The sequence below is a fragment of the Bos indicus x Bos taurus genome, chromosome 6 (assembly GCF_003369695.1).
Source record: "Bos indicus x Bos taurus breed Angus x Brahman F1 hybrid chromosome 6, Bos_hybrid_MaternalHap_v2.0, whole genome shotgun sequence".
Lineage (NCBI taxonomy): Eukaryota > Metazoa > Chordata > Mammalia > Artiodactyla > Bovidae > Bos > Bos indicus x Bos taurus.
The window spans coordinates 67,978,408-68,122,586 of NC_040081.1; the positions used below are offsets into that span (position 1 = coordinate 67,978,408).

At 41.4% G+C, this 144,179-nt stretch overlaps 3 protein-coding genes and 1 pseudogene across 4 annotated transcripts; 1 reads left to right on the forward strand and 3 right to left on the reverse strand.

Moving 5' to 3' along the window:
• Positions 1 to 1,794: 1,794 nt before the first annotated feature.
• On the reverse strand, positions 1,795 to 28,110 carry LRRC66 (leucine rich repeat containing 66). Its single transcript, XM_027544487.1, has 5 exons — positions 27,828 to 28,110; positions 24,490 to 24,990; positions 12,399 to 12,568; positions 7,112 to 7,301; positions 1,795 to 5,513 (listed from the first exon to the last, which is right to left on the reverse strand). The coding sequence occupies exons 2-5, from the start codon at positions 24,983 to 24,985 to the stop codon at positions 3,796 to 3,798; spliced, it is 2,574 nt and encodes an 857-aa protein (XP_027400288.1). The 5' UTR covers positions 24,986 to 24,990; positions 27,828 to 28,110; the 3' UTR covers positions 1,795 to 3,795.
• Positions 28,111 to 28,205: 95 nt separating this feature from the next.
• Positions 28,206 to 57,123, reverse strand: SGCB (sarcoglycan beta). The gene is made up of 6 exons (XM_027544488.1): positions 57,043 to 57,123; positions 47,751 to 47,960; positions 37,487 to 37,672; positions 36,526 to 36,717; positions 36,074 to 36,205; positions 28,206 to 31,773 (listed from the first exon to the last, which is right to left on the reverse strand). Exons 1-6 carry the CDS (start codon positions 57,070 to 57,072, stop codon positions 31,570 to 31,572), a joined length of 954 nt encoding a protein of 317 aa, XP_027400289.1. The 5' UTR covers positions 57,073 to 57,123; the 3' UTR covers positions 28,206 to 31,569.
• Positions 44,594 to 46,993, reverse strand: LOC113894281 (annotated as a pseudogene).
• Positions 57,124 to 67,447: 10,324 nt separating the features above from the next.
• On the forward strand, positions 67,448 to 113,353 carry SPATA18 (spermatogenesis associated 18). 2 transcript variants are annotated; one of them, XM_027544490.1, is made up of 13 exons: positions 67,448 to 67,746; positions 85,484 to 85,589; positions 85,722 to 85,837; positions 88,565 to 88,671; positions 92,223 to 92,318; positions 94,479 to 94,724; positions 96,345 to 96,663; positions 99,129 to 99,287; positions 101,254 to 101,429; positions 105,095 to 105,218; positions 108,500 to 108,583; positions 110,866 to 110,911; positions 111,183 to 113,353. In XM_027544490.1, exons 1-13 carry the CDS (start codon positions 67,660 to 67,662, stop codon positions 111,188 to 111,190), a joined length of 1,674 nt encoding a protein of 557 aa, XP_027400291.1. In that variant the 5' UTR covers positions 67,448 to 67,659; the 3' UTR covers positions 111,191 to 113,353. The 2 variants fall into 2 exon arrangements, with proteins under 2 accessions (XP_027400291.1, XP_027400292.1); XM_027544491.1 differs by lacking the exon at positions 92,223 to 92,318.
• Positions 113,354 to 144,179: the final 30,826 nt, after the last annotated feature.

A 144,179-nucleotide genomic window follows, 5' to 3' on the forward strand; every position in this document is an offset into this window, starting at 1 on the left:
TTAAAATTCAGTAACACTTTCACTGCCCACGACACCTAGACTTTTCAGATAGTAGTAGTAGAACATTAACATGGGGATTTGAAAAATATAAACTGGCTGGTTTGTGCAGAAACAATGTTTAGACAATCAGTTTTGGCCCTCAATTTCTCATGAATATGAGACTTTCAGGCAACAGAAAGACGGCACTCTTTCCCTCTACTTGCTAGTAAGACCTCCTGTTGTAAGTCTGTGGCCGGCCACTTTTTATTTGGTGACATAGTAATCTAGTTCTAGTGGAATTCATAGGCTAAAGGAACTCCTCCCCCTCTCACTTCCATCTCCCTGGGGTCTGAAAAACACGTAGCCTTGAGTCGAATGGATTTTGTCTTTCAAATGAACTGGAAATATGGCAGTGTCTCTTAGCTTGTATCTATTTGCTGTTTGGTGGTTCCAGCAGTTATTCCTTTGTTTTCTCCTTCACCCTGCATGGCCACTGAAAGAGCAAGATGAATCTTTCCCGAGGAGAGAAGGGGAGAGAGGCCTGACAACTTACATCTTGAACCATTCTAGAGGGGTAGGGGAAATTTTTGTCAACCTGAACCAAAATGACTTTACTGAACCTGAAATAACATCAAAAAGACAAGTAAATGTGGCACTAGTTGCTTTTTTAAGAAAAGTATTTTAATGTTTCATGTTGTTTGTACAGCCATGTGTCCAAGATGTGTTTAATAGTCTTAGAAACATGTAAAGGTTAATTATGCCAGGGGTTTTCCCAATGTTTTCTTAGATGAAAATACTCTATTATGGAATTGTTGGGCTGATAAAAATTTGAGTTACTCTGCTAAAGAAATTCAAAAATGTTACTTAATGAAAAGTGAGATGTTTGAAAGGTCATTTTGTGTCATAATAGAACTAGAGGCATAATTGGAATAAGTGAAACTGGGGTAAAGGGTATCTAAGGAACTTAGGAATTTTAAAGTTTGAGTCAGTTTGGGGGCAGACCCCAAAGGTGAGACATTTTGGAAACCTGGAAGTAGCAGGCCTCAAATCTCAGTCACATCAAGCAGTGTTAGCCAAGCTTGTGTGTGTGTGTTAGTAGTTGATTCGTGTCTGACTCTTTGTGACCCCATGGGACTGTAGCCTTCCAGGCTCCTCTGTCCAAGCAGGCATATTGAGAGGGGTTAAAAAAATTATTTTTATGAGCACTTGCTGAGATACAGACCTACTTAACTGCAATACCTGTGATGTTTATGCCACATTACCAGAAGTTTTTTTTTTTGGAGGTGTGAACAAAAACAAACAAAAATAGTCAAAGCCATATATACTTTTTTTCTTCAATGCTGCTGAAATAGAAAGTAATTTTTCACTTTATAAAGTAACTGCAAACTCTGAGATGATTTTCAGCTTTATAGACCCTATGCTGGTAATGAACTTCATCCAGCCCATAGAAGAGTCTCCAGCAGATCTCAGTCAAGCCATGTGAAGCCTTGTTTTCACCATAGCACACAGCAGTATAGCAGGGGCTGGAGGGAGGAAAGAAGTGGTCCATTCTACTTGGGTGGAATGAGCCGAGAAAGGCTCTTGGGGGAGGTGACCTTAAACAGTGTCTCAAAAACAGCAGAGACATCTTCCAGGTAGAGGAGATGGACTTAGTGGAAAGGCTAGATGTGCCCCTAAATGTGGGGAGCAGAGTGGACAAGGGTGACATAGTCTGGTGTGTCTGTAACTGTGGATTTCAGAGTGAGGTACTGCACAGAGAGATAAATACCACAGGAAAAGCTGGATGGAAAGCGGGGCCAGATCAATACTAAAGAGTTCGTTTTCATTCATTTATTTCATAAATCCATATATCGAGAACCTATTAAATGCCAGACCTTTAGGAGACAAGACACTTTGTTGTTGTTCTTGTGGAGATAAGAGTATAGAAGAGGCAGACAGACAGTAAACCAACCATCACACAAATAATTATTCAACTTTATTTGCGATAAGTTCTCCTGGTGAAGGACAATGCTTGTGTAATGAGAAACTTTGCAACAGGAAAATCCAACTGAATCTAGGGGTCCAGGAAGGCTTCCATGAGGAAGTGACAGTTAAGGCTGAGACTCAGGTAGGGTCTGTTGAGCTTAAAGTGGGGCTTGTTTGGTGGTGAGGTTGTTGGGTGGGGTTGGAAAGAACATTGCAGGCAGATGTGATGTGGACAAAGGTCTGGAGACAGGGAGTTATGTGGTGCTATTATAAAAGAGAAGGAAAAAAAAAAAAAACAGAAAAGACTGCATCCACAAAAAATGGGAGCCATGTGATCATACTTGGGTTTTAGGAACCACTCCCTGGCTGTAGCGTGGGAATGATAAAGGCACGTAGGGCCAGTGCTAAAGAAACCAGTTGGTGTGCTGTCGTCACAGATCTAGGGGGAGTGTCAAGGTGAGAACTGAAGCTGGAGCTGTGTGGACAGAGAGGATAGAACAGACTTGACAGATACTGAGGGGCTAGAAGTGATCGTACTCAATGAAAATAATTAGATGTGGGCAGCAAGGAGAGGAAGACCCCCAGGTTCCTGGATGGAGCAACAGGGCAGATAGTGAAATGGAGGCTCAGACTGGGGGGTGGGGGGGAGGTGGTGGTGGAGAGGATTAGGGGCTGCTACTGCGTTTCACTTTGGACATGCTTAGACTGAACTGCCTATGGGGATATCCAACAGGCAGCTGCATGTGAGTTTAAAGTTCCAGAAAGATTTCAGAGCTGAAGTTACAGAAGCAGAAAATAACAATTAAAAGCCATGACAAGTAATAGCTCACTCAGGGAGAAGAAACTGAGTCAGAAGACAAGAGGGTCTGGGACCAAGCCAGACATGGCTAAAAATGACAACAACATAGACATTTACCAGGCAAACATAGAATAGTGGAGTACCGTTTTCTTTTACAAGAAACATAAATGCTCTTTCTGAAAATTAATTTTTAATTTATACTTTGTTCTACAAAATAGAGTCGCCATTAACATTTTTTAAACAAATATTTAGAATTGGTCTGAATCCCTCCAGTTTTGTAGTTTTCTAATCAAACTCCAAAAAGCTGCGCTGTTCTTTGTGCAAAATTCATTAAAATCTCCTCAGCAGCTCCATCTAAGTGCTTCAATATGCACAAAAATGTTACTTGAATCCCCTTTGATTTTCAGGTTGAACATCCTTGTGTTTGTTATAGCAGATCTGGTCCTCACATGGACAGCTAACTCCCATCAGGTTTCTCTGGGTCTGCATTTGAGTATAAAACCTGGAATCACCTTTTTTTCTAACTGCAATACCATAAGTGTTAAATTTTAGTGTAAAATGTATTAATTGGAACCTTTGATGTTTAGGTATCTCAATGCTTCTCTACCTAAATGACCCATGTCTTGTGAATGGCAGTTTTATATTAGAATTAACTAAACATAGAGAAGAATTTAGAGACTCCAGTTCATTGACTCAGCTTTGAGTGCTGACCCCAGTCTTTATCACTGAAGTGCTCCTATGTGCTCAGGGAGCTGGCCTTATCTGAAAGCACTTGTAATAGTGGTACCTGGCTCTTGAGACCATCTTCCAAATAACCCCTCCTGCCCCCTACCCCTTCACAAATGGTGTTGCACTTATAACCTTTCTGGAATCATTGTCCCCAAGAGGACATACACACCCCTCATTTGCATCAGTGTCCATTCTTCTTGTCCTCTTCAGAATCTTGTTGTGAGGTTCTCAAGTTCTGCCCTACAGTGACCTTGGAAGGAATACTGTTTTGAGCTGTGTCTATTCCTTTAACATAAAGTTCTTTACAAACATCTGTGTTTCCTTCACGACAGACACTTGTCAGGATCTGAGGGAACTTTGGCAGAACACGGTGGTGTTTGTGGTAAAGCATCCACATTTGCAAATTCCAAGTCTCTAAGTGAGTACTGCCACTCCACTGCGCTGGGTTGAAGAGCAGAGATGTAATTGTAAATGGACATGCTTGGGACCTCCTCACTGCTAGAACTGCTGCCTGATGACCGGGGCAAGGGATCCTCATAATTATTGGTGTTAGAGGCACTTTCCAGATGAGTCTGGCACAAATGAGAGTCTGGGTCAGAAGTGACAGTTTTTCCAAAATGATCTTCCTGGTTTTCACATTTCCTCAGAGTCTTCTGGAAGGCGATGTTGTCCTTAGGACTCTCTAATGGCCTGACACTGTCCCTCCTCTCACAGGAGACCTGGTCCCCAGGGGGCTCCCCGGCTCTCCAGCTCTGCTCCCTACCTGCCTCTTCTTCGGCCACATTTCTCCAGTCTTCTGAACTTGTTGAACTCAGAGTAAATAATGACCCTTCCTCAGAATCAGAGTCAGAGTCCACCTCGTACTGAGCGTCAGGAGTGTGCTTTTGCGCGGGCTCCTGGTAAGCTGGAGTCACTGGCAGGTCCCCGCAGCATCCTGGAGGGCCGCCGGGTGGGGACGGGTCTTCCAGGTCACTGAGCGTGGCCGCTTCGTAGTGGGCGGGAGGCTGTCCCTCAGCACTGGCGCCCTGGAGCCTCTGCTGCTGTGCGCTCTGCCCATTCTCCTTAGAAAACTCCGAAGGGAAGTGTGGAGGGACCCTTCCTCTCTCTTCCCCAGTGCTGGGCGTGTGTGTGCGTGCTGGTCTTTGGGAGAGAGGCACTGTCGTTTCTCTGGGGCAGGGTGGTCCTAGTTCATCGGAATCCTTACGGACTGAGCTAGGGCTGGTCTGTATTCCGGCAGCCACTGCAGGGATGCCCACTGAACGCTCACTGAGGGAAACTTGCCTGGCCACAGTGTCATAGTTGCCTTCTCCAGGATCATTCCTGTAGATGTGGTCCCATCCCGCTGATGTGCGTTGGGTGTCATGGGCGTTTGGCGGTTCGTAGAGAACGCGCCGGGCTGCACTGTGATTTGGGGGAACCGTATCCTTCCCACTTCCTGCCCCAGTGGAGACCCCGCGTTGTTCCCTGTCCTGCAGGCCGCCAGCCTCCCTTCTGGTCGGTGCCACCATTCTTGCTGGAACCACAGCGGTGCGTGGGGCTTGGTTCTCATAGAGGTTTAGATGGTGGAAAGTTTGGGGCAGATCCATCCTCGGCTGCTGAAGGTTTACCGCACCTTCGATTTCATCGTAGAAGGCCTGGTTTGAATACTCGTTCCCTGACGCTGAACCTGGACTTTTTTTCCGGCATCTCTGTTGCCACAGTCTGTCCACATAAGGCCTTGCAAAAGCCCCCAGGCAGAAAGCCACGAAGAACGTGATGAACACCGACAGGCAGACGGCCAGGACCAGGTCCTGGGAAGAGTCTGCCTTTCTGCCAGCAGCACGCACATCCTCGGCCCTCCTAACCCGTTTTGGCAGCTCTCTCGGCCTGTCACCCGCATCAGAGCCTGCAGTGTCCTTCTCCAGCATGGAAAAGCGCACTTCCTGGGCCCTCTCAGCTTTGCTCCCTATGAGGGTTTTCATATGTTTCAAATCAGCGTGAGGAAGGTGAGTCTCTCTGGACATTCTGCTTGTGGGGGTCCACCAGTGTGCATCCTCCTTCCCTAAGAATGGGAATGAGAGTCCAGTGATTTAAAAGCATCTGTGAGTCCTCAGTCACTCAGTCGTGTTTACTCTTTGCAACCCCATGGACTGTAGCCTGCTAGGCTCCTCTGTCCATGGGATTCACCAGGCAAGAATATTGGAGGGGATTGCCATGCCCTCCTCCAGAGGATCTTCCTGACCCAGGGATCAAACCCACATCTCCTAACTTGCAGGCAGATTCTTTACCACTGAGCCACCAGGGAAGCCTCAGTCCTTATCTAGCTAGATTTAGTCTGTTTTACATGATTAGCAATTTTACTGGCTGATTGATTGGTTGGTTGTCTGATGCCAACGGTGTGTGTAAGGCTCTGTGCACATTTACACGAGGCTCTCAGGCTTGGGTCTGAGGCTCCAAGGCCCAGAGGCTGTGTTTCTTAGGCTTCCTGACTGACTCCTGCCCACAGGAGGAAGGAAGCCAGGCTGTGGGTACAGTCACATTGCCCCTCCTCTCTCCACATCCTTACCTACTTACTGCATATCTGTGAGGACATTCTATCAGCCCCCTGCAAAATCTGCCTTGGCCCCACCTGTGTTTGTTATATCATCTCCTCACCATTCCTCAGTGCTGGTAAACAGCAAAAATATTCAGGTTTTTCTACTGGTTCCTGACATTCTGCCTTCCACACTCAGAAGGCTGGTGTGGCTTTTACAGAGTGATGAAACAAGTGTGGCTGACACTATTAAGACTTCTCTCATCGTTATGGATTTCTCCTAAACCTGTTAAACATGGCCATGTCTCTACTCAATAGCAGTCCTGAGTACAGCAGAGGCCAGAACTCATTAAAAAAAAAAAGAAAAGAAAAGTCTATTTCTCTCTTTTTTCCCAGTTAGGAGTTTGATTTTAGATTTAGCAAAGATAGTTACTAACAACAGTGCTCACTGCTCAGTTGTGTCTGACTCTTTGCAACCTCATGGACTGTGGTTGCCAGGCTCCTCTGTCCATGGGATTTCCCAGGCAAGACTACTGAAGTGGGCTGCCATATCCTTCTCCAAAGGATCTTCCCAACCCAGGGACTGAACCCACATCTCCAGCATTGGCAGGCGGATTCTTTACCGCTGAGCCACTAGAGAAGCCTGATAGTTAATAGTGAAAAAAAAAAAATCCAGAATATTCAATTCCAGTCACATATTTTAGCAGTTTGGGAAAGTGACAGATAAAAAAATCAAAGAAAAATATTCTTTTTAAATTTGTGTGTTTTGTGTATATTTTCAGAGGGGTAGCAAGTATCTTAATTATGGTTCAAGTTTTAGAAGTTCTTTGATTATTTTGTTACTCTTTTGGGTAACAAAATATGACATTGGGGGTTGTAGAGAAACATTCTTTGTGAAATTTCTGGTTTTGACCAAATCCAGTGGTTCCTGACCATGTGAAGAAAATTGTTCATGAATTGAGGAAAACGGATACCAACAATTGTTCTGTGATACAGCCCAAGGATGACTAATGCACTCTTGCTCCTGAGGCGGCTGTCATTGTTTCAAATGACACTAAATGTTTTGTATACATTTTTTTTCTGTTTAAATGGAACCACTTCTGAGAGGAGAGGTACTACTGACTTACCTATGGACTCATTGCAAATAGCATTCCACCTTTTCCTCCAGGACTCAGAAATAACATTTTGGAAGACTGCCAGGCTGTAGTCACACTGCCATGGGTTATCAGCCAGGTCAGCCTCCAGGTGGGGAAGTTCTAGGGCCATGATTACCACTGGCAGGATGGCTGTCAGCCCATTGTTGCTGAGGTCTACCATCTGCTCAAGAAAAAAAAAAATTAGGACAGTCTGTGAATAAAGACATTTGGAGACAAATGAGTTACAGATACAGTCTATATCTCTATGGAAGTGATATGAATTTCCCACTGATTCCAGAGTCAGAGACTACTGGGTTTAAATCTCTGCTCTGCCCCTAAGAACTCTGTCAGACTCAGCAAATTGTTGACTCTCAATGAGCCTATCTCTCAGGGTTGTTCTGAAGATTAAATGTATGGGAAATCTTTAAGTCTGGAGCCTTTATTAAAAGCCCAACCACTTTCCCTTCCTTTTTTCCTAAGAGTTGTGATTTTTACTGCTAGATATAACCTAGACTCCCAATTTTTATCAAGATTTGGAATTAGGTACCAGGTTTAGAAAGTCTAGAAGCCCTGTAATCTTGAAAGTGGCAGAAAATATTGGATGATGAGGATAGAGTCCAGAAGAACAACTGTGATTGAACAGAAGGAGCCAAGAGGATTCTTTTGCAAGTATTATTTTAAATGTTGTGGTTCAGTGGCTTAGTTGTTTCTGATTCTTTGTGACCCCATGAACTGCAGCACTCCAGGTTCCTCTGTCTTCCGCTATCTCCCAGAGTTTGCTCAAATTCATGCCCTGAGTTGATGATGCTATTTAACCATCTTGTCCTCTGCTGCCCACTTCTCCTTTTGCCTTCTATGTTTCCCAGCATCAGGGTCTTTTCCAGTGAGTCTGCTCTTCACATCAGGTGTGAAGATAAGATACTACCTTATCTTAAAGGTAGTGGCTTTCTCTGCATCCATGGCTACTCAGTATACACAAAATGACTACTTTTCCTAGTCTCATATGAAACAAAAGGGAATGTGAGGAACAAAAAGGACTCAGTGACTCTAGAAACACAGAGCAGGATCTGCTGAAGTTGGATCTTGCAGGGGTGTTATGGGGTAGGGGAAACAGAGTTAGGTGTAGCTCTCGCTGCTGTCTACAGAGCACTGCTGCTGTGTACCAGGCATTCTCCTGGGTGCTTTACATGCCTTATCTCTGATCCTCACAACAGCTTTGTCATTTCCCCTTTTTTACAAAGGAGGAAACTGGATGGGTCACAGTATATCCCACATAGTCCCTAGTCCTAGAACTTGGTACCCACATGTTCAGAAAATAATGGAGGAATGAACAAATGAATGAATGAATGGCAGAGTTAAAGTCTGATCTGCCTCTGCAGCTGGGTGCCTTCTATTCCAGAATACAGCCTCTTGGAGCCTAAGCGCTCACTGCCCTGAAGTGAACGGCTGGGCAGAGGAGGCCTGGAGTGTGAGGCACCAGAGTGGGATCATGGGGTTTGAAAGCAAATCATAAATGCAAACTTTGCTGAAAAGTAAAAAGAGAGCCATGGATAAAAACCAGAAAGTCTGAATGTAATTCAGGTCAATTGTTTAAGAAACTCAGGGAAAAAGCAGTATTAGCATCTTAGGTCATATAAATTCTTAAGAAAAGCTGATTTAAACACTCAAACAACACCATAACCAATACTCAATAGTGAAGTAGTGATCTTTGCTTTGTTGAGTAACCAAGCACTCTTAACTCTTAAAGGAAGGTGGTCAAAAATAGGAAATGAGATTTGGAAGACATACACAAAACAACTTTCCTTTGGCCTGGCCTTGTCTAGGATCAAGAGCTTTCTGTGTATACCTGTTGTGGTCTTTTACAGACCAAGACCTGGGGACTGGAGTTGACGAAAAGAAAGAGAGAAAAAGAGAGAGAGAGCAGTATCTCTTGGGTTACATGGAAAACCAATAAAGCCCATGCAGAGGACTTGTACCGCTCATGAAGGCACAAGTCTCTCTCAAGGAGGTCTTGAAAGCCTGGGTGAGAAAGTGAGCTTGGCAGGCTTCCACATTCTGATGAGAATGAAGACAGAAAGAAGGGTGCAGGGGACCAAGGTCTCTAGTGGAGCAAGGGTATTTTATTAGCAGAACTGCATGCTTATATATCTTCAGTAAAATGATTACTCAGCCATTACAAAGAATGAAATTCCACCAGTTGCAACTAAATGGATAGTCTAATACATACAAGGTCGCTGAAGTGAGTCACTGAAGGGAGTCACTGAAAGGAATCCAAGCAGGTTCCCTTTCCCATGATCTCAGTCCTGAGACCTGCATGCAGCTCTACTCGTTCCTGTATTCCAGGAACTGATAAGGAACAGAGAGTCCTTGAGAAACGGCACACAAAGGAAAATGCAACATATTGGATCCCTTAAAGTTGAATGTCCCCTGACATACACCATTCTCATCAACAGGTGAGATATTCTAATGTTTTGATGGGTATTTTCTTCTTTGTGCACATCTGCTTTTTCATCCTAGTTAGCTATTATGTTACAAATCATGAAACTGAAATCAAAACAGAATAGAGGACAGAAAGCTAATAAAATGATTCAGGAGGGGTAATTTCTGAGAAAAGATGAAAACAGAATAGACCAATTTGGCTAAAGAAGTGACCATTCACCATCATTTGAAAGGAATGTACTTTATATTGTAGAGATTGGGAGAAGCATATAATGTTGGTAACAAATCACTATGCTAGGAAGAATGGCATGCAAAAAGGAAGGCTAATTTGAAATGCCAATGAAACATTTTCATTCTATCTAAACACGAGGATGGATTTATGCTTTAAAAAATCTATCTGGCTTCTGAAAAGATTCCCACATAAGAAGACACATAGTGCAAGCATTAAATATATCATCTGGGGGGAAAAAAAAACAGCACCCATTTTAATATTCAGCTTTCTGGTACCAAAGATTCTCATCATGTCCCCAAACCAGGTTTTAGAGTTATTGCTGAACATGCAGAAGGGATAAGAGAGGAGAAATTGTATTATTCTGGGCAACTCAGGTAATTTAGAATTACAGATGATTTAAACATTCTTGGGTTTATTTTTTAGTCTGCCTGTAGCATCTATTACCTGTGAGCTGCAGAAGACTTTTATTTATAAGTACAATAAAAATGCATAGGAAATAAAACAGGCATAGGGAAATTATATATATAAATATAATCAGTATGGGCTTCCTTGGTGGGTCAGCATTAAAAGAATCTGCCTCCAATGCAGGAGATGCAAGAGATGTGAGTTCAGTCCCTGGGTTGGGAAAATCCCCTGGAGGAGGGCATGGCAACTAACTTCAGTATTCTTGCCTGGAGAATCTCCATGGACAGAGGAGCCTGGCGGGCTATAGTTCATGAGGTCACAAAGAGTCAAACATGACTGAAACGACTCAGCACTCACACACACACATAATCAGAATACAACATACTAAATGAGGTTCTAGGCAATCTGACAATATTTCTGTGGCAAATTGTGGAGTGCTGCCAAGTTAAGTAGACTTTTTCATCTGCTCTGATAACTACTATGGCAGACAGGTCCCCAGAAAACCTTCCCCACATTCACATCCTTTGAGTCATTGCCTCCCCTTGGAGGGGGAGAGGTGAGACCTCTGCTTTGCTTCTAACAAATAGACTATGCTGAAAGCAATGAGACATCTCTCCCGTGATTACATTCCATGAGCCTATAATGTTCTTGCTAGCAGGCTTTCTCCTTTGGGCTCTGAAGCCAGCTGCCATGCTGTGTACTGCTGTGTGGAAGCCCACATGGCACAGAAACAAGTGCAGGCTTACGCTGACAGCCACCAAGGAACTGAGCCTTCAGCCCAATAGCCCATGTGGAACTGAGTCCTGCCGATAACCACGTGGCCTTGGAAGTGAATCCTTCCTCAGTTGGGCCTTCAGGTAAGACTCCAGCCCTGGCCAACATCTTGACTGCAGTCTCTTGAGACACTTTCAGCAGAGGCCCCAGCCAAGCCTTGCCTGGATTGCTGATCCACAGAAGGCATCAGATAAATACATGTGTGTAGTTTTAGACTGCCAGGTTTGCAGTAATTTGTTACACAGCAATAGATAACGTATACACCTATGCATGATCATCATCTATCCATTCATTCCTTTGTTTGTTCACCAAGAGTTTGTAAATGCATGGTACGTACTGGACAGACGTTAAGCACTAGAAAACAAAATAGACATAATGTATGTCCTCAAAGGGGCTTCCCTGGTGGCTCAGTGGTAAAGAATCTGCCTGCAATGTGGGAGACCTGGGTTCAATCCCTGGGTGGGGAAGGTCCCCTGGAGGAGGGCATGACAACCTACTCCAGTATTCTTGCCTGGAGAATCCCCATGGACAAAGGAGCCTGGCGGGCTACAGCCCATGGGGTCACAAAGAGTTGGACACGACTGAGCAACCAAACACAGCACAAGGCATCTCTAGGTGCCACACTGCTGGCCACTTTGGTATTTCTAAAGGAGCACTGAGGAGAGATTTTACAGTATCTCTTCAAAGACGGGGAGGTGGGAGAAAGGGGCTTGGAGGAGAAGGGGCTAGGGCTGTCAGAACTAGAGCAGGGCTCTGGGAGCTCCTCACACAGCTGTCAGGATGTCAGGACCTTGGTGAGATTCACTGCAGGGTGCCCAAGAGCCAGGCAGCAGGGCTCTAAAATGTGACATCGGTCCCCCCATCATTGGTCTGATGTTTATAACCATATGTGACATGTGGTATGTGCGATGCAAGTATATGTTGATATCATTATTATTTGTATTATTCTGTGTCCAATTTTGGTGTGGAGGCACCAGGGTCACTAGCCTTCTGAGATTCATGGGGTCCTGGGCCTTATGGGTGTAGAGTCCATATAGGCCCATAGCATCCCAAACTGCATCAAACACCAGGGATATTTGACTGATCTTGTAGTTTGGGGAGGGAGCGTTCCTAATAACTAAGATTCATTTTCTTGCCAATTGGCAAGTGAAAGCTCAGAGCTGGGTTTAATTTGACTTAGGAAAAATAATGTGCCTATTCTTGCTGCTGAGTATTAACGTTCAAATAAAATTCATGTCCACTACTGAGGCCTTGGAGTTTTGAGGCGAGAGAGAGACTTCAACTTTTTCAGGGGAATCTTAAAATAGACTTATATTTTTTGATTAGTAGCCAGTACTATTGGGCATGTACAAACTGTTCAATGAAGAGTTCTAATGTAATTGCCTGTAGGTCCACATATTTGAGATGTTATAAACTTTATTTTCTAACCTGTAATTTTTTTAGGTCCTTGAAGGCTTCTGGATGAATTCTGAATATCCTGTTGCTCTTTAAATGGAGGTTTTCCAGTTGCAGGCAGTTATGAAAATCAGACAAACCAATTTGCGATATCCTGTTGAATGACAGATCCAAACTCTGCAATGACTTCAGTTTCCATAGTCCTGTTAAAATTAAAAAGCAGTTTGAAATATAAATCTGACATTTACTGCAGCATTGTTTATAATGGGAGGAAACTGCATACAACTTAAATGGTTCACAACAGAGAAAGAGGCAAACAAAGGGTAGTCTATCAATACTATAAATACTGTGTAGCCTTAAAAGAGAATGGGATAGACCAATATGAACTGACTGAACAGGAAGGTAAACGTTAATTTTCAGAAAAGTACGGAGTATAATTCTAATGTTTTTGCAAAAGAAGAACCAGATACATATGTTTTGAGAGAGCAGAGAAGAAGGCCTGGAAGGAGATGAACTAAGGTACCAGTGGTATTTACACTTTGGAGCAGGATGGTGAAGAAAGGTGAGACTATGCTTTTATTTTATACACTTTCAATTCTTTCTTTATAAGAACATGTGCTAATTTGGGGGCTTGCCAGGTGGCGCTAGTGGTAAAGAACCTGCTTGCCAATGCAGGAGACATAAGAGATGTGGGTTCAGTCCCTGGGTGGGGAAGATCCCCTGGAAGAGGCGATGGCAACCCACTCCAATAGTCTTGCCTGGAGAATCCCACGGACAGAGGAGCCTGGCAGGGTATTGTCTTCAGGGTCACAAAGAGTCGAACACCACTGAAGCTACTTAGCACGCACGCACGCACATGATAATTTTATAAGAGCACCAGTAAAATAAATCTAACCTGGATTGAATGAGAGAATTATAATACTTGCTTATTTGATTGACCTGTGGGTAAAACTGGATGATCTTGCTATGGTTATAGAGAAAAAAGTTGTTTTGATGCTTCATTTACATGGATGAATTCTTCCCCTTTTCAGAGATTATTATTCTATTTTGTAGTTCTATCTTTTAACTACTTATTGTTGATAAGTGTTTTCTAGAAATTCTTATATTAGGTAATGTGTTACAGCTATATATTTTACTTTCTGGCAAAATCATCTAATTGAGGGTTGGCCTCTGCCTTCGTATTTCACTTGATTCCATAAGTAACCGTTTGGCACTGAAGATAAACATTGAGAATGAGGTGCTAGCCATAGCAGTCTTCAAAATTTGATTTCCCATATGAGTCTCCCAAGGAAGCCCTGCATTTGTACATTTCCTTCTGCTCTGTTCTCACATGTAGCCTGCGTCTTTAACAAACTACTACATACAGATCATGTTGGTTCAATTCCGCAAGGGTTTATTCCTTGTCTACTATCTGCAGAGTACTTACTATAAGACTGTTTATGCTGAGAGATGATGACTTAATTGAAATGGCTTCACATCTATGCCCTCATATGTTCATTTCAGCTGTATAGACTAAGCAAGAGATCACAAGGATGACAACTCAGTCAAAATATTATGAGCAAGGCACTTGGTGCTGGGGACGAAGACAATAGAGAAACCTTGTGTCGGGTTCGTGATAAAGCACACACACAAGAAAAAGCTATTAGTTACACAAAGCAATTATGCCCCCACCAATAAAACAGTCTTTGGTTGTCAGTCTCTCCATCAGATGATTGGTCCCTTCAGGGCAGAATTCACATCTTTGTGAACACTTGTAAGGCCTGTTGTATGATATACATTCCGTAGGCTAGAGGTCACAGTGGTTGACCTGCACAGAAATTTACAAGTCGTGGGGCCAACATTAAAGATTCAATACAAATATGTACATTTCTAACTTTTCTTGAAAAATTGGAAGTCTCAAATGGCACGAAACATTTGGCTGGAGCTGAATGAAGGCTGCCTGCTTTGGATGGGACATGTACTTATAGATGAATATGATGTCTCTATCAAAAACAGGAAGACAAAGAATAGGCCAAGAAGCCCTCATGTTTAGAACAATGAGAGACAGCCAAGGTTAATATTCAGCTGGCATATGCTGAATACTCATGAATACAATATGAGAAAGTCTTCCATATTGGCTCATGAACAGCCATCGCTGAGCCCTTGTGTGCTGCTCCACTGCCCTGGGCACTTGACTGACTGCGTTCTCCCTTCCCCCTCCCTCCCCCAGAAAGATTCCACTCCATCAGTACAGCCAGGAGGCTTCCAGCTTGGGAACCCAGGCTAAAGGTCACTTGTTAAATGTTTTGAATATAACCTCTGGAGAAAATCTGTTTCTTTGTGGAATGAAGAATATCCCTATGTGTTTTAATATGCAGACATATGGGTCTTGAGAAAAAAATGCCACCCAGAAACTGAGATGAAGGAGTTTCTTAACATTTTCATGAGATTTCCTGGCCTGTTTAGGGATGTAAGCTCATGGTTGCTACTATATCTAGTGCTTAATTGAATTGAATAAGTACCCCAGGAGTTCAGGGATGAAGGAGACCACATCTATCAATTGACAGGGGGTGTTGAAACCTCTACCTCTAGCCGTGGGTTTGAAATGAAGCTGGACCTTGTGGGGCCTTCTCAGAGACAGGGCCCTGTGTTCCCCACCTCTCGTCTGTAGAAAAGCTTTAACCTCCTAGGCCTTCCCCAAGTTTCAAAGAGCAAATTTAATCAGAGAAGTGAGAAAACATAGAAACCAAGGAAAACAGTCAAGTAAGATAAAATAATAATGGTTTATAAAAACAGAATGATCATACGATCCAGCAATCCTACTTCTGGGAACATACTCAGACAGAACTATTTAGTTCAAAAAAATACATGCACAGTTCTGCTCATAGCAGCACTGTCAAAAGAGAGAGCAAAAGCATGGAAATAACCTAAATGATCCACCAACAGATGAAGATAGAGAAGATGTGGCACGTGTATACAACGGAATACTACACAACCATAAAAAAGAACTAAATAATTGCATTTGCAGCAACATGGATGGATCTAGAGATAAGTGAAGTCAGTCAGACAGAGAAAGACAAGTACCATATGATATCACTTACATGTGGAATCTTGGAGAAGGCAATGGCACCGCACTCCAGTACTCTTGCCTGGAGAATCCCAGGGACAGGGGAGCCTGGTGGGCTGCCATCTATGGGGTCGCACAGAGTCGGACACGACTGAAGCGACTGAGCAGCAGCAGCAGCACATGTGGAATCTAAAATATGGCACAAATGAACCTGTCTACACAACAGAAACGGACTCATGGACAGAGAACAGACTGCGGTTGCTAAGCTGGGAGTGGGGAGAGGAGAGGGAGGGGCTGGGACTGTGGGGTTGGTAGGTGCAAACTATTAGCTTTAGGATGGATAGACAACGAGGTTGTACTGTATATAGCACAGGGAACTATATTCAATATCCTACGGCAAACCATATTGGAAAATAATATAAAAAAAGAATATACATCTATATGTGTGTGTGTGTATGACTGAATCACTTAGCGGAAATTAGTACATTGTAAGTCAACTACACTTCATTTAAAAAAACGACCCCCCCCCCAAAAAAAAACCACAGTCTCATCTCAGCCAGCTCTGCAGGCTGATGTGCCCCCTCTGTAAACCAGAGGTGCTTTGGTCTTGGTATCAAGGTGTCCTATGGCATGCCCAGTGTGTCCCACTGCAGAGCAAGGCCATATGGGTGTAGCTGCCACATGAGGCTGGCAGGAGGCAGGGAGGCTGCTCTCAGCAAACGTCCTCTGCCAGCTCGGTGGAAGCTGTCTGTAGCAGGAATAACTCCAGACCAAACAAACACTTCAGCTGTTTGAGTTTTGAAATAAAATTGGGGGGTGGGGCAGTTAGCAACTAAGGGGCATTTTAGCTGCTACCACTAAGGTACCTTTAAGGTACAGTAGCAAGAACTGGGATGGGAAAGAGAATTAGATACTCAGGATGATCAAAATGGCCCTAAGAGAGAACATTTTTGCACATCTGTTTTGTATGAGGTTGAAGGAGAGATGTTTTACATACATCGCTCTGTTACAGTTTTTACAAATGTTCTCTCTAAGCCTCACATCAACCTTTATATATATTGCTGCTGCTGCTGCTGCTAAGTCGCTTCAGTCGTGTCCGACTCTGTGCGACCTCATAGAGGGCAGCCCACCAGGCTCCCAGTCCCTGGGATTCTCCAGACAAGAACACTGGAATGGGTTGCCATTTCCTTTTCCAATGCATGAAAGTGAAAAGTGAAAGTGAAGTCGCTCAGTCGTGTCCGACTCTAGCGACCCCATGGACTGCAGCCCACCAGGCTTCTCCGTCCACGGGATTTTCCAGGCAAAAGTACTGGAGTGGGGTGCCACTATCTCTAGGTAAAGATAAGAACCAGGAGTCTTTTCTAGGTTAAGTGACTTGCTTAAGGTCAATAAACGAGTAGAGTAATACAAGGGACTTCCCTGGTAGGCCAGTTGGTAAAGAATCTGCCTGCAATGCAGGACACTGGGGTTTGACCCTTGGGTCGGGAAAATTCCCTGGAGAAGGAAATGGCAACACACTCCAGAATTCTTGCCTGGGAAATCCCATGGACAGAGGAACCTAGCAGGCTACAGTCCATGGGGTCACAAGAGCTGGACACTATAGTGACAAAACCACCAGCAAGGAATACAAAAGATAAAGCAGAGAGTAAATGCGCATATGACAGGCACATATGAACTTACCTACAAAACCAAAACAGGCTCATAGATAAAGATAGCAGACTTGTGGTTGGCAAGGGAGAGGGATGGACTGGGAGTTTGGGGTTGATAAATACAAACTGGAAGAGTGGAACCAGAACATGCCCAGGCATGTTTGGGGATGGGGGGCGGGGAGGCTTTTGAACATTGACAGTTATAAAAAATACCTTTTTATTTGACTTCCTTCATAATATCCAGCAAAGATCCACAAGAAGAAGAAAACTTTTGCACATGGGAATTAAGACTGTGATGATCAGTTATTCCTTCCACATGAAGATTTTCTCTTTACTTCTACTTTTAGAGAATCAAGCTTTATTGCTACTAAGAGAACTGGTGAAGTTCTACAAATGATCTTTTCGTTTGGGGGTCTCTCAAGATGGAGTTGGGGAATTTGGGTAAACTCTTCCAAGACCCTTGACTGTGTTTCTCAATAAGGGGAAGTATGTTCTTTTACAAACTGCATGGTGAATCAGTGTTGAGGGACATTCAGGTGAGTGAAAGAGGTTGTGAGGTGCATTACTGGGTGGGGCTTGGTTATCAGAGAGCACATTTCATGTTTAAAGAGAGTTAAATGTTGGGAGAAAAATATGGAGGCAATTTTGTGGAGATGGGATTATTTATTAAACTGTCTTCTGATGATCACTTAGGCCACAAGGGGCAGGAATTTGATTAGCCTTTGCATTTAAATGGCCAGACAGTTTTATTACTTCCAAGAAATTATCTCAGTGTCTATTAGAAAAAAATGCTACAGAGGGTATGCCCAGACATTACACTATCTTAGAAACATTCCTTGGGACTCTGAACTTCCTAAATGCTCTTCCAAATGTGATAATCTGATAACATAAAGTTTATGGCTTCAAGTTCAAAAAGTATTAAGAATTAGAATAGAGTCTGCAATGGTCCTGGATAACATATTTGATTCATAAAATCAGCCCTTAATATGGTCAAATTTACATAGGTGAGCCATAGACCTTGCCCTCTTAGCTTAGTGACATATATTCATTTTGTTACTTTAGAACCTTTATTGGTTTTGAGAACATTGGTTATTGGTATTTCCATAATCCAAGGAGCAATCAGGATGAAAAGTTTAATATCCTACAAATGAAAAGAATACAACATGCTTCTTTTTTTCAACAATACACTGGTTACATTTTTTTTCCTTCTCTACCAGTTTCAAAAATCAGGTAATATTTTGCCTCATTGATAACATACTTATCGCTTGGATTCTGGAATTTAGTGTGTTAATGTGAGGTTGTCACCTCTGGTCTTTCAGCATAACTGGAAACACAGTAAGATGTTTGTCCTGATATATTTTCAGGCACTTTTGGGCACTCCCAAAATACTGCTTGATGTAAGTGGGATAGTGTAACTGTAGACCAGTCCCTAGGATTTCTATTTTTTTTTAACTGATTTTTCCATTATTAAGGCTATACTCCCAAAATATGGGAAGAAGGTGAAGTGATCATTAAGGTTAAATTCATGGTTGGCTTCTGTTTTGTAAATTATATAGGCCAGTACCTCCTCTGGGTGTTTTTCCAACATGAAGATTTTTGGTAACATCACAGCTGATCAGTATCAAGACAGGAAGTCAGCTGACATTGGGTTAGTCAATATGATCTTTTACCCTTCCAAAAGTGGGCTTTCTGGAGTCAAAGTAACGTTTCACTGGCTCTATGAACTGTCACTATTTTAAGACATGTCAAACATGATTTATAAATGTACACATGTGCCACAGGCCAATTGTTTGATTGGTGCTGAGATTATCTCTAATTAATTGTTAACTGAGATGAGAGCAAACACCTATGTAAATCAGTTCAGTTCAGTCACTCAGTCAAGTCCAACTCTTTGTGACCCCATGGACTGCTGCACGCCAGGCTTCCCTGTCCATCACCAACTCCCGAAGCTTGCTCAAACTCATGTCCATTTCGATGGTGATGTCATCCAATCATCTCATCCTCTGTCATCCCCTTCTTCTCCTGCTTTCAATCTTTCCCAGCATCAGGGTCTTTTCAAATGAGTCAGTTCTTCGCATCAGGTGGCCAAAATATTGGAGTTTCAGCTTCAACATCAGTCCTTCTAATGAACACCCAGGACTGATCTCATTTAGGATGGACTGGTTGGATCTCCTTGCAGTCCAAGGAACTCTCAGGCACCTTCTCCAACACCACAGTTCAAAAGCATCAATTCTTTGGTGCTAGCTTTCTTTATAGTCCAACTCTCACATCGTACATGACTACTGGAAAAACCATAGCTTTGACTAGAAGGACCTTTGTTAGCAAAGTAGTGTCTCTGCTTTTTAATATGCTGTCTAGGTTGGTCATAGCTTTTCTTCCAAGGAGCAAGCATCTTTTAATTTCATGGCTGCAGTCACCATCTGCAGTGATTTTGGAGCCCCAAAACATGAAGTCTGTCATTGTTTCCAGAAGTGATGGGACCGGATGCTATGATCTTAGTTTTCTGAATGTTGAGTTTTACGCCAACTTTTTCACTCTCCTCTTTCATCAAGAGGCTCTTTAGTTCTTCTTCACTTTCTGCCATAAGGGTTGTGTCATCTGTGTATCTGAGGTTATTGATACTTCTCCCAACAATCTTGATTCCAGCTTGTGCTTCATCCAGCCCAGCATTTCTCATGATGTACTCTGTGTAGAAGTTAAATAAGCAGGGTGACAGTATACAGCCTTGATGTACTTCTTTCCTGATTTGAAACCAGTCTATTAGTCCATGTCCAGTTGTAACTGTTGCTTCTTGACCTGCATACAGATTTCTCAGGAGGCAAGTCAGCTGGTCTGGTATTCCCATCTCTTTCAGAATTTTCCAGTTTATTGTGATCCACACAGTCAAAGGCTTTGGTATAGTCAATAAAGCAGAAGCTGATGTTTTTCTCGAACTCTTTTGCTTTTTTGATGATACAACAGATGTTGGCAATTTGATCTCTGGTTCCTCTGCCTTTTCTAAATTCAGCTTGAACATCTGGAAGTTCACGGTTCATGTACTGTTGAAGCCAGGCTTGGAGAATTTTGAGTATTACTTTGCTAGCGTGTGAGATGAGTGCAATTGTGTGGTAGTTTGAGCATTCTTTGGCATTGCCTTTCTTTGGGATTGGAATGAAAACTGACCTTTTCCAGTCCTGTGGCCACTGCTGAGTTTTCCAAATTTGCTGGCATATTGAGGGCAGCACTTTCACAGCATCATCTTTTAGAATTTGAAATAGCTCAACTGGAATTCCATCACCTCCACTAGCTTTGTTCGTAGTGATGCTTTCTAAGGCCCACTTGACTTCGCATACCAGGATGTCTGGCTCTAGGTGAGTGATCACACCATTGTGGTTATCTTGGTCATGAAGATCTTTTTTGTATAGTTCTGTGTCACTTCTTAATATCTTCTGCTTCTGTTAGGTCCATACCATTTTTGTCCTTTATTGTGCCCATCTTTGCATGAAATGTTCCCTTGGTTTCACTAATTTTCTTGAAGAGATCTCTAGTATTTCCTATTCTATTGTTTTCCTCTATTTCTTTGCATTGATCATTGTAAATCTATTTACCTATATAAATAGATACAAATGATTCTCTGCTTATGGATTATAATTATGAATTAGAGTGGGCTAGGATCATGTCTACTGCAATAACTACTTAACATTTTAAAAGATAACTTGAGATTTAGCCAAAAACAAATTTATTGTTACCTAGCCATAGTCACAGAATAATGAATGGGAAGGTACGCTAGAGGGGACTCAACCTAGTAAAAACTGAAAGTATATGATGACTACAGAAAAATACTTCAAATCACAAAATGCTATGGAAAAGAACTCAAGTATATCCAATTAGATTTAGGGCTTACATTGGACTTCCATCATTGATCTGTTTTATTCATCTCTCCATAGTTCTATATGCTAGAATTCTATTATTGAATAGAATTTCAGATACAAGATTTGCTCATTTCATATATTTCTCCCCCTCCTTTGGAAGTTTAACATATTTCCTGATATTTTGGGAAGCAAAAGTTTAACTTGAGAAAAGAAGATGGGACTGTATCTGCATTTTATAGGGATATTTGGTCCTTAAATGAAATGTATGCATCCTAACCTCCAGTGAGCTCTGGGGAATTCATCTGCCTTAAGGAGACAGAGTCGGCATTTCTCTACTGTTGTGGGCTAATATTTTGACATATTAATCTTTTGCCTATCTCTTTTCCTTATTTCCTTTCTCTCCGTTCAAGCAGAAAGTAAAAGATCTGTGTTAATTGTTCCAGGGGAGGCCCTCCCTGGTGGCACAGTGGAAAGAATCCACCTGCTAATGCAGGGGACACAGGTTGGATCTCTGGCTGGGGAAGATTCCACATGCCGCGGAGCAGCTAAGCCCATGCAGCACAACTACTGAGCCCGAGCACTAAGGCCTGCAAGTCTCAACTACTGAGCCTGTGTGCTGCAACCGCTGAAGCCCACATGCCTAGAGCCTGTGCTCCGCAGCAAGAGAAGTCACCGCAATGAGAAGCCCGCAGGCAGCAACTGGACAGTAGCCCCCAAATGCACATCATAAGGCAGAAAGCAGAGGTGAATCATGTCTTTTTGGCTTTTATTTACTAAAGGCCTAAATCTTTAGAGGAAAGGAATTTCTAGATCTAGATAGAGGATTTTGAAGAAACAAAAGCAGGTAAGAATTTCCTCCAAAGTGAAGGACTGAAAAGAAATGTTCTCTGGCTAGAAGGGGTAAGGGATACATATATGAGCATGTGTGCACGTGCACACACACACACACACTTTGATGCCTTGTCGGGGTATAAGATTCTAGAGCTATGGTACAAATCTAGGAAAAGACAAATGAAAGTCCATGAAAGACTGATGGTAACTGTCACTATCTCTCCATCCCACTCTAACTGATGCTAGCAGGATGGGGGCTCAAAATTAGAAATTCTGCTGAATTATAAACAATAGTTATGTATCCAGCTCACCTGAATTTGTGGGTTGAGATTTACATTTAAACACACTAGTTAGGAAACACTGCTATATCATGTGAGTATGTGTAGCTTTAATGATGTTCATCAAAGAGTTATAGCAAACAAAAAGGAAATAATCTAAATGCTATTTAACTGAACTTATTATAATATATGTATATGTGAAAATTGGGGCTTCCCTGGTGGCTCAGATGTAAAGAATCTGCCTTCCAATGCAGGAGACACAGGTTCTATCCCTGAGTTGGGAAGATCTCCTGGAGAAGGGAATGGCTACCCACTCCAATATTCTTGCCTGGAGAATCTCATGGACAGAGGAGCCTGGTGGGCTACAGTCCATGGGGTCGCAAAGAATTGGACACAACTGAGTAACTAACATATATGAAAATTATTTGACTATTTAAAATATTTATGAGATTGCTTAATTACGTAATGATGTTCCAAATATTCGGTGATATAAAATTATGTTATGACATATGGGCAGTAGGATACAATTTTGAAAGAAAAATATATAAGTAGGCATAAAGAATAAACTTGAAGAATATATATTACATGAGGGACTTTAATGTTTCCCTTTAAATTTTTCTTTAATTCCTAATATTCTACGAATAACAGGTATTTCTTTTACAATAAGAACAGTATAATAAAAATCATAAAATGTAATTAGTTTATACTTTGCACTGAAAACACTACACCCTGCTTTTATGGAAAAGGTCAGGGAGAGAAGACTCCTGTCCTCACACAATTCTGCTGATATGGTGACTGGAACAGTTGTCCCTTCACCTGCCAGGCTATTACTGCCACATTTATGCTTACAACAAGACCAGAAACTGGTGATAAATGAATAAATAAAAAAATAAAAACATGAAATTAAAGAACTGAAAATGAGAAAAACTAAATATAATTTGAGATGGAGAGAAATGAAAATATTCTTAAATTTTCTTTTTTAGCATGTGCATGCCTGTGTGCTAAGTTGTCTCGGGCATGTCTGACTCTGTGCAACCCTATGAACTGTAGCCTGCCAAGCTCCTCTGTTTATGGGATTCTCCAGGCAAGAATACTGGAGTGGATTGCCCTGCCCTCCTCCAGGGATCTTCCTGATCCAGGGATTGAACCTACGTCTCCCACATCTCCTGCACTGGCAGGCAGGTTCTTTGCCACTAGCGCCACCTTAGGGTCTAACATAAAGCAAGTACTTACAATAGTGATTGAGACTGAAAACAAATAGGGAAAGGAAACTCTGTAGCTTTCCTGAATATAAAAAGGAAGCTGTGGCTTACAAATCTGATTTATTTTCTAAATAAAACATCATTATAAAATATAAAAATATAAAACATTATTATTAGTATTATTATATATTTTCTAAATAAAGACATTGGAGTTAAGGAACTCCAACATGTAGATTACTGAGTATCAGAATGGATGGGTATTTATTATAAAATAATATAATATGTGTTCTGATGAGTTCTAATTTTGATTTAATAAGAGTTTACATATAATATTAGCATATGTATAGTCTACATTTGGAGGAGAACTAGATAAGTAGATGTAAAATGTATTCTGTAGAAACAAAAATTATAAATATGGCAACATTTAATTTGAATTGTTACATATTAAAAGTATCTGAACTAGTTATTTCTCAATGCTTTTCTATAATTAGTAACAAATATACATAAATCAAATTAGGTAATTTAAAATAATGCATTATTATTTAGTACTTAAATACTTCCTATTATTAGTACCTCTTGACAAATTCATATAATATCAATATAAGTTATGGCAACAGGAGATTAAATTACATTGATTTTAAATTCCACACATTATAAACTTAAAATTTTCATAAGAAACTCCTTTTATTATATTTGAAAAGTGAAAGTGAAGTTAGTCACTCAGTTGTGTCTGACTCTTTGTGATCCCATGGATGGTAGCCCTCCAGACTTCTCCATCCATGGGATTTTCCAGGCAAAAATTCTGTAGTGGGTTGCCATTTCCTTCTCCAGGGCATCTTCCTGACTCAGGGATCGAAGCGGGGTCTCCTGCATTGCAGGCAGAGTCCATCGTATGAGCCACCAGGGAAATCCTTTTATTTTATTTACTCTGATCAAATTGCTGTACTTGCAGCTGTTTTCCTGAAACTGAAAACAAACCTGGAATTCTTATTGACACAAAACATTATGACTCAGTGGGTAAAGAATCTGCCTATAATGCAGGAGACATAGGAGACACAGGTTTGATCCCTCGGTCAGGAAGATTCTCTGGAAAAGTAAATGGTAATCCACTCCAGTATTCTTGCCTGAAAAATCCCATGGACAGAGGAACCTGGTTGGGTACAGTCAAAAGTGTCACTAGGGTCAGATGTGACTGAGCAACTAAGCAAGCATATTAGCTCTCCAAATACTTGTGGTTTCTTGGTCCATCTTTTAAAATTGTACTTACCCTTGGGAATGTTGCTGAGTTTATTTCGTTGAAGAGTAAGCAACTTGAGAAATGGAAGCCGATTTCTCAAGCTGCCTCTGTGGCGTTTCACCCATGAGGACTTAAAACTGGGTAGATCCAATAATACTGAGTGAATGGCATTGTTGCTGAGGTTTAATGTTTCCAAAGCATGAAAATGTTCAAGAGAGCTTAAGGTTATTTTTGATATGAGATTGTTACTAAGGTCCAGGTGTTTTATGTTCCATTCTTCTTTTTTCATGTGAGTTTGTAAGAGAACCCTCAAGAAATTGGAACTGTCATCCACTGTGGGTGCCATCTGTGGTATGTCCATGGGTATTTCATGCTTTCCAGCAAAAGAGCAATTTGTTGTAAGATATCCATTCCATTGGTACTTGGAATTGAATAAAATACTGCTTTTTCTTGATGGGTTTGTCATTGTGCCAGTAAAATAAAGACCTATAACCATGGTAATCACTCTGAAACACAGGTTTTTCATAATGCCTGGAGAAAGAAAAATTGACTTATTCAAAATGACTTGTGTACAAACAGCAAATAAGCAGAAAATTTAATATTCAATTTAAGACTTAGCAAAGTTATCTTGCCTTGATTGTCAATTTAAGTGGATGTTTGATTTCTTACAAATTGCCAAAATGGTATACAGCTATAGTGTAAAATTACATTTATGTCACATTTTAAAAGAAAGACCCTCTCCCCCCACTGCCCTCCACCACAATCTGTCAAAAAATACATATTCGCTTGGGTCTCACCTCTGTGTCTGCTTTTCCAGGACCATTCGCCCTACAGTCTACTTTAGAATGAGGGAAACCTACCAAGATTAAACACTTCCCTGTTCCTTGCTGGTCATTAGCACTGAGTAAAGTCTATTATGTTTATCTTACAGCACTGTAATCAGCCTTGTGCTTTACCATGTGAGTGACAAGTCATCCAGTTACACTAAACCACAGAACTGTATTGGTGAAAAGTTCAACTCATGTGAAAGAGACTCATGATTTTTTTTAAACGACTGGAGGAACTACAAGCTTTGTCTTTGTGGCTTTGGTGACCTTTCAAATCCTCCGGAAATGAGACATATACAACACTAAAAAAAAGGAGGGGTGGGTTATAAAAAGGATGGTTTGCCTAGGATCCATGAAGATGTAAGATACAGAAACTCAAGTATCTTCATCAGAGATTCTTGAAAGCAATCAAAAGCTTTAAAACAAGTATCTACAAATCATAATGCCTGAAGGTATACCCAAAAACAATTTTAAAAGAAAAGTAAATGAATACTTTTGTGATTTAATTACTAAATTCTGTTAAAAATCAGCGTGTGTACAGATAACATGATTCAGCAGGTAGGTTTACGACAAATCACCCTTTCTGCTCTAATGGCACCACTCTCGTTCTCGTCACTCATCTGAGTACTAGAATGGGCTAACTAGTTTTCCTGCCATTTTTACTGCCTCTTGATTTTCCTTCTTGGTTTATCCAGTGAAATTCTGAAGGGTTATTTCCCCACAGTATTGTTTTCCTCATTTCATTCCCTCATTCAAAATCCTTAAAGGGATCCTCAGTGCCTATAGTCCAAATCCCTCGGGTCAGCATCCTAGGCTTTGTATTATTTACATAACTTTATGAACTAGTTTTGAAAGCACATAGGAAGTACCTATGAGGTGAGGCTTGTGCACCTCAATATATATGCAGAGCTCATGCAACAATCAGCTTTTGGTTCACTCTAATTCCAAGCCCAAAGCCCTTTCCTCTTCTCAGTTCAAAACCTACGTATGTCCTTCTAGATCTATCACAGATCCTATGACCTTAAGACCCTTTTTCCTGCTTTGGCCTCTATTTTATCCAGAAACCTTTCAATAAATATTTATTGAATGAATGAATATATGTTAACAACATTCAATTTGACAGGATATCAATACTATCCTGCATTGCTTCGCTTTGTATCTGTTTTAAACACCCCAAAAAACAACAGCTCCCAGATGGTAAGGGCCATGTTTTTATATATATACACATACACATATATAAAGATAAAAGTTCCTCCACTTTTTAATATTTTTAATACTCTTCAGTCATAAGACTATGCTATATATAAATAGGGCTGTATCTATATCATCAACCTATTTATCATCTAAAATTTATATACATAAAGTTCCCCTATTTAAAAAATATTTTTAATAGTCTTCAGTCTGTCATAGGACTATGCTATCTATAAATAGGGATATATCTGTATCATCAACCTATTTATCATCTAAATTTATATATTCCCCCCATGTTCTATATTTTTAAGTCTGCAGTTTGTCATAGGGTTATACTCTGCTTGGATAAATGAATAGATGGAGTGAATGAAACTTACCATGTAACTTTTTAAACTTTGGTTTCATATAAGGTCAAATCTCCCATAATTGAAGGGTATCTAAATTCAGGTACACATGGCCATGAACTGCAAAGGTGCCCTACAGCATGGAGGAGTGACTGATTTTTAAAGCATACCTCTTTTGTAATACCAGCAATTGAATTAATTTGTATAGTCAGAAAGGTATTTGTTACTACATTTCAAAGCTGAAATCATCAGTATGCAATTATATAGCAAGCTAATGTCACAATATCAGCAGTAACAGAAAAAAGTCATCATTCAGAGGCATACTATAATATTAAAGAGAAACATGCGGTTGAAAAGTTTTTTCTTAAGGGGACTTAAAAATCACTTTTTTCCCCCCACTTACCTGATTCTTTCTAAGTTGAAGAGATTTATCTGTAACTAGTAGATTTGACTTCAAAACAGCTGATAAGGATAACTTTATATCTTAAAGTGAAAGGTATTAATTCATAAATTAAAAAATATTATACAACAATGCAAACTAGCCATAATATACATATATCCCCTCTGCATTGTCGTATGGCAGAAACCAACATATTTTAAAGCAATTATCCTCCAATTAAAAATAAATTCAAAAGATTATACATATACATATATATATATATATATATATATATATATATACACACACTAAAACAAACTTCTATGTTAGGTAAGGAACATCTGAGAACTCCAGAAAAATTTTCTGAGGCTACTGGAGACAATTAGGTGAAATGTAAATCTATAAATGGACACATTCAGGCTGAAGTAATGAGGAAACAGTTAGAAATATTGGGTGTGTCAGTGAGAGAGGTAGGGAGAAAGCAGTAGAAAAATCAGAAAGTAGAAAGGAAACGAGTCCATTCCTACATGAAAGAGAAGTTACCACAATTAGAAGGAAAAAGCGAGAGAGGCTAGTTTTGCCAAGACGTAGAAAGCACACACCAGGAACACTGTTTCTTGGGCATACCTCCGGTCCTCAGGGATTCTTTCCAGTGGGTCTCTCTGAATCATGCCAGGTGAGGATTTTAGACCCGAGCCTCTGAGGCTCCACCCATCGGCCCTGGAGCCTGCCCTCTGGCAAACCTTTAACCCCTTCTTATCTAAGCTCTGGCCTCTTGTAATGCACATTCCCCTGGGATGTTGGGAAAAGCCACCAGAGAGAGAGGCCTTCTGCAGTGCAGAGGGCAGGACCTTCCAGACTGGGACTGTACAACTTCTCACTCTGAGCTCTAGGATTCCAGAGAGATGACATAAATACTGGGGGTGCCCAATTCTCAAGCTATTTCATGTTTATAGGAGTGAGTAGAAACCTGCCAATATTTTAACAATTAAACAATCAGCAGCAAACAATTTTATAGAATCTTTATTGTAAATAGAGGTCATTAACAGTTATTACAAACTGAATCAACTGAAAGTCAAATTAGTAACTCAAAACAGATGTATGTTTATTTTTATATGGCATAATTTGTAATCTTTGCCCCCTCAATGCTTTGAAAAAAGGTTACTAAAATTATCAGCATTTCAGTGGTCTCTTTTTTTGTCAAGTTTAGCACCGTAACATCCTCATTCTTTTAAAGAACTCACTCAAAACTAGGTAGAACTTTCACTGTTCATTCAAAACTATCAAACACCATTTGTTTTTTTCATAATGCAAAAAGAACACAAGTATATTTTTAGATATTACAGACAACACATAGACAGTCCCTACTGTGTGCTGTTTGCACTCTTCCTACCTGCCCATTACACAGCCTCTAAAGTACCTTGCTTTCATTTGTCCCCCTTGTCACTGTCATCTACCTCTAAAGGAGAGTAGTTATTTAAACAAGCGTGGGTCTGCCCCATTTTCCTGGGATCCTGTCTTTGTCCTCTACTCACCCTAAGTCTGTTGCCTGTCGTATCAGTGCTTGATGGAGGGGAGGAATCAGCAGAAGAGGCAAAGTTAAGAATTCAGCTTATAGAAAAATACCATCTGATGGTGAGAATGAGTAGCTGAGGCTTTACTGTTACACAAAATGGATGGTTTGTTCTTGTTCTGCTTCCCAGGGAATTTTCCAGGACTATGTTTCGATGAAGAAGCAAAAGCTACCTGTAAAGTGTCCTAAAATACTATACCTGTTACCTTAACAATCAGTTCTATAAAAACATCAAAATATTCTCTCATGTCCAAAGCACTTTATGGAAATGTATCAAAAACAAGTTATTTCTCAGGGAAGTAAAAATAGATTGTTTCATGAATTACATTCAATGAATAATACTTTGTAACAGTGTTTTGCGGTTTTTGTAAAAATATTTATCTAAACAAAACTGCAAAGCAAATCTAAATAAAGCAGACATGTAATGAATGTAAAATTTACAAATATACTGAGCAGCTGAATGAAAATTCCAATGGATTTTTTCTGAGTATCATTCATATGGGTTTTGAATATCACTACAACTAACAATACCCACAGGTCATAAATTTCACTTCCTCTCTTTTTTTCTTCACTTAAAAACTGTACTCAGTAATAGGCAAGTCAGTCTCTACTGTTTTGTGGTTTGGTTTTTCTATCAGACAGACTGTGACAATACTGAATGCAAATTATTTTTTGTATTGATTTTCTCATCTATATAGTTCAAAGTGTCAAGGACAGAGTATTGTTATATTTAAATGCAAAATGGGGATTATGGTTTATCTCTGCTGCCTACTTTACGGCACACTACTTTGAAGTCTCTCTTCCTGATGTTGCATGTGTGTTAATAATACCAGAATTCCTTTTAAGTTAAGTATGAAACACATTAAAAATCAACAGCCTTGAGGGTTGTAAATCATTACAATGGGTGCTGATGTTAGAAGCAAAGATCAATTCTCATCTGACATAAAAATTACTTGTATTACTTCCTGCATTAGTGCCCTTTAGTCCAGTGCTTCCTGACTCTTCTCAAGGTTTGGCACATATTAAAAAGGTTAATATGTGTCTGGCTCGCTGGGGTAAACTCACCAGCCATCTCTGGCCAGCAGGGCTCGCCTGGGACATGACCTTCCCGTCTCCCAATGTGCCACCTGGAAGGCTGAGGTATACATATCTTGGCAACCCCTTTACCCAGTCAGGCACCCCAGTTGGGGAATGGGGGTAACCCACAACTATGACCTCTCTATAGTATAATATTTTGGAACTGGCTTAAGAAACTTTGAAATCTGATATTGACTGGCCAGTTATTTGACATGAGATTGATTTTCTTTTATCTAGAGTAGCACAACTGTTTTGATTCTTATCTGCATAGGTAAGTCTGAATTAGCCTCTGTTCATCTTTTCTAGAGTTTTAAATACCTAAAAATTCAGTACAGATAGTGATAAAAAGAATGTGGTATTTAGAAACAGGTCTATCTAGGTTTGAATCACATCTGAATTCCAATCCCAACTCTGCTCTTTCCTCAGGCAAGTTTCTTAACTTCTCTAATCCTCAGTTTCCTAAATGGGTCAACTGGGATACCGTCTGCTTACAGTCTGTAGTGAGAACTAGACGTTACACGTGCAATGCTTAGGACAACGCCTAGCAGTGTAAGATGCTCCGTAAGTGACAGCTGTCATCATTTACTAGTTAAAGCTGAGATGGTGCTTTCCTTTCATTTCTACCACATTGCGAACACAGTATTTAACGAGTAAATCAATATTTAATGAGTGAACATTCTCTTAGAGTATTTTCATCCTAGTGCAAATCTAAGGAACCATCAGTTCAGTTCAGTTCAGTCACTCAGTTGTGTCCAACTCTTTGTGACCCCATGGACTGCAGCATGCCAGGCCTCCCTGTCCATCACCAATTCCCAGAGTTTACTCAAACTCATGTCCATTGAGTCGGTGATGCCCTCCATCCATCTCATCCTCTGTCGTCCCCTTCTCCTCCCGCCTTCAATCTTTCCCAGCATCAAGGTCTTTTCAAATGAGTTAGCTCTTCGCATCAGGTGGCCAAAGTATTGGAGTTTCAGCTTTAACATCAGTCCTTCCAATGTACACCCAGGACTGATCTCCTTTAGGATGGACTGGTTGGATCTCCTTGCAGTCCAAGGGACTCTCAAGAGTCTTCTCCAACACCACAGTTCAAAAGCATCAATTCTTCAGCACTCAACTTTATAGCCCAACTCTCACATCCATACATGACTACTGGAAAAACCATAGCTGTGACGAGACGGACCTTTAGTTCCTTACTATCTCCCATATGTGAAGCTCTTTAGTGACCTCACTTGTATGTGAGGATATAGTTGAAAGTAATGCACTAAAAATCTGTCTTTCCTCTTAGAAGCCAAAAGACAGAACATGTAGTATTTATTGATGGTGTACCTTTAAGTATTGTAAGTGGGTCTATCCCCATTAGTTACCAAAAGTTACTTATAGTGAGTCTAAACAGTTGCTTCATCCCTTTATCCTTTAGACAGGAACAGTGGCATTTTAAGAATACTTCTTTAAAGATTAATTTTGATTATATTCATTTCTCTCAATAATTTTAGAGAACTGTAAATTGAAGATCAGTGCAACTCAATGAAATGTATTAGAATTTAGGCTCTCTGAGACTATTTTAAACAGGGAGACTACATAATAGATGCAGCAGTGCACTGCAGATAAAATAATTATGAGTTATCACAAACTCTGTAAAAACATGATATGCATGCCTAGTCTTAAAAAAATAAAAAGTCAAGTCACAATATGAATCTATTGATGTGCTCTTGGGTTCTTCTAGTACAGGTCTCCACAGGGGTTGTCTGAGGTCTGGCAGCCCATGTTCTGACCCGTCACCTGCACTCTGAAGAGCGTTCCGTCAGCGCACATACAGAGTTTGTAACGCACCCAGTCATCACCACCAAACTGGTCTCCGCTGGAAGAACTTGGGAGGCGATTCGTGCTGACCATCACAGTTCCGTTCAGGATGATGCTGTTTTCCTATCAGGAGAAAAATCATACGGTTTATTTACACCCACAAGAAGGGACAGAACAAAAACAATAAACTCACTGGAATATGAGCAAGAATAGAAGGTGGTAAGATAAAGTCAGGACCAAAATAACAAAAAAAAAATTCCCAAACCAATCGAAATTCGACTAGTGACCTCTTAGTAACTGTTCATAAGGTGTGTTTATACACTTAACACAATTTATTTCTCAGTTACCTAAAAATTATATCAAAATTCCTAAGTGCACATAAGACTTACACTGATCAAGTCTCAGATCATTTTCATTTGCTACTACTTAGGAGAGTTTTGGAGAAGGCAATGGCACCCCACTCCAGTACTCTTGCCTGGAAAATCCCATGGATGGAGGAGCCTGGTAGGCTGCAGTCCATGGGGTCGCTAGGAGTCGGACACGACTGAGCGACTTCACTTTCACTTTTCACTTTCATGCATTGGAGAAGGAAATGGCAACCCACTCCAGTGTTCTTGCCTGGAGAATCCCAGGGACAGGGGAGCCTGGTGGGCTGCCGTCTACGGGGTTGCACAGAGTCGGACACGACTGAAGCGACTTAGCAGCAGCAGCAGCAGAAAGAGAATTTTAACTAAGTTTCTGATTGATACGTTTCTGACAATGAACAGAAAAAGAAAAACTAGAAAATGTTTTTCTCTTAGAGAAAAGTAATCTTACTTTCCAATTATTTTTGGAAACACCATAAATGAAGATTCAAGCCATATAATTTTGAAGACCAGATACTCAAAGAAGACTGCCTGGAAGTTCTCTTCTTCCAGCCCACTGTCCCAGGAGCACTACTGTATTGCAGACTCTTTCTTTTTTGGAACTCCTCTCTCTCCCTTCTTCCCTTTTCTTCTTTTCCTTCATTCAATGATTATTTTTAAATGTCTCCTATGTGTCAGACACTATTCTTGGTGTTGAGTACATAGCAGTCAACAGACCGGCAAAGTTCAAGTCCTCATACATTGATGTTTTACTGGGGAGGGGCAGACAATAAACATCTTAAGAGGTAAAACGAACATCATCTGAGAAGAGCAAGTCAGGATAAGTAGAGAGAGAGTGACCAGGTGGGGTTCTACGTTACTGAGGAAGGTCAGGGAAGGCCTCTCTGATAAGGTCACAGTCTGGTGGAAACTGGGTGACATGAGGGAGCAGGGCATGTGGGTGACCGGGCAAAGGAAAGAACAATATGCACGTGGGACTTGTGTTCCAGGAACAGACAGGAGGCCGGTGTGGCTGAAGGAGGTGAGTCACAGAAATAACCAGGGGCAAGACACATGGGGCCAGGGAATGGACTTTGGATTTTATTCCCAATCAGACGGGAAGACATTTGGAGGGTTCTGAATAGAGAAGTGACATGATCTTTTAAAAAGGATTTCTCTGGCTGTTTTTATAGAGAACTGCATACAGGAGTGAAAGAGGAGGCTGTTTTGCCAGTGCAGGCAGGAAATGATGGTGGTCTGCACCATGGTGGTGGAGGTGGAGGAGGTGGCGAGCATCAGCCAGGCTCTGTACATCTTCTGAAGGTAGAGCCCGAAGGCTCTGCTGATGAACCAATGGGCACCATTTAACAAGATGGGAACACTGAGAGAAATACATGTTTGGGGAGGGAGGCAGGATATGCAGACTTTTAGATGTGCTGCGTTTGAGATGCCTATTAGACACTGAAGTGGAGAGGTGGGAAGGCAGTTGGATATATGAATCTTAGTTCAGGGGAGAAAGAAGAAGTTCCAAAGGTGAGTCATCAGCTTATAGAGGGTGCTTAAATCAATGAGAGAAAGTTGATTATGAAGTGATGGAAATCGTTAATTGACTATGTTAGTGATGTTGTTGTTGTTCAGCTGCTCAATCGTGTCCAACTCTTTGCGACCCCATGGACTGCAGCACGTCAGGCCTCCCTGTCCATCACCAACTCCCGGAGCTTACTCAAACTCATGTCCATCGAGTCGGTAATGCCCTCCAACCATCTCATCCTCTGTCGTCCCCTCCTCCTCCTGCCCTCAAACTTTCCCAGCATCAGGGTCTTTTCAAATGAGTCAGTTCTTCACATCAGGTGACCAAAGTATTAGAGTTTCAGCTTCAACATCAGTCCTTCCAATGAATACTCAGGGCTGATTTCCTTTAGGATGGACTGGTTGGATCTCCTTGCAGTCCAAGGGACCCTCAAGAGTCTTCTCCAACACCACAGTTCAAAGGCATCAATTCTTCGGTGCTCAGCTTTCTTCACAGTCCAACTCTCACATCTATACATGACTATGGGAAAACCATAGCCTTGACTAGACGGACCTTTGTCGGTAAAGTAATGTCTCTGCTTTTTAATATGCTGTCTAGGCTGGTCATAACTTTCCTTCCAAGGAGCAAATGTCTTTTAATTTCATGGCTGCAGTCACCATCTGCAGTGATTTTGAAGCCCCCCAAAATAAAGTCTGCCACTGTTTCACCATCTACTTGCTATGAAGTGATAGGACCGGATGCCATGATCTTAGTTTTCTGAATGTTGAGTTTTAAGCCGACTTTTTCACTCTCTTCTTTCGCTTTCATCAAGATTTAGTTCTTCTTTGCTTTCTTCCATAGGGTAGTGTTGTCTGCATATCTGAGGTTATTATTATTTCTCCCGGCAATCTTGATTCCAGCTTGTGCTTTATCCAGCCCAGCGTTTCTCATGATGTACTCTGTGTATAAGTTAAATAAGCAGGGGGACAATATACAGCCTTGACGTACTCCTTTTCCTATTTGGAACCAGTCTGTTGTTCCATGTCCAGTTCTAAATGTTGCTTCCTGACCTGCACACAAATTTCTCAGGAGGCAGGTCAGGTGGTCTGGTATTCCATTTTCTTTCAGAAATAGTACATGAAATTGAGATAGTACATGGAATTTTCAAATTTTGTTCCAATGCTGCCATCTTGTGGTCATATAATTTTACTTTCTTTAAATTTGTAAAGCAGTTTTTTTAATGGAAGTATAGCACAAGCTGGAGTCAAGATTGCTGGGAGAAATATCAATAACCCCAAATATGCAGATGACACCACTCTTATGGCAGAAAGTGAAAAGGAACTAAAAAGCCTCTTGATGAAAGTGAAAGAGGAGAGTGAAAAAGTTGGCTTAAAGCTCAACATTCAGAAAACAAAGATCGTGACATCTGGTCCCATCACTTCATGGCAAATAGATGGGGAAACAGTGGAAACAATGTCAGACTTTATCTTTTTGGGCTCCAAAATCACTGCAGATGGTGACTGCAGCCATGAATTTAAAAGACGCTTACTTCTTGGAAGAAAAGTTATGACCAACCTAGATAGCATATTGAAAAGCAGACACATTACTTTGCCAACAAAGGTCCGTTTAGTCAAGGCTATGGTTTTTCCACTGGTCATGTATGGATGTGAGAGTTGGACTGTGAAGAAAGCTGAGCGCCGAAGAATTGATGCTTTTGAACTGTGGTGTTGGAGAAGACTCTTGAGAGTCCCTTTGACTGCAAGGAGATCCAACCAGTCCATTCTAAAGGAGATTAGCCCTGGGTGTTGTTTGGAAGGAATGATGCTAAAGCTGAAACTCCAGTACTTTGGCCACCTCATGCGAAGAGTTGACTCACTGGAAAGACTCTGATGCTGGGAGGGATTGGGGGCAGGAGAAAAAGGGGACGACAGAGGATGAGATGGCTGGATGGCATCACCGACTTGATGGATGTGAGTTTGAGTGAACTCCGGGAGATGGTGATGGACAGGGAGGCCTGGCGTGCTGCAATTCATGGGGCTGCAAAGAGTCGGACACGACTGAGTGACTGAACTGAACTGAATTGATTTTTACATCACATAAAGATACAAAACCCAGGAAGGGATATGAAATATCTTTAACTGAAAAAACCCCATCAACTTCAGGGCATGGATAGTTATTTTGATATTCTTTAAGAAGTTTTTTTTTGTTTGTTTGCTTGCCTTTTAAAATAATACAGGCATCATTATGCAAAAAAACTTTTTTTTAGAAAGTAACAGGCAAGCAGAAATAAAATAAAAATCATCTGTTACCCTGCTGCCCATAACTAACCACTGTTGACATTTTGGCATAACCTTCCAGGTTTTTATAAACATACATATAATCTGAAAAAATAAAAACAAGGTATTTCACACATTGTTTTACAACTTACTTCCACTTCATAATCTATTGTGAACATCTTTCCATGTCAAAAAAATACAAATACACTATCATTTTTCATAACTACACTTTCCAAACATGGGTTTATATACCCAAGAATCTAGCAATTCACTTAAATTCAAAAAATACTCACAGCCTTTAACTCCACATTACCACCCATGTGGAACTGAATGGTTTTGCCCATAATGAACACGCCTTCATTTCCACGGACAGTGGCACGCCCACCGACTTTTATATTTAGGTCACTAGTAGCATTGCTAGTAATCTGAAAATTAAAAAGAAACTAGTGATGAAGAATTTCTAAATTAAAGTGAGAATTGTTATTAGGGATAGAAGAGTAGAAGTTTCAATGAAAAAATGTGAAAGGCAAGTGTTTTCATTCATATTTTATAGATGTAAAGAGAGATGATTTGATAATGATCACACAAACCAGTTGATGACAAATGTAGAACCAATCTTTTCCACTATTTTGGAGTTAATTCTTTCACAGCACTGTATCAGTAAAACTGCCTCCTCCCCATACACACTTTGTAACTCTAGACAGTAATTCTCTTCCATGAATAAAGCAAAGTAAATAAACCATACCCTTTCAGTAGATGCTTTTTGAACATTCAGACTTTTCACTCCACTTGGCAAATGAAACTCATGAGTTTCATAGTCTGTGCTGAATAAGATATTTTGAGTCCTTGGGTCGAAAAACTGCATGCCAATGTCACTTGTAATAGAAGTTTTGTTCTTTTCCACACTGAGCTTTGTTGTCCCTTGCTGAAAAACAATCTTCAGAAAAACACTTCATCATGAATATGTTTTTGAAAAAGGCTGCATCCAAAATTCATCAAGAGCATTATCAAAAACTCTACAATAACAGACTTTTAACTTCAAGTAATTTTCACTGCCTCTCTCTGACTCCCTCCACCCACTTGGGAGAAGAGTTCTTTCAAATGAGGGCTTACAGGCTTATGTGCTGTAATGCTTGGCAAAAAACAGATGGCTGCCGAGCACAGGGACCCAGAGCTAAGATGGGCAGGGCCAGTAAGGAGGCTTCCTTCAGGTTCTGGCCAGTTATATTAGCCATTCGGCAGGGGTTGCCACTGACTAGATGGATGTATTCCCTACCAGACGGGGTTGCCACTGACTAGATGGACGTATTCCCTACCAGACAACCAGGGAGTAGAGGTTATTCTAACCTGGGAAGGTGATGATTTTTAAAATTTATTTTTAACTGGAGGATAACTGCTTTACAATGTCGTATTGGACACAGTGGGGGAAGGCGAGGGTGGGCCGAAGGTGCTTTATAAAATGGTTTCTTCATATGGAGGAGAAAAGAGTATGCATTCTCATAGTAATTGTATCTATCCCAGAAAATGTTACCATAAACAAAACCTAGAATATTAAGAAAGTACTGAATATTAATAGATTACAAGACCAGTATTATCAAATATAATTATGAATTTTCTCTAAAGGAAAATATCCATTTCAAACAATCAACTTGAGGTTTTTACAAAGAATTTTTCACTAATGTTTCTCAAATAATATGGTTACTTACAGGCTGATTGTTGCCAGTGATGACTAAATTTTCATTTCGCCTTCCTCCTACTGTGCTCTTATAAAGAGGATGTATAACTCCCATGTCAGATACTTGTTTAAATCGAAGCAGACCACTTTCATGAAACTCCATGCTGTCACAGCCATTTGGTCCAATGCGAATCACAGCCCAGATAACAAGTGTTATCTAAAAGAGCAATCAAACCCACTGTTGATAGGCAGCATACATTCTTAACACAACTTGAAAGCAAACAGAAAAGGCGGCTGCCAAAGGATTAAACTTCCTAAATGGTTTCATCAGTGACATAAACACATAAACTGGGTTTCCACTTACAAACAAAACCAATTTTATTTTAATCAAGGTATTATATACAAATCTAAAAGTTAAAAAAAAGGAAGCAGTTTTTTTTTTACCCCCCTCTGTATCTTGTCCACTTTAAGCAATTTTAGCTATTTTTGTCTAGAACTTCTCTCCATATTTCTAAATAAGGTGTGTGTTATGTCTTTACTGATCAATTTTAGATTGTTATCTATTAATCTATTTTAGCAGATGAGAATTTTAGCTCATTTATATTTCTTCTCCCCTAACTCCAGTGCACGTTACATCCATGTTCAGTATTCTCAGCCATTATGACAAAATAAATATTATTCATACTAAGCCAAACACTGTACTATGATGGCAGTTCTTTTCTTGGGCTTTGTGTCTTTCAGTGTCTTTTTGTCTTTCCCTTATTTGCTTAATTTCTCTGAATATCAAACTAAGTCTTTTCAAACTCTCCAACATTTCTATAAAATGTCTCTCAATAAAATGTTCTAAAAGTCCAAACCTCCCAGAAAATGTGTTAGTTCTGTTTTCCTCGCCCAGAACTCTTTCTGGAACCCTCATCTTCTGCCTCTAGTCTGTTCTTGCCCTCTGGGTCTGCCTCACAGCTGTTACCCTGAGCCCTCCCTTCACTTTCATGCTGCAGCTTCCTTGTTCTTTCTCCAGTGTGGGGTACGCAGTTTCCTGTATCCTTGTCTTCAACCTTCTTGGTTTAGTACCTTCTTTCAGTAAAGCAGTCTCCCGTGGCTTCCTTAGGAAGAATGTATGGAAAGTAAATATTTTTTGAGCACGGCTAAGAAAACGTCTCTATAATCTTTCACATTTGATTGATAGTTTAGCTTGACACACATTCCTAGATTCGAAATTATTTTCTGTCTGAATTTTGAAAGCCCTTGCTCTCCTGCCTGCTAGTTTCCAGCACTGCTTTTGAAAGGTCTGATGCCACTCTGATTTTGTGTTCTTTATACGTAGTCTTTTTAAAAAAAATTCTCTGGAAGATTTTAAGATCTTCGCTTTATTCCTGGTCTGCTTAAATTTAACAGTGATAGCTTTGGTGTGAGTCCTTTTTAGGCATCTGCTGGACCAGAATGGGCTTCCCAGGTGGTCTAGTGGTAAAGTGCCTGCCTACCAATGCAGGAGACTTAAGAGATGCTGGTTCCATCTCTGGGGGGGAAAATCCCCTGGAGTAGGAAATAGCAACCCATTCCAGTATTGTTGTCTGGAGAATCCCATGGACAGAGGAGCCTGGCAGGCTACGGTCCCTAGGGTTGCAGAGTCAGATACGACTGAAGCGACTTCACACACACACATGGACCCGGAATGGTAGCTTTCAAATTTTCTTGATTTATTTGATAACATTCTCCCTAGTGTGTTCTTTTCTCTTTCTAAAACTCCTATTAACAGCATGTTCATGGATTAATTTTGTTGAATTTCGTGCAGGTTTCTTTTTTCTTCCAATATCTATGTTATCTATCTACCTACCTATCTATCCATTCATCTACCCACCCATGTGTGTATATTTCTATGAGTTTTTCCATATTCTTTAATTGCTTCTTAATGGCATGGTATCCTTGTTTAATGGACGCAATATCCTCTTACTTCTCTGAAGATAATGATTTTAGTGTTTTATCTTTTTAAAAAATTAGTTTGCAATATTATGATGGTTTGTGCCATACATCGACATGAATCAGCCACGGGTGCACATGTCCCCCCATCCTGAATCCCCCACTCACCTCCCTCCCGACCCCATCCCTCTGGTTTTGAGTGCCCTGTTTCATGCAGCGAACCTGCACTGGTCATCTATTTCACATATGGTAATATACATGTTTCAATGCTACTCTCTCAAATCATCCCACCCTCACCTTCTCCCACAGAGTCCAAAAGCCTGTTCTTTACTTCTGTGTCTCTTTTGCTGCCTTGCATATAGGATCATCATTACTGTCTTTCTAAATTCCATATGTATGTGTTAATATACAGTATTGATATTTCTCTTTCTGAAGTACTTCGCTCTGTATAATAGACTCCAGTTTCATCCACCTCATTAGAACTGACTCAAATGTGTTCCTTTTTATAGCTGAGTAATATTCCATTGTGTATAAGTAAGTAAATGAAAGTCACTCAGTTGTGTCCGACTCTTTGTGACCCCATGGACTATAGAGCCCATGGAATTCTCCAGGCCAGAATACAGGAGTGGGTAGCCTTTCCCTTCTCCAGGGGATCTTCCCAACCCAGGAATCAAACTGGGGTCTCCCACATTGCAGGTGGATTCTTTACCAGCTGAGCCACAAGGGAAGCCCAAGAATACTGGAGTGGGCAGCCTATCCCTTCTCCAGTGGATCTTCCCAATCCAGGAATCAAACTGGGGTCTCCTGCATTACAGGCGGATTCTTTACCAATAGAGCTATCAGGGAAGCCCTGATATTGTGTATATGTACACAACCTCCTTATCCATTCGTCTGCTGACGGACATCTAAGTTTACTGTCATTTGCTACATTTTCTCTATTTCCCTGAATTCCTACTTTCTCCGTGGTTTGGGTGCTTTTGGTCTCAATGATTTCTCAATTCTGGGAGCTTTCCATAAAAATTTACTGATCCCTGTGACTCTGTGTTCATATTTAACACAGTGGTTATAAAAAAGTTCATGGAAAGGTCTCTGTGTGGGGTGGGGCTAGTAACTGACAGGCTTCACAGTAGGGGGATTTAGGTAGCTTTTTCACGGGGACCTGCCAAGTGTCAGCATCTTCAGATCCTGCCCAGAGAATGTAAGCCTGGTGCAGGGAGCTGGAGGTGGGGGATGAGGATAAGGGAGCCTCAAGACTCAGGGTGCAGCACTCCCCTGCTTTCCTGTGGAAACCCATGCCTACCCTCAGCAGAAAGAATCCTGTCTGGTTCAGCGCAGGGTGAGGAGGGGCAGCTCCGTGACTGCTGGCTGGAAGGGGAGCAGGGCTGGGGATCGCATGGGTCCTTCTACGGATTTTTCAAAGCAGCTTTCTGTTTTCGGTTCCCCTCTCACTCCTGCTTTTCAAGCAACTTGTACTTCCACTTCCTGAGGTTTTTCAGGATTCTGCAAGGCACTTCCACCAATGCCCTCTGCAACCCCTCCCCAACATGCAGTTTCTCTTCTCTGGTAAGTTGCCATTCCTTATCCTCCTTTTTGTCTTCAAATATTATGATTTAGAATTCTGATTGCCTCCCGCTTTCTTCCAAGATATTTCTGCTTCTTGACATTGTAACCTTAGGTTGAACTTTTTAGAGCAGAAGTGGATGAAAAATGTCTCTTTTTTTTGCTATCTTAACCATAACTTTTCAATAAAATAAATTCAGAACATGTGCTCCTAGTAAAGCTATAGTTTCAGCTCTTTTCAATTTAAGTGAACAATTAGACACAAATGTTTTAGATGTACATAAAATACAAGGACTGACTTAAGAGTATTAGAAGTAAAGAATACAGTAAACAGAATCCCTGTAGAACTGCTGCATCCATGTTCATGATCGGTGTTAGGGATACCAATAATCACTCTCTGAAAATGTCTGTCCACACACATGCCAGAGGGTTTCACATTTAACTCTCAGATAGTTTCAACCTTGGGTTAAGAGTCTTCTTCTTTAAGAGACCTTCCTGGTGGTCCAGTGGTTAAGAATGTGCCTTGCAATGCAGGGGACATGAGTTCGATCCGTGGTCAAGGAACTAAGATCCCACATGTCGTGGGGCAACTAAACCCATGTGCCACAACTGAGACCTGACACAGCCAAATAAATGAATAAATATTTATTAAAAAGTCTCCTTCTTTAAGAAAGCAATTATCTTTGGAAAAGGTAATACACCAACTCCTCATACCTTGGTGTAAACTAGTCTACCTCAGGTCCTTTCGTTCTTCAACTATAAAGATTTAGGACTGCAAAAGGTAACCTTTTACTGCATCCAAGGTTCACTATTTTTAAGCTGAGGAGGCAAAGTAAATTTGGTAAAAGTTGAAAGAAAACATGAAGGAGTGTATTTTTACGAGAGATGAAGGCAATAAAATCATCTTGGGAAAGGTCTCTTCTGTTGAGTTGATGCTAATCTTTTAAAAGTTAAGTTGTTTACATTTAGAAAATGAAGATCAATGGCATCTGATCCCATCACCTAGTGGCAAATAGATGGGGAAACAATGGAAACAGTGACAGTCTTTATTTTGGGGGGCTCCCAAAATCACTGCAGATGGTGACTGAAGCCATGAAGTTAAAAGGCTCAGAAGAAAAGCTCGGAAGAAAAGCTATGACCAACCTGGACAGCATATTAAAAAGCAGAGACATTACTTTGCCAGCAAAGGTCCATCCAGTCAAAGCTATGGTTTTTCCAGTAGTCATGTATGGATGTGAGAGTTGGACTATAAAGAAAGCTGAGCACCGAAGAATTGATGCTTTTGACCTGTGGTGTTGGAGAAGACTCTTGAGAATCCCTTGGACTGCAAGGAGATCCAACCAGTCCATCCTGAAAGAAATCAGTCCTGAATATTCATTGGAAGGACTGAAGCTGAAGCTCCAATACTTTGGCCACCTAATGGGAAGAACCCACTCATTGGAAAAGACCTTGATGTTGGGAAAGATTTAAGGCAGTAGGAGAAGGGGACGACAGAGGATGAGACGGTTGGATGGCATCACCGACACGATGGACATGAGTTTGAGTAGGTTCCGGGAGTTGGTGAAGGACAGGGAAGCCTGGTGTGCTGGAATCCCTGCAGTCTCAAAGAGACAGATACTACTGAGAGACTGAACTGAACTGAGGATAAGTCTTTCCTCTTACATAAAATCCACATATTAAATTCTTCACTATAGTGATCTAACTGGATAAACCCATAGACCCATCATATCAGAATTTCCCAAACTTCATTTATATGATGATATTTATTAAATCTTTCTCACTTCCTCTTTTTCCTATCAATACATTAATCAGTTCACCAAGCAAGAACTCTTGAAGTCATCATAAACTATTTTTATCCCTGAACTAAAAGCTTACAGTTGATTACTGAGTCCTGCCAGTTCTGTTGTTGACAGGGCTCCATCTTCGGTGATAATCACCATGTAGAGAACTGCAGCCACCTTTGATGTCATCGTATTCTTACCCATCTTACCCAGTTTCAGTGATACTGCAGATTTATCTCTTTAACATGTGAATCTGATCATTGCTATCTACTTAAAACTTTGTTGTGTTTTTCTATCCACTTCAGTATTAAAATCTAATGTTGACATAATACCTGTGTTTCTGGCCCCTGACTTCTAGATGTTACCATATTCCTATACACTATGCTCTATTAATACTAAATTACTTGCAGCACTTACATAACACCTTATTATGTTTCTTTGCCTTTACAAATATTTCTTCTTTTGCTTGTAACATTTTTTTTTCTTTCTTAAATGGTTGATCCATACTTTCTTCAAAGAAGACAATCACATGAGACATCTACTTTGAGATTCTTCCCACCTACTTTTTACCTTTCTCATGAAACCTCCTCTCCCCCTTTACCATTTCTACTGTACTTATTACACTGTAGTTTAATTTTCATTTTATTTATTTTTTCCTACCTAGACTGAAAATTCCTTGAAAGAAGGATCACGGCTTGATCTCTGTCATAGTGCCTAGCATATGCACTCAGTGAAGCTTTGTTAAAGAAGTGACAAATGAATGTATGGAAGTAGAATGTAAAAGCATATGTACTAGTATGCATATGTACACTCAAAATTTTGAAAGTGATTCTTTTTGTTTTGACTAAATGTGAGATAATTTTTCCTTGTAGTACCCTTCTTAGTTTATATTTTGAGAAATAATGTGCACATGCAGTTCCTAAGGTGGACAAATCATTAATATAAAGATTCACTGTTGAATGAGTTAAAAAAAAAAAAAATAAAAGTTAAGTTGTTTAAAGGAAAGAGTCTATAAACATTTTTTTCTAAGTAAAATTAATACATGGTGAGAAATGAAGTATTTCCTGCTGTATCAGTATACAAGGATGTCACAGTCATCAGCAATTGCAGCCCTTCAATGTGAGTTGATGAGCCCTAAGGACACTTAGGAGAAAGCGATGGCACCACACTCCAGTACTCTTGCCTGGAAAATCCCATGGACGGAGGAGCCTGGTAGGCTGCAGACCATGGGGTCGCGAAGAGTCGGACACGACTGAGCGACTTCACTTTCACTTTTCCCTTTCATGCGTTGGAGAAGGAAATGGCAACCCACTCCAGTGTTCTTGCCTGGAGAATCCCAGGCACGGGGGAGCCTGGTGGGCTTCTGTCTATGGGGTCCCACAGAGTCGGACATGACTGAAGCGACTTAGCAGCAGCAGCAGCATACTGTAGTCTATTAAGCATGCAAAAACATTACGTCTAAAAAAACAACTTTCAGGGAATCCTGTTGGTACACCTGGTGGTCCAGTGGTTAGGACCCAGCACTCTCACTGCTGAGGATCTGAGTTTGATCTCTAGTCAGGGAACTAAGATCCTGCAAGCCATGCTGCTGCTACTGCTAAGTCCCTTCAGTCGTGTCCGACTCTGTGCGACCCTAGAGATGGCAGCTCACCAGGCTTCCCCGTCCCCGGGATTCTCCAGGCAATAACACTGGAGTGGGTTGCCATTTCCTTCTCCAATGCATGAAAGTGAAAAGTGAAGTGAAGTCGCTCAGTCGTATCCAACTCTTAGCGACCCCATGGACTGCAGCCCACCAGGCTCCTCCGTCCATGGGATTTTCCAAGCAAAAGTACTGGAGTGGGGTGCCACTGCCTTCTCCATGCAAGCCATGAGGTTAGGCCAAAAAAAAAAATGTACATACCTTAATTAAAAAATGCTTATTTTCTAAAAAATGCTATCACCTGAGCCCTTAGTGAGTATAAACTCTTTGCTGGTGGAGGGTCTTGCCTTGACATTCATGGCTGCTGACAGATCGGGGTGGTGGTTGCTGAAGGGCTGGGGTGGTTGTGGCAATTTTTAAAAATAAGATGATAATGAATTTTGCTGCACTGACTCTTCATGACTTTTCTGTAGTACACATAGCTGATAGCATTTTACCTACAGTATGACTTCTTTCAAAATTGGAGCCAATCCTCTCAAATCCTGCTACTGCTTTTATTATTTATGTGTGTGTGTGTGTGTGTGTGTGTGGCGGGTGAGAGGTCCTCACAGGCACATTTATTCATGCCCGAGAGCAGCAGCACTGCTACAAGCATACACAACGTCCTGTGTTCCCACAACACAGTCAGACCTACATCCCACTCAAGTAAAGCTGGTTAATGATGACCACGAGCAGGTGCAGGACTGGAAACTTACAAGGCTTTACCTCTTTTATCAGCACTCCTGATTTTATAAATCATGAAGCCATGCCTACCCAAATCTCCAGGTAAACGTGGGTATAGCAGGGCTTCACGGAGATCCAAACAGTCTTAACAAGGCTTTGAGGCATCTCTGTGCAGGACCTGCCACTGCTTTATCAACTAAATTTATGTAACAGTCCAAATCCTTTATTGTCATGTCCATAATCTTCATAGCATCTCCCTCAGGAGGAGATTTCATCTCAAGAAACCACTTTCTTTGCTCATCCATAAGAAGCAACTCCTTATCCTTTATCAGGGGGATGGTGGCAATTTATCACATCTTCAGGCTCTTTCTAATTATCTTGATATTTCTACCACATCTATAGTTACTTGATCCACTGAAGTCTTGAACCGCTCAAAGTCAACCATAAGGACTGCAATCAACTTCTTTCAAACTGCAGTGTACATTGATATTTTGACCTCTTCCCATAAACCCCCATTGTTCTTGATGGTATCTGGAATAATGAATTCTTTCCAAAGGCTTTTCAACTTACTTTGCTCAGATCCATCAGAGGAGTCACTATCTACGGTAGCTATTATCCTTAAAAAATGTATTTCTTTTTTTCTTAATAAAAAATATATTTCTTAATAAGACCTGGAAGTCAAAATTATTGCTTGATGGGTGGGCTGCAGACTGGATGTTGTGTTACCAGGCATGAAAACAACACTACATCTACACCACAAACAACGTTGTGCATCTCTATCAGAGCTCTTAGGTGACTGATGCATCATCAACGAGCAGTAACATTTTGAAAGAAACTTTTTTTTTTCCTGAGCAGCAAATCTCAACAGTGGGCTTAAAATATTCAGTAAATTATGTTGTAAACAAGTGTGCAGTTATCCAGACTTGGTTGTTCCACTTACAGAGCCCAGACACAGAAGATTTAGCATAATTCTTAGGGCCCTAGGATTCTCCAAATGGCAAATAAGCGCTGGATGCAACTTAAAGTCACTGGCTGTCTCAGCCCCCAACAAGAGAATCAGCGTGTTCTCTGAAGCCAGGCACTGGCTTCTCTCTAGCTACGAAAGTCTTAGATGGCATCTTCTTCCAACATAAGTCTGTTTTGTCTGCATTGATAATCTGTCATTTAGTGAAGTCACCTTCAGTAATGATCTTAGCTAGGTCTTCTGGATAACTTGTTGCAGCTTCTATATCAGCACAGGTTATTTCACCTTGTACTTTTATGTTATGGAGAGCCTTTTTTCTTAAACGCCATGAACCAACCTCCATTAGCTTCAAACTTCTGCAGCTTCCTTACCTCTCTCAGCCTTCATAGAATTGAAGGGTGTTAGTTACTCTGGATTTGGCTTTGACTTAAGAGAGTTTTGTGGCTGGTTTGATCTTCCATTCAGACAAGTAAAACTTTTTCTGTATCAGCAATAAAACTATTTTGTTTTCTTACCATTCATGTGTTCTCTAGAATAGGAATTAAGTTTTTGTTGTTGTTGTGCTGCAAAGCTTGTGAGATCTTAATTTCTCGACCAGGAATTTAAATGGGCACTTTGGCAGTCAAAGTGTCAAATCCTAACCACTGAACCACCAAGGAATTCCCTAGAGTAGGACCTTCAATTTCCTTTAAGCAGCTTTTCTTTGCATTCACAACTTGTCTAAGTGTTTGGCATAAAAGACCTAGCTTTCAGCTGATTTCAGCTTGTCATGTACCTTCCTCACTAAGCTGAATCATATCTAACTTTTGATTTAAACTGAGAGATACTTGCAACTCCTCCTTTCACTTGAACACTTAAGAGGCCATGGGAACGGCCTCTTAGGGAATGGCTCATCCAGTAAGGAGTCTGTCTACAATGCAGGAGGCCCAGGTTAGATCCCTGGGTTGGGAAGATTCCCTGGAGAAGGAAATGGCAACCCACTCCAGTATTCTTGCCTGGAAAATCCCATGGACAGAGGAGCATGATGGGAGTCAGACATGACCGAGTGACTTCACCTCACTTCACTTCAAGTAGAGAGAGAGAAAGAGTGAAAGGGGGGAAGGGCTAGTGGATGGAGCAATCAGAATGCATACAATATTTATCAATTAAATTCACCATCTTTTATGGATGTGGATAGTGGGAACCCCACACAATTACAATGGTAATATTAAAGATCACTGGTCAGAGATCACCATAAAAATATAATAATGAGAAAAACTCTTGAGATATAGTGAAAATTTCTGAACTGTGACAAGGGGACTGAAGTGAGCAGACACTGCTGGAAAAAGTGAGCATGCTGCCATGCCTGGCACTAACAGGCATGCCTGGGACAAGGCTGCCTCAAATCTTCAATCTGTAAAAAATGCAGTATAGGCAAAGTACAGTAAAGCTAAATGCCAAAAAAACAAGGTAAGAAAGTGTTAGTTGCTCAGTCGTGTCTGACTCTTGGCAACCCCATGGGCTGTAGACTGCCAGGCTCCTCTGTCCATGGAACTCTCCAGGCAAGAATACTGGAGTGGGTTGCCATTTCCTTCTCCAGGGGATCTTCCCAACTGAGGGACTGACTGGGTCTCCCACACTGCAGGCAGATTCTTTACCATGATTTCACTAAAAACAGAAGAAAAATTCCTCATGCTAATTAAGAAAAGAATACTCTGTGCTAAATACTCACAATTAAATTGATGACAGCCAGGATAAACAGGAGGACAATCACACAGATGGCTAAATTGCCCTTTCTCCCTCTCAGTCCCGTTTTATGGAGGCGATCTTCATCGATTGGAATATAGCCGGCTTTAAAGTTACTGTTGTGCTCTTTATTGACATTCCTTCTTTCAACAGCCTTCTCACGCATGGACTTCTTCACAGGACCATTGGAACTTTGCTAAAAGCAAAATAGAACACAATGGAGCAGCTATACCCTCTATTTTGGATGCATTATTTGTTAGGTGCAAATTCATAAGGAAAGAAAGCTGAATTGGTTAGTGATACATTTTCTACTAATAAACCTCAAGTCATGTTGCACTGGAGCTTCCTAGGTGACGCCAGTGGTAAAGAACCCATCTGCCAATGCAGGAGACATGGTTTGATCCCTGGGTTGGAAAGATCCTCTGGAGGAGGGCATGGCAACCCACTCTATCTAGTATTCTTGTCTGGAGAATCCCCATGGACAGAGCCTGGCAGGCTACAGTCCAAAGGGTTGCAAAGCACTGGACACAACTGAAGTGACTTAGCATGCATGCACACACATGTTGAATTGCAGGCTCCAAGCGGGGACATGACTGTACTGAGAAGGGTTGTAGGTAACAGTCTGATAACAGACTTCCACTATCTGCTTTGAATAGTCCTACCATCAGTCAAGTGAACAGCCAGCTCATTTTGGGGGAGAGCTGATAGATATACTCTATAGTGGAACAGTTTTTATTAATAATTTATAAAGATCTGCTTAATCATATACATACTTCATTTACATGAAAAGAATTTAGAAAGGCTAATACACTTTACTTATCACTCCAGTTGGCTAAAGTTAGTATTATCCTAGACCAGCAGTTTTCAAAGTATGGGCTGAGAAACCATGGAGAGGTTTCTTGAAATCCTTTAAGTGTCTGGAGGGTGAAAATCATTTTCAAAAGAAACCCTCTATGATGCTGTTTTCTTTTTTTACTCTTCTTCTCTCATGAATGTGCAGATGACCCTTGAACAAAATGGGTTTGAACAGCATGGATCCACTTATATATGGATTTTTTTCAATAAATGTATTGGAAAAAATTTTGGAGATTTTCAACAATTTAAAAAAACTTGCAGATGAAATACTGAAAAAATTAAAAGATTTGCTGTGAATGTATAAAACATGTAGATACATAAGATGAGTAATAGTTAATATAAAAGTAATAACAATTTCCTTACTGTTTTATAACCTTGTTTTTAAAGAATTATATTATGTACAGTCTCTCTGTCTCATAACTGGAGAAACTGGTTATCAGCTGATCATCCCATATCACTGGCTTTTTAAAAAGGATATGAATATGATTGTGATACTTTATGCCATAAAAAGTTTTTATTTTTACAATTCATTCACAAGTGTATAGGTTAGGCTACCATGAAAGAACTGTACTGATTAACATTTGTTGTTTAGTTGCTGAGTTGTGTCCAGCTTTTTTGAGATCCTGTGAACTATAGCCCATGAGGCTCCTCTGTTCATGAGACTGCCCAGGCAAGAATACTAGAGTGGATTGCCATTTCCAAAAAATTGCCATTTCTCCAGGGGATCTTCCCGACCCAGGGATCAAACCTGAGTCTCTTGCATTGACAGGCAGAACCACCAGGGAAGCCCACTGGCTACATTAAGTTACCATAAAGCAACCATTGTGCTGCTGATATTGCCGGGGAAAATATCAACAACCTCAGAGATGCAGATGATGCCACTCTAATGGCAGAAAGCAAAGAGGAAATAAAGAGTCTCTTGATGAGGGTTAAAGAGAAGAGGGAAAAAGCTGGCTTAAAATTCAGCATTCAAAAAACTAAGATCAAGGGATCTGCTCCCATCACTTCATGGCAAATAGATGGGGAAAAAGTGGAAACAGTAACAGATTTTATTTTCTTGGGCTTCAAAGTCACTGTGGTGACAGTAGCCAGGAAAGTAAAAGATGCTTGCTCCTTGGAAGAAAAGCTATCACAAACCTAGACAGCAGAGAAAAAGCAGAGACATCACTTCACCGACAAAGGTCCATATAGTCAAAGGTATGGTTTTTCTGTCTTTCCATCTGGCTCAGCTGGTAAAGAATCCGCCTGCAACGCGGGAGACCTGGGTTCGATTCCTGGGTTGGGAAGATCCCCTGGAGAAGGGAAAGGCTACCCACTCCAGTATTCTGGCGTAGTTAGAACTGGACATGGGACAACAGACTGGTTCCAAATAGGGAAAGGAGTACGTCAAGGCTGTATATTGTCACCCTGCTTATTTAACTTATATGCAGAGTACATCATAAGAAATGCTGGGTTGGATGAAGCACAAGCTGGAATCAAGATTGCCGGGAGAAATATCAATAACCTCAGATGTGCAGATGACACAACCCTTATGGCAGAAAGCAAAGAACTAAAGAGCCTCTTGTTGAAAGTGAAAGAGGAGAGTGAAAAAGTTGGCTTAAAGCTCAACATTCAGAAAACTAAGATCATGGCATCTGGTCCCATCACTTCAGCTCAAAAGGTTGGGTAAACAGTGGAAACAGTGACAGACTTTATTTTGGGGGGCTCTAAAATCACTGCAGATGGTGATTGCAGCCATTAAATTAAAAGACGCTTGCTCCTTGGAAGGAAAGTTATGACCAACCTAGACAGCATGTTAAAAAGCAGAGACATTACTTTGCCAACAAAGGTCCGTCTAGTCAAGGCTATGGTTTTTCCAGTGGTCATGTATGGATGTGAGTTGGACTGTGAAGAAAGCTGAGTGCCGAAGAATTGATGCTTTTGAACTGTGGTGTTAGAGAAAACTCTTCAGAGTCCCTTGGACTGCAAGGAGATCCAACCAGTCCATCCTAAATGAGATCAGTCCTAGGTGTTCATTGGAAGGACTGATGTTGAAGCTGAAACTCCAATACTTTGGCCACCTGATGTGAAGAGCTGACTCACTGGAAAAGAACCTGATGCTGGGAAAGATTGAAGGCGGGAGGAGAAGGGGATGACAGAGGATGAGATGGTTGGATGGCATCATCGACTCGATGGACAGGAGTTTGAGTAAACTCCAGGAGTTGGTGAAGGACAGGGAGGCCTGGCGTGCTGCAGTCCATGGGGTTGCAGAGTCAGACACACCTTGGCAACTGAACAACAAGGCACTCAGTGATATTTTACTGAAATGAGTATGTCTAATAATTTCAGATACCAGAGATTCCTTCAGACTTAATTTCTCTTGATTTCCCCCTACAAATCCACAGCTTTTTCTCTTTGGGATTCTCAGTCATTTTGAAGAGTAAAAAGAAAACCAGAGACCAAAAAATTTGAGAACCTCTGACTAAGGTTGAATGACATTGTAGGTGATTATTTGGTATATCATGAACATAAAAGGAAGGAGTAGAAATGCTTACTGCCCAACTTTCATATTTTTGAGAGCTTTGAGAAAATTAATTTATTGAATAAGCATTTTTTAAGCTCTTTAGGCTTTAACATTAATCCCATACATAGGAATACAAAATAAATACAGGACAAGATCCTTATCCTCCAGATATTACAAATGTGATTTGCACAATAACGTATTCTGTATGCTCCGATGCCAAAATCAATAGTACAAACAATACATGCTGTGGAGTTCATGGGAGAAGAGACAGCAGGGCTTAGAGTTGTCCGGGAAACCAGAAGGAGCAGGTGAGTCAGATCTGGCAATGCAGGCAGGATCAAGGCGGAAAAGGAGGACAGGTTGTGGAAGTTTTGGGACACCTGTGAACAAATTCTAGTCTTGACATCTGTTTATTTGTGAGTCACTAAAGGTCTCTGAATATGAACAATATATATTTCAGGATGCTAAATGTGTGAGTATTTGCAGGAGACACAGGAAAGAGGAGAATATTAGCAAGTAGGCTGCTGGGATGTTGTCGTAAGGGAAACTCAAGGTATTGACGGCCTAAAACAGGTGGGATGAAAAAGGAGAGATTAAAAATACACTTCAAGAGAATAACTGAGTGAATTTGTAGCCAGGTTTAAAAAAAAAAAAGCCCCTCAGTTTACTGAATGGTGACTAGTTAAACATGGGGAATGAAGCAGGGAGATTTTACATATGCTGCATTTGAACTGAATGAGAAACGACCACATGCCTCAGAGGCAATGAGAAGGATGGTATGAGATATTAGGTCAGTCAGGACTTGACGAATTTGAGTCTTCAGCTTCAAAGTAAATTAAATCTATGAGACTAATATCAGTCTACTGTAAAAAAAAAAAAAAAAAAAAACATGAAGCAGTGGTCCCCAACCCTTTTTGTGGCACCAGGGATCAGTATCATGGAAGACAATTTTTCCACAGACTGGGGTGTAGGGGGATGGTCTGGGGATGATTCAAGGGCATTACATTTATTGCACACTTTATTTCTATTATTATTCCATCAGCTACACCTCAGATCATCAGGCATTGGGTCCTGGAAGTCAGGGACCCCTGTATAGAGCAAAAGAACAAAAGCCAAGGAAGTACTCTTGGAAAACTTTGTGCAGGAGCAATGGAAACTGAGAAATACAAGAAAACTAAGGATGTGCAGCATTGCTGAACTTAATATGGTAAGAATTGCCTCTGTGATTTTCAAACTCTGAGTAGCAAACTGGTAAGTAGAAATAGTCCTGAAAAGATGCCAGCAAGTGTACATTTATTTTCATTGAGAGAGAAGACAATAACTAAAGAATTATGTACTGTCAGAGGAAAACTGTGCTTGTTCTTGTTGTTAGGATCTTTCTGTCCCTTTCCAACAATTTGTAGGAAGACTCACATGTTTGATGGCAGAGGGAAACATGCCAAGAAGGACAAAGACCAGATACCTCAGAGTAGGGCAGAGTAATGAGGGAAATAAGATCCTCCAGGAGACAGGAAAGAAAGTGAATGTACAGAAGAGTCTTAAAAGGTGGGCTCCCATTTCATTCAAATGGTTCACACCAGGAAGAGAAACCATTTCTATTTTTCCTCGGGATGTAAAAGGCAAGGTCAGCTCTCAATAAAGAGCAGAGAGGGCATCTGGAATCTTACTGTGGTTGCAGGGGTAGCAGGCTGGTTGAGGGCTTATGGAAAACAGAAAAAGGCAAGAATAATCATTGTGGGTAATGTGGCAGACAAAATTTTTTAAACTCCACCAAGCAGCAAGCATAAACATCTTTTAATTTCATGGCTGCAATCACCGTCTGCAGTGATTTTGGAGCCCAGAAAAATAAAGTCAGCCACAGTTTCCACTGTTGCCCCATCTATTTCCCATGAAGTGATGGGACCAGATGCCATGATCTTAGTTTTCTCAATGTTGAGCTTTAAGCCAACTTTTTCACTCTCCTCTTTCACTTTCATCAAGAGGCTCTTTAGTTCTTCTTCACTTTCTGCCATAAAGGTGGTGTCATCTGCATATCTGAAGTTATTGATATTTCTCCTGGCAATCTTGATTCCAGCTTGTGCTTCCTCCAGCCCAGCGTTTCTCATTATGTACTCTGCATAAAAGTTAAATAAGCAGGGTGACAAAATACAGCCTTCACGTACTCTTTTTCCTATTTGGAACCAGTCTGTTGTTCCATGTCCAGTTCTAACTGTTGCTTCCTGACCTGCAAACAGGTTTCTCAAGAGGCAGGTCAGGTGGTCTGGTATTCCCATCTCTTTCAGAATTTTCCACAGTTTATTGTGATCCACACAGTCAAAGGCTTTGGCATAGTCAATAAAGCAGAAATAGATGCTCCAAAATCACTGCAAATGGTGATTGCAGCCATGAAATTAAAAGACGCTTGCTCCTTGGAAGGAAAATTATGACCAACCTAGATAGCATATTAAAAAACAAAGACATTACTCTGTCAACAAAGGTCCGTCTAGTTGAGGTTATGGTTTTTCCAGTGGTCATGTATGGATATGACAGTTGGACTATAAAGAAAGCTGAGCACTGAAGAATTGATGCTTTTGAACTGTGGTGTTGGAGAAGGCTCTTGAGAGTCCCTTGGACTGCAAGGAGATCCAACCAGTCCATCCTAAAGGAGATCAGTCCTGGGTGTTCATTGGTAGGACTGATGCTGAAGCTGAAACTCCAATACTTTGGCCACCTGATGCGAAGAACTGACTCATTTGAACAGACCCTGATGCTGGGAAAGTTTGAGGGCAGGAGGAGGAGGGGACGACAGAGGATGAGATGGTTGGATGGCATCACCGACTCAGTGGACATGGGTTTGCGTGAACTCTGGGAGTTGGTGATGGATAGGGAGGCCTGGCGTGCTGTGGTTCATGGAGTCGCAAAGAGCGGACACAACTGAGTGAGTGAACTGAACTGAAGCGGTAAGAAAGGCTTTGTAGAAGAGCTTTCAATCTACTTAACAGGTTTAACACAAAACAAGTTGCTGAATACAGTCGTGTAGGTTGTGTATCCACATGAGGTGCAGAAGCTATGAGGGCCTGTCGACACTGCAAACATTTTAGAGCTGAATTTGTATTTTGGTAGTTTTTCGGCCAGAGAAAGTAGAATATCTTAGGGAAAGTGAGTTTGCTTCTAATTTTCACAGATCCAGTATAGGATTATGACAGTGATGTCAGACGGGCAATTTAGAACTCTTAGCCAGACTCTGAATACAGGTCTACATAAGAGAGAGACAGGGCACATCTTACCTTCTTGGGATGAATTCTTTACTTTTCTCTGTCAATTCATGTACATCAGTATATTTCATTCTTTGTACTTACCATTTACTGATGAGTTACTATATGCCAGATGTTCCAGACTACAAAGACGTGCAAGGCATAGCACCTACTTTCAACAAACTTACTTACAGGCCAGCAGAGTAGATAGATGGAGTCATTAGCAATTACAGCTCAACATGGCAAGTGCAGTGGTAGAGCAATGAAACTGAAAAGAGTGCATAAGAGGAATACCCTTTGACTTATCAAGGTCATGAGTTGACGATTCTTCAAAAAAGCTGGGGCCTCAGTTGAACATTGAAGGACAAACAGAAGTTAGCCAAGTAAAGTACCAAGAAAGGCCTTCCAGGCAGAGGAAACATCATGAAACTGAGTAGAGGTCATCTTGTGCAAACTAATGTTGGTAATTTTATATGGATGGTGAAGAAGATGAGTATACGAATGGGACAAAATAAGAAGTGCAATGTGGTTGTGCTTGCATGCTAAGTCACTTTAGTCATGTCCGACTCTTTGCAACCCTATGGACTGAACTCCTCCAGGCTCCTCTGTTCATGGGATTCTCCAGGCAAGAATACTGGAGTGGGTTACCATGCCCTCCTCCTCCAGGGGATCTTCCCCACTCAGGGATTAAACTTGGGTCTCCTGCTTTGGAGGTGGATTCCTGACCGCTGAGCCACTGGGAAGCCCCAAGATGTGGTTAGGGATCAATAAATGAGTAGATATAAGTACCACATCAAGAATGACAGACTCTATTCTGAAGGCAATGGGGATTTAAAATAGGTTAGTGATAGATTTGCATTACAGCAAAATTAAACCAAGAAGAGTTGAACTGGAATAGATGAGTTTAGAGATGGAGACATCAACAGCAGGTTTCCCTAACAGTCCAAAGGAAGGCTTGACTGAATTTTGACACTGCACATCAAGATTTGGGAGAGTCCTCAAGAGGTAGAACTGAAAGGATCCGGTGATTGACTGGATGTGAGTGTTGCTTAGGGGGATCTAAGATGACCCCCAAGTAGGGCCTGATACATAATTTGTGGGGTCTAGAGCAAAAAGAAAATGTGAGGTTCTCTGCTCAAGTACCAAGCCTGGGAGAGCAGAGCATTAACCCAAAGGTGGGTCCATCCTGAGCTCCCTTGAGCCAGTCCTGCTTGTGGCAAGGTGAACCAAGTGAATGGATGGTTGTAGCCCTTTTAATGGTGAGTGTGATGCACCATTCACCATTAAAAATTTCTGACTTTGGGGTGCCCGTGGAAAATTCAGTTAAATTCCGACTGGAGACATAAATACCTAACTCTGAAGTGGAGAATAAGGGATGGATCAGATTGCCCAGTCTTTGTGTAAAGCAAGAATAGAAACTAGGTGGAACTCCCAAGAGTATCAACAAGTGATGCAGATGAAAAAAGAACCGTCTAAAACAGGCGCTGATAATTCAGGAGGGAAATCACAAAAGCAAGGGACAATTTCAATCTCAACAACTCCAAGAAGCTTTGTCTCAATTTCACTCATTCCTTTACATTTTATTGTTTAGGTGCTGTAGCTTGCCTACCATCTTTAGCTGATTTTTCTGCATTTATCTGGCAGTTTGACTTTAACTTTGAAGGCAGATGTCATGTCTTTTATTTTTCATGGCGCTCAGCATCACTGTTCCAGTGATATCTACCTACTATGTCTCTAAAAGCAGTTAATTACTTAAGAAAATCTTTCCAGACAAGATTTTTCTGGAAACAGAATGTTGGCTACCTGGCTCATTTATTTTTTTCAACAATGCTGAAGAATGAGACGTTTCCAAAGAAACTATCCTACCACAGTTTATTGTTAAAGGAAAATAACAGTTAAGAAGGGAGGAAGAGACTATCAAAATTATTTTTATTATAACAAACCACCCTAGTAACTACAGGTGTGTGTGTGTGTGTGTGTGTGTGTAAATGTGTGCATGTGTGTGTAAGTGTGTGCATAATGTATAGCCTGCTTTTGGGGAAGAAAATAGCCTTTTAAGCTATTCTAAGTTACAAGTTTACAATGCAGATTAGGGAATACTTGATAAAGGATTTTAAAAAAATGATTTTAAACCAACTGGATAGGAGACAGTCTTGTACTGATTGGCGACTTAGTCTCCAGAACCAAAGCGGGAGGAGAAACGTGGCTGTCAGCCTAGGGGGATGGCACACAAGAAGTGGCCGCAAGCTGATATCCAATAACAGCTGACTGTTTTTTGGCTGGTATCAGGGGAGGCTGGCGGCTCGTTGGCTGGGGTTATTTTTATCCGCATCTTCGCTGGCCATGGAGCAGGACATGTCCCCGGTACGTCCTGGCGGAGGCTCCCGGCTGCCTCGACCCCATCCCAGGCCTCCAAGACAGCGCCCCTCCTGACCTCGCCAAGGGACAGCCAGGCCAGGCCGGGAGCCCGCGGCTGGCTCCCCCTTATCCGCCCCGGAGACCCTTGCCCGGGGTCCCGCCCGGCCTTCGCCAGCATCCCGGGCTGCGGACAGCTCCCGCCCAGCCCCGCCCCGCGGAGCCCGCCCTCGCGCCCCAGCCCCCGCCTGCCGGTCCTACGGAGGACCTCACCGGCAGGACCCCAGCCTCCCCCGGCCCTCCAGCCCCCGGCTGCGGCGGGGCTCACAGACCTGCTCCGTGGCCGCCGCCGCCGCCGCCATCTTCCCGCGCCCGCCGGCTCCGCCGCCCTCCCGGCCGCCTCCGCACCTCGCGCGCCTGCGCTTGCGCGCTGGAGGGGCGGGAGGGGCCCGCCGCTCCTCGCCCCCGCCCCCCATCTCCAACCCCGCCCCGCCCAGGCCGCTGGTGCCAGCTCCGCTGCCCCCGGCGCCCAGGCAGTGGCCTCCGGGAGCGTTTTCTCGCACACCGGGATTCCGTTCGACCTCGGGCCGCCTCTGGATTCTTCCAAAAGGGCGCCCTCAAAATACAGAGGACCCCTCTCCCTTCCCCTCCATTCCCCAGCAAGGGGTGGGGGGCGGTGCTGGTGCCATCAGGAGGGCTCCTTGCTTCACGAGTCGGGGGTCTCCTTGGCTGGGTGGGGAGGGCGCATTTGCAGAGTACATGTGGACGAGGGAGGAGGTGGTGACAACGTGGACAGAAGTTAACAAGTTGCTGACAGGCAGCTAAAATCTTGAAAACCGAATGTCCTTAAAGAGGACAGTCACTTCAGGGATGCTGCTTAGTTTTGGCGGGCCGGTGAAGGCTGATGCTTTTTTTCTGTGGTTTTGGAGGTGGGTTGAAGATAGTGTGATGTATCTCCTGGGGAATCCAATTTAACAGATGTTTACTGCACACCAGGAAGGCACTCAGATATACAAGTAGCTCGAGTACACATTCCTTGTTCCCTGTCAAGTCAATATAATCCAATAATCCTCTTAGTTTAAAAAAAAAAAAAGAGAGGGCAGTGGTGAGCAAGGTGCGTTAACTATTCCTCAAGTAGCTGAAACTTCTTCTAAGCATCTTGGGACCCCAGGCCTGCCTAACTCAACAGGAACACCAGAGAGACCTGCTGGCCAAATTTTTCTTTCTCTAGGAACTAAATCAGTTTTGCTTTTTGATGACCGGAGCTGATGTTTCTCTCTCTGCGTACTTTACATCAGAGGATTGCCAAGAAATTGTAGTTAGAAGATTCAGCTCTCTCACCCGGTAAATCCTTTATAATCTTTCCCGTCTCTCCTCTAGTTTTGGCTAAGATCAGTACCTAGCTGGTCATCAAGTTCTGCAAATCCTTTCCAAATGCTGGAACCAATTGACTTGCATCTCTAGGCTGACTCCTTCCTGGATCTCTAGGACAAGCTTCATCTTAAGCAGAAAGACGGTTTCTGCTTACAGCTCAATGCTTTGGGGAATCAGCAGTAAGCCTCTGATAATAGTCTGGCTGTGGTCCCAATAATCCACTCAGATAACTGGGCTTTTGACTGATCCTTAATTCCTATCTCTAATTCTAGTCCTCTAGTCCTTACTTCCTATGCTTTGCTTCTTTTCCTTCTGCTTGAAAAGTCCTTCTCTTTTTCTCTGTCAAGCACACTCTTATTCATCATTCAAAAATCCATTCAAATGTCATGTTCTCTTTGAGCCTTCCTACATGCCTGGGCAGTCTGTCCCTTAATTCTGCTCCTTGTCTTCTACATGTATTTCAGAGTGCATTGTATTCTATTTTGTTTACCTGTCCTAAGTTCATCAAAAAAATGGGGAGCTCTATCTGGAAGATCCGTATCTTACTCATCCTTCTATCTCCAATGCTTAAGACAGTAATGAAGCTTAATAAGTATCTTCAGTTCGGTTCAGTTCATTTCAGTTCAGTCACTCAGTCGTGTCTGAACTTTGCGACCCCATGAATTGATGCACGCTAGGCCTCCCTGTCTGAAGAAGGCAATGGCAGCCCACTCCAGTACTCTTGCCTGGAAAATCCCATGGATGGAGGAGCCTGGTAGGTTGCAGTCCATGAGGTCGCTAGGAGTCGGACATGACTGAGCAACTTCACTTTCACTTTTCACTTTCATGCATTGGAGAAGGACATGGCAACCCACTCCAGTGTTCTTCCCTGGAGAATCCCAGGGACGGGGGAGCCTGGTGGGCTGCCGTCTATGGGGTCGCACAGAGTCGGACACGACTGAAGTGACTTAGCAGCAGCAGTAGAAGCAGCAGGCCTCCCTGTCCATCACCATCTCCCAGAGTTCACTCAAACTCCTGTCCATCGAGTCAGTGATGCCATCCAGCCATCTCATCCTCTGTCATCCCCTTCTCCTCTTGCCCCCAATCCCTCCCAGCATCAGTCTTTTCCAATGAGTCAACTCTTCGAATGAGGTGGCCAAAGTATTGCAGTTTCAGCTTTAGCATCAGTCCTTCCAATGAACACCCAGGACTGATCTCCTTTAGAATGGACTGGTTGGATCTCTTTGCAGTCCAAGGGACTCTCACCACGGTTCAAAAGCATCAATTCTTTGGCCCTCAGCTTTCTTCACAGTCCAACTCTCACATCCATACATGACCACTGGAAAAACCATAGCCTTGACTAGACGGCCCTTTGTTTGAAAAGTAATGTCTCTGCTTTTTAATATGCTGTCTAGGTTGGTCATAACTTTCCTTCCAAGGAGCAAGCATCTTTTAATTTCATGGCTGCAATCACCATCTGTAGTGATTTTGGAGCCCCCCAAAATAAAGTCTGACACTGTTTCCATTGTTTCCCCATCTAATTCCCATGAAGTGATGGGGCCAGATGCCACGATCTTCGTTTTCTGAATGTTGAGCTTTAAGCCAACTTTTTCACTCTCCTGTTTCACTTTCATCAAGAGGCTTTTTAGTTCCTCTTCGCTTTCTGCCATAAGGGTGGTATCATCTGCATATCTGAGGTTATTGATATTTCTCCTGGCAATCTTGATTCCAGCTTGTGCTTCTTCCAGCCCAGTGTTTCTCATGATATACTCTGCATATAAGTTAAATAAGCAGGGTAACAATATACAGCCTTGACTGACGTACTCCTTTTCCTATTTGGAACCAGTCTGTTGTTCCATGTCCAGTTCTAATTGTTGCTTTCTGACCTGCATACACGTTTCTCAAGAGGCAGGTCAGATGGTCTGGTATTCCCATCTCTTGAAGAATTTTCCACATTTATTGTGATCCACACAGTCAAAGGCTTTGGCAGAGTCAATAAAGCAGAAATAGATGTCTTTCTGGAACTCTCTTGCTTTTTCCATGATCCAGCGGATGTTGTGAATTTGATCTCTGGTTCCTCTGCCTTTTCTAAAACCAGCTTGAACATCTGGAAGTTCACGGTTCACATATTGCTGACGCCTGGCTTGGAGAATTTTGAGCATTACTTTACTAGCGTGTGAGATGAGTGCCATTGTGCGGTAGTTTGAGCATTCTTTGGCATTGCCTTTCTTTGGGATTGGAATGAAAACTGACCTTTTCCAGTCCTGTGGCCACTGCGGAGTTTTCCAAATTTGCTGGCATATTGAGTGCAGCACTTTCACAGCATCATCTTTCAGGATTTGAAATGGCTCAACTGGAATTCCATCACCTCCACTAGCTTTGTTCGTAGTGATGCTTTCTAAGGCCCACTTGACTTTACATTCCAGGATGTCTGGCTCTAGGTCAGTGATCACACCATCGTGATTATCTGGGTCATGAAGATCTTTTTTGTATAGTTCTTCTGGGTATTCTTGCTACCTCTTCTTAATATCTTCTGCTTCTGTTAGGTCCATACCATTTCTGTCCTTTATCGAGCCCATCTTTGCATGAAATGTTCCCTTGGTATCTCTAATTTTCTTGAAAAGATCTCTAGTCTTTCCTATTCTGTTGTTTTCCTCTATTTCTTTGCATTGATCGCTGAAGAAGGCTTTCTTATCTCTCCTTGCTATTCTTTGGAACTCTGCATTCAGATGCTTATATCTTTCCTTTTCTCCTTTGCTTTTCACGTCTCTTCTTTTCACAGCTATTTGTAAGGCCTCCCCAGATAAGTATCTTAGAAATCTGTAATACCCCAGTTTCTAAGACTAGCAGCTCTGCCTTGGTTTTGCCAACCTGTCTCATACATAGAGACAAAGTGCCTTGGCAATACCACCAGTAAAAATTTAATACCACCACTAAATTTAAAGGAAATCACATACAATTGGGTCAGCAAAAGCTAAAAGATTTTCTTCAAATAGTAATATAGGCCCCAACCCAAAGGACTAACACGGACAGCTGTAGGATAAGAATAGCATGGCACACACAGAAGAGGACTGGGTAGAAGCCTGACTAGAGCAGAACAGATTATGCCTTTAGCCACATGTGCTGAGGGTTTGCAACTGTCCCCAGTGGAAATTATGATGAGGATCCCACTGAATATCCTTGGAGCTCCTTGCATACAAGCTTCTTACATACAAACATCAGAAAACACACACAGCTCTTGCTATACTGAGGAGTTTGGTTGCTCTTTTGTTGGCTTCATAAAATCCCTAATTAAAAATCTCTCCAGCTAACTGATACAGGTAAAATTCAAAGTGGACAAAAGTAAGAACTTTCAGAAAGCCTATTCCATCCAGATGTTTGGCTCATTACACTTCTCTAGAAAAAAAGGCTCCTGGCTGGGTGGTAGAATTATGATGCTTTAAGAACAACCAATAGCTATTAAATTTGCTCTTCTACCTCTATGGGGTTATGACCTCAGATATAAAGCAGCCTATCATCTCCTTCCTGCCTTCTTTCCTTCTTTGTTTTCCTTTCTTCTTTCTTTTACTTCTTTCTCTTTTGTTAATAGTTTAACAAACATTTATAGAGGGCTTAGAATGTGCCACTTGCTGTGCTGAGGATATTAAACTAAATAGACCTTTGCCCTTTTCTTTAAGAAACTCACAAGCTTATATAGGATGCAGACAAATAAGTTTAATATAGTAGGATAACAGTATCAACATTTCTAAAGTTAGAGAGACAAAGCATAAAGAAGAGAGTGATGAGCTTTGTGGGGGTGGGGGAGTTAGGAAGATTTTGTCAGTTTGAGCTGAGTTTAAATTTATTAAAAGTGTAACTTTGGAGGAACCCCGTGTTTATTTCTTGGAGATTAGCTCTATTAGTTATTTCAGCAAGCCTGCAAAATAAATTGTATGCCAAAAAGAGGTTCAACTTTTAATATTGGCTAACGCTCTCAGAATCAAGGCCTGACCTCAACTGAACTGTGAACCAGAAATTGAGACAACAAGCGACATTTGCTCAATCTCAACCATAACCAATATGTTACAAAAAAAGGGGCGGGGTGGGAAACAACATTAAAGAATGTCAGAACTGCAAGAGATCTTAGAGCTCATCAAGTCCATGTTTTTCATTATGTAGATGGAAGAAAAGTGAGGCTCAGAATGATTAAAGACTTATGTAAAGTCATGAGAAACCACTAACTGGAAGAGTGTGAGATAAAACAAGAGTATCCATGTTTCAAATTTATTGTCCTTTGAACTTCTCTAAGATAATCTGATAGTGTACCAGAAAGAAAGATTTGATTTTTCTTTTATTTCCAAATAAATGCCTGCTTGATAATATCCTGAAATAAATAGGAACAAAATTAGAGCATCAAAAGATTCTTCAAATAGAACCTTTACTTATCTATTTCCATATATATATATATATATGGAGGGACTCTAACCCTTCCTTTATCATATATATATATATATATATAAAACACTTCCTTTATCATATATATATATATATATAAAAAAAGTGAAAGAAAGTGAAAGTGAAGTCGCTCAGTCGTGTCTGACTCTTTGCAACCCCGTGGACTGTAGCCTACCAGGCTCCTCTGTCCATGGGGTTCTCCAGGCAAGAATACTGGAGTGGGTTGCCATTTCCTTCTCCAGGGGATCTTCCAGACTCAGGGATCGAACCTGGGTCTCCCGCATTGCAGGCAGATGCTTTAACCTCTGAGATGCCCGGAAGCTATATATATATATACATATATATATATATACACATATACATATAGACTTTAAAAACAGAATCTCAACCTTGTTGAGTGCATGCTTATAGTTTGAAGCATGTGGATTCTTCTTTAATCAGCAATGTCTACTGTTTGCATTCCAGGGTCTAACTCTCTCTTAAATTGATTGCCATCCTGCACCCATCAAAAGTGCTAAGGAAGTTCAGTTCAGTTCAGTTCAGCCGCTCAGTCGTGTCCGACTCTTTGCAACCCCATGAATCACAGCACGCCAGGCCTCCCTGTCCATCACCAACTCCTGGAGTTCACTCAGACTCACGTCCATCGAGTCAGTGATGCCATCCAGCCATCTCATCTTCTGTCGTCCCCTTCTCCTCCTGCCCCCAATCCCTCCCAGCATCAGAGTCTTTTCCAATGAGTCAACTCTTCGCATGAGGTGGCTAAAGTACTGGAGTTTCAGCTTTAGCATCATTCCTTCCAAACAAATCCTAGGGCTGATCTCCTTCAGAATGGACTGGTTGGATCTCCTTGCAGTCCAAGGGACTCGAAAGAGTCTTCTCCAGCACCACAGTTCAAGAGCATCAATTCTTCGGCACTCAGCCTTCTTCACAGTCCAACTCTCACATCCATACATGACCACAGGAAAAACCATAGCCTTGACTAGACGGACCTTTGTTTGAAAAGTAATGTCTCTGCTTTTGAATATGCTATCTAGGTTGGTCATAACTTTCCTTCCAAGGAGCAAGCATCTTTTAATTTCATGGCTGCAGTCACCATCTGCAGTGATTTTGGAGCCCCAAAAAATAAAGTCTGACACTGTTTCCCCATCTATTTCCCATGAAGTGATGGGACCGGATGCCATGATCTTTGTTTTCTGAATGTTGAGCTTTAAGCCAACTTTTTCACTCTCCACTTTCACTTACATCAAGAGGCTTTTTAGTTCGTCTTCACTTTCTGCCATATGGGTGGTGGCATCTGCATATCTAAGGTTATTGATATTTCTCCCAGCAATCTTGATTCCAGCTTGTGCTTCTTCCAGTCCAGCGTTTCTCATGATGTACTCTGCATATAAGTTAAATAAGCACGGTGACAATATACAACCTTGACGTACTCCTTTTCCTATTTGGAACCAGTCTGTTGTTCCATGTTGGGATCATCATTAAGGGCACTTATGAGGGCATCTACTTATTCCTACAGGTATGGAAGTTCTAAGCTTGTATCAAGTAACATCACCAGAGAGCTAAGAAATGGGGTGTCAATTGCTTGGCCCTCTCTTTGATGGCATGTGTTCTAGTGTTACCCCCATTGGCATTGATCAAAGGTGACTGCAAGAAAGTCACATGAAGATTGTTTCTGTATTTTCTTTACAAAGGAGAGGTTATTAAGGACACATTCATCTGTTATTCTATACTCTTTGGAAAGGAATAAACATATTTAAGGACTGGTACCAAAAAATGTGCTTTCATTCAAAAAATTGGTATGTGTACTTTAAAAATCAAATGGTAATCATACCACCCAGTTTCCTTTTTTCTTGACTGCCACATAGCCCCAAAATAAATGTAAAATAAGGCTCAATATTAGTACACAGACTTAAACTGGGGGCACATTTGTTTTTTTTTCATTAATTTTTTTCTAAATCTAACAAAGATGTTTTCTACAAACCTTTTACTGTAAGTGATCTGAGATCCTCTTTTGGAAATTTTAGGAGGATAAATAATGAATAAGTACGTAAAACATTTCCTTTGTTTTGAGTACTTGAGAGTTATGCTTGTTATTAGTAAGCATCAAGTTCTTGCTAAGGACAACCATGCTCCAGAGCTCTATGGAAACTAAGAGGTGTATGAAATGACTGGGAAACCTGAAGGGTCTTGAATCTACTTGTGGTGGTCAAGTTTGTAGAGATAAGGTCAGGTAGCATATTCTAAGTGATTTCAGGCTCATTCTATCCTAAGACTCCATACGTCTATTAAATGAGTAATATGAACATTTGGTCAAAGCATATTCTATTTTGAGTTGGCTTAAATATTGATATTTTGAGTAACATTTTTTTGAAGGTGATCAAGTTTTTGGATAGCTGTTTCTGAGTAAGTTTTCATAAAAGCAGTTTGTGTTCATGGTGGAAATTTGAAAAATTGGGAAAGTATAAAGGAACCAATTAAAATCATCCATAATCATGCCTTGGGTTCATGTTGTATAATGTAAGACAATATATATAATTTACTACTACTACTACTACTAAGTCACTTCAGTCGTGTCCGACTCTATGCGACCCCATGGACTGCAGCCTACCAGGCTTCTCCGTCCATGGGATTCTCCAGGCAAGAACACTGGGGTGGGTTGCCATTTCCTTCTCCAATGCATGAAAGTGGAAAGTGAAAGGGAAGTCGCTCAGTCGTGTCCGACTCTTAGCGACCCCATGGACTGCAGCCTACCAGGTTCCTCCATCCATGGGATTTTCTGGGCAACAGTACTGGAGTGGGGGTGTCATTGCCTTCTCCAATATATAATTTAGAGACATGCTTTTTTTCATTTAACATTATATAGTAGTAATTCCTAGATACTAGCTGTTCAAAAATGAGATTTCTATAGTGAAACATTCCATTGAATAATTTACTCAATCAGCAGCCCTATTGTTGCTTTATATGTTTCCAACCTACCCTTCGCTGTTTAATATTAGTACTGTGACCTATTGTACATGTGTAGTAATAGTAATCATAGCATTTAGGAAGCAAATTTATAACATTTGCTATAACATGTCAAGCACTGTGTTGCACTTCACATGAATGATCTTATTTAATAACACTGTGAAGTAGGAACTATAGTAAGATGATATAAGGGCTTCCTAGATGGCTCAGAATCCATCTCAGGAGACGCTGTTTGATCCCTAGGTTGAGAAGATCCCCTGGAGGAGGAAATGGTAACCTATTCAGTATTCTTGCCAGGACAATCCCATGGACAGAAGAGCCTGGCAGGCTACAGTCATAAAAGAGTCCCAAACGACTGAAGCAACTGAGCACACAGGCATGCAAGATGATATAAACAAGGACTAGAGGTTAATTAAAGTGTAACAGTAAGGAGGAGGATTTAACCCTGAGTCTGACCTAAGCAAATATTACAACTTGGTTTTTATTAATAAGTAAATCAGACTGTTCAAAGATTCCAATTATCTATAAAAATGTGCATTAACTTAAGAAATCTATAAGCTTCTTCATTGCCTTCCTCATTCTTTATATTTTTTAAAGAAAGTCAGTAATGAACATTTATTTTTTGTAGTTTAGCAATTGTTATTGCACTATGATAAAATGTGTGTTCTCTTTATATTCTTTCTTCTTTTTGTTGACATATAATTAAAATAATACATTACGTACAACATAGTGATTCAATATTTGTATATAACGTGAAATAATCACTACAATCAGTCTAATTGATATCTATCACCAGACATAGTTACAAGTTTTTTTTCTTGTGGTGAGAACTTTTATAGTCCTTATTTTGTGGTCTACAGAAGATAGTAAGAACACAGACTCCAGAATGAGCCTTTCATTTTTATCAGAGGACAGTAAAACCACTAATTAAGAGGAAAAAAGCGGGTGAGGGCAAAAAGTCTTAAGTTTACCATCAGTGGACATGTTCAATGTTCATAACTCTTAAATACCTGAAAAAAAAAAAAGAAGAAACTGAATTAAACTAGCTAATCGACTAGCTAGCTGAGGTCCTGCTTCCACCCGCTCCGTTTTAAAAAAGATAGATTAGGATGATTTGCAATCTGCACATTATTTGACGACATTGAAAATACGGGTACTAAAGTGCTTAATGATGGTTGAAATGGTTTCATTTCTTAAGTAGTCCAAACTACCACTGTGGCTTAATACACCTTTTGAAATAGTGCCAAAACCGGCTCTAAACCTGCACAAAATCTCAATTAGAGAATTCATAATTAAATAACTTTAGAGTGCTTAATGATTCTAAAAACAAACCAAATATTATTTAAACCTGATTGACTTTAATTTGTGAACATCCTGGAGCTAAAATCTATTTAGCTGGGCACCCACCAAATCCTAGATGTTACAAAGGAAGAAATAAAGTCTTGAGAAGTGAAAGAATATAGGAAGGAGCCAAACAACTGCTTTCTTCACCGCCTAACCAAAAACGTCTAGAAAGAAAGAACCTTTGCTTTCCTAGACAAGAGGCCTCCGGCTGCCCAGCATCGCCACACTGCGGGCGCCTCTCTCTCCATCAGGGTCGGGCTGCTGCCATCTGAAGTCTTAACGTCTTCCAGCCGCCGGCCCAACCCAGAGTCTCACAGACTTTGGGGGCTCTCGCTTTCGGCCACCAGCAGCACTAGCAGCAGCAGCATGAGGCTGAGCATCAGTAGCATGAGGAAGAGCGGCATGGCGCGTCCTGGCGGTGCCCCGGACCCGCGGGCGGGTCGAGGTGGGGAGGCAGGAGGGATGCGGGCGGCGGGGCTGCAGGCGGGTAGTGCGCTGGGCTAGGGCTGGGCGGTGGCGCAGGCGTTGCCAAGGAAACGGGCCGCGCGCGTCCCCAGCTGCCGCGCGCTCACGTCAAAGTTTGTTTAATAATCGCCTGGGTATTTTATTGTCCTGGCTCCCGGCGGCCGCGCGGGAGCCGGGAGACCGCGCACGGGGCAGCGAATGAGGCGCGGCGGCTGTGGCCCAGGGCACCTCCCCCCGGCTTCTCGAACCCTGCCCCGTCCGACCCGAGCGGGGAGGATGGAAACACCAGCCGCGCTCTGAGCTCCTCAGGAAGAGAACACCTTTCCCGCCACACCACCCCGCGGTCCACGAGTCCATCTCCCAGAGCGGGCCGAGCGGAAGAGCGAGCGATGGCAGATAACCTGAGGAGACTGGTCTCCAACGAAGCTTTACGATCGTTGCAGGACAAGCTAGAGTCCTGGCTGAGGGAGTACAACGTGAGTCAGAGGGGAAGACCCCCGGGGTTCGCCCTCTCTCTAGTTCCTCGCACAACCCTCAGCGGGAGGTTCTTAGGACTGGCCTCCGGGTGACTGCTTTGCCAAGTCCCGCAGTTTTGATTCCTCTCTGGGACCCGCACCGAGGGAAGCGGGGAAATGCGATTCCTTTTTCTCCTTCTGACGCGAGGTGGCGCGGTCCGCGAAGCGCTGGACTGGTCGTAGCAGAGGAGAGCTCCTATTTTAGCGAGCGGTAGCCAAGGACGCTGGCGGTCCTAGCAACGGGAAAGCCCTGCGAGCAACCCAGGTCCGGTCTGGCTTGTCACTCTTCCTCCAGTCTCCTCTGCCTGCAGTCCACCCCCATACCCCGACTCGAATTATTATTATTTATTACATCCCTCTTCTTGCCTTTCCGCAAGTCTCCCACTCTGGAGATAAGATTTTTATAGAAATATACCCAGGAGTTAGTACCCAGAAGTCAATGAAACGGACACTAGTCAACCTTGCGAGTTTCACTTGTGCGCTGATGAGCATGGCAAGTAAGGCAGTTTCAACACCAGGGCAGATTTCAGAAAGCCTGTTGTCAAGGCATTTGTAAGCCAATATTCTGTCGTCAAACCCAATAGGGTTCTTCAAATCTCATTAATTCCTTCCATCCCCCACCCTACTCCAGCTCCCGTTCATCTCCGAGTCCAGATAGTAGAACTCCAATGCAGAATTTGCTTCGGTTGGTCTGTCTTAAAAAGAAGAGTTCTATGCTGTAGCTCAGCTGGTAAAAAAAATCCATCTGCAATGCAAGAGACTCCGGTTTGATTCCTGGATCAGGAAGATCCCCTGGAGAAGGGCATGGCAACCCACTCGAGTATTTTTGTCTGGAGAATCCCCATGGACAGAGGAGCCTGGAGGGCTACAATCCATCGGGTCTCAAAGAGTCAGACATGACTTAGCGACTGAACAATAACAAAAAAAAGGAGAGTCCTATTCTCACATAGCAAGTAGAACAATGCAGGAAAAAGAGCTAGGGACCCAGAATCAGCTCCACCCCGCCAGCTTTTAGGTCTGACTTTGCAGAGAACTGGCTGGCTGAATCATTGGGGCTTCCCTGGTGGCTCAGCGGTAAAGAATCCACCTGCCAGTGTAGGAGATGCTGGTTCATTCCCTGGGTCTGCAAGATCCCCTGGAGAAGGAAATGGCAACCCACACCAGTATTCTTTCTTGCCCGGAAAATCCCATGGACAGAGAAGCCTGGTGGCTTAGTGACTAAACAACAACAACCAACAACAACAAAAACTGAATCATTTGGGGCAAATTATTTAACCTCTAGGTCTCAGTACCTCCTCAGCTAACTGGGAGACTGGAATTGATCATGGGTGAAGGTGCTTTTTGGATCTCAATTTTTTGAGTCTAGATTAGCTTGTTTCTGAAATCCTACCAGGAAAATGCAACTGCCTGCCATCATGAGTCCCTGGACTTTCCTATCCACCTTGTAACCAGGCTCCTGGGAGGAGGGGAGCTCAAAGCACTATGGCTTTCTCCTTAGCCTTCTTTTCTAGTGTTTACCCCATCTGCCCACATTTAAAGTACCAATATTGATTATTCCTTCTCCATCAGAATTGCAGGAAAATTGAAATTCACCATTAGCACAAAGCCTTGGGTTCCCCCCACCACCTACCTTTAAAAGTGGCTACTTGTTACCTAATCTCAGAAGGATGAGAATAACAAATCCTAATACATGTATTTTCCCTTCTTAAAGCTACTTCTTATACAATTTTTCTTGCCCTGTGGCCTAAATTAACTTGAACCATTAAAAAGTGTATTCAGTTTGTCACTAGACAATGTTGAACACAAATGACACTGGTAGTGGCTGGACCAAATTAAATGATTGTTTTAGAAACGACCTGTAAGTTCTGAGAAATGCCACAGTTTATTGTACTTTCTCTTCTCACTAACAGTGATGCACCCCATTCTTCTGTTCTCACCGAAACCATTTATATTTAGATTGTGGCTCTCCCCATCTCCAATACACACATATAATTAGTAGAGACTGCACTCTTAGAGATCAGTGCCTTTCCACATTTTGTGGCCATTCCTTGGGCATCATCATTTCTCTTCAACTTTCTGGCATCTCTATTGCATTTGGCTGTCGACACCTGCATTTTTCTAAGACTCTATTTGTCTCCTTGTCTTACCCACACCTCTCTTATAGTTGTTCTTCAAGGGCAGACTTTAGAAACCTTCTCTTCCACCTCCATTCCTGTTTCATCTCTTACCCCTATGCTGATGAATATCCTATCTATACTCAGGTCCTTTTCTCATCTGAGCTCTCACTTCTCCAAATGTCCATTGGACATTTTCAGTTGTGCTTTTGTCATTGCAAAGTCAAATCAGTGTGTGATGACCATAGCTTCTCCCATGCCACAAACACTGACTTCTTTCCTTTAGTTACAGTCTTTATCATGACATACTCCACTACTTTCTCACCAGCAGAATCTGTTGGTACTAGCTTCTAAGCTTGTGCAGAACCTGAGCATGTTCCACACCGTCCCTGCCTCTGCTGCCACACTTGTACACCTTTGGTCATCTTTTATTTGGGTGACTTAAAAAAAAATAACCCAAAGTAATTCTTCTAAATACCAAGTCAGATTAAGTTACTCCTATGGCAAAACTCTCCAAACTTCATATCTCAGAAAAAAAGTTCCTGCAATGGCCATCAAACTCCTGTACAACTGTGCTCCTTTAAACTCTGTGATGTTATCTCTTACCCTGTCCCTTGCTCAACCACTCCAGCAATACTAGACTCCTTGCTCTTTGTAGAGTAGAACTGTCTGAAAGAACTTTCCATGATGATGGATGCATTCTATATATATCTTTATATCATCACTGTCCAACATGGTGGCCAATAAGCATTTGAAATTCAATGAGTGCAAACTGAGGAACTGAAGTTTTAACTTCATTGAAGTCTAGTTTGAATTCAACTAGTTACATATGACCAGTGGCGACTGTATTGGACTGAGCAGCCACCCTCACCCCTGGAACCACTGTGCCCCTTCTCTGCTTTATTTCTTCCATAATATCTACCCCTTCTAATTTTTACTGATTTACTCTTTTATTTTGTTGATTAGTCTTCCTTCCCTCCCCTCCCCCAACACACCCTAAAAGGTAAGCTTCAGACGGCAGAGATTTCTGTTTCATTCCACTTTTGGCCCCTGCTAAGTCACTTCAGTTGTGTCCAACTCTGTGTGACCCCATAGACAGAAGCTCATCAGGCTCCTGAGTCCCTGGGATTCTCCAGGCAAGAACACTGGAGTGGCTTGCCATTTCCTCTCCAATGCATGAAAGTGAAAAGTGAAAGGGAAGTCGCTCAGTTGTGTCTGACTCTTAGCGACCCCATGGACTGCGGCCTTCCAGGCTCCTCGGTCCATGGGATTTTCCAGGCAAGAGTACTGGAGTGGGGTGCCATTGCCTTCTCCGTTTGGCCCCTAGTAGTTGCTCAATAAATCATGACTGGCTGAATGCCACCACCTTTCTCCCAGACACCCAGTTCCTTGGACTCATTTCTGACAAACCTCATATTCAGTGTAAAATTAGAAATGATCCCTGTGTGTGCCTTGTGTGTTCAGATGCTTCAGTCGTGTTCAACTCTTTGTGACCCTATGGACCATAGCCCACTAGGCTCCTCTGTCCATGGGGTTCTCCAGGCAAGACTATTGAAGTGGATTGCCATGCCCTCCTCCAGGGGATCTTCCTGACGCAGGGACCAAACGGGAATCTCCTGCATCTCCTGCATTGCTGACAGATTCTTTACCCCTGAGCCAGCAGGGAAGCCCAGAAATGATCCCCAAACATCTTTAATTCAACTTTTCTTAAAATTGAAACCAGAAGCCAGGATTAACGATCAGGAGCACAAGTGAGAGGGTGCAAGCGTTCTGAACAGTGTGTGTGTGTGGTGGGTGGTGGGGGTGTGGCGCTTAAAGAAAGATGATGAGAAAATCTCTTTACAGCACCTACCAACATTTAGGTTACATTGAGACTTATTCAACATCTTGTCATCTACAGTTTGAGTTTCAGTCAATTGCTAAGGGTTTTCCTGTGATACTGCAATGTTATTTTATTAGTTCCAAAGACTTTGGCCTTGAATCCTTAAGATGAAGAGTACTCATTGTAGCAAATTATATTTATTAAAATATTGGTTGTAGAGAACTATGTTTTTTCCTTAAAAGCTTCAAATTATGTGTGCTATGGAAGGTTGACTTTTCTGACTGTGACCACATTAGTTGATTTCTGATAAACTCAAGCAAAAGAAAAGACCGTGTATATTCCTCTAGAATTAGGAACATGGTTAAAGTTATTCCTTTGGGAAAAGTTATTTTCAAGTGAAATAGATAAATAACTTGAACAGATTAATTCTAAAACACAATGCAGAATTTTGATTGTTTTCCAAACTAGCCATCATTTGGATTAACAATTAGATGCTATTTAGTTTTTCTTCTTAATTTCTCTAATATAATTTCCTTCTTTATCCATTCCTATCCCTTCTGCCTTTATCCGGCCATCACCACCGTCTCATACACAGTCTGTTTCCTTGATTCCTACGTTGTCAGAAACAGTAAGTTCTTTTAAAATATAATTTTCTGCCCTGAAGCCTTTGTTTTTTATCTTTTGGCTTGTTTTTAACCTTACAACATCTACCAATCTTCTGGGCCTTTGGCAAAACTGTTTCTTGCTTGATTTTATTTTTTTAAGTTATATTTATCCTAACTTCAGGAAGAAATATTTTCCAACCCACTCCCCTCCCAGAGAAGCAAATCCTAAAAACAACAGCAAACAGCACCACCTCATTTTCTTTTCGTTATTAAAGAGATGCTGAATTATTGCATTACTTGGTCTTTAAAACCTGGACTCCATTGGAGACTCAGGGACGGGTTGTGGTAAACACATGAATTGCAGAGTTAGTTTTCCTCCTTTGTGGTTATTGAGAATGTTAGTGGAACAGCCAAAGAGAATTCCTTCTTGTTCAACCAATAACTGAGCCAAGTATTAAGAGTTTAAGAATTAATTGAACAAATGGTTACTTAGCTCCTGGTATGTATAAAGGTTTGGGTGAGATACTCTATATTCACACTTTTTCTGCAGTGTACGTTTATTCCTCAGACAATTTTTTTTTACAATATGTCTTGTCTATGCTAGGTTCTGGGAATAGAAATGTCAGCTGCATCTTGGTAATGAAATTCTAGCTGGAGAAGAGGACAAGGGAGAGAGGAAAGGATGTGTGCAAGAAGCTGGGAAGCATGAAAAAGCTAGCATATTTCGGGGGACTGGGAATACTTCCAGGCAGGGAGTGGACATGAGATAAGGCCAAGGAGATGGGGTGGTGGGGGCCAGGGGACGGGTGCCTTGGTGGTGTGTTATGGAGTTCGGACTTTATCCTGAGGGCAGTGGGGAGAAACTAAAAGTATTATATAGGGAGGTAATGCTTCTCTTGCATTACCCTTCCCTTGTGCTATAGAATTCTGTACTAACAAGTGTAAACAACATATTAAATATCAGCACATAAAAACGAGCTCTTAAAGAAGTGTCCTCTGTTTGTTTTAGAATAATCTCTGTGATTGAAATAGAGCCTGTTTTTATGCCAAAACATGCCTGATTCTAAATACAAAAGTGAAAGGTTGCTACTGCGAGCTGTGTGTTACGCCAGGATTCGTGACCTCTGGAAGAGAGGATTTTGATCCAGGGTCAGAGACGAGACTTGATTACTTGGAGCCTTTTGTGTAGCAGTTTTAATGAAGTATAGCAGAGATAGGGAAAGCTTCTAACATAGACATCAGAAGGGAACAGAAAGAGTGCCAAGGCATTTTATGTCTGTTAGCTAGCTTCTAATCAGATAAAGAAACACCTCAAGGCTGAGGGAGTTTCATCAGGCCCCTCTCCCACAATAAGCATTTTTGAGATAGGATGGCCAAGGTGTGTCATCCCCAGCCATAAAACAATTAGTATGAGTACTGGTTTGCTGAGCCATTATCAGCCCAAGGTTTGAGAAAAGATAAAAAAGGTTGGTCTTAGGCAGAACCTGTTTCCTCAACACAGAAGGAAACAAAAGTCTGCCACTTGCAGTTTACTTCCTCCTGCCGCCTGGGGGCACCTCTACCCTCCCTACCTGTTACCCTCTCAAAAGGTGGTTGTCATTGCTATGGTGTCTTCAAACAGATTCCCTGACCCCCCTTCACTCCTCCCCTTCTACATTCTTGAGGGTTCAACTAGTTATTAAATTTATAGAGAACACTTTTCTTCCCTTCAGGACCTTTATCTCCTTCAGTTCAGTCGCTCAGTTGTGTCTGACTCTTTGCGACCCCATGGACCACAGCACATCAGGCTTCCCTGTCCATCACCAACTCCCGGAGCTTGCTCAAACTCATTGAGTCGGTGATGTCATCCAACCATCTCATCTTCTGTTGTCCCCTTCTCCGCCCGCCTTTAGTCTTTCCCAGCATCAGGGTCTTTTCAAATGAGTCATATCTTCGCATCAGGTGGCCAAAGTATTGGAGTTTCAACTTCAACATCGGTCCTTCCAATGAATATTCAGGACTGATTTCCTTTAGGACGGACTGGTTTGATCTTGCAGTCCAGGGGACTCTCAAGAGTTTTCTCCAACACCACAGTTCAAAAGCATTAATTCTTTGGTGCTCAGCTTTATAGTCCAACTCTCACATCTGTGCATGACTACTGGAAAAACGATAGCTCTGACTAGACAGACCTTTGTTGGCAAAGTGATGTCTCTGTTTTTTAGTATGCTGTCTAGGTTGATCATAGCTTTTCTTCCAAGGAGCAAGTGTCTCTTAATTTCATGGCTGCAGCCACCATCTGCAGTGATGGTGCATTACTTGGTCTTTAAAACCTGGACTCCATTGGAGACTCAGGGACGGGTTGTGGTAAACACATGAATTGCAGAGTTAGTTTTCCTCCTTTGTGGTTATTGAGAATGTTAGTGGAACAGCCAAAGAGAATTCCTTCTTGTTCAACCAATAACTGAGCCAAGTATTAAGAGTTTAAGAATTAATTGAACAAATGGTTACTTAGCTCCTGGTATGTATAAAGGTTTGGGTGAGATACTCTATATTCACCTTTTTCTGCAGTGTACGTTTATTCCTCAGACAATTTTTTTTTACAATATGTCTTGTCTATGCTAGGTTCTGGGAATAGAAATGTCAGCTGCATCTTGGTAATGAAATTCTAGCTGGAGAAGAGGACAAGGGAGAGAGGAAAGGATGTGTGCAAGAAGCTGGGAAGCATGAAAAAGCTAGCATATCTCGGGGGACTGGGAATACTTCCAGGCAGGGAGTGGACATGAGATAAGGCCAAGGAGATGGGGTGGTGGGGGCCAGGGGACGGGTGCATTACTGGCCAGTAATGAATAAATGCCAAACCTTAGTGTCTTGACAGAATAGAGATTTCTTTCCCATTCATGCAAAGTCTGATGGTAGCTCTTGTCTGTCACTGGCTCAGTTTCAGGTGCCCTCCATCAGATGGAGCAGCTGCCTCATTACCGGACCCTGAAGGTTCTGTAAGGGGAATAGAGGGAATGGAGAACTTGCCCTGCTCCTACATCATACACAGCCCTTGCACTCATTGTCCCTTGGGCAGACTTAGTTGTGTGGCTGCTGTCTAACTATAAGGGAGCCTGAGAAATGTGGAAAAGCACGTGGAATACTTAATGGGTACCACTCCTTCTGCCACAGTTACTAATGATAAATTCATGGCTACAAAATAATTGACAAATAGTTAAGGAAGACTATTTTCTTTTTAACAAAGAGTCTACCAACTTTTAAATTTGATTCTCCTTATTTTTCATCTTGGACAAACTGGTTAATGTAAACATCACCATTGTTTAATATTAAAGGAGAAGAAGTAACAAAATAAGTCCAGTAGGAATATTAATTATGGATCAAGACACTAAAATCCAGTGTGTGCATGCTCAGTTGCTTCAGTCATGTCTGACTCTTTGAGACCCCATGGACTATAGCCTGCCAGACTCCTCTGTCCATAGTATTTTCCTGGCAAGAATACTGGAATGGGTTGCCATGCTTGCCTCCAAAATCCATTGGGAAAGCCTAAATAGAAGCTGTTCCTAAATCGTTGAGATATAATCCTCCTCTTTCTTATATCTAAAATTCAGGAAAAAATAGATATTCAACACAAGCAACAAAGGTTAACTGTATAGCACGGGAAACTATAGTCAATATTTTGTAATAACCTATAATGGAAAGTAATCTGAAAAATAATATAAACAATGTATATGTATAACTGAGTTACCTTGCTGTGCACCTGAAACACTGTAAGTCAACTGTACTTCAATAAAATATATATATTAAGGAAAAAATAAAATTCAGGATCGCAGTTTAAAAACTTTGTTGTGGAGGCAGTGAGTGTGTGGCAGGGTCAGCCTCAATGATGTAGAACAGAGGGTTGATTTCAAAATAGAGCTGCTTGAAAGGCTGCCCACAAATGGGCACCTTTCTAGAAGCAGTTATAGCCTGTTATAACCAGCATTTTTACTTTTACTTTGCAGAGGACTTCATTTAAAAGACTTTTTTAAGGTATAGTTGATGTATAGTGTTACATAAGTTTCAGGTATATAATATAGTGATTCACAATTTTTGAAGGCTATGCTCTATTTATAATTATTGAATATTGGCTATATTCCCCATGCTGTACATAATATCCTTGTAGCTTATTTATTTATTTTTGATTTTTTTTAATTGGAGGATAATTGCTTTACAATATTGTGTTGGTTTCTGCCATACATCAACATGAGTCAGTCACAGGTATACATATGTCCCCTTTCCCATCTCTGTCCCCATCTGGCACTGTTGGTGGGAATGTAAATTGATACAGGCACCATGGAGAACAATATGGAGATTCCTTTAAAAACTAGGAATAGAACTGCCATATGACCCAACAATCCCACCACTGGGCATATACCCTGAGAAAACCATAATTGAAACAGATGCATGTACCCCAATGCTTGTTGCAGTACAATGTCTATTTTATTCATAGTAGTTTACTCATAGTAGTACCTCTTAATCCCTTAAAACGAGTGTTTAAACAGTTATTGAAAGCCCTTAAACCACTCTTTGTGCATTATTGCCTTTAAGCTTTATAAGAATCTATGAAATAGCAGGCTTTATTTTCTGTATTTTACACATCTGTATTCTATTCATCTGTATTAGATAAGAAACTGTGCAAAAGGATTTATCACAGTATCCTTTAAAATATGAAAGTTACAATCATTTAATAATGATTTGCCTGATATTTTTATTTTTTAATACTCTTCTTTAAAAAAAAGTCATTTTACATAGAACAAGAATGCCATTTCCAAACACGCCAATTAGCGAATACGTACAGGAACAAGGAAAAGAGATAATCATTAGGAAGGATGTGGAGTCTAATCCGTGGATTTGCCCTCCAAATCCCAAGAGGGCAGCTTGCTTGCCCAAGGCCACTCCACTTTAGAACTTGGTTTTGAACCTAGCTCTTTTGCTTGTCAAGTCCATTCTGTTATCTCCTACAGAAGGAGGGAAGGACATTCCACTGACTTGCAGTGTCTGTTTCCTGCCATCCTTCCCCCATCCACCCTCTAAAAATACATACCCCAGTCAGTGGTGGCAGTGGGGAGATTGGAATGGGGAAGGAAGATAGAAATTAGGGCTTTGCTTTCCATATGTGAATTTCCAGGGTCAGCTGCAAAGACCTGAGAAATGCCACCCCTCAGACTAGACTCCACATCCTTCCTAATATGATCATCTTTTTTCCTTGCTCCTGTACATATTCGCTAATTGGCGTGTTTGGAAATGGCATTCTTTTTCTATAATGCATATATATGGAATTTAGAAAGATGGTAACAATAACCCTGTGTACGAGACAGCAAAAGAGACACTGATGTATAGAACAGTCTTATGGACTCTGTGGGAGAGGGAGAGGGTGGGAAGATTTGGGAGAATGGCATTGAAACATGTAAAATATCATGTATGAAACGAGATGCCAGTCCAGGTTCGATGCACGATACTGGATGCTTGGGGCTAGTGCATTGGGACAACCCAGAGGGATGGTATGGGGAGGGAGGAGGGAGGAGGGTTCAGGATGGGGAACACATGTATACCTGTGGCGGATTCATTTTGATATTTGGCGAAACTAATACAATTATGTAAAGTTTAAAAATAAAATAAAATTAAAAAAAAAGAAGAGTATTAAAAAATAAAAATATCAGGCTGCAAGAACACTGGAGTGAGTTGCAATTTCCTTCTCCAGTGCATGAAAGTGAAAAGTGAAAGTGAAGTCACTCAGTCGTGTCCGACTCTTTGCGACCCCATGGACTGCAGGCTACCAAGGTCCTCCGTCCATGGGATTTTCCAGGCGAGAGTACTGGAGTGGGGTGCCATCGCCTTCTCCAAAAATATCAGGCAGATCATTATTAAATGATTGTAACTTTCATATTTTAAAGGATACTATGATAAATCCTTTTGCACAGTTTCTTATCTAATACAGATGAAGCATATTTTGTGTATATGAATGTAAAGTTTCTCTAAGTGGAAATAACTATATTTTGTACTAAAATTGATAGATTTGAATAGCTTTTCAAATTGAAATTTGCAAGTTGATTAAAAATATTTAATGGTATGTTTTATTATTAATATTTGTGGAGAATGAGATGGTTGGATGGCATCACCGATTCAATGGACATGGGTTTGGGTAGACTCCAGGAGTTGGTGATGGACAGGGAGGCCTGGCGTGCTGTGGTTCATGGGGTCGAAAAGAGTCGGACACGACTGAGCGAGTGAACTGAACTGAACTGGGGTGAAAATTTTCTCTCTTTCCAATATTGTGTAGGTGATTCAAGTTAAGAATAGAATAGTATGATGAGAGAGCCATTTCAACACAGGCTGCGATGACTGGGGTCTCGTGAGAAATGTTAATAAGGTCAAGGCTGTTCAGAAGTATAGGAATTGAAAGGGATCAAAGGATTGTTGATCTTGTGCCCACGGCACACGTACACTAGCGAAATAGGTTTGTGTGGGAGTGGAGAGAGCTGCTGGAGGAAGTGAGGCAGCAGAAGTCATGCAGAGGCACCTTATGAAGAACCTTGGAAATAAGGCAACATTTAAGCTCAGTTGGTCAGAAGGTTTGGTCTGGGCTAGAGAGTGATAACACTAAAGGGGTGGGAACAAAGCCTCTGTTCTGTATCTCTCCTTCCCCACACTGCAAAACTTCTTGAAAGACTAATCTGTCTTCACTGTCTTTGCTTCTTTAACTCCCATTTGTTCCTCAACCTGGAATGATCTGGAACAACATCAAGTATCCTTTCCCCAAAACATTCTGCTGTAACTGCTCCACCTAATGGTCAGGTCAAGTCTAATCTCTCTCTCTTTTTTTTTTCCATAGTCCTTATCTCCTTGATTTCTCTGCAGCAGTTGACACATCTTATCCACTTTTATTGGACTTCTCCTGTAGCTCAGATAGTAAAGAATCTGCCTGCAATGCAGGAGACCTGGATTTGACCCCTGGGTCAGGAAGATTCCCTGGAGAAGGGAAAGGCAACCCACTCCAGCAGTATTCTTGCCTGGAGAATTTCATGGACGAGGAGCCTGGTGGGTTATAGTACATGGGGTCGCAAAGAGTCAAACATACTGACACTTTCATCCAATTTTATGGCTTTAGCTACTTCCCAGATGTTGATGACTCCAAGATTTATCTCCAGCCTTGACCTTTCTCCAGAGCTCCCGACCTGAATGGCTGGCCACCTGCCTTCCAGACAGCTCCATGTGGATGGCCAGATCCTCTGAGTCAACATGAAGCAAACAGGATGAGTTTCCCTCCCTCCGGTCTTGTTGCTTCTCTACTTGTGGCCTCTGATTAGGCAACAGCATCACAATCTCCCCTGTGGCCCAAGTCAGAAACCCGATCTCCTCTGTCTCCATCACACCTTGTAAATGGGTTCATCAAGCCCTGAGGAGTTCACCTTTTAAAAGTCTCAAATATCTCCCACCTTTCCCCTTTAGCTGCAGTTGCTCTTATTCAAACTCCAATCATATCTTACATATGTGGGGAAACTAACTTCTGGCCTATGGTTAAGGCAGATCTCACATGAGCTTTGTAGCAATAATGCCTACAGCTGCAGGAGAGTAAGGGAGGAGACATACTGACAAAGCAGCTGCTTGCTGTGCAGAGAATTCTTTCCCTCACAACTCACAGTATTTTTGCAGCCATCATGCTTACAAAAGGAGGCTAGTAGCCTATCTCCAATACACAGGGTTTTTTTTCCCTTCAAAAGAACATTTAAAAAAAAATGTTAGTAATGCTGGTGGTTATATTCTGGAATATGACACTCCTTTCTGTTACTTCTAGCTTTCCTATCTTCACAAAGCCACTAGAATAAATCTGAAGTTTCCTTGTGTAAGTTCTGCTGGGGCCCAGCCCCGGCTGATCCAGGGAGTTCGAAGCGGGGACAGCATCGGCAAGGATCAGGATACAATAGCTTCAATTAGATATTAATTAGAGATATAAAGAGTAATAGAATGAGGATAGCTCAGCAGGAAAATTCAGTGGAGAAAAGAGGCTGAGTAGCTTGGTTTACGCGAGAAACCAATAAAACTTCAAGACAAGAAGCTTGCACCACTTATGTAGGCCGCAGGCGTCCTTCCGTTCTCCCGAAGGAGAGGAGACACTGAGGCCTCCCCGGTCGGATCTTAGAAGCCCAGGCATAATTAGTAAGCATGGCGGGTTCCGCGCTCCAGATGGAGACTCAGCCAGAGTTTGAGAGAGAGAGAGACATGGGAAGACCAGTCTTTCGAGGAACTGATCCCAATTCTTTATTTTCCATGGTCTACTTTTATACACTGAGATGTTATGCAAAAGTCACGTGGGTTCAGCAGTCCTGACTTTTATCAAAGTCAGGTGCTTCATACAAATGTATACAGAGGTCTTAGGGGTGTTACATCATCTTCTGGCCAGGGGGCCTGCTGACAATTTATGACCCTCTCCTTGTGACAGCGGTCAGTCAACCAGGACACTTATTTCTCCAGGGGTGATTATTCTTAAAAAAGACTCCACCTTCCGAAGGTACCAGATAAAGTTACATTCCTATAGGGTGAGGGTGTAGTGGGTTTTAATTAAGGAAAGAATTTACTTAGCCTAAGGTCTAACGTGATTTATATCAAAGGTTAATACTTATTTCTTCTATATATTCATTAATGTGTGTAAGGGCAGGAGATGTGGAGACTTAGCAACAAACATTGGCTCAACAAATGAAAAACCCTTCACCAATACAATTTCTAATCAGCCCATTATATTTATACTAATGGTTTTCTAATTTTTCTAAGGAACCTGTTTTTAGAAGGTTTAAAGCATCTTGTGCCTCTCACAGTTGGGAGGCTGTGAGCAATCACATGTGGCTGGACAAGCCTGTCAGGCAGGCTAGAGAACCTTCAGAGGAGTTTGTAGGTTAAAACACTCTTGTCATGCCCAGGAATTATTATTAACTGGAGCTCTAAGTTAGCTCCTTCTCCGAAAGAGGTGGTGGGGGACAGCCCCCCGTAAAGTCAGAGGTGTAGGTGAGAGCACAAAGTAGTAAAGTAGGCAGACTTTGGTTATGGGGGTAGATGCTCGAGGATTTCCAGGGGGACTCCTGAGGCTCAATCCCGCCTTTGCGTATGTTGAGCCTCCTTCCTCATGACCTTTGCCATGGGTGGAGTGCCTCACGCTGGCCCCCAGCAAAGTTCCACACCAGCAGCATGGCATATTCTTATTGATTTCCTACCTTTCTCCATGCCTCCCTCCAATCCAATTTTTATACAACTCTTCATGGGATTGTTTTGGGGCTCCTCATTGCCCAAATCAGTAATTTTCAACACAGCCAAAACCCTATTCCCTGGGATAGTATTGTTAAAACTTACGCACAAAGTTAATGCATTTTACTTTACAACATAGCACACGTACCCCCTTTGTTGTTGTTCAGTCACTCATTTGTGTCTGACTCTTTGCATCCCCATAGACTGCAGCATGCTGGGCTTCCCTGTCCTTCACCATCTCCTGAACTTGCTTAACTCTTGTCCATTGAGTCAGTGATGCCACCCAGCCATCTCATTCTCTGTCATCCTCTTCTCCTCCTGCCTTCAATCTTCCCCAGCATCAGGATCTTTTCCAATGAGTTGGCTCTTTGAGTCAGGTGGCGAAAGTATTGGAGCTTCAGCTTCAGCATCAGTCCTTCCAATGAATATTCAGGGTTGATTTCCTTTAGGATGGACTGGTTTGATCTCCTTGTAGTCCGCGGACTCTCAAGTCTTCTCCAACACCATACCCTCAACACCATATACCCCCTTATACTTTATATAAATGAAGTAAAGTTTTCATAAATAATTCTTATTAATAATTGTGATGTAACTGTTTTCTCTTTCATTAAATTTTTTTAGAAGGAGCTATTGTTGTTGTTCAGTCACTAAGTCATGTCCAACTCTTTGCATGGACTGCAGCACGCCAGACTCCTCTGTCCATAGAATTCTCCAGGCAAGAATACTGGAGTGGGTAGCCATTCCGTTCCCCAGTAGATCTTCCTGATCCAGGGATTGAACCCGGGTCTCTTGCATTGCAGGCAGTTTCTTGACCATCTGAGCCACCAGGAAAGCCCAGACTCCTTAAACCGTCTGGAAAGAGCATTCTCCCTCACATACCTCTTACCTCTTCCCAAACCACCTGACTTCCTCCTCAGGTAATGCTAGGATCAGTGGGACCGTGGCCAACACAGATGTGATTCCAGAGCTGGGAAGGAGTATTGTCACCTCCACAGCTCTCAGAATCTCTCAGCTAGATGCTTACAACTGCCTACTTCCTTCCCAGATGCACTCTCTAATCCAATTATCTGGTCTGCTTCTGCCAGTCATTTTTGTGAAATCAAAGTGAACCCTCCACTTGCCTCATTAAACTTTTCAGTGATTGGATAGAGCCCAGAGCTCTTCATGTGACAAAGTCCTGTTTTACTTAGTCTCTGGACCTTGTATTCTCCTCTCCCATACAATATGCCTTGTGGCTTCTTGCCTTGATAATAATATTTGCTCTTCCTCTGCTCAAAGTGTCTTAACCTCCCACCCATCACCCGGTACCAGAGTATATTTTACTTCTTTTACACCTCACTATCTTCTTAGAGCACTTAGTAAACTCTAAGGGAATTATTTATCCCCTGTGTGTTTCCTACTCTCTATCCTGCTTCCCCAGCTGTTGAGTTCATTGACAGCAGGCAACTTTTTATTTTTTAATGTAGTTTTGTTCCCTGAGCTGCCAGCCCAAGGCTTAGGAATTAAAAGAATTCAAGGATTTATAAGTGAATGAGATTTGGAATTAGGAGACAGTACAATTTAGTTCATGGACTTCTCAGATGGCACTAGTAGTAAAGAATCTACCTACTAATGCAGGAGATGAAAGAGACTAGAGTTTGATCCCTGGGTTGGGAAGATCCCCTGGAGGAGGGCTTGGCAACCCACTCCAGTGTTCTTGCCTTAAGAATCTCATGGACAGAGGAGCCGATGGGCTATAGTCCATAGGGTCGCAAAGAGTCAAACACGACTGAAGTGACTGAGCACGCACGCAAGCACGTAATTAGTTCATATCTTTGCTCTGTTTATCTTGTGGGGAGTAACTGTTTGGTAGAGTACTGTGACAATGGCAGGTTGAGTGTCTTGTGCAATGCATTGTGTTAGAAACGGGCAACGTGTTGTGACACGTCTTGGGATCAGAAGCAGTCTGACACGGTATATTCTCTATGTTAGTGGTGTGTGCAAACTCATTCGATAAACATTGGACCCCTACAGTGTGCCGGGCACTGGTCAAGGCACAGAAACCTATAGTAATAATACTATAATAATACTAATTATTATATACCTTCTCTACTCTGCACCTATGCTAGCTGGTGAGATCATCCACCTTCTAAATTCCAGTGAACGGAAGAGCATTTTAAAAATGTCTTCTCTAAGGGAATAAGCTAATAAGTGGAGAACTGGATCTGAACTAGGGTCTGCCCTATTACTCAGTCCGTTGCTCCCTTCAGTTCTGTGCAGCATCTTACAGGTGCTACATCTTACAGGGGCTACATCTTGAAGGTGCAGAAAGTGCATTATTTTGATTTGATTCTCTTAACACTCTGCAAGCCATAATCTTCATTTTCCAGGTTGGGATATGGGCTCATAGAGGCTAAGCAACCTGTGCAGAATTACACAGAACAGTGGCAGGTAGCAGAGCTGAGATACTCAGGTCTGCTTGACTCCCAAGCCTATTCTCTGTCCACTTAGCACATGGCATGATCCAGTCAGAGGGCAAAAGGCTGTAACTGGGGAAATGAAGTTCACTGTGGTAAGTGCAGGAATGAAATAGCAAGGGCAAGGAGTTGCTGGTTCAACAAGGAAGGAATGGAGAAAGCTGATCAGACTGTGGGTCCCGTATGTCCTGATCATGCCCATATTATGATAGTCACTCAGTCACTCATTCATCAAATCTTTGGGGCCTTTGATTTGCCATGGATACTAGTGATTGATGAGAAAGACAAAGTCTTTAAAAAAGAAAACTCATGGTCAAAATCGAACCAAAACAGCTCATAGACTTTTTAGGAGAAGGGGATAGAAGAATGAGAGATTTTGATTGTGTCCATTTCTTCTTATAAGTGTTACAATAGAGCTAGTCCCAGATACCGTTAACCAGGCATGGAAAGTTAACCAGCATCTTCCTCTCAGTTACGAGTCCCTTCCATCCCGACTGCTTACCCGGCCTGCAGGGTGCCCGCAGAATCTGTCCTGCCAACCTCTCTGACCACCTATCCTCTGCCACACGCACTTACCTCTGGTTCAAGGTCGCCAGATTCCTTCCTGCCATTGGGTCTCTGCCTTGGTGTTCCCACAGCCTGGCCTGCTCTTTCTCTGGTGCTCTGAATCTGAGACTTAGCTCCAGTGACTCCTCCTCAGAGAGGCTTCCCTGACTGCCCTCCTAACTCACTTTTTGTCACATAATCCAATCCTCCCCCTCCTTCTTCTGGCACTAATCATGATCCAAATGTCAGTATAGTTTAGTAGTCAAGAGCATGGACTCTGGAAGCAGGTCTCAGTTCTGACATCATACTAGCTAAGTACCCCTGGGCATATTACTTAACCTCTCTGGGTCTCAGTTTTCTCATCTAAAAATGGCAATGATGACAATAGTCCTCCTAATCTTCTACAGTACCTATGGTGTGGATTTTCTGAGTTTACCTACATAAAGCATGGACAGTGCCTGGCACTTAGCTGCTGCTGCTGCTGCTAAGTGGCTTCAGTCGTGTCCGACTCTGTGCGGCCCCATAGACGGCAGCCCATCAGGCTCCACCGTCCCTGGGATTCTCCAGGCAAGAACACTGGAGCGGGTTGCCATTTCCTTCTCCAATGCATGAAAGTGAAAAGTGAAAGTGAAGTCACCCAGTCGTGTCCGGCTCTTAGCGACCCCATGGACTGCAGCCTACCAGGCTCCTCCATCCATGGGATTTTCCAGGCGAGAGTACTGGAGTGGGGTGCAAGTGTGTTTTGTGAGCACACAGCAGTCTCTGCCCTGGGAGCATGCCAGTGTCAGCTGGCCCTTGTGTAAAGGGATACATATGTCCATAAAGTGACACGTATGTCCACCGTGCAGTGGGTCCCAGAAGGATGAAATTGAACTGATGTCTGCCATTCTGGCTTTGCAGGCGAACTCATGTGATCAAAATCTAAATCACTGCCTTGAACTCATTGAACAAGTTGCCAAAGTGCAGGGACAACTCTTTGGGATCCTCACTATAGCAGCCCAAGAAGGTGAGAACAGCCCGTGCGTCTCCCTCTGGTTCTCCCCTCTTTGCCTTCTTTTCCTTTTCCCTTCCCTTTGCTCTGTGCCTGGGTGGATGTGGTTGGCTTTCTCTCGCTCACCTGGTCTGTGGATTCTTCCAGGAGGACATTATGATGGTGTGGAAACAATCAAATCACGCCTTTTGCCTTGGCTGGAGGCCTCCTTTACAGCTGCTTCCCTGGGAAAACCTGTGGACAGCAAGGTCCCTTCTTTACAGGTAGGGATACTAAAGGATCATCCTCAGTATTCAGCACCTGATCAGGCTCTGGGAACTCAAACATACATAAGATAAGGCTTTTTACCTAGTGAGGGTCTCAGTTCTAGTTAGGGAACTGAGACCTGGGTTGGAAAGGTGAGTTTCTATTATCGTAGTATGTAGCATAATGGATTGAGTTTTCTCTTAAGACAGATCAGCATTAAAATCTCAGCCTTGCCTACTTCCTGGTGGTATGGCTTCAGTCAACTCAAGGAGCCTCTGCTTCCTCAGCTATGAAAAGGGTCTGGTGATGGTCTGTATTTGGGACATTGATGCACCCACTGTAGGCATTAAATAGTAACTTTAAAATGACAAGTTATCTCAAAAATATACAAACAACTCCTGCAGCTCAATTCCAGAAAAATAAACGACCCAATCAAAAAATGGGCCAAAGAAATAAACAGACATTTCTCCAAAGAAGACATACAGATGGCTAACAAACACATGAAAAGATGCTCAACATCCCTCATTATCAGAGAAATGCAAATCAAAACCACAATGAGGTACCATTTCACGCCAATCAGAATGGCTGTGATCCAAAAGTCTACAAGCAATAAATGCTGGAGAGGTTGTGGAGAAAAGGGAACCCTCTTACACTGTTGGTGGGAATGCAAACTAGTACAGCCACTATGGAGAGCAGTGTGGAGGTTCCTTAAAAAACTGGAAATAGAACTGCCATACGACCCAGCAATCCCACTGCTGGGCATACACACTGAGGAAACCAGAATTGAAAGAGACACATGTACCCCAATGTTTATTGCAGCACTATTTACAATAGCCAGGACATGGAAGCAACCTAGATGTCCATCAGCAGACGAATGGATAAGAAAGCTGTGGTACATATACACAATGGAATATTACTTAGCCATTAAAAAGAATACATTTGAATCAGTTCTAATGAGGTGGATGAAACTGGAGCCTATTATACAGAGTGAAGTAAGCCAGAAAGAAAAACACCAATATGGTATACTAAAACATATATATGGAATTTAGAAAGATGGTAACAATAACCCTATATGCAAGACAGCAAAAGAGACACAGATGTATAGAACAGTCCTTTGGACTCTGTGGGAGAAGGCGAGAGTGGGATGATTTGAGAGAATAGCATTGAAACATGGATATTATCATATGTGAAACAGACCGCCAGTCCAGGTTCGTTGCATGAGACAGGGTGCTCAGGGCTGGTGCATGGGACAACCCAGAGGGATGGGATGGGGAGGGATGAGGAACACATGTACACCCATGGCTGATTCATGTCAATGTATGGCAAAACCACTACAATATTGTAAAGTAAGTAGCCTCCAATTAAAATAAATAAATTAAAAAAAAAAAAAAAGACAAGTTAGTCACCCTGACAGGGTATCATGGGGGAGGGGAGGGGAGTCATAAGAGAAAGGGATCATTAAAAGGGGGGGCAGCTCAGTATTCTGAAAAAGTAAAATTAAATGAATTACCTAATTGGAAACTTCCCAGATAAGAAAACTCAATCCTGGTAGACTGATCAAGAGAGTGTCATCATTGTGGTTGATATATTGGTGGTTTCCACGCAGCAGTGGTAGTGTTTTAATAGTTGAGGACCAGACTGAAAAGAGAACACATACTTTGCTCAAAGCAGAGGCCCCCAACCTCCAGGATCTAATGCCTGATGATCTGAGGTGGAATTGATGTAATAATAATAGAAATAAAGTGCACGATAAATGTAATGCACTTGAATCATCCTGAAACCATCCCCCACCCCAGGGTCCGTGGGAAAATTGTCTTCCATGAAACTGGTCACTGGAGCCAAAAAGGTTGGGGACCACTGGTAAGGCACGGGTATCACTATGTCTGGATAAGCAAAACATTGGTAACCTTGATTTTCAATGTTTTTTGGATTCGTATAAATTTCTTTCAAAAGATGAACAACTTAGATCAGGCTGTGTTCTAAGACCATAGCTGTGTTCTATGACCTGTTCTAAGACCAGGCTGCGTTCTAAGACCACCATAGCTGTGTTCTAAGCAAGAGGGCCTTATGAGGTAGTGGGTGAAGGATTCCTGCTTAGAGATCACTTGACAGAATCCTTGTCCACCTTCTTAGGTCCTAGGTAGATTGTCCAGCCTATTAGGTCTCAGTTTCCTCAGTTGCTAAATGGGAACAATGCTTTTGCTTACCTAATAGGGTCATTGTTAGTTAAACGTGATAAGCATGGGAAAAAACCTCCATGTAGGAAGTGCTCTGTAGATGTCAGTTTTCATTAAAGAAAGTTTTTATATGGGAAAAAAAAAGTCTCTTAGATTTTTACCCCCTGTAGATGTTATTCTACATAAAGATGTAGAATGATATTTTGATGTCTTTTTAAAAAATCTGAGGTATCACTTACCTGCAGTGAAAACCATAGGTTGATGAATTTTGACAAATGGATATATCCTTGTAACTCACATCCCTATTGAGATACAAAACATTTCCATTCCTTCAGCTCATTCCCTTGTGCCACTTCCCAGTTCCCTCCCTCCGCCCTTAGGGCAATCACCCTTTGGATTTTTATCACTCTAGGTTCATTATGCCTGCACGGAAAATTCACAAAAATGAAACAATACATTACATGCCCTTTTGGCTTGACTTCTTTTGTCCAGCGTAATGTTTTTGCTGTCCATGTGGCTTCATGTTTTCAGACTCTGTTTTTATTTTTTATTTTTTTATCATTCCAGGACACATTCGATAAGGACAGACATAAGGAGTCTGGTACTCGAGACATACAACAATTAGATGCTGATTTGAGTGCAACTCGTAATCAACTCAACCAGGTTCAAGACGAGTAAGAGGAATGCAAGTTATCTTCTTTCAAAAAGAATTGCTTATTCTTAATATTTAAGTTTAAAAGGAAAATATTGGCTCATGTAAAATGTAGATATTTGCAAATACGTAACATGATGTGTGTGTGTATGAGTTGGGAGTCAGTGTCTTTGAATTTGGGGATGGGATTTCTATGTTATGATCCCTAAGACTCTGGTTCCCTTGGCTCCATTCCTGAGGTTCCTCCTTCTTCATAGGCCCACTATCAGTCCATATTTATAAAAAAGAAAGATTGTAACATGCAATTCTACCTTTGGGAAGGAAAATAAGAAAAGATGCAGATAGGAAAAGAGTGAAAGATCAGGTAAAGAGAAAAAATAAGAGAAAGAGAGAAAAAGTAAAATGAAGCAGTCTGCATCTGTCTGTCATTTAAGGTCTATGTATTCCTGACTAAGAAGCATTCAAAATTTTGGAATACTTTTGAGATACAAAAGTGTAATTTGAAAAAGTTAAGTACTGTCAGGCAATAATGGACCTCAGATGTATGCTATGTGCAAAGCCAGGGCAGCAAGCTCAAGTAATCACTGCAATGAAAATTGCAGACTTTGGGTTTGTACTTGAGGGAGACAGACAAATGTGATGCAACTGCTTCAACTTGTCTAACAAAAATCCATCATAAGGTGTTTCTCCCACGGCAGCATTGCTCCATGGCTGACCAGCAGAGGGCAGCAAAGGATTCTTTTGTCACTAGTTAGGGCTGGACGCAGGAGCCTGGTAGAGTGCAGTCCGTGGGGTCGCTAAGAGTTGGACACGACTAAGCGACTTCACTTTCACGTTTCACTTTAATGCATTGGAGAAGGAAATGGCAACCCACTCCAGTATTCTTGCCTGGAGAATCCCATGGACAGAGGAGTGGGCGGGCTACAGTTCATGGGGTTGCAAAGAGTCTGACCGACTGAGCGACTACCATACTACAGGGTGCTTACAGTGAATACCATATGGTATTCTGCCTTGTTCTCTGCTGAGATTTCCTTCTAAGAAAACATCTCTATTGATCGATTGATTTAGTTTTGCCCAATTATAAAAGTTATACACATTTCCTTCTCAAGATGCATATAATAAAAGTACAAAGGTGAAAATCACCTATTAGTTTATGCCTATTAACATTTTTCCGAGAAGGAAATGGCCCCACTCCAGTACTCTTGCCTGGAAAGTCCCATGGATGGAGGAGCCTGGTAGACTGCATTTCATGGGGTTGCTAAGAGTCAGGTACGACTGAGCGACTTCACTTTCACTTTTCACTTTCATGCACCGGAGAAGGAAATGGCAACCCACTCCAGTGTTCTTGTCTGGAGAATCCCAGGGACGGGGGAGCCTGGTGGGCTGCCGTCTATGGGGTCACACAGAGTCAGACACAACTGAAGCGACTTAGCAGCAGTAGCAGCAGCAAAGAGGAGCCTTAACCCTGCCACTTCTTTTCTGGTTTATCATAGTTCTTTTTGTGTAAATCTTCAGTTAATTCCAAGTTCGGACTTCTGTTAGGGGCTGTGTTTGCCCTTTCAAGGGGTCTCACTGTCCTCCTCCTTCCTTAGATGGCTGTCTAGGGGTGGAGGGATGCTTTTGCATTCTCCTGGTGCTGGAGGAGAGGGGCTTTGGGTATTGTACTTCCCTCTGGCTTCTTGCTGCCTTGGTTCTGCCTGGGTGCTAGAGTCTTGTGCTGATGGATGCTGTTGTTAGGTTTCCTGGGGCATTCGATGGCTTCTGCTGCTGCCTCTGGTTATGAGGCAAATCTTTGTGACCTTTCTGGTTCTTGACTTCAGGCAGCACCCATAGGAACCAGGAATTCCTACCTCCTTCTCTTGTCACCATAGCTGTGTAGTTACCCATAAGAGGTATTATGGACCAAAAGCTATGACTGCTTGGATTTTTTTTTTAAAGCGTTTATCTGGAAATAATGTCAAATACAGAAAATTTACAAGAATAGTAGTAAAAACACCTATGTACCCTTTCATAGGCCCTTTGCCCTGTTTACTTTATCATTTGTACTTATACTCTACCTGTGTGTACACTCCCCTCCCCCATTTGAAAGTTGCACACAGTAAAGTGCTTGTTTTTTCCCCTAAATTTCCTACTTTTGTTTTGGTTTAACCCGTTTGTGGTTCATATTCTATTTCTTAAGGCATCAGAAATGATGGAGGCTGTTCACCCAGGTTTAATGGTAGCCAGCTCTCTCCTCCACTACTCTGTTTCATTGTCTCTAAATCCAGGATGCTATCTACTGTGGAATGAAGGGCGCATCTAAGGAGGTTCCCAGGTCTAACCTTGCAGAGTCCAGTTTGTGTGTGACTCAGTTCCAAAGGAGCCAATTCCAATAGAATGGGGACAGGTCTGTCCAGGTTTGATGAGCCGTAGACAAGGGAAGGAAATGGCAATCCACTCCAGTGTTCTTGCCTTGAGAATCCCAGGGACAAGGGAGCCTGGTGGGCTGCTGTCTATGGGGTCGCACAGAGTCGGACACAACTGAAGCAACTTAGCAGCAGCAGCAGCAGACAAGAGAAGACCACTATATTTTATGCTGGGACTCTGGTTAGAAACCTCACCTGTTCTCATTTCCTGTGTCCAATCTGTTGGAGGATCCAGTGGAATCTACCTCCTAAACATGTCCTGCACATGGTCCTTTCTATATTACTACTGCTGCTCTCAGTCAAACCTCTGTAAGCTCTCACCTCAGTTGCCTTCCAACTGGCTCCCCTGGGTCTGTTCTTACTCTACTACCATCCATTTTCCACACAGGAAATAGAAATATATTTTTATTATAGCAAGTAACTCCCCCACATCCAGCTTAAAGCCTCTTAGCCACCCCTTTTTGTACTTAGAAAAAAAATTCTAAATTCCTTCTTGGAGCTCTCCCAGCCCTGTGTGATCTGACCCTACCTCTCGCTCCACCCTCATCTCATGCCAGGCTCCCCTCATCCAGTCTTCCCTCTGCAGGAAAATTGTCCTTGATTAGTGGTGGAAGTCAGAGGCAGGAGGGAGGAACACATGAGATACTTGGTAGTTGAGTGTAATTGTAGAATACTTTCTTTATAGGTAGGCAAATAAATTTTTATATTTAGTAACTCTGGGAAAATTAAGTCAAATACAATGCTACAGTGCAAAATAATAAGAATAGGTATTAATGTATTACAGAAAAATGGGGATTTTATAGAGAGAAGCAACCTGGGGATTTACTGTAATTAGAGAAGATGAATTAGGAGGATGAGATGAAGAGATTGAACAAGTTTCTTTGAACTTTATATTCTAATATCAGTAATTATTATGTAGTCTTGTAGGGGTAGTAGCACTGAAATTTCTTTGTGTTTGACATTGAGGAAAGATGCTAGCACGTTTTTGCATACCAGTGTGACATATTATTTTTAATATCATCTGATTGAATGCAGATGTATTATAATTTGTTCTTGTTTATGTTGAATTTATAGCATATGGCAAAAGTTCCCAAGAGAAACTATGCTTTGATTTAAAAAGTCTGCCAGTTTTGGAAAGTCTGTCTTTAGTTACTGATTTCTCTTACAGTATGGCTGAGACTGAAAAGACTCTTGAAGAACCCAAGAACAGATCTGCCATATCCCTTTTGGCTGCAGAGGAGGAAATAAATCAGCTAAAAAAGCAGTAAGAAAAAAAAAAAAATGACAGGATTATTGCAGGCTGCTAATTAATCTTTGAATTTAGCTTTTTTGGTGCTCCATGACAATACAAAAGAATCTGTCCACAAAGAGGAGAGGCAGCAATATTTTTATTAATATTTTATATACTTTTCTTATTACAAAAGCAGTCAGTTCAGTTCAGTTCAGTCTCTCAGTCATGTCCAACTCTTTGTGACCTCATGGACTGCAGCATGCCAGGCTTCTCTGTCCATCACCAACTCCTGGAGCTTACTCAAACTCATGTCCATTGAGTCGGTGATGCTATCCAACTATCTCATCCTCTGTTGTCCCCTTTTCCTCCCGCCTTAAATCTTTCCCAGCATCAGTGTCTTTTCAAATGAGTTAGTTCTTTGCATCACATGGCCAAAGTATTGGAGCTTCAGCTTCAGCATCAGTCCTTCCAATGACTATTCAGGACTGATTTCCTTTAGGATTGACTGGTTTGATCTCTTTGCAGTCCAAGGGACTCTCAAGAGTTTTCTCCAAGACCACAGTTCAGAAGCATCAGTTCTTTGGTGGTCAGCTTTCTTTATAGTCCAACTCTCACATCCATACATGACCAGTGGAAAAACCGTAGCTTTGACTAGATGGACCTTTGTTGGCAGTGTCTCTGCTTTTTAATATGCTGTCTAGGTTGGTCATAGCTTTTCTTCCAAGGAGCAAGTGTCTTTTAATTTCATGGCTGCAGTCACCATCTGCAGTGATTTTGGAGCCCAGGAAAATAAAATCTGTCACTGTTTTCCATTGTTTCCCCATCTACTTGCCTATCTACTATAGAAAATCTTCAAAGCATAGCAGAAAGGAACCAAAAACCTCTCATAATTCCAGAGCCAGTTCACTGTCACCATTGGCTATTTCTTCCAATTAGTTCATTAAAAATAAAGACAACAAAATATAAGTATACAGTTGTGGACCCATTTTTTCATTTAATATTTTTTTCTATTACCAAGAAAAAATAAAGCAGAGCTTAGTTTTAAATAGATCCATCATATTTCCTTATTTATTTCCCTAATATTAAATATTTACTTTGATGCCAATTTTCAACATTAGAAATAATTTTTGTGGCAAATCTTAGTTTAAATTTCAGATTGTTAGTCTCTAAAGATAAATTTCTAGAAGGGGAAAATAAACAGTGATCCTTTAAAGTTATACTTTTTAAAATCTTAACTTTGATTTTTTTCCCCCAAAAGAGCAGTTGTAGTAAAATACATATATACACATTTCTACTGTCTTCATACATGTTCCAGTTGTTCTGATTTCTTAAGGAACATCCATAAATTTTAGCTTGGAGCACGTCTTTGTTTTCCACTTCTAACTCCCCTCTCATCATCGTTTCAATCTCTTATTTTTCTAGCTGATAAAGCTTCTCAAATTCTTTATGTCCTATTACTCAGCAATTCCTATAGCACCTACTCTGTTCTTCACTGTTTCTAGGGCAGCGTTTAATTCTGCTACTGCATTTTCATTCTTCTGTATCCTCTTTAATCTTGCCCCTTCCCTTTTCTTTTAACACCATTGTCATTTTCATCACACCATGTTCTCTTCTTATGACTTTTTCTCCCTGGGTATGATGGTCACTCTTTGTATGTAATGAGGATGCCCATTTTATTTCTAAAGCTTTGCTCCTTTCTGTAGTACATTATTTTTATAGGTCCACACATCTGCTTAGTGCTGTGGATGTTATTCAATTTCCAGTGAAGTTTCTCCCACACCTAGCCCCCCACATTCTGAAGCACTAGTAAGAATAGATCATGTCTTGACCAGCTTCAGGAGTAGGTTTTGGAGGTTACTTGCTTCCAGAGTTTAGTGCAGTGAAGCCATCCAATATAGAGTAGGATGACTCTGCTTTGCCTCTGCAAGGATTTCATGACTCTGCCCACAGCTTTGGCTAGAAGATTTGCACATCTATCTTTTCTTCGGGAGCCTTCCCATGCAAGCTGCAGACACGGTGTGGTTCCCTGACCCTGGCAATTCTGTTAATTTGTTCTTGTTCCTATTTCCATGAGTTTTCCAAGGCAGTAACGGCACACTAAATAGAGTAGCCTCATTAAGTACGCCAATTGCAGTTTATCACCTTTCCTCCATCTCTACCTCTCTCTTCTTTCAAACCTTTGTTTCTGTTTAGGCTTAAATCTCTTCAAGCCCAGGAAGAATCTCGCCACAGAAACTCAGATCGTAGGAGATCAGAGAAGCGGGGCTCCGAGCGTAGGAGAGTGGAGCTGCGGGGCTCAGAGCAGCGGGTCTCTGACCTGGACAGGAGGAGCGCAAACCAGCGGAACGCAGAAGCTGTGTGCGATTATGAGAAACAGCTCCGAACACTGAAGGACGAGATAGCGGTTCTGTCTGCTGAAAAATCTGTACTCCAAGGAAGGTCTGACAAACTTTCACAGATCTTTTCACTTAAGCCCCTTTTTGCCAAGTTAGTGATCAAAGCCTGGCTCAGTAAAGGAAAAAAACAAAAGTAAAATGATATCCTGAACCCAAACCCCAACAGTATGGAAAATTTTGAACTGTAGAGGGCTGGTTTCTCTAACTGCTCCCTTCCAGAGAAAATACCTCCTGGATTTACAATACTTGGGCACTAATTAATTTTGGACTGACATCGAAGCTTATGGAATGGAACTGAGATGTGCAAAGGAAAGTTTGTGGCTTGAAACCAGATTTGAGTGCCTATAATGCAAAAGGCAGTATTCCTGTTGAAACACTTGATGGCTGTGTTGAAACACTGTTCATGATAGGAGGATCCTGTTCTCTGAGTCCTAGGAGTCCTCTCTCCAGAGATAACCCACCATCACTTTACTGCCAGGCATTTCCTTTTTACATCTCACTTTGTCAGGTGTGGTGGGTAGGTAAGGGAATGTGAAATTGCCTCTACTGATGGACAATATGTTAAGAAAGGTCATTCAGTGTTAAGTATGTTTCTCTGCCTTTTCTTGTGCTCTTTAACACTTCCCTCTTCCCGGCCAGCCCCACAGTGTGCCCAGATTCAGGCTAACATCAAAGCCACGCCTACCCCAGCTCTCCATTTCCTTAAATGTCACCTTAATCTTTCATTTTGGGGAATCGCTCCATCAGTGTGGTGCAGGTGCCAGCTGGTACTAGCTCCTGGGGACCGATTCTGTGCATTTTTACTTAACTCCAGGTTCAGTGACATCACATGAATAGTTTGAAATTGCCTACGGTGAGAGTGTTGCACTGTGGAAATTGGCAAACACTATAAATGAAGCCCCCCCCCCCCACCTCCACCTTCCACCTTCAGAGAGGCTGCTTTGCACTACCTTTTGCCCCACCTTTTGCCCCATAGTTCCTTCCACAAAACTTTCCCTTAGGACTAGCTAGTCTGATCATTTATTATGTACTTGATAGCAATATATAATACCTTTCACTGACACAATGCTTTTCGATTCCCCAAGTACCTCCCCATATTCTTCCAACCCCCACCACCATCCTAAAATAGGGCACAAATTATGTAGGTGAAAATGGAGGATCTGGAGAGGAGACATGACTGCAAATGGTTTCATTGTTATAGAAGGAAAACACATTTTCTTTCTCATTGTTCAATCTGTTTATCTCATTTTATACCAGAAAGCTCAGTGATGTGTCAGTCGCCCAAGGTCAGGGTGCGAAATCTGACTTCTTTAACTCTGGCTCTTGCTAGCTATGTTACTCTAGGGCAGCCCTCCTAGCGTTTATGAGCCTCAACCTCCTCATCTGTAAAATGACCAGCAATCAATGGTGACCTTACCTGGCTGTTTGAAGGGTAAACTGATGTGCTGAGTGAGTGAAAGTGAGTTATAAATTCTAATGCATCAGGCAAATATAGAGTACTGTTTTTCCTTTGAGGAGACACAGTGCCTCTCACCGGGAGCTGCTCTCCTTGCCTCTGCCTCCGGTGGCTTCTGGTTTATGGGGAGAGAAGCAGCTGGAGTGTAGGAACAGAAGGGAGGAGGGAATCGGAGCACTTCCTTGCCTGATTCCTGCTCACCAACAGGTCCGCCAGGAGCAGGTCTCCTAGTCCTGCTCCTTGCAGCCGCAGCCACAGCCACAGCCGCAGCCACAGCCGGAGCCACAGCCGCAGCCACAGCCGCAGCCACAGTCACAGCCGAAGCAGATCCACCAGCCCCTCCTCTGCCAAGGCCAGGACCCCGTCCCCGAATCGCGCCAAACTGTCCAGCGTGGCGCGCAAAGCCGCCCTGCTGTCCCGGTTCAGCGATGCCTATTCCCAGGGCCGCCTGGATGCACAGTGCCTGCTGCGGCGCTGCATCGACAAAGCCGAGACGGTGCAGCGGATCATCTACATCGCGACTGTGGTAAGTGAGCCTCGCGATAGGTCGCTGCGCTTCCGTGGTTCCTGGGCAAAGCGGGCGGGAAAACCTGGATAACCTCAACAGGACACTCAAGAAGACTCGTAGAGCCTGAGATCACCGAAGGAGGGTGGGCTTCCGTTTCTTCCCTCCCTTCTTTCCTCTTTGCTCTCTTCTTCTGTTTTTTCTTTTTCTCTCCTTCCTTCTTACTTTCCTTCCATCCACTTATTACAAATATTTGCAATGAATTATTTTTCACACTAAGTAACCTTTTCTTATGGGCTTACCTGGTGGTTCAGTGGTAAAGAGCCCATCTGCCAATGGAGGTTTGATCTCTGGGTAGGGGAGGATCCCCTGGAGAAGGAAATGGCAACCCACTCCAATATTCTTGCCTGGGAAATCCCATGGACAGAGGAATCTGGAGGGCTACAGCCCATGGGGTTGCAAAAGAGTTGGACACAACTTAGCAGCTAATCAAGAACAAACATTTGATTGGTTATCTTCCATTCTTAGATAAATCAAAAGGCTCTGAATATGTTAATTCTTTTATTTAATGAAGAGCAGTTACTGAAATTGCTAATATAACAGCTATTTGAATATGGAAAATTAAGGAGTGCTTATATATAATCTTCAGTTCTATGGGTACCATATTGAGATACTAAGAGCCTGTTATGAGAACAATTAAATGCTGGAGTCCAGCTCCAGCAGCCAGGGAGTCAACCTGAAGAGATGAACGGTGTTGGCGATGAGGCAGCCTCTCAGTTTTCTTCTGGACTGCCTGTTTATTTCAAGTTTAAGATTCTCTTTTATACTTTTACAAAAACATTAGGCCAGAGGTTTGACATTTTCAGTTCCCCCTCTTCCAGATTTATTATCTCCATAAATTATTGTTGCTCTTCAAACAGAGTTCCTGCTTCAGTGATTCCCTCGGAATCAGCCTTATCATCTATTATCTGCCTCCTCTAATGTGTCCTATAGTTAACTTGTGATTACATTGTAACTCATGCTACATTCCTCAGTTTACTACTTATCTTCCTAAATCCTGTTTGCCCCTAACATCCTTGAGCTCACTATCTCTTAGAAAGGCTTCTAGCTATAGTGTTTCTAAAAATTCCTAACTTCTATAAACTATAGTAAAATATGCTAACTTTACAACATTCCTTAAATCTTTAACTTCTAACTGTTTTAATTATTTCTAAGCCCTAAATTCAGTAAACTCCTTTGCCATAAACATTTTCCTCACAAATAGGCTTCAGATAGCAATCCCTCCCATGGCCTCAAGCTACAGCCTACGTGCTCATCCTGGAACCCTCTTTTGTAAAAGTCTTTGAACAAATGTCAATGATTAACTTTATGAATTATTTTCTGAGCACAGCTGCAGAAAGCTTTGTGCCTTCTCATGCTCCTCTCAAGAACAATAAGCACCTTAATATTCCTTTTCAGTCAACTCAGCCGAGGAGAGGAAAAGACAAGTCAGAATTACAAGGCCTAACTCCTTCATCCCGGGTCTGTGCCTGTGGAATGAAGAGGGGGTCTAGGGCCATGCCTCCATTTTGTCAGTAATGCCTAATGCAGCTCCCGACAATTAAATATTACAAAACAAAACAAAATATTGATGTAAGAGAAGAATTATCAGAATCTTTTGAATTTTATCCTATGTTTATTATATATTAGGAGTCAGCAAACTATGACCCCTGGGCCGTATCTGGTTCTGGCCTGTAATTCTAAGAGAAATACCACCCAGGAGCTATTATACAAGGATACTCTTACATTTTAAAGGACTGTTTAAAAAAAAAAATAGTGACAAAAGCATTTGGACCCACAAAGCCTAAAATGCTTACCATTTGGCTTCTTACAGAAAAAAGTTTGCCAAGCCCTGGGTTATATAGTTAAAAATCACATACTGATTTGTTAAAAGTTCTGTAATTGTAGAGGCCATATCTTTCATGCATAATTGAGGTTTTCCTATGCCTGCTACATAACAGATATTAAATAAATATGTTTTGAATCAATATCTGCCAGGAAACATGCCAGATGCTCAATATGTATCTTTGTATGACATGACCACTAGATTGATCACTTTCTCTTATTTCTTGACTAGTAATACGATCATGCTGTGGGGACAAAGCATCAACTGGCATACTTCAAGTATTTATGTAACCACAGGTGATTTTATTTCCTTGAATGCCTGCATTGTCCTGCTTCTTGAAATCAGGGTTATCAGAACAATGGTCAATGGTCTCAAAATTAGTGAATATAGATAATCTAATAGATGATGGATAGAAATGTATTTATGCACTTTCCAAAATTTAGTTGTGTATTTTCCCCCAGATTAAAAATAGTTTTGACTGCAGGGTTTAGTTTTCAGAAGTCCAATATGATGCTGAATTTTTTTGGTATTCTTTCTTTGTTCCTTTGGACCTCTTTACTCCCTCCTCCCACCAAATACACGGGCTGTATTTTATGTGCAGGAGGCATTCCATGTGGCCAAAATGGCGTTCAGACACTTCAAGATCCGTGTGAGGAAATCACTGACGCCATCTTGTGCGGGGTCAAATGACTTTGAGGATGCTGTCTCGGATTATATCATCTGTCATCTTGATCTATATGATTCCCAAAGCAGTGTTAATGTAAGTGTTGGGTCTTTTATTGGGACTGGTTTGCCACAGCTGCTGCATTGAATACTAATAACTCAGAAGTCCATCCAGTGCTTACTATCACTTCTGATAGTTTATGGTGAACGATGTCGGATTTGTGATCTCTGAAGAAGATTTAACTTTGGGACCAGGGAGCAGGCTTGATCACTCAAGAACTTTGATGTAGCAGAGTTTTATTAAAGTATGAAAATGGACAGAGAAAGCTTCTGACATAGACGTCAGAAGGGGGATGGAGAGTGCCCTCCTCACTAGTCTTAGCGAGGCCTTATATACTTTTATCAGACCCACTCCCACAACATACATCTTAAATTGGGTTTTCCAATTGTCATGTATGGATGTGAGAGTTGGACTATAAAGAAAACTGAGTGCTGAAGAATTGACGCTTTTGAACTGTGGTGTTGGAGAAGACTCTTGAGAGTCCCTTGGACTGCAAAGAGATCCAACCAGTCCATCGTAAAGAAAATCAGTCCTGAATATTCATTGGAAGGACTAATTCTGAAGCTGAAACTCCAATACTTTGGCCACTTGATGAGAAAAACTGACCCATTTGAAAAGACCCTGATGCTGGGAAAGATGGAGGGCAGGAGGAGAAGGGGATGACAGAGGATGAGATGGTTGGATGGCATCACTGGCTCAATGGACATGAGTTTGAGTAAGCTCCTGGAGTTGTTGATGGACAGGGAAGCCTGGCGTGCTGCAGTCGATGGGGTTGCCAGGAGTCGGACACGACTGAGCGACTGAACTGAAATGAATTGAACTAGACCCACTCCCACAGTATACAGGTTTTAAGGTAACAAGATTAGTCAGCGGGTTCTTGTTAAGGAGAAACATATCCTTGAGTAAGATACATTGTTATATTGACTAAGACAAAGCAATGTAGAAAAAAATGTTTGTCCTTTTCTCCTCCTTGAGAGCCTCAGACCCTTTGTTCCCTCCTCGGGAGCCCCAGACTTCTTATCAACCTGCCTAGGGATTGACTCTCTCACTTCTACATAATGAAAGAGCAGGAATGAGCAGCATCCAATGTGCTTTATAGAACCAGTCATTATTGGCTGTTTTCTTCCTTAGACATTTTATGGGGAAACTATTTTGAGCTTTGTAGTTCTATTCTTCAGACAGGCCCTTAAGGTTGGAAGACAGAATATCGTAGTGCTTAAGAGCAATGATTTTGGGAAAGATAGCTATGGATTTGCATCCTGGCTCTGCGCAGACACTTACTAGCTGTGTGACCTTGCTCGTTTACTTTTCTGTACTTAGATTTTCTAATCCTTAAGTGGGAGCAAAATGGTCATGAGCCCACAGAGTTTGTGAGAGGATTAAATGAAAGGAAGCAAGTAATTTTCTTAGCAAAAAAAAAAAACTCTCGGTAAGAGCAAGATTATAATTGTTGGGCTTCCCAGGTGGCTCAGCGGCAGACTCTGCCTGCCAATGCAGGAGTTGTGGGTTTTATCCCTGGGTCAGGAAGTTCTCCTGGAGGAGGAAATGGGAACCTACTCCAGTACTCTTGGCTTGAAAATCCCATGGCAGGCTACAGTCCATGGGTCTCAAAGAGTCAGACACGACTGAGTGACTGAGGCTGAACGATTATAATTGGTATTATTACAGATTATGAACAAGGCAGAGTTTTGTGCTGGTAGTTGTATAACTTGCCCAGAATAGAAAAATAGTAGGAAATAATAAATAAAAGCTATTAAGAGTTTTTACTTTAGTTTTCTGGGAAGACTTTCTTGGCCTTTAGTATGCCATTTGTCCTCTGTCATCTCTCCTCCTCTTTGTTAAGGAGTCTTCCTCCTTTCAGCACATACACTCCTTTTCTAGTTTAGCTTATTTTCACTCATGTGCCCTTTTCCCACGTCCCATCAGTCATAACAACCTTAGGGATTGTCAGTGTATCTTTCACAGGTTCGTAACAAGATGATGCCATCTTTTTGTTTTTCAGGATGTGATCCGAGCCATGAATGTCAATCCCAAGATTTCATTCCCTCCTGAAGTTGACTTTTGCCTCCTCAGTAACTTCATCCAGGAGATATGTTGCATTGCCTTTGCAATGCAGACTTTAGAACCACCCCTGGATATTGCATTTGGGGCTGATGGAGAAATTTTTAATGATTGCAAGTAAGAGACATAGAAGCAGAAGCTAAGGGATTCTTTATAAATAAATGATATTGTCTTTATTTCCTGGGAACAATTCAGGGAAAAGAACTCTGGGTGGGGAAGTCAACAGATATTACCTGATTTCCAAGCCCTGCCATATACTTCTCTGCACTACAGAGTGGGGCCCTCTCCTGGGGTCATTTTCCTTCTCGGCCAAATGTGATTCAGAGGAGACCTTATGATTTCCATTGAGTATATTGGTTTTGGGGAGAACTAAGGAGCACCTGGACTCTGGAACACTTTAAAAGAAAAGTGCTATGTAAATACAAATATGCATTACTTTTTATTGTCTAAAATTTTTTATAGAGGTATAATTGACATTTAGTGTTATATTAGTTTCACTTCTACAACACGATTCTATATTTGTATATATTGTGAAATGATTACCGTGAAAAGTCTACTTAACATCTGTCACCATACATAGTTACAAAAATTTGTTTCTTGCAATGAGAACTTGTAAGATCTATTCTCTAAGCAACTTTCAAATTTGCAGTACAGTATGATTAACTATATTGTTAACAGTTATACATCTGCATGACTTATTTTGTAACTGAAAGTTTGTACCTTTTGACCTCTCTAACCCATTTCGCACACCCCGCACCTCTGACAACCACTAATCTGTTCTTTGTATCTGTGAGCTTGGTTTTGTTTGTTTTAGATTCCACGTATAAGTAAGATTGTATGATATTTGTCTTTCTCTGTCTGACTTATTTCATAATGCCTTTTGGGTTCATCCATGTTGTCTCAATTGGCAAGATTTCGTTTTCTTTTTTATAGCTAAATAGTATACCATTGTATATATACTACAACTTCTTTAACCATTAATCCATCAATGAACAGTTAAGTGTCCATCTTGGCTATTGTAAATAATGCTGCAGTGAACATGGGGATGCATGTATCTTTTCAAGTTAGAGTTTAGTTTTCTTTGGATAAATATCTAGAAGTGGAATTCCTGGATCATATGGTAATTCTGTTTTTAGTTTTTTGAGAAACCTCCATACAGTTTTTCATAATGGCTATACCAATTTACATTCCCATCAATAGGGCACAAGGGTTCCCTTTTCTCCACATCCTTGCCAGCACTTCTTATCTTTTTGATAACAACTCTTCTAACAGGTGTGAGGTGATAGCTCATTGTGATTTTGATTTCTCTGTGATTAATGATGTTGAACATCTTTCCATGTATCTGTTGGCCATCTGTATATCTTCTTCGGAAAAATGTCCATTCAGATCTTCTGCCTAACTACTGAGAAGTATTCACCCATTTTAGTCTACATACCTGCTGTAACATGCTGTCTCTTGGGGCACTGTGGCCTGTCCTCCTGGATGGCTGTGAGCTCAGACTGGAGTTCCTAATAATGACTGAATTTATTTGGTTCTACCCTAGGGTTTCACAGAACAAGACTAAACCTTTTTTTGTTTGTTTGTTTTTATTCTTACCCTGATAGCCTTTCACACATTTGAAATCAAATACTCATCCTTCTCCAGCCTCATGGTTTTAGATTTTTTTCATTTGAAGGGATTTTTGAGACCTCACATTTAGACTGGTTCTCTTGGTCTGTGCTCCATGTTTGTCTGAGTATTCCTTAAAAAAAAAGAGTGTCCACACTTACATATATACAATGGAATATTGCTCAGTCATAAAAAGGAACACATTTGAGTCAGTTCTAAAGAGGTGGACGAATCTAGAGCATGTTATACAGTGAAGTAAGTCAGAAAAAGAAAAGCAAATACCATACACTAATGCATGTATATGGAATCTAGAAAGATGCCACTGATGAACCTGTTTGCAGGGCAGCAGTGGAGATGCAGACATAAAGAACAGACTTACGGACAAGGGTGGGGTGGGGGGGGAAGGAGAGGATGAGATGAATGGAGAGAGTAGCATAGAAGCATATACACTACCATATGTAAGATAGAGAGCCAGTGGAAATTTGCTATATGACTCAAGGTAAATGAGGCTCAAACTGGGGCTCTGTAACAACCTAGAGGGGTGGGAAAGGGTGGGAGGTGGGAGGGAGACTCAAGAGGGAGGGGACATATGTATACCCATGGCTAGTTCATGTTGATGTATGGAAGAAATCAAACCAATATAGTAAAGCAATTATCCTTCAATTAAAAGTAAATACAAATTTTAAAAAGTGTCCACATTGAACGTAAACCCCAAGTTTGACCTAACCAGAATAGAGGGGCTATCACCATTTTTATCCTCCATTAAGTCTTCTAATTTATAGTAGCTTTTCTTTTCTTTTTTTTCCAGCCATAGAACACTGTTGGCTCATTTTGAGTTCAACTAAAACCTGTTTTTAAAAAATTTTTTATTTTTACTGCGATTGAGCCAATCATCTGTGCAGTCACATGCTTTTTATTTGTTAAAAATTTATTTATTTTTAATTGGAGGACAATTGCTTTATGATATTGTGTTGGTTTCTGCCATATATCAACATGAATCAGTCATAGGTATACATATGTCCCCTCCCTCCTGAACCCAGTTACATGCTTTTTAGACTCAACTGTAGGACCTCATATATGTCCACATTATGTTGTTATCTTAGTAGATTTAGCTTATAGTTCCAACCTCTTGAACTATTTTCTTGATACACTCATCTGTTTCTTTTTCCCTACCCACTCCCCACCTTTGAACATTTTTCCTGTATTTCATGGGAGTCATTGATGAACATGTTGACTTACCCCAGGATTGAGAGAGAGGGAGAGAGAGAGCGCGAGCAAGTGAGCCCTGGGCACCTTCATTCTCGTTGACTCATTAACTACCCATTTTGCACATGATTATTGAACCAGTGTCTAATCCACCTACTTAAGTTAATAATCCACCTATATTTTTCTTATTTTGTCCACAAAGATAACACAAGAAATCTTGTAGGTGGCTTATGGGACTTCAGATGCTCTCCATCTCTAGCATTTCCCTGAATTACAATTCTTGTAATCCTGAGTAGGAACAAGATTAGTCTGACATGATTTGAGTTTTTGTTGTTGTTATTGTTAATTTTTTCCCCACTTTTAAAAAATTTTTTTAACTTTACAATATTGTATTGGTTTTGCCACATATCAACATGATGTTAATTTTTTAATTGAAATATAGTTGATTTGCAGCGTTGTGTTAGGGTTGCTCCATTATGCAATGGATGGCACATTGGACTTCCACAATGTTGTATTAATTTCTGCTGTACAGCACAGTGATTCAATTATACATATGTATTTACATTTTTTAAAAATATTCTTTTCCAGATGGTTATCATAGGGTGTTGAATATAGTTCCCTGTGCTATACAGTAGGACACTGTTGTTTATCCATCTAAATATACTATTTTGCATCTGCTAACAGCAGCCTCCCGCTCCACTCCTCCCCCAACCTCCTCCCTCTTGGCAACCCCAGTCTGTTCTCTATGACATGACTTTTTCTTAGTGAGCTCATGTTGGGTCCTTGTTATAACTGGTTCCTATTCTAGGAGCCCACAACTGTCTCTTTAATAATAGAATCGGAATCCATATTTATCCAGGTTTGAGCAGAATAAAAGATGAGAATTTTACACTGATGACCCTCCCCTCCCGGTTAGGTTACATAACTGCTTAACCTCTCTTTCTTGTTCTTTTGTGTGTTCATAACAGGTACCGTCGAAGCTATGACTCTGATTTCACGGCTCCCTTGGTCTTCTATCATGTGTGGCCCGCTCTCATGGAGAATGACTGTGTCATCATGAAGGGAGAAGCTGTCACCAGGAGAGGGGCTTTTGTACGGTGGCCTTGTGTAGTGACAATTCATCCCAAGTGTTTGATTCACAAGTTCGAGAACGTTTAAAAACCCAAAGATTGTATAAGAGAAGTTCATAAGGGTTGTTTGATAAGATTTCATACAAAGGAGAGGAATGGGACTGGTTGTGAAAAAACAGATTCTTTTCTTTGACTCATGAGTCTTCAGAATTTCCTGGCAGTCTTTTCTTTGTCTATTGCTTTGTTTGTAAGATGGAGGTGGTTTAGTTGCTAAGTCATGTCTGACTCTTTACCACCCCATGGCCCACCAGGCTCCTCTGGGACATCCCAGGCAAGAATACTGGAGTGCTTGCCATTTCCTCCTCCAGGGGATCTTCCCGACCCAGGGATTGAACCCACATTTCCTTCCTTGGCAGGTCATTCTTTACCACTGAGCCACCTGGAAAGCCTCTTTATAAGATAGAACTGGTTCTAGTTGCCTTCTTCATCTTATAAATAGTATGCTATTATAAAGGCAAAGCCTTCGAGCTCACCTGTTGGAGGCATTCTATAATTCTAAGCATTTAAAAGTGATTGATTAACTTTCAGAACACGGTCAAATTTTACCGACAGTTCTCTGTTTGGAAATATGTCCTGTGTGGAACGTGTCCTGTTTTTCTCTCCTTGGTATGATGTGTAAGGAGGGGAGGGATGGAGAAAAAGAGGGCAGAGGAGGTGGGGAGAGAGTAGTCAATCAGTTTCCTATATACATCAGCTGTAGAATGCTTTGAACATGTCAAATAATTGGAAAGCCTTCAAAGTGGAATATTAGGTATGCAAGTGTGTGAACATGTGTGTGCTAAGGTGGGGAATGGGTGTTGGAACTGGTTGCTGTGGATGCTTGGATATTCAGCACGTTTCCCATTATGGAGTTTTACCCTGCCCTTCCTAGAAGGAGGTAAGTGAATTCTGGAGAGAAGCTCCTGGGTCCAGAGCAAAGCCACCATCTGAGTGGTCTCAGTTCCTGTTCTCTTTGACTTGGAGAAGACAGGAAGTGTTTCATGGCAGCTTTTCACATGCAGAGCGTGAGAAGCAGAGTAGTATATTTTAAAAGAACTTAAGAAAAGGGTTTTTGCAGCTTAAACATCTCACTAGAGCAAATAGTATCTCAGTGAACTATTCTGTGCTATGGAAACTGAGGCTGTAGAAATTGGTTGTGTTGACTTGAGAATTGCACATGCTCACATGAAGTAAGCTCATAAAACTGCTTCTTGCCCTTAAAACAATCACCCTTTGTTAAGAAACTCTTAATGTAGACTGTCTGCAGTATAGTTTGGAAGGGGAGGAGCCACTATTTCTATGTTCTACATCAAATAGCAATTGCCTTTTAACTTCCTTTGTCTCTCTCCTTAAGTGCACCATCAGTATTTACCCAAGTTGAAACTCCCAAACTTAAAGAAAATACCCTAAAATCAAAAGCAGAAAAGGAAAGGGTTGAATGAAAGGATCTGATAAGAAGACTTTGACTAGTAAAATCTCACTGTAGAAAATAGAGTTTTCTTTTTTGAGCCTTGATTTAGTTAGAGAGTAGAAGGTCCACAGTGGTGATTCACTCATGCACTCACTCATTAATTCATTTTATTTGGTAGTTGTTTATGACCCAAGCACTCTGTTTAGGTGCTTGGGATCCAGCAATGAACAAAACAGCCGCAAATTCCTGCCCACATGGAGCTTACAGTCTCCAACACTTGGAAACTTGAACGTAATTTCTAACAGCTTCTGCATCAAAACAGAGTTCTGTTGTAGGAAGGGGGACCCCTTCCAGGGCCTGAAACTGGGCTCTTGTCTAACACTCGGAAATGAATTGTCCGAGGAGACACATGAGTTGACAAAGCAAGAGATTTTATTGGGAAAGGGCACCCGGGTGGAGGGCAGTAGGGTAAGGGAACCCAGGAGAACAGCTCTGCCATGTGGCTCACAGTCTTGGGTTTTATGGTGATGGGATTAGTTTCCAGGTTGTCTTTAGCCAATCATTCTGACTCAAGAGTCTTTCCTGGAGGTGCAAGCCTTGTTCAGCCAAGAACAAGGATGGATGCCAGAGAGGAGGATTCTGGGAGGTGGTCAGACATGTGGTGTCTCCTTTTAACCTTTCCCAAACTCTTCCATTTGGTGGTGGCTTATTAGCTCCATGTTCCTTACCAGGACCTCCTGTCATAAAACAACTCATGCAATCAATCTAAAAAACCAATCAATCTAAAAAATAAAAAATAAAAAAGTCACAAACCCTGCAGACCTCACCCCAAATGTTTCTAGGGACCAGAGATGACCATCCTGTTAGGTCTCCTGTTTGGCCCCTTTCTATTTCATCTCTGAGAGGAGCCAACAGTTTTGAACTAAATTGCTGCTATTACAAGGGTGAATGCTGGTTTTAGGCAAAAAATACCTTGACTTAGATCAGGTAGAGAGAGACTTCTGCTCTGCTAGGCAGGCCTACGCCCATGCACAGCAGGAAGAAGTTACAGAAGAAAGACCTCCGCCCCAATTCCCAAGAAGTACCTTGAGTATGAAGTCTCTCAGGGGAGAGTTGTTAGGGGAAGCACACTGACTGAAACCGCCCACCCTGACCAGGCACCATAGTAACCATTTGCATGCGTTGTTTTATGACAGGAGGTCCTGGTAAGGAACATGGAACTAATAAGCCACCACCAAATGGAAGAGTTCGGGAAAGGTCAAAAGGAGACACCACATGTCCGACCACCTCCCAGAATCCTCCTCTCTGGCATCCATCTTGGCTGAACAAGGCTTGCACCACCAGGAAAGACTCTTGAGTCAGAATGATTGGCTAAAGACAACCTGGAAACTAATCCCATCACCATAAAACCCAAGACTGTGAGCCACATGGCAGAGCTGTTCTCCTGGGTTCCCTTACCCTACTGCCCTCCACCCGGGTGCCCTTTCCCAATAAAATCTCTTGCTTTGTCAACTCATGTGTCTCCTCGGACAATTCATTTCCAAGTGTTAGACAAGAGCCCAGTTTCAGGCCCTGGAAGGGGTCTCCCTTCTTGCAACAGTTCCATTAGCACCAAGAATTTGGATATCCCAAAGTTCATTGTAAGGAGATTTTATTGAGAAATATCCTAGAATTATTGTCAAATATTGTGCAGCTATAAGAAATTAGTGCACCTCATGCTGATGACCAGTACCAGGCAAGTGTAATCATGTCAGAAAATTTCTTGTACATTCTATGGGATATAAGTATTGTTTTAAGCCACATGGGCTCTTACAAACCACTGACTATTTTTCTTTCTTTCTTTTTTTTCCCAGTGGAATTCAGTGCGATCTGTAAGTCGATGTCGAAGCAGGAGTTTAAGCCCTATCTGCCCTCGTACCCGTATTGGTTTAGGCATGGTATGTATCTGTCTCATTGTTTTTACACAAAATCATCGTATGTATTTTTTCATCCACAGTTACCTATAAAAGAGGTGATGGTAAGTCTGGAGGTAGAAAGAGAACCTGCTGTAGTCACCTTAGGTTAATTTCTATCTGATCTTGGGCTAAGGAATTTATCATTCTAGAAAGAAGGAAATAGAGGTAGTTATTTTTTTTTATTTATTAGGCGTTTTATTGCTTTATTTTTATCTTTAAATGAAAATGGGCTATTAGTTATCTATCAGTTTTCTGAACAGAGAATGGGACATCTTAGTCAACTGATCTCTGCACACACCAGTCCCTGGTTCCTCTAGAACTTCTTGTATGAGCTTGGAGAAGTTGCTCAAATGATCTGGATTTCAATACTGTATAAAGGGAATTGCAGGTATTGATTTTCCTCCAAATTTCAAAGTAGGAAGAATTAAGATTAGTCTTGCATATTTGTTCTTAGGATTACTAATAAGTCTGTCAAAGAAAAAAAAAAAAAGCAAAAACACTTCTGAAGACTGTGGTGATAACATCCCCCAAACCTAACATTATTATGAATCACCACTGTTCACTCATTCAGTCATAATATTTAGTTAATGCCTTTTTAATACGTGTCTGGACTAAGACATGTGGATACCAGATAGGCTAACAATTTGCTTTTCCTTCAAATAAAAATTCTTTGAATATTTGTTCAACCTAGTTTTGGGGAGAGTGGTGAAGAAGGAGGATCGCATTTGTCAAGGCTCCATTTCTCTGAAATTATCTCTAGTGATGCAACTCTAGCCCCCTACACTTCTAAACCCTTCTCAGCAAAACATTATGTTTAATAAAGTTCTTATCAAACATTTCTTCTGTACCGTGTGGATGCTAGACTAGGAGGAGAGGGGCAACACAAAAATAATTAAAACATGTTCTCTTTCCTGAATGGGTTTCAATAGGAAGATCAGTATGGGAAGATCAGTATGATTTAAACAAAGTAACTGAATGTGGTATATGATAGAGTCCATGAAAGAGGCACCATGTACTAAAGCTGTTAGAGGAGGCAGTGATTCCCTCTGGATTTGGTTCATGGGGGAGGTGGTATATGATCTTACAGAGTTTTTATGGGTTGGGGAAGACTATCCATAGGAATAAAATGGCCTGAGAATGCAAAGGCGTGTCAGATATGGTTCTTCTGCGCTTGCAGATTTTAATATAACTTAATTATCCTTATTGCTGAATAAATATTTACCATAGGTAAAAGCAAAAGGATTGTACACTTAATGGGCTGATAAAGAGACATCTTATGAGTTTTGTACTGGAAGAATAAAAATTCTCCTCATCCTAAGAGGAAGTGTTATATCAGAAGCAAGAGCAATATTAGCCACTTGTCCTTATAGTCACGACACATTTTAACTCTGGACACTGACTGGAAGATTTATCAATGGGCAGCGTCCCTCTGTGACAACTACCTATACATGTTTGAGCCCTTCCTCTCTCTTTCTTTTGTCCCCCGGGTAAACAAACTTAAAACTTTTTATAAGAATAAATGCATTCTCAAAGGTGAAACTATTGCCAAAATTCTGTCCCTTTCTGCCATCATCTCCTTACAATAAGACTGGTACAAATATTTTTGGTTAATCTGATTGACTTGTTTGAGATTTCATAGGCAGAGCAGCCTCTATCTTTGCTAGTGTCTATTTAAAGTGAAAGCTCAGAGTAAGAATGATGCCTGCAGTCAATTATTTCTGAGCCGTGTCAGGCTTGTAGGTAACTGGGATAGCTGGCTTTTGCTCATTGAAAGCAAAGGTGAGATTTGACATGTGAGTATTTTCTGGCTTCCCAGGGACTCCCTTTAATAGGCAGCATTTTGGACACATGAGATAATTCATATAAAGGATGTGCCAGAGACTGTTTGATAATTTTAGCCTTAATTAATCTTCATAATTATAATAATACCTTCTGGAAGTCATGGAATTCAGTATGGCCAGTGAGCATCCAATCTCAAAAAATGTTTAGCAACTGTTAACAACCACCACCACAAAAGCCAACAAAACCCAGGCCATTGAGCCCAGCTTTTAATTAATAATAAATAATTTAAGCTAAGTTGAGTATACATGCACTTCAGAAAGTATAAAAGGAATCATAGGGCAAAAACTTCAGGGCAAAGCCACCATAGCTCTAAACTGCTTCAGAGCAACTGTTTAGCTGGATTTAGGGAAAAAACATCAAAACGATTCATTGTTTGAGCTTCATCTACTGTGTAATTCTCATTACACTTTTATATTTTCCAGATATCTCGAAGCCGGAGTCCTTCTCCAATAAGATGTGGATTGCCAAGTAAGTGGGATTGTCTAGGTGGAGCAAGGTTTCTGTTTTTTAATGCTTCTCTTAGTACTCAGCATGGAGCAGCAATATGAATGTTTTGCTTCCTGGAGACTGGCAGGCTACAGTCCATAAGGTCCATAGGGTCCCAAAGAGTTGGACACGACTGAGCGACTAACATTTTCACTTTCAAACTTGGATTAACCACCCATCTTTTGTTTAGGTCTTCTCAAAAGAAAGTCTAAAAAATCAACCATAATAATGAGTCCTTTCTTTTTCTCCCTAGGGTTTTAAAACCACCAGCCATTTTCCTCTGCCCAGGATACTCCAATGGCCAGCTTACCCAGCTCTTCCACCTGTCTGCTGTGTTGCCTCAGACCTCACTTAAGCTAATGTGACAAGGCACTTCTGTGTATCACTTCACACAGAGAGTTAAATGTTTTGGCTTAGTGCATTTGTAACTGCAGATACATTGCATTTTATTTTATTTTTATAGATACAGATTCCATTAATTTGATAAAAACTATTGCCTAGGTGTTTAGGATCATATTCATTTGAAGCAAAGTCCATTATACAGGTTCAGGATTCTCAATCTGAAACACAAGGCTCTTTTATAACAACTTAAGTGAAAAACTTTTACTGTGCTATGTCCAAAAGACAAGAAGAGTCGTTTCAATTTGCAGAGTGATCATAAATATTATAATTGCTGGTTTTAGATTTAGCTGGGAAACAATCTGGGGTGTTTTTATTTTCTTTGGGGACTTGGAAGAGAGCCCCAGTCTCAAGTTGGGGAACTTATAGCATAACAGGGACGTCAGGCTACATGTACACGATGATGACTTAGGAAAGTATAGTTCATTGGTTGTCTTCTATTTTCCTACTGTGGAGTGAAGTGCCCCGTTTGGTTTAGTTCAGCACTGTTGGTTGAAGCTACCTACTTGAGAGAGTTCCCTTGTTTCATAAATGTGGAGTGGTGATTTGGGTAGGAGCTAACTTGGAGATTATGTTAGTTACCTTGTGTTTATCTCCTGGGAATGTTTCTGAATGCAGTTTTAATGTACATGTTAAATATAAAAGCTACCTGACATTCTGACATCTTTTACCTATTCTGCTTAGTTGGTTATAAACTCAGATCTCCTAAGAACTCCATCTGACACCGATGGTGGGAATGTAGACTGATGCAGTCACTATGGAGAACAGTATGGAGGTTCCTTAAGAAAGTAAAAATAGAGCTACTGATATAACCCAGCAATCCCACTCTTAGGCATCCAACCAGTGAAAAACATGTATTCGAAAGGACACATGCACCCCAGTGTTCATAGCAGCACTATTTACAACAGCCAAGACATGGAAGCAACCTTAGTATACATCAACAGATGAATGGGTAAAGGAGACTGGTACATACATTCAATGGAATACTACCCAGGCATTAAAAGAATGAACGAATGCCATTTGTAGTAACACGGGTGGACTTGCAGATTACCATATGCTAAGTGAGGTAAGTCAGACAGAAAGATAAACATTGTGTGATATTGCTTACACATGGAACCTAAAAAATGATACAAATGAACTTATTTACAAAGCAGAAACAGACTCACCAGACTTACAGAACAGATTTATGGTTACACTGGGAGAAGGGTGGGGAGGGGGAGGGATAGATTAGGAGTTTGGGATTGACTTGTACACACTGCTGTATCTAAAATGAAATGTGTTTCCATTAAAAAAATAAAGAAAGGGACATGCCTGAAATGCAGAAGAGTTCTCATTGAATAGCTGATTAATACATGACATTTAGCTATGCTAAACAATTAAAAAATAAAATAGCACTATTTTTGATTTTTGCTGTGTGAAAAATTCAATTTAGAAAAATGTACTAAAGAAGAAAAAGTTTTTTTTAAATCTTAAAAAGAAAAAAAGAACTCCATCTGACTGAAACTGAAACTCAAGGCTAAAAGCTAAGGGAACCATTTGTAGCTTTTAAATAGAACGTCTGTCCCTTGATTTCTTCACTGTGAAGTACTGTTGAAGAAGTTCAAGCTCTTGATGGAATGATAAGTAATGTTGTTTTTGCTTTTTTTTTTGTCCATTTTAATGCCGTCTTTAAATGCAAGCTTCGAAAACAGCAACTTTTGCCTTGTGCCTTTTAGAGAGAAGCGCCAAATTGGTCACAGCTCAGTTCGCATAAGTTCAGCCAGAACCAGCAGCTGGGGCTATTTAGGTGAAAACAAATAAAAAACAAAATGAAAACCCCCTCAGATAACAAAAAGGAAAACTTCTCTAAAGCATCTGTCTCTTGTGTTGGGACACAGGCAAGGGAGAGACCTCTCTAGCCTCCACCCCTTGGTCTAATGGTCACCAATTTATTCTGAAAGTGAAAGTGGAAGTGTTAGTCACTCAGTCGTGTCCGACTCTTTGTGACCCCATGGACTGGAGCTCACCAGGCTCCTCTGTCCGTGGATTCTCCAGGCAAGAATACTGGAGTGGGTTGCCATGCCCTCCTCCAGGGGATCTTCCTGACCCAGGGATCAAACCTGGGTCTCCCACGTTGCAGGCAGATTCTTTACAGTCTGAGCCACCAATTTATTCTGAAGTGCAAGCTTAATTGTTCTCCCCTCTGCATTTGTGTAGTCATCATTTTGAGGCAGGGCCCAGTGCTGATAGAAGAGCTCAGTGTCCAGGCAGATCCAGTTTTGACTTGGTCCTCAGCTTGCTTGGTGGCCTGAAGCAAGTTACTGCACCTCTCTGAGCCTCAGTTTCACTGAAGCAGGTGGATGGGATCGGTAGTTCTGTCAGCCCTCCCAGACTCAGTGCCTCCTTTCATAATATGTATTCTGGCTATTTTGAAATGAAGTTCAAAATTAGTATGATTATAGGCATATATGCTTTTAAACAGTGGATACAGTACTCAAGCTGTAATATAAACAGAAAAAAGGGAAATTTTTAATAAAACAATGTATTTCAATAAATGTATTTTAATAATGTATTTTAATAAAAGAATGTATTTCAACGAAAAGGCTTGGGTATAATGATCCTAGAAGATACAGTGAAGTCATCAGACACTTGCACCTGTATGTAGAATTACCAGCTACAAATGCAGATCAGTGTGTGTTGTATTGGTGACGTCAGAAACACTGATGCCAGGGGTTTTCTGAAATGGTGAACAACTCTTGGTGAAGTCTTGAATAATAACTTACGGCAGTGCCTTGATTTGCATAGTAAATACATGCCTGGCAAAGCTGGTGTATATTAAAACCATAAATCAATTACTTTGTGTTATGGGCTAAAAGGTCTTTTCTAAAATCTCACTAAGTAATGAGAATGCCTACATATCAGAATTTTTTTAGGACTGAAATGTGGGAATGCACCTGGTTGGGAAAAATGTTGTATGTACTCAGTTTATTTGCTCTGTATCATGTCAGGCCGCTTGCCATTTCCCAAGTCTTTGATTTGAACTGTAACTGCACGGGGCCTGACAGTTAGTCTAGAATAATTTGTGGAAAGGGTCCAAAAACAGAAGGCGGCTGACCTATACTCATTTCATCAAGGCATGCACCTTAACCTTGGTGACTTTGAAAAATGATAAACTTTTATTGTAACCTGGGTAAATGTTAGTTATTGTATTATCAGTTTAACCTCTAATAATAAAATCAAGAAAAAAATTCTTCTGTACCTATAAGTTCTTTGCAATGATATGCTCCCCTTGCAGATTCCCTTCATCTACCTCCCTTCTCTGAGGCCTGAACCATGGCTGCAAATGCCCTCAAAAAATATCAGCAGCACCTCTGCTCTGGGGTTGACTCTGTGATGCTGCAGTTCTTGCTATAGCTTAATTGTCAGCTTTAGTTTATTCACAATTCATTGTCTTCATATTCGAGACACACTTCCTGAGTAGTTCTATACTGTTTTTATAGTTTTCACGCACATGATTTCAGTTGCTCCCCACAAGGAATCCAGGTGTCAGTTCAGTTCAGTCTCTCAGTGGTGTCTGTCTCTTTGCAACCCCATGGACTGCAGCACGCCAGGCTTCCCTGTCCATCACCAACTCCTGGGGCTTACTTAAACTCATGTCCATCGAGTCAGTGATGCCATCCAACTATCTCATCCTCTGTCGTCCCATTCTCTTCCCACCTTCAATCTTCCCCAGCATCAGGGTCTTTTCCAATCAGTCAGTTCTTCACATCAGGTGGCCAAAGTATTGGAGTTTCAGCTTCAGCATCAGTCCTTCCAATGAATATTCAGGACTGATTTCCTTTAGGATTGACTGGTTGGATCTCCTTACAGCCCAAGGGACTCAAGAGTCTTCTCCAACACTATAGTTCAAAAGCATCAGTTCTTCTGCGCTCAGCTTTCTTTATAGTCCAACTCACATCCATACATGACCACTGGAAAAACCATAGCTTTGACTAGATGGACCTTTGTTCTGTTTTTTAATTTGCTGTCTAGGTTGGTCATAGCTTTTCTTCCAAGGAGCAAGCATCTTTTAATTTCATGGCCGCAGTCACCATCTGCAGTGATTTTGGAGCCCCCAAAAATTAAGTCTGTCACTGCTTCCATTGTTTCCCCATCTATTTGCCATGAAATGATGAGACTGGGTGCCATGATCTTAGTTTTCTGAAAGTTGAGTTTTAAGCCAACTTTTTCACTCTCCTCTTTCACTTTCATCAAGAGGCTCTTTAGTTCCTCTTCACTTTCTGTCATCTGCATATCTGAGGTTATTGATAATTCTCCCAGCAATCTTGATTCCAGCTTGTGCTTCATCCAGCCCTGCATTTCTCATGATGTATTCTGCATATAAGTTAAATAAGCAGGGTGACAATATACAGCCTTGATGTACTCCTTTCCCGATTTGGAACCAGTCTGTTGTTCCATGTCCAGTCCTAACTGTTGCTTCTTTACCTGCATACAGATTTCTCAGGAGACAGGTCGAGTGGTCTGGTATTCCCATCTCTTTAAGAATTTTGCACAGTTTGTTGTGATCCACACTGTAAAAAAGGTAAGGAAACCATTCATCAAGTTCACCATACAGTCTTCCTTCAAGGCTTTTTATTTCAAAATAATAGTTCATGTTTTCTTTTGTTCCTCGATGGTCTACTGCATCATTTCTTTTGTTTATTGCTTTGTTTGTTTGTTCTTTCATTCATACACTCGCAAGTTCAATGAGCTTCTCCTGGGTGATAGATACAGTATACACTGCTAGGGATACACTGATAGACAAGGTTCTGGCTCTTCTGAGCTTAATGTCATGTTCAATTACATTCCTTTGTTTTTCCTGTCATAGCATATATGATGGAAGAAAGAGAAAAATAAGTCAGTAGAGTAAATTTAAAAGAGAGCTACATATCAATTGAATTAATTTGAGGACAAATATCTATATACAAGAAAGTTATGCAAGAACTTCTCCTACCACAATAGGAGAAGCATGGTGAACTTCATGAGAGAATGTAACTCAGTTTATGTCATCCACAGGTGAATTAGTCTTTTAACAGGTATACACTGAAACTATAATCCTAAGATCATCATGAACAATAAAATGAGTGTGGGGAGAGGGGCTCAGAGATCCGTCTAACACTTCTTGTTCCCCTACTTTGTGTTCCACCTACTATATTCCTAAAAAACGAGGCAAGTTGCGGACCATTATAATTCACTTTTAGGCACCCTGTGGATCCTTCATGAGGCAGATTGCTGCCAATAGCATTCTATACATTTTGAGTCAAATGAAAGACTTCTTAGTAGTGTGACTTTAAATAATATCATACCTACAATTAAGGGTAATGTGTTATAGAGATTCTAAGAAACTAGTATTCCAAACTGCATTAGATCATTGAAATATGAGTCCAGGGGCCATATGGATAAGTGACATTCAATATATGCCATTTAAATACCAAAGCGGTGAAGCCTTAACGCAGTGAGTGAATAGGGGCCTTGAAAATGAGGCAGGAATGAATTTTCTTCTTTCAAATGCAATGTGATTGGGTAATTTCATCCTCAAAAATTTTCTCTTAATGTTGCCAGAATGAACATCATACTTTCCATAATATCACTGGCAATTAGTATGTCAGCCAGGCAGCTAACTCCATCTCCTATTAGGTGAGCAACAAAAAATATGATAAATGAGTATGTTAAAGCTTCATTTCAGTATAGTTTAAGCTATAATTTTAGTGAAACAACCAAAATAATGTCTTGCAATGTGATGTGAAGTATATTTTTGAAAAGGTTGTAGTTGTCAGAAGATCTTGAGTGCCACTGGATGAAGTGGACCCTTCTGCAATGAATGCTGGGGCTGCTTCCATCTTCTTAGACCAGGGAACCCAGCCCTGCAATGTGTTCCCTGGTCTTCACACAAATCGTCTCTCTGGGATTCTTCAGAGCCTTGACTCTTCTACTGTTTGTGGGGAACTTCAAGGAGAATGTCGTGTAGGTTCTCCAAATTTATTTTTCCATGGAAGCCTTTTTCTTCATGGAGTTCTTGAAGAGGTGCTGTTCTGAAAGACCTATTTCAGGAAATGCTTCCTAAGACCTACTGTTTTCTAGAATCACAGATGCTGTGACCACTAGGAGTTAGGTTTTATCAGCTTTTACAAGGGAGGGAAGAATTCTGACTCTTGTCACAGATAAACAGACTTTTCACCCAATAAATTTACTATGGAATAAAAGGCTCAGAATGGAAATCTCTTATTTATTTATGTCTATATCTTTATACTTTTGCTTAGCCTTTCCTCTTGTTTTTTTCACCCTTCTATAAATTGTATCATAAAGTAAGATTCCCTTGAACTCAGTGTTTATGTCAGTGTTGCTTTTCCAGCATTCCATGTTTCTCCTTTAATCCCTTACATGTTATACCTTAACCTTCACTTCTATTTTCTCTCTCTTGTTCTCTTCTGTTTTCTTTTTCAGGCTTTTGTTTTCCAAGTTAATCTCTCTAGTGAAAATCCATTTACACTTCTTACAAACAGGTACCTAAACTTTAATGTAATTATGAATCGATGAAAGAGACAAATGGATATTATTCAAAATTAGAACACACCAAATTGCATTCCTTATAAAGATGAATTTGCATCCTTATTCATATAAAGCATGAATTTTGTAAAAACTTTTAAATAATTATTTTCTAAAGTTTTGAATATTTGGGTTATTAAAAATGACAATTCTTAAATTATACTCAACTTCCAGTAAGTCTGAGTAGTGATTATGCTTACATCTTTAGTCACTTCAGTAAAAATGTTGACTAATACTTTCCAAATTTGTTTGATGATGAAAATCACTTGGCAAACTAGTCAAGGAGAGATTCTTGGATGCCACTCCATGCACACTGAATCAGAATCTCCAGGGGCATCTGTATTTTAACATCAGCAGACAAGTTTGAAAAACACTGGTCTAGGTCTGGCTTAATGACTTACAAGCAGAATATTACAGAAATAATTTATTGCATGTATTATGCTGTCCTTTACTTTCTAAATGGAAAATAATAAATTAATTTAAAAGCCTCTGAGAATATTAAATTATTTACTGTACTCCAATAATAGGTAGTGAGTGAGTGAGTGGTTGCTCAGTTGTGTCCAACTCTTTGCGACCCCGTGGACTGTAGCCCACCAGGCTCCTCCATCCATGGGATTCTCCAGGTAAGAATACTGGAGTGGGTTGCCATTTCCTTCTCCAGGGGATCTTCCCAACCCAGGGATCGAACCCAGGTCTCCTACAATGCAGGCAGATGCTTTAACCTCTGAGCCACCAGGGAAGCCCTACTGACAATTTAGTATACGCACTCTTCATCTGTATGCTGCTGCTGCTAAGTCGCTTCAGTCATGTCCGACTCTGCGCGACCCCAGAGATGACAGCCCACCAGGCTTCCCCGTCCCTGGGATTCTCCAGGTAAGAACACTGGAGTGGGTTGCCATTTCCTTCTCCAATGCATGAAAGTGAAACGTGAAAGTGAAGCCACTCAGTCGTGTCCGACTCTTATGGACCCCATGGACTGCAGCCTACCAGGCTCCTCCGTCCATGGGATTTTCCAGGCAAGAGTACTGGAGTGGGGTGCCATTGCCTTCTCCACTTCATCTGTATACATACATATAAAAATGTTGCTATATAATTAGATTTTCAATAAAAGAGAACAAAAGAGAAGAGAAATTTTACTTTTCTTCCCTAGAGGTTAAAAATGTCCTCTCTTGCACTTCTTATTTGGATGGCTTCTTTGTTGAGCTGTCAGAATGTGTATTTCATAAGTCGTTCCCTTCCACCCCGTGTTCACTGCGTATTATGAAAGAGTCACAGAATAACGGGTCCCCGTTGGCCACAGTTCACCTAGTCATCGTTGTCTGCCAAATGGAGCTAGTCACCTGGATGAGTCAGACTTAGGAACAGCTTTATTATTATTCATATGAGTCTCTAGAGAAAATCTAAAAGAGAGTGAAACTGACATCCAAGCATTTAGACCTCACAGGTGGCCCACCTCAACTGGAATTTTCCCAAATGTTAAATAGAGGAGGCAAATTTGGCCTTTTCTGTTTACTCACCAAATGTCCCAAAGAGAAAATCAGAAATGAACCTGTCTCAGTTTATATTCTGGAGAAGGAAATGGCAACCCACTCCAGTGTTCTTGTCTAGAGAATCCCAGGGACGGGGGAGCCTGGTGGGCTGCCCTCTATGGGGTCGCACAGAATCGGACACGACTGAAGCGACTTAGCAGCAGCAGCAGCAGTTTATATTTGTAAAGACTAAAGCACTTTTTCTGTTTTCAGGCCCCAATATCATCTCTCATCACTTCGGTGTCTTAGTGTTGAAAAGAAAGTTCTGAAAATCTCCAGGAAAAAAATTGATATAGCGGAGCCAAATTGAACATGCCAATATTTGAAATACATGGTGCTTTGGTGGAAATAATGATTAATTTTCTTCTTAATGTTTTCCTTGTTTGGTTTAGCTTTTGTTCAGTGAATAGCCAAATGTGGCCAAAAGACAAAAAAACAATAATCAATGTAAAATTGGGGAGGAGAGATAATCGCCTCCTCTTTAACCAATTTGATTCACAATTAAAAGAAATTCTGCACTATAAATCAATTCCAATCTCAAGGTCTCCTTAGTTCAGTTAGGTTTGGGATATGTATAGAGGTAGCCACCAGATGGCAACATTGCTTAAGAAATAAGAGGCTATTGGTCCTCGGTACTAAGACTCGCTAGAGAATAGTAAAATCTTTTCCTTTGGTAAAATCTGTAATTTAGTTACTAGTTTTACTGCTGTACATAAATTTGGAGAACAACTTAAATTGATGGAGAATGGCCAGGCATAAAATACAGAGTGTGATAGAAAACGTGAAGTGTTATATAGCTATCATTATACCTAATGAAGGATTTATGCGTTTGATCCCCAAGGCTCAAGAAGCAATTCCTGTGCTAGAACAAAGCTTTCTCTGTGTTGACTTTAAAATTTCTTTATGCAACCTAACACCATCATCTTGTTAATTTGGAGTTCTTACTAAAACAATTCAATTCCTTAATAAATATTTTTATTATATTTATATAATACAGCTCTTTGCTATACTATATATAGCATATAGCTCTTTGCTCTTAAACATGGAGTAGGAGAAACTGAAGGTTTAATGATCCTTTAAGATCTCCAAGGTTTCTCAAACTGTTAGCTTTTCCCATGGTCCAAACTCCCCAGGTCCATCCTGAGCAGGGAGGTCAGTTTCAGAAACCCTTAGGATTATTCCAAACAAATAATTCAGTTTTCACCTGGAAGATAGAATAATATTGCTGAGAAACTGTCTACAAAATTACAGGAACTCACCAGAATAATATTGTGAGCATTTGAAAAATTCCCCAATGAAAGGAAGAAAATTTTATAGCATTAATTAAAACTTTATTAAAAAATAAATCTTTGCAGAAGCAGAAATGTTTCCTGTCAAAAATGTAGAGTTCCAGAGTGAGGGGCAAGGAGATAAATTAGGAGTTTGGGATTAAAATATAAGCCTTCTTCAGCGATCAATGCAAAGAAATAGAGGAAAACAACAGAATGGGAAAGACTAGGGATCTCTTCAAGAAAATCAGAGATACCAAAGGAACATTTCATGCAAAGATGGGCTCGATAAAGGACAGAAATGGTATGGACCTAACAGAAACAGAAGATATTAAGAAGAGATGGCAAGAATACACAGAAGAACTGTACAAAGAAGATCTTCACGACCCAGATAATCACGATGATGTGATCACTGACCTAGAACCAGACATCCTGGAATGTGAAATCAAGTGGGCCTTAGAAAGCATCACTACGAACAAAGCTAGTGGAGGTGATGGAATTCCAGTTGAGCTATTTCAAATTGTAAAAGATGATGCTGTGAAAGTGCTGCACTCAATATGCCAGCAAATTTGGAAAACTCAGCAGTGGCCACAGGACTGGAAAAGGTCGGTTTTCATTGCAATCCCAAAGAAAGGCAATGCCAAAGAATGCTCAAACTACCACACAAATGCACTCATCTCACACGCTAGTAAAGTAATGCTCAAAATTCTCCAAGCCAGGCTTTAGCAATACGTGAACTGTGAACTTCCAGATGTTCAAGCTGGTTTTAGAAAAGGCAGAGGGTTCAGGATGGGGAACACATGTATACCTGTGGCAGATTCATTTTGATATTTGGCAAAACTAATACAATATGTAAAGTTTAAAAATAAAATAAAATTAAAAAAAAATTAACATTCAAAAAAAAAAAAAGAAAGAAAGAAAAGAAAAGGCAGAGGAACCAGAGATCAAATTGCCAACATCCGCTGGATCATGGAAAAAGCAAGAGAGTTCCAGAAAAACATCTATTTCTGCTTTATTGACTATGCCAAAGCCTTTGACTGTGTGGATCACAATAAACTGTGGAAAATTCTGAAAGAGAAGGGAATACCAGACCACCTGATCTGCCTCTTGAGAAATTTGTATGCAGGTCAGGAAGCAACAGTTAGAACTGGACATGGAACAACAGACTGGTTCCAAATAGGAAAAGGAGTACATCAAGGCTGTATATTGTCACCCTGTTTGTTTAACTTTTATGCAGAGTACATCATGAGAAACGCTGGACTGGAAGAAACACAAGCTGGAATCAAGATTGCTGGGAGAAATATCAATAACCTCAGATATGCAGATGACACCACCCTTATGGCAGAAAGTGAAGAGGAACTCAAAAGCCTCTTGATGAAAGTGAAAGTGGAGAGTGAAAAAGTTGGCTTAAAGCTCAACATTCAGAAAACGAAGATCATGGCATCTGGTCCCATCACTTCATGGGAAATAGATGGGGAAACAGTGCAAACAGTGTCAGACTTTATTTTTCTGGGCTCCAAAATCACTACAGATGGTGACTGCAGCCATGAAATTAAAAGTCGCTTACTCCTTGGAAGGAAAGTTATGACCAACCTAGATAGCATGTTCAAAAGCAGAGACATTACTTTGCCAACAAAGGTCCGTCTAGTCAAGGCTATGGTTTTTCCTGTGGTCATGTATGGATGTGAGAGTTGGACTGTGAAGAAGGCTGAGTGCCGAAGAATTGATGCTTTTGAACTGTGGTTTTGGAGAAGACTCTTGAGAGTCCCTTGGACTGCAAGGAGATCCAACCAGTCCATTCTGAAGGAGATCAGCCCTGGGATTTCTTTGGAAGGAATGATGCTAAAGCTGAAACTCCAGTACTTTGGCCACGTCATGTGAAGAGTTGACTCATTGGAAAAGACTCTGATGCTGGGAGGGATTGGGGGCAAGAGGAGAAGGGGACGACAGAGGATGAGATGGCTGGATGGCATTACTGACTCGATGGACGTGAGTTTGAGTGAACTCTGGGAGTTGGTGATGGACAGGGAGGCCTGGCGTGCTGTGATTCATGGGGTCGCAAAGAGTCGGACATGACTGAGCAACTGATCTGATCTGATCTAATATATAAAATAGATAAACAACAAAGACCTACTGTACAGCACAGGGAACTGTACTCATTATTTTGTAATAATTTATAATGGAAAAGAATATGAAAATATGTGTGTATATATATATGTATGTATAACTGAATCACTATGCTATATGCTTGAAACTACTACAACATTGTAAATTAACTATATTTCAATTTAACAAATGTAAACTTCCATTTTGGCCTCTCTAGACCTACTGTGTTTTTTTTTTTTTTCTACTTTATTTTTTAACAATTTTTCAGAGAACATTGATCTTAAAATTTACATCTTTACAGTCAGTGAAAGTCTCACTATGGGAACTATCCCTTCTGTCAATGGCCACACATCTAAGTTTAGGTTAAAATTCTAGTCTCCAAGCAAAATTTGATGACAGACTTTCTACTTCCTCTTCCTTTACGAGACTTCAATCCAATTCTTTCGGCTCTGTATCACCTCAGTCAGACTTTTGGGGAAAGTGGTCAATCCCCTATTTTCCAGTATCCTCAGAGATATAGCGGTTTTAGGATATTGTCACTGATGGCTGGGAAAAGAAACTCTTCCTTGCTGTGGGTTTATTATCAATAACAAGGATGCTGTTAATTAATGTTGTAAGCCATCAGCGAGCCTAGAGCTTATCTGTATTTAGTTTTAACAATAGAGCATCTGTCTACTCCGTATTTAATTTTTAATAAATAGACATTGTGCTTGCTCCCAGGAGGACAGAAGTCCTTGTGGGAAAGGTACCTATCACTCTTAAACCAAAATAGTGTAATAGAACCTTTGCCCTAGAAAGGGAAAGGGAAAGTTTTGAATGTTAAAGATGTAGGGAAAAGGGGTGAGGATTAAAGAAGGGTTGAAAGGGGGCTGTTTTCAAAGACATCTCTTTGTTCCTAGTTTTGCTACCAGAACTATAAAAAGGCAAGGAGAGGTGAAAACACAGCGTCCATGTTCAGTTGCGCAGATCTGGCTTTTCACATCCACAGGGAGCCCCTCTCATTTGGATAACTGCTATTCAAAGTGCAAGTTGACAAGGAGCTGGGATCAGAATATAAATCAATGCACTTTCCTTCACTGAGAAAGTACTGCTGAGGGAAAAAACAAACCAAAAAGCTGCACTAAACAGCATGCTTAGGGACACAGTGGATTTAAATTTTGATGCAAGCTCGTTATTTAATGATGGACCTGAAATCAGTAGCTTGTGAACTGGCAGCAGTCCTGAGCAGCACTGATTAGACTATGATGAGAGCTGTGGCACCTGGTCTTCCTTGGTGGTCCAGTGGTTAGGAATCCATCTGCCAGTGCAGGGCACATGGGTTTGATTTCTGGTCCAGAAAGATCCCACCTGCTGCAGAGCTGCTGTTCTTTGCAGCAAGAGAAGCCACCGCAATGAGAAGCCCCTGCTCACCACAACTAGAGAAACCTGAATGTAGCAACGAAGACCCAGTGTAGACAAAACAAAAACAAAAAACAGAACGGTGTCCCCTAGAACTGTGCATTGCTCAAAAGTGAAACTTACAGTAAACTTGCACAAGAGAAGGTGGCTTTAGTATTGGTTTAGTGGCATCTTCAAAGTCTTGGAAGGTCTCATTTAAGAGATTTTCAGAACCATTTTTGCTGTTTCCCTATTGAGGAGGATATAAACCTTATATAACCATATTCTTCAAACAGGGCTTCTGTCTTCCTTCTGAGATTCTTAGGAAAAGTATGCACTAGGGTCTGGACTAGGGAGAGGCGAGTGATAGCAGTTGTACTATTAATAGGTACCAAAAACTCAGTAATAAAATATTTTAATGCAATATTAAAAAAAAGTCAAAGTTAAGGGGAAAAATCCACGATGAGCAAAGTGTTTGCCTTTTAAATAAAGACAGGATGATATTGATAATACATTCTTATGGGTTCTGAATCCATGATTTGAATTGTCTGAAGTGTCTGCAAATTAATTCAATATGGCTAGTATCTCTGGGCTTTGATGATTAAATCTCATTGTAATCTGTTTCTTTTCAATGAATCAGATTGGAAACAAAACAAGACCAAAAGTAGCAAGTTTCTTGTATCACATGAAGCTGCATTTATCAGCAACTTTCCTCTGTAGCCACAAAAACAAAAAAATGCTAAATCTAAGAAATAATGAGGATTTGCCCACCTTCGGTTTCTGATCATGTGACCTGTGTTACACAGGTCTAATCAATAAACTTCCTTTTGATTTCTAGGACTGTTTCAGACCAACATGGACAATAAGATGGAAGCGCCAGTCTGATGTGTGGACTCCTGTACGGGTGGACCTGAAAGGCATTTCTAATCAAGGGCACTGTGAATAAAAATGCAAAGAGATTTAGTAACACAGGAACAGTTTTATTTGAGCAAAACAGAATCTCTGATATTCACCATCTTGTGTCAAGAAGAGAGACATTTCTTTGAAAGTCACAGATGGGGGTGTAGTTAGTTACTGGATGCAATTCCATTGTCGGCTCTTTGATGGGACATTCTGAAATATGTATTTCATTTGACTTTAGTCTCTGTGTACTGGAGAGTTGCCTTGAGAAGAGATGGCCCTCCAGCAATTGCAGGATGTTTCAGTATACACCAGCACTTGAGTGATCTCTGCCTTGAAGAACAATGAGAACTATAGAAACAAACTGGAAAGTCATCCACTTCGCAGATAATACTGATGCCCCACTAAGCCTCTCTCTTGGAAACCTCGTTCCTAAGAGCCAGAAATATGTTTAACTGAACTCGTTAATTCCTAAATATTCTTAATTGTGATAATAGAGTTATTGAAAACAAAATAAAGCTGATTTTTTCCTTCTTCCCAAGAACCTGCAGAACTATGTATGCTTATAACCCTGAGGCCTTTTATAACAGATAAAAGTCTGTTATGATTTTTAAACTTGAAGCAGAGGCCCAGGACAAACCCTGGGCTGCTGTCAGTCACACTGAACATGAACTAGGGTATATCAGCAAAGTAAGGTCACCCCCCAAATAAAACAATTTAGTGTCTGTCATTTTCAAAAAATACTATAACTTGCTTTAGGGAAAACAAATCAGAATTTTGTTAAAGTTCCTTAAGTTTTTAGACTGTGAAAAATATTGAATTATATGAGGGTGGGGGGGTGGCATTATAATTTCTTCAAGTTTAAGGTCTTCGAAGGCAAAGTAACACACACATACAGGTGCAAAATGCAAAGCCAGTCTGTCAACTGAGGCTCTTAGAGAAGGCGGTCAGCCAGCTCGCCTGATGAGGGGGTTGCTTTTATTACCAGAAACTCTGACTAGAAAAGAGGTCTGGAGGATTCCCTTTGCTCCTGCTCCTTGTTGTGGGTGTGATGATTCCCTCCACCAGTGGAAACGCGCTTAACAGGACTCCCGGCAGAGCCCTAACTTCAGTGCCCGCCCCAACTCCACAGCAGTGTCCAATGAGGGAATTTTAACCACAGAGGTGGCTCCTTTAGGGTGTCTCTGAGCTGTAAAGAAGCTGCGCCAACCTATGTGGACACTAAATGGGACTCGTGTGGCACTGTTTCCGTTAGTAAAACACTTCTCTGGGTTTTACCGAGAGAAAAGAGCTGGGTTATCTCCTCCCTCACTTTCCCTCTGGCTCAGCTTTGAGCAAGGCAGACTCCTGATGCTCTGTGCAAAATGCAGGGCTAGAGTTTACCGAGGGGGTTGGGAGGTACGACTGACATGTAGACACTGATTTTTTTTGCACTAGGCTCCTTTCTCTGCGAGTATATGACCAACAGATGGGCATTCCAGAACCAGCCCAAGTGAGAGACTCTGTATTGCACACAAGCACACGGACACACATTCTGTACCACATGCAAAGACATACTGATGAAGGCTGGAGACCTGGCCTTGGGCAGCTTTATTCTGAATATGTAAAGTCAGGCTGCTGGGACCCTGCCTCAGAGAGGAAGGGTCCAGGGAGACTCTTTCCAGGCTGAATCTTTGAAAAAACAATCACTAATGCCTTATGAAGTAAAATATTTGCCTTCAAGTAGAACAGCATGAGAATTGAGCTGATGCGAGTTTTAAAATAATTCTCAGTCCAGAACTTCAAAAGTGGGGTACAATGATGCCTGGAACAGAAAAAAAAAAAAATCTTAGGAGTTTTCTCCCTTGAAGTCAAGCGAAGTGCTTGAGGGTATTCTAGCTTTCAACCCCATATCTCAGGGAAGTGGGAGACTTTCCCCCAAGGCTGTGAGTCTCCACCCTGGAGACACTGGGTGGGTGAGAGCTTCCACCATTGCCCCACAGGGCATGTCCCTGGGTTAGAGGAATGGTCTCATCCACGAGGTGGCTGCTCCTCCATTCATGTTGGGGCTGCAGGACAGACACTAGCTAGGACTCTGCAGGGCTGGGTTTCTGTTGAGGAATGCAGGGCCTTGGAGGGAGAGCTAGCAGGAGCAAGAAGGTACAGAAGGAAGACAAGGAGTTACCCCCAGATGGTAGCCCCTGTTGAGGCACCCTCTTGAAGAAATATGGCATCGGTCTGAGTTCCTTATCTTCTCTCCTCTCCCATCTTCCCCCTTCTCTCTCTCCTGGGATTTCAGCCTAAGAAGAATCTTTTGTTGCAACAAGGCTTTCCAACCAGCAGGTGGGAGTTCCCTTTGGGATCCAGGACGAGGGAGAGAACGCTTTGAGTGGATAAAAGAGATGTGTGTGAAGGGGGGCACGGGACAGGGGTGAAACTGGTAGGATAAAAATCATGGCTCAGAGGAGTGGCAGATTACTGGGTGAGTCTGGAAGTCTCATCGTTTGCTGGTCCCTCTGAGGCGGCAGCCAAAGTGTCCATTCCTTCTTGTCTCCTCCCCTTCCCCTTGTCCCCCAGAACTGCCTGAGCCCTGAACCAACCCTTGACCCTCTGAGCAGGCTCTTTGATCTGTGGAACTACTGCCCAGGCTTCAGTTCTTTGGGGCTGGGAATTCCTACTCTGCCTGTGGTTTCCTTTGTGAACTCGGGCAATTCATTTAACTTCCCAGAGACTCACTTTGATGGATAAAATGGGAGGTTTATAAGAACTAAATTTGAAACAAAGCAGAACAGGTACTAGATAAATGTGTTGAGAACCCCAGTCTCAATAGAACATTGAAGAAGCAGCTGGAAAAGTTAAGCTGTCTCTTGCTGACAATGCTCAGCATCCTGTCTCCTCATACCCTGCTCCAGCCCCGTCCCTTCTTCCTCAGTGCTGTGGCCCTTTCCCCTGATTGCCAGGTTCTGAATTTCTAGTTTTCAGGTATCAGGCAGGGACACTCCTAGGAATCCTTGGACTTTACTTGTGAGAAGCTGTCAGTGAAGACAGGACACTGAGCCAAGGAAAACCCACTGTAGGGTGTATAGATGGTCAGGTCAGACCTGGTTCTCCTACCAGCTTTGGTGGAAACACATCACTGCTGTTTCTTTAGAAAGATTTAATATTTTTGAGAAATAGCAGTTCAGTATTGCGCATAAGAGAGGGGACTGAAGAGCACATTGTTTTGGCAGGAAAAAAAGCAGACATCTTAAATAACAGGAGCACCCCACTGCAATCCTATCGTACTATATAGACATATTCTACACCATTATAATACAAAGCAAAGAATTTATGAATCTGGGGAACTTTACCCCTCAAGGTTTTCTCCTGCAGCATAAAGAAGTCTGAGCATTTAGGACAAGACCTGTGAACTGATTCCTTCTGTAATGAGACCTCTGCGCAAAGGCTCTCCCCGTACCATGTCTGTAGAAGTAACCAGTGTAATTTCTGGTCTGGTCTGGAGCTGTGATGAAAGGAAGAGAGGCTCCATTTCCTCTTGGTACGGCTAGTTCTTGCAGTGTTCCCTAGAAGCAGTGTTTTGTCTAGTCCTAACGGAATTTGAGAGCTGAAGGCATCATTCCTTCCACTCTGCAGATGCAAACGCTTAGTAACTTGTGAACGGTCTCAGCTCCAGCACCTCCCCCCGCCACCCCTCATCTTTTCTATTAAGATATACGACAGCAAAGCGTCCCCACACTTATTCTGTCGGAGTTGGAGAAAATGGGCCTCAGCAATGTGTTATTTTAATACTGAGCTCACTAAATCCCTCTCCTGGCTCGACTCACTCTTCTAATTAAAAACTCAATTAACTCAAATATATAAACACAGGAAAAGTGCGAGCTCGTGTTTCATTTGGAGCCCAGCTTCAGTGAGCGGCAGACAGTTTATGCCTCTTACTCTCTGCAGTGTGAACCTGCAGGGGCTGATTACCCAGCCTCTGCCCCTCTGACTGCCATATGCTTTCCTCGCTGCAACGTTAATCAAGACCAGACTTCGCTTGATGTGAAATAAGATCTGAAGGCCCCAAGAAGTCATCCTCTTGAAATCCGAGCAGCTGGATCCCACAGACTGAGAGAATCTGATTTAGAAACATCATTTCCAGGCTAGGTTTCCAGTCCCTCTTAAAGGAGACACGGCTCACATCTTTGGGCCCTGGAAAAGTTGCGTGAGATTTTGGGGTTTCCTTTGACCCTGAACCTGGCTATAGAGCTAGTTTAGGAAATGAGAAGGAATTTTTGGATGGTCATATGGTTAGATCTGCAGTCTGTTGAGTTCACCGGGTTTACGAAGGGTTTTCCAGCAACTTAGTGAGAGAATAATGAATATTGTTACAGATTAAGTCCTGTATATGAGTTTTTTCAAGACTTTTAATTAAATCAGACGAACAGAGCTCCAGTGAGACCTTGTGGGAGTTGAGAAAGCTACAAATAAATTGTTCTTGGCACACAATGAAATGAGAAGTGGGGTCTGGAGTTTTAATAGAGTTGTGGAGGCTTAGGGAGAAACAGAACCCTGAAACAGAGGGCAGCTGGGTTGTTTGTCCCAGATCTTGCTTGGTGGTGGTGACCGTAGGGTTCTCTGCCCAGAGACTTACTCTTCGGTCGAAGTGAGAAACCTCAAGTGTGTCTAGAAAGCAGTGCCCATGAAGAGAGACCATTGTCCCAGAAAAGCTTTTTTTTTCAGTCTTTGGTGGCGAATCTGGAGCTTTTCATATTCATTTGCTCAGTGGAAAGAGAACTGCCACTTCCTGGTTTATGACCCACATCTTCCGTCTTTCCAGATATGTGCAAAGGAGGTGGTAATGTCTCCAGAACTACCTCGAGTGAGACTCACATGAGACAGCAACTATGGAAGGAAGCAGAACACTTGGACCCTTAGATTATTCAAGTGTTCAGCAGTTCCAGTGAATTCACAGATGGCCTCTTCCTAATCTGATATGCAAAGCAAGCTCCTGTATTTATATGGAAGTGATAAACTCTGCCTCACAGTATGACACCTGGAGAGCCTGACTCTAGACTTCTTTTACACAGTAGAATTCATTCTTGTGTGATTAATATACTATTTTTTTCCCAGGTATCTGTTTACTCACAGCTGAATATAATTTCTGTTATGTTGGCTCAATTATGTTTTCTGAAACATGGTTTATGGAAATTTATCAATATTTATATCATGCTGATTAAATCACATAGAGAAATAGTTCTTAATATCAAGAGCTTGAGATAAAAATTTCCACCAGGTCACGATGGCAAAATACCCTGTTCTCTGAAGACATACTTTTAAACGTAAAAAGTTTAGTGCAATTTAAGGATTTATGTTATTTATACTTCATGTAGAAACCTCAAACAGATTCCATCTTCTCTCATACAACTACTTACTCAAATCTTGAGTGACAAATTCCTTTAATTGCAGAGGTTGTTGGGAAAGTACACTCTCAAGGCCCACACATTCATTCTGTCTGGACACCCTGTTCCCCAACTAGCGTCAAATACCTGTGGTTTGCGTTTGCCTGGGGCAGGGCAAATGGAACCAGCTGGGAGATTTCAGTGGGAAATTCTTGATTAAACACAATGGTTGTGTAACTCAGATATCATCTGAGGTCCCCTGAGCCCTTATGATCTAGACAGGAGTGGCCTAACCTACAAATAAAGACCTCAAGTTAAGTTCAGTGTCCACTCAAGATTCTGAAATTCATTGCCATTTCCTGTGTCCTCTGAGGTCTTGTTTTACATTCTGAATCTTGGTGGTGTTTCAATTTTCTCTGCCCCATACTACTCCAAACTTAGAATCTTCATCTTGATTGCGCTCTCCCAAACACTTGTGAATACACAACTGTGAACTATAGTAAAAGTTTTTTTTTTAATTTTAAAAAATTTATTTTTGGTTGCACTGAATCTTCATTGCTGTGCAAGGGCTTTCTCTAGTTGTGAACTGGGGCTACTCTCTAGTCGCAGTGCATGGGCTTCTCGCTGCTATCTCCTCTCGTGGCGGAACACAGGCTCTAGGGGCACGTGCTTCAGTAATTGCGGTATAGGGGCTCAGGAGTTGTGGCACACAACCTTTAGTTTCCTGAGGCATGTGAAATCTTCCTGGACCAGGGATTGAACCATGTCCCCTGAATTGGCAGGCAGATTCTTATCCACTGTCCCTTCAGGGAAGTCCTGTAGTAGAACTTCTACTAAAGGTCTATGAATTAGTATGTGAGAGCTTCACAACACCACACAACACAGTAATCAGTGTACAATTGCATATCAAATAGTTTTATTCTTTTCTAACTTTACTGAGATAAATTGATACACAAAAATTGTATACATTTAACGTCTATATCTCAGAGAAGGCAATGGCACCCCAATCCACTACTCTTGCCTGGAAAATCCATGGACAGAGGAGCCTGGTGGGCTGCAGTCCATGGGGTCGCTAACAGTCGGACACGACTGAGCGACTTCACTTTCACTTTTCACTTTCATGCATTGGAGAAGGAAATGGCAACCCACTCCTGTGTTCTTGCCTGGAGAATCCCAGGGACAGGGGAGCCTGGTGGGCTACCTGCTGTCTCTAGGGTCGCACAGAACTGAAGCGACTTAGCAGCAGCAGCAGCAAAGTCCATATCTTGATGACTTTGGACACATGCATACACCTGTAATATCATTCCAAGGTACTAAACATATACCTTACCTCCCCAAATTTCCTGTGTTCTTTTTGCATTTTGCTTTTTCCAGTAAGAACACTTCATGAGATCTATCCTATTAACATATTTTGAAGTACATGGTACCGTGTTGTTAGCTATAGGTACTGTATTATACAGCAGATCTCTAGAACTTATTCATCTTGTGTAACAGAAACTTTATACCTTTTGAAAAACAACTCCCCATTTTCCTCTTCCCTAGCCCCTGACAACAACCATCCTATTCTTGATTTCGATGAGTTTTACCATTTTATGTTCTTGTTGTTTTTTTTTTTCTTGGAGTACAGTTGATTTATGAGTTTGAATATTCTTAAATACCTCATTTAGGTGGGACTTCCCTGGTAGCTCAGCTGGTAAGAATCCGGCTGCAATGCAGGAGACCTGTTCAATTCCTGGCTTGGAAAGATCCCCTGAAGACGGGATAGGCTACCCACTCCAGTATTCTTGTCTGGAGAATCCTACGGACGGAGGAGCCAGGTGGGCTACAGTCCACAGGGTCACAGAGTCCGACACGACTGAGCGACTAACACTTTTCATTTAGGTGGTGTGCACGTTTTTCCTATGATTGCCTTGTTTTACTTAATGTAATGTCCTCTAGTTTCATCCATGTTGTCACAAATGATGGCATTTCCTCTTTTTTAAAAGGCTGAATGATATTTTGTATTCTCTCTCTCTTTAGTCATGTTCAACTCTTTGCGACCCTATGAAATGTAGCCCACCAGGCTCCTCTGTCCATGGGATTCTCCAGATAAGGATGTTGGAGTGGGTTGCCATGCCCTCTTCCAGGGAATCTTCCTGACTCAGGGATTGAACCCACATCTCTTATTCTCCTGTCTTGGCAGGTGGGTTCTTTACCACTAGTGCTGCCTGGGAAGCTACCACCCTCCTCCCCCACATATATATATATATATATATATATATATATATATATATACACACACACAAATATGTATCTTGCATTTTCTTTATATATTCATCTGGCCATTAGGGTTGTCTCTATATATTTTTGAGAACTTCCATATTGCTTTCTATAGTAACTTCAACATTCTGAGTTCCCATTAAAGTGTGCAAAGGTTTTAATTTCTCCCCATCCTTGCCAACACTTGGATGTTTTAAGACACCTATCACCACCAGCATATCTCACTAGCCTGCCACATTGTATAACGTCCAGGCTTCATGCCGCTTTGCTAGCTCTTCTCTCATAATCTCCCCTCTTTTCCTTGACTCCCATAAGTCCTGAGCTGCCTACAGGGACTCCACACTCCTCTAGCTTTGTTCTCTCTACCCTCTATTCTCAATGTGCCTCCAGACCCACTTTCTCAGGATCAGAATCCATCATGGTGTTTTTCATTAAGAGTATCACTCCTTCAGCCAGTCCATCCTCCTTTCAAGGAGGTAAACTCTTGCTTCTTAGTTTATTAGCACCTTGATCTGAGACTTCTAGCCTCCAGAACAGTGAGAAATAAACATTGTTTAAACCACCCAGTCCCTGCTATTTTGTTATAACAGCCAAGTTGACTAAGACAACTGCAGTGTGAGAACTTAAACTGCCACATCCTACAATTTTTAAAAGAAAAGCTGAAATTTTCTGGTATTTAAAATAGCAGGTGAGCCAAATGAAACAAAACTGCAGGCTGAATGCAACCTTTGGATCACCACTTTGCAACTTTTCCTGTAATAATTAAGAGTTTGGACTCTAAAATTAGAAAGGCCAGAGTTTCTCAAGACTTAGCACTCATTAGCTGCGTGTCCTTGGGCCAATTAACTTCTTTTAGGAATTCACTTCTCTCCTCTGTAAGCTAAGCATAATTACAGCACCCTATGGGGTTAAATGAGATCATTTAGGAAAAGTAGCACATTGCAAACAAATAGAAAATGCTACAATGAGTCCGTCTGAAAAGGCTACATACTGTATGATTCTAACTACATGACATTCTGGAAAAGACAAAACTATGGAGACTGTAAAAAGGTCAGTGGTTGCCAGAGACCAGGGGGAGGAAAGGAGGGATGAATTGGAGCACAGGGACTTTTTAGGGCAGTGAAACTATTCTGTTTGATACTATAATGGGAAATACATGTCATCATACATTTGTCAAAACTAGTAGAAGGTATAATGCAGTGAATCTTAATGTAACTATGGATTTTAATTAATAATAATGTATTAATATTAGCTCTTAAAGGAAATCAGTCCTGAATATTCATTGAAAGGACTGATGCTGAAGCTGAAACTCCAATACTTTGGCCACCTCATGCGAAGAGCTGACTCATTTGAAAAGACCCTGATGCTGGGAAAGATTGAGGGCAGGAGGAGAAGGGGATGACAGAGGATGAGATGGTTGGATGGCATCACCAACTCAATGGACATGGGTTTGGGTGAACTCCGGGAGTTGGTGATGGACAGGGAGGCCTGGTGTGCTGTGGTTCATGGGGTCACAAAGAGTTGGACATGACTGAGTGACTGAACTGAACTGAACTGAATATTAGCACATCAGTTGTAACACAAGCACCACACTAATGTCAGATGTTAACAATAAGGGGAAACTGGGGATGAGATGAGAAGATATATGGGAAAAAATGTCAAAATGAATGATGATTATTGATGATGAAGATAAATATGGTCTGTATGTTTATACTAGGTAGTTGCTACTGTATACCAAGCCACCCCCAAATTTCATGGTTTAAGACAATAACCACATATTATTGCTCACAAGTTAATGGGGCAGCTTTGTGGTTCTGATGATTTGGACCAGGGTAGCTCATGCCCTTACAGTCAGCTGCAAATCAACAAACTCTTCCTCGGGACTTCCCTGGTGGTCCAGTGGTTAAGATTTCGCTCTCCAATGCACGGGACGCAGGTTCAATCTTTGATTGGTGAACTAAGATCCCACATTCCGAGGGGTAACTGAGCTCTTGTGTCATAACTAGAGTGTCCTTGTGCCACAACAAAAGGTCCTGTGTGCTGCAGTGAAGATCCTACGTGATGCAACTAAGACCCAATGAAGCCAAATAAATAAATAATAATTTTTTTCTTTTTTTAAAAGCTCATCTTGGTGAAACTTTGTAACATGGGGCTCTTGGATCAGCTACCATGTGTATTATAGGTACCAGCAGGGATCACAGCTGATACAGTCCAGTCAACTGACCATGGACCATGTGGTCTTTCATTCTCTAGCAGGCTTGTCCAAGTTTGTTCACATGGTGGGGCCAAGGTCAAGGAGACGGGGAGAGTGCAAGTCCTTGCACGCTGTTACTTCCTCCACTTCTGTTGGCCAAAGCGAGTTACAAAGCCAGCCTACATCCAAGGATGGAGAAACAGCCTGCATCTCTTGATGGTAGGGGCTTCAGCATTGCATTGCCAAGGGCCTGGATGCCTGAAGAAGAATAACCATAGCTATTTTGTTTCCATTCAGTCCACCAAATTGATGATCATGGAAATTTTCTTCTCACTCATCTCAATGATATCACCCTTCACCCATGCTCCTAAGACCCTTTCCCCAGATTTGGTTGGCTATATCTTGGTCAAATTTTCTTTTATCTAACTGGAGGTTTGGATTGGAAAGTTAAACTTGACCAGAGCCTAAAATTTTAATGCAGAGAGACCAAGGGAATATAAAAATCACTCAAGTCTGGTACCCAAGTCTGCATTGGAGAAACACAGACCTTAAAATATGAGAGATGTTCTGAAAGGGACCTATAAACCTATCGCAGGCCCTGTGAACATATGTTAACAGCTCTCATTTTGTGTTATCAAGAGCAGTGGTTTTTGTTGCTCAATCACATAGGAAAAAAGAAAATTTGATTTCATTTACCACAATTTATGAAGCCCCGAGTCACCCATACATGACTCATAACATTTGTTGGGGTCGGGGGGGTGGAGGATAAGAGTAACAGCTGCCCAGGGATTAAATATGGCACACATGTGGTGCTCAACTTGGCTGTGGAAATTCAGTGATATTTGCAGGAGAAATGTTCTTACGACTTAGGCACCGAAAGCTATATTGTTCATCGTCTGCCCTTGGGCTGCTGTTTACTTCTGTGGACAAGCAGTGTGCAATTTACTGGAAAAGTACTTAAAAAAACCCCAAACACGCACATTATGGAGAAATAGGGTTGAAAATGTTCCAGTTTTACAGTTGAATTTATAGTCTTGGCCCTAAGAAAATATTTAGCATCATCTTCATGGACTCAGTATTTCAAATGCTCCAAGAGAAGAAGCCTAACATGAGCTGCTGAGCCTAAGTGTTGGGTCTCCCACTGCCCCACTGTGTAGCTGGCAACCCTGTGCCATCTGTCCTTTCTTGACCCCCATTGGGGGAGACTCCTCGGAGTGAGCAGAAGCTCCTTCCATCTCTCAGGGTGCTCTGGTTGTGTTGAATACTCCTGCACTTTTCTGTTCATCTTACCTCACTTCTTAAATTCTGCCCGAGAGGTGATAACTCTCAATGCAGTCTTGATTCTCCAGTACTCAGGAGCCAATTGTAGGAAGGTTTTCTGCTAGCCATAGGCCAAGGTGAAGGGCCAAAGTTGCTGCCTCTCCCCCACCCCCAAGAGTTTCAATCCTGACTACTATGACACTGCAGGGTATTTCTAGAATAATGTTTTCCAAAGCATATTCCATAGGACAGTTAGATGAACCGATTCTCAAGAAAGTGTTCCCTGGTTAGATAATTTTGAGAAACGACACAAACCATATTCCCTTCAAAGGTGTATGTTTTCTAACACCTAGCACAGGATATGGATGAGAGTTGGGAATTCAGTAACTATCTGCTGAATGGCTGAATTAGATCAGTGCTTTCCAAACAACAATAAAACCCCCATAACATGAGATGATTTGGCCCAGATGCAAATTTTTTTTATTTTAATGATTTTGTGTTTATTTCAACGTGTATTAGTAAAAAGACTTTTCATGATTTAATGGATGTCATTGATTAAGGCATGAGTCCATTCTGATCAGCCCTGGGATTTCTTTGGAAGGGATGATGCTTAAGCTGAAACTCCAGTACTTTGGCCACCTCATGCGAAGAGTTGACTTATTGGAAAATACTCTGATGCTGGGAGGGATTGGGGGCAGGAGGAGAAGGGGATGACAGAGGATGAGATGGCTGGATGGCATCACTGACTCGATGGATATGAGTCTCAGTGAACTCCGGGAGTTGGTGATGGACAGGGAGGCCTGGTGTGCTGTGATTCATGGGGTCCCAAAGAGTCGGATACAACTGAGTGACTGAACTGAACTGAACTGAACGTTAATATGTGAACTGATGTAAAGAAAAATATTAGGTAAATTAAAAAGCAATTTATATGCAGATATAATGAAAATCATAAAAATGGTATATGAATGACTGGAGTTTAAGGAAACATTCATTTATCATATTTCCTCTGAGTCTAGGCTCTGAAGTGAAAGGGTAAGAAGGTGTTTCCTGCTCCCTATAGGAAAAAAGACCCACATCTACTGTTTCCTAATGCTGGAAAATCATACATGAATGGAAACAAATGAACAGGAATCAATATTTTCTTAAATTCACTCAATTTGCTAGTAAGCCATAATGCTTGGTTGAAGAATCCTGGTGACAGTTCTGTAAATGAGACTAGAAATTCTTGCCTACCATTGTGAATCAGGATTTGCTCTGGGTTCCTGTGCTTAGAGGCTCACTGGCTTGAGGTTGGGGCTTTCCAGGTGGCACTAATGATAAAGAATCTGCTTGCCAATGCAGGAGATATAAGAGACTTGGGTTCCATCCCTGGGTCAGGAAGATTCCTTGAAGAAGGAAATGTCAACCCACTCCAGTATTCTTGCCTGGAGAATCTTATGGACAGAGGAGCCTGGTGGGCTACATGGGGTCACAAAGAGTCAGACATGACTGAAGTGACTTAGCATGCATGGCTTCAGGCAGGAGTAGGTGGGACTGAGTTGAGGTATAATATGAATTTGATAGTATTAAAAAAATAAGAACATTGAATCACATAACTACTTTCAGCTCCTTTTTTCTCTAGGAAATTTTATTCAAATGAAATCCTACTGGGAGCTGATTATTCTTTTTTTTTTTTTTTAATCTCTGTCTCACATTTTAGTTATTTATTTTTTAAAAATATTTTGGCTGCAATGCACAGCATATGGGATCTTAGTTTCCCAACTAGGGTTTAAACCCACACCCCATGCACTGGACTGCCAGGAAAGTCCCTGACAGCCTATTTGGAAATCCTAGGCAAATAAAAATAGGATCAAAAGGGATCTTACTGATGAGGGAAAAGGATTTTGGCAGAGGACCTGACGGGGGGAGGCCAAGGTTAAGGTCTCACCTTAACCTATGCTGTGACCCCTAAGTAGAGCTTGAAGACCCCAAGATAGGATGACTCCTGGAGTTTCCTTTAGATTAAAATTTAGTTTTTAACTTATTTGGTATTATGAGAATCAGTAATACTCAAAGTGCATAGGATAACTTGGAGCAGCATTTTCCTCACATTTTTCATGGAAATGTAATAATATAAGAAATAATTAACATGAGATCCTACCCTATCAAGCTTGCCTAGTCTGGAAAGGTAGCTGAGAGTATGACATTTTGAGAGCTCCAGGTTTACCTTGGGGACCACGAAACAATTCCTACTTGTCCTTATGGTCAGTGGATGATGTCTTATATTAAGTCTATAAATTTGGAAAACTGGATTGAACAGAGGAGAACCAATACTATTCATCAAGGTGTTGTTGTTGTTTAGTCGTTAAGTTGTGTCTGACTCTTTTGTGACCCCGTGGACTGTAGCCTGCCAGTCTCTTCCGTCCATGGGATTTCCCAGGCGAAAATACTAAAGTGAATTGCCATTTCCTTCTCCTGGTGCTGAGCCACCAGGGAAGCTCATCCATCAGGTTGCTGGGTTGTGCTGTGCTTGGTTGCTCAGTCAGTCATGTCCAACTCTTGAGACCTCATGGACTGTAGCTCCTCAGGCTCCTCTGTTCATGAGGATTCTCCAGGCAAGAATACTGGAGTGGGTAGACTTTCCCTCCTCCAGGGGATCTTCCCAACCCAGGAATCAAACCCAGGTCTCCCACATTGCAGGTGGATTCTTTATCATAAGAGCCACCAGGGAAACCCAAGAGTACTGGAGTGAGTAGCTATCCCATCTCCAGGGGATCTTCCTGACCTAGGAATCAAACCAGTGTCTCCTGCATTGTAGGTAGGTTCTTTACCAGCTGAGCTACTAGGGAAGTCCAACATCTGTTAATTTTTCTACTCTCCTTATGTCAGATTTTGATAACTCAAATTCATATACATAAGAATATAAAAATACCAAATGTATGTTTCCCTCCCAGATCTTTGAGTGAATAGATGTTTCAGGGAGATGTCTTTCCAAGATTTCATGTGTTCATGCTGTATCTTAAATTTCTGGAGAGAACGCATCTACCTAATATTGGGTATCATATATACAATTGCTGGGCTTCCCAGTTGGCTCAGTGGTAAAGAATACTCCTGCCAATGCAGGAGACATGAGTTGAATCCCTGGGTTGAGAAGATCCCCTGGAGCCATGGAGGATTACAGTCCATGGGGTTGCAAAAGAGCTGGACACGACTTAGTAACTAAACAACAACAAGAATATACAGTTGCTAAGGGACAGTGTGTATATATGGGGGGGATGTTTTAGGCATTGATGAAGAGCGATGCGTGTTTTCACAATGCAGCATTGTCTTTAGCTTGGACTCAGTGGAAAGTGACTCTCGCCAATAAAGGATGCACCTTCCCATCTTCAGGATGCCGGAGCTGCTCCCTGAAGAGGGAGCCCAGACACAATAACAGCCAGATTAGAGGTACATTGAGTTGCAGCATCATGGAGCTATAGTCAATATTTTGCAGAGCATATTGGAAAGAAGCAGAGTCTTCTTTCCTGAGAAATGCTAATGGAGAGTGCACTCTATCTGTAGTTGGAAGTGAAGACTCAGAAATGGATATCCTAGTGTAAATCATTCTATTGGCCCTTGGTAAGGTTATAACCAGGTCCTCAGAGAGGTGGAAAATCGAGTGATGCTGGAAAGCGCTGTCTTCTACACTCATTGTATAAAGGTGCAATAGTAGTATTCTACTATTATCAGTAGTATCATTGTATTATCAGAAGTATCACTCTAGATAGAGGCGGCTTAAAAGCAGGCTCCATGTTGTTGTTTTTTTCCCAATACGTCTATATTTTATGTATCCAGAATCTAGCACAACACTTGGCACATAGTAGGTGTTTGTTTTACGTATAAGAAGACCTTGCTCAAGATCTCACTTTCTTTTAAGTAGTAGTAAAAGTAAAGTGGAAGTTTGCTCAGTCATGTCCAACTCTTTGCAACCCCATGGACTGCAGCCCATCAGGCTCCTCTGTCCATGGGATTCCTCAGGCAAGAATACTGGAATGGGTGCCATTCCCTTCACCAGAGGATCTTCCCGATCCAGGGATTGAACCTGGGTCTCTTGTACTGCAGGTAGATTCTTTACCTTCTGAGCCGCTGGGGTGCGTAGAATTTAAGTGCTAGAGGCAGGATTTGAAGCCAGGTCTTCAAGCTATAGAGCTCATAGCCACCAAGCTAAACTCTTTTTACTGTCTTCTCTGGGCATATGTTGGCAATCCTTAAAATCACTTTCAGTCATGTTCCCTCCAGTAAGGTATTTATGTTATTCTTTGTTTAAAAATCAGTTCAGTTCAGTTACTCAGTGATGTACGACTCTTTGTGACCCCATGGATTGCAGCCAGTCAGGCTTCCATGTTCTTCACCATCAAATGTTTTTAAATAAATCACTTACTACATAGATGTTTTGGCCTTGAGTTGCCATGTCTCACAAAATGGGAATTCATTTCTGCTTTCTTTGTTTTTATTCATAGTTGCTGATTGCCAGATTTTATTACCCTCCCTGCCTGAAAAATATTAGCATCCAGAAGCTGGTTTCCCATTGCTGACAGAAGGCAAACTAATTAGAAGCCTGCTGAAGCAAGTTTTATGGGGCAAAATGCATTTTTAGTTCAGCCAAAGAACTGAGTCTGCCTTAAATAAGTAAAAAGTAAGAATATCTTCTGGGTTAGCAAATATATGAATTAGGAAGTCAGCTTTACACACCCCAGATGCATTGAAGGTTATATGGATGTTTCCAGAAGAGTTAGAATGTGATCCCTAGGTCTGAGGAGGTACTTGCAGGTGAGACGCTTCACGGATCAAAGCAATGGGGGCAGCCTATAAATTCCGCTAAACCAAATATCTACAGTATACCAGTTACCGAGACAAAGTCTGAAACAAGGGAAATGGGACATGGAGGCACAAAACAAGACTGGATCTCCAGGTTTCTGGGGGTGAGCACTATGTTATGGAAGCCATGTGATTCTGAAATGATCTTTAACTGCCCTCACTACTTTTAACATAGCAGGCTCTGGAGTCAGGCTGTCTGGGATCTAATTCTGGCCCCTCAATTTGCTGAGTGAGTGATTCGTTTCATTAACCTCTGTGTTTCAATTTCTGCATCTGTAAAATGAGGTTAATGATCACACTTACCTTGTAGAGGTTTTTTTTAAGGCTTCAATTAATTAATACCCATAAAGTTCTTACAACAGCCCCTAATGCTCAATAAATGTCCTCTATTATATTCCATAAGGCCCAGGAGACTCTTTCACTAGGACTTTGATGGTTGCTTACATGAACTGAGCAGGTCTGCTATGAAATTTGGAGGGATTCAGTTCAAGATGAAAATGTGAGGTCCCTTGTCCTAATTATTGAGTTCTAAGACGGCGATAGCAGACCTTTAATTCAAGCATGGGGCCCTTAAAGTGGAGGGGCCTGTGTAATTGGACAGATCACACACCCATGAAGCTGGCTCTGGAACCAAGTCAGAGAAATTAGGTTTTAGAAACAACTCATGTACAAAATCGGAGAAGGTGATGGCAGCCCACTCCAGTACTCTTGCCTGGAAAATCCCATGGACGGAGGAGCCTGGTAGGCTGCAGTCCATGGGGTCGCAAAGAGTCGGACACGACTGAGCGACTTCACTTTCACTTTTCACTTTCACGCATTGGAGAAGGAAATGGCAACCCACTCCAGTGTTCTTGCCTGGAGAATCCTAGGGACGGGGGAGCCTGATGGGCTGCCATCTATGGGGTCACACAGAGTCAGACATGACTGAAGCAACTTAGCAGCAGCAGTAGCAGCACGTACAAAACAAACTTGTACGATCTCTTACATCTGGAAAAGCCAACGATATTAGTTTTCTTAAAAGAAAAGAAAGGGCTATTTATGAAGTATAAACCCACTTAAGAAAATAACCTAGAAATTGTCCCTTTACAAATCTCAGTGTTTTGTCAATCTCTGCTGAAATGTAGCAATCCCCACTAGATTCACAGAGAAAATAAAAACGTACGTGTCAATAGGAGATGATTCCTCTAAAATCCACTTTTGATTTTCCATTGCAAATGAAGACAGAGAAAGAAATACTCTTTTCTCCAATACTCCTCAAGGCTTCGACAACCAACAAATTTAGTATTCATTTTTGGTTGTTGATTGCCAGGAAGTAATCCTGGCCTAAGTTTCTCTGCATCACACATGTCTGTCCAAAAAAACAGATTATGAGCCAAAGAAATAAAGAATCAAACAAATAGCACATAATAACCCTGATGAGTGAATGAAGAGAAAAATGAGTTTTATTTATTTCTTGCCAAGTCCTTTCAGTTTGGGCATACGATGAGGGTCACAGTTACTTGAAACTTATTAGACAGGTCAAGGCAATCAAAAAGAAATTGAATCTCAGATAAAAAATGGATCTATGCCACTGGACTGTTGGGTAATATATAAATATAGATACATACATTTAAATTATATTTGGAAAGCTCTTGACCCATTGTTGTCAAAAATTCTTTGAAGGCAACAACATCTGCTCACAATGAGGCAGCCATCCATTGGCAAATGTTTTTCAGCTGAATTGTGTAGATTTCATTGTACTATGAATGAGATTTAATAATTTATTTTTTTATGTGTGGTGTTTTCAATATCCTTTCTTTTTTCATTTAATAAGATTAGCAATAGTTAACCAATCATTTTCATATGGATTCTGGCATGAAACAATTGTTTGAAAAAGAATAACAATTATTTTATGTCCTTTTTTGCCTGCCAGTGACTTTTGACACTGATTGTTTAATATTTGCCAAAAAGAAAAGAGGACAGGGGTTACAGATTAATGTCCTGAATATTTGGTCCTTATCTATTAGGAATATACCAATAAAAAGAAATACAATACACACTATGAAGTTGTCAGGGCTTCCTAGGTGGTGCTACTGGTTAAGAATCCACCTGTCAGGGTAGGAGATATAAGAGATGTGGGTTCAGTTCCTGGGATGGGAAGATCCCCTGAAGGAAGGCATGCAACCCATTCCAGTATTCTTGCCTGGAGAACCCCATGAACAGAGGAGCCTGGTGGGCTGTATGTAGTCCATGGGTTGCAAAGAGTTGGACAAGACTGAGGTGACTCAGCACCTGCACACATGGAGTTTTAACAGTTTTAATTCATTTTATGCAAGTGTTGTAAGACTAAAAATTCAGCAGGATACATCAAAAAACTGAAACAGAAATACACTTTGTGAAATTCAGTAAGAGGTCTAAGAAACTAGGGGGAAAAGCTCAAAAAAGTGTCTACAACTTTGAAGTTTAGTTATTTTACTTACTTTTTGCTCTTGGTTGAAGAAGCTCTGAGGTCTTAGTCTCAGATATCTGAATAAATATACCTTTTTAAAGCTATCACTATAAATTCTCTTTTTCCTCTGTCCCTAGGCAGAATTTTTCTATTTTTTAAAAAGATTCAAAAAGTTTTGATACAAATTTTCAATTTAATTTTAAAAATGTCTTTGCTGTACTTACTCCCCCATCCTCCTATTTCTCTTCCATGGTTTTCCATTTTTTGGAATCTTTTCAGAGTATCTATATCTATAGATATTCTTTATCTATATATATATGAGCAAATATATAATATATTGAATATATTGGTAATGAATACAGATTCTTATTCTCCACCACTTAAACACACATATGCAGATATAAACTTTTCATTTAAATGGCAGAGGACAAAACTCAGGATCCCAAATCAATGGGTATCTTTAAATAAACATTTGAATATAGATTCTTAGTATTCTGGAACCTCCAGACTACCCCATTCAGTACTCATAGAAGGGAGTGTTTACTTTTTCCCTTCTCTGAGCAACTTGGAGATCTTTCCAAATCAGTACGTAGAGATGTTCTTCATTCATTTTTTACAACTGCATATATTTTATTGTTGGATGCACCATAGTATAGCATATTTATCTAGAACTTTATTAATAGCATTTATTGTTTTCAATTTTCTGCAGTTAAAAATAAAAACTACAGTGAATAAAGTACAGTCATCATGTCACAAACTTTTTTAAAAAA

Excerpts from the sequence above, each read along its gene's own strand:
- LRRC66 (XM_027544487.1), bottom strand. The coding sequence starts at position 24,985 with ATGAAAAACCTGTGTTTCAGAGTGATTACCATGGTTATAGGTCTTTAT. Across the intron at positions 12,569-24,489 it reads ACTCAGCAACATTCCCAAGG|GACTATGGAAACTGAAGTCA; the intron begins GTAAGTACAATT and ends TAATTTTAACAG. Across the intron at positions 7,302-12,398 it reads AGGACCTAAAAAAATTACAG|ATGGTAGACCTCAGCAACAA; the intron begins GTTAGAAAATAA and ends TTTCTTGAGCAG.
- SGCB (XM_027544488.1), bottom strand. The coding sequence starts at position 57,072 with ATGGCGGCGGCGGCGGCGGCCACGGAGCAG. Across the intron at positions 37,673-47,750 it reads TGGCTGTCATCAATTTAATT|ATAACACTTGTTATCTGGGC; the intron begins GTGAGTATTTAG and ends TTGCTCTTTTAG. Across the intron at positions 36,718-37,486 it reads TCACTGGCAACAATCAGCCT|ATTGTTTTTCAGCAAGGGAC; the intron begins GTAAGTAACCAT and ends GTTTTTCTGAAG.
- SPATA18 (XM_027544490.1), top strand. The coding sequence starts at position 67,660 with ATGGCAGATAACCTGAGGAGACTGGTCTCCAACGAAGCTTTACGATCG. Across the intron at positions 67,747-85,483 it reads CCTGGCTGAGGGAGTACAAC|GCGAACTCATGTGATCAAAA; the intron begins GTGAGTCAGAGG and ends CTGGCTTTGCAG. Across the intron at positions 101,430-105,094 it reads GAAATTTTTAATGATTGCAA|GTACCGTCGAAGCTATGACT; the intron begins GTAAGAGACATA and ends TGTTCATAACAG.